The sequence below is a fragment of the Apodemus sylvaticus genome, chromosome 3 (assembly GCF_947179515.1).
Source record: "Apodemus sylvaticus chromosome 3, mApoSyl1.1, whole genome shotgun sequence".
Taxonomy (NCBI): domain Eukaryota; kingdom Metazoa; phylum Chordata; class Mammalia; order Rodentia; family Muridae; genus Apodemus; species Apodemus sylvaticus.
Genome location: NC_067474.1, coordinates 148,835,568 through 148,959,240, shown reverse-complemented (window position 1 = coordinate 148,959,240; position 123,673 = coordinate 148,835,568). Strand labels below are relative to the sequence as shown.

At 48.0% G+C, this 123,673-nt stretch overlaps 3 protein-coding genes across 16 annotated transcripts; all 3 read left to right on the top strand.

Moving 5' to 3' along the window:
• The first annotated feature begins 12,114 nt into the window (after nucleotides 1-12,114).
• Nucleotides 12,115-33,111, top strand: Rcan3 (RCAN family member 3). 2 transcript variants are annotated; one of them, XM_052177741.1, is made up of 5 exons: nucleotides 12,115-12,349; nucleotides 20,702-20,937; nucleotides 25,038-25,211; nucleotides 27,226-27,397; nucleotides 32,618-33,111. In XM_052177741.1, exons 2-5 carry the CDS (start codon nucleotides 20,743-20,745, stop codon nucleotides 32,665-32,667), a joined length of 591 nt encoding a protein of 196 aa, XP_052033701.1. In that variant the 5' UTR covers nucleotides 12,115-12,349; nucleotides 20,702-20,742; the 3' UTR covers nucleotides 32,668-33,111. The 2 variants fall into 2 exon arrangements, with proteins under 2 accessions (XP_052033701.1, XP_052033700.1); XM_052177740.1 differs by lacking the exon at nucleotides 32,618-33,111 and adding an exon at nucleotides 28,774-29,421.
• Nucleotides 33,112-43,958: 10,847 nt separating this feature from the next.
• Nucleotides 43,959-68,940, top strand: Ncmap (non-compact myelin associated protein). Of its 3 annotated transcripts, none has more exons than XM_052177738.1 (6): nucleotides 43,959-44,284; nucleotides 61,163-61,290; nucleotides 61,950-62,120; nucleotides 65,174-65,256; nucleotides 66,840-66,924; nucleotides 68,110-68,940. In XM_052177738.1, exons 4-6 carry the CDS (start codon nucleotides 65,181-65,183, stop codon nucleotides 68,249-68,251), a joined length of 303 nt encoding a protein of 100 aa, XP_052033698.1. In that variant the 5' UTR covers nucleotides 43,959-44,284; nucleotides 61,163-61,290; nucleotides 61,950-62,120; nucleotides 65,174-65,180; the 3' UTR covers nucleotides 68,252-68,940. The 3 variants fall into 3 exon arrangements, with proteins under 3 accessions (XP_052033698.1, XP_052033697.1, XP_052033699.1); XM_052177737.1 differs by having other exon boundaries at nucleotides 65,171-65,256; XM_052177739.1 differs by lacking the exon at nucleotides 61,163-61,290 and having other exon boundaries at nucleotides 65,171-65,256.
• A 20,488-nt stretch (nucleotides 68,941-89,428) lies between these two features.
• Nucleotides 89,429-122,196, top strand: Srrm1 (serine and arginine repetitive matrix 1). 11 transcript variants are annotated; one of them, XM_052177732.1, is made up of 18 exons: nucleotides 89,429-89,543; nucleotides 94,531-94,620; nucleotides 94,862-94,984; nucleotides 97,043-97,213; nucleotides 97,728-97,843; nucleotides 99,169-99,372; nucleotides 100,801-100,989; nucleotides 101,233-101,337; nucleotides 103,896-104,170; nucleotides 109,551-109,631; nucleotides 110,330-110,416; nucleotides 112,648-112,768; nucleotides 113,110-113,151; nucleotides 115,043-115,171; nucleotides 117,351-117,812; nucleotides 118,545-118,740; nucleotides 120,362-120,571; nucleotides 121,752-122,196. In XM_052177732.1, the coding sequence occupies exons 1-18, from the start codon at nucleotides 89,523-89,525 to the stop codon at nucleotides 121,857-121,859; spliced, it is 2,730 nt and encodes a 909-aa protein (XP_052033692.1). In that variant the 5' UTR covers nucleotides 89,429-89,522; the 3' UTR covers nucleotides 121,860-122,196. The 11 variants fall into 11 exon arrangements, with proteins under 11 accessions (XP_052033692.1, XP_052033689.1, XP_052033688.1 ...); XM_052177729.1 differs by having other exon boundaries at nucleotides 112,624-112,768; XM_052177728.1 differs by having other exon boundaries at nucleotides 101,218-101,337; nucleotides 110,333-110,416; nucleotides 112,624-112,768; nucleotides 115,046-115,171.
• Nucleotides 122,197-123,673: the final 1,477 nt, after the last annotated feature.

Here is a 123,673-nt window from a genome sequence, read left to right as displayed (position 1 = left end):
GCTCATGCCTTCAATCCCAGCACTCAGGAAGCAGAAGCAGGTGGATCTCTATAGAGCAAGTTCTAAGACAGCCAGAACTACACAGAGAAACGCTCAAAACAATCCATGCTTAGTCTTCTATCATGTGTATGAGTGTTTTGCCTACATGTATGTATGTACACCACATACATGTAAATCCCCTGGAACTGGAGGTGTAGATGGTTGTGAGCTGCCACATGGGCACTAGGAATTGAACCTGGATCCTCTGGGAAAGCAGGCAGTGTTCTTAACCCATGAGCCATCTCTTCAGCCCCAAAAGCGGGATCTTAGACAGATGTTTGTACCTGCAATAACAGCTGTGCGTTGGGAATGTAGGAGAGTGGCAGAGCACTTTGCTAACTTGTGCTGAGATGGAGTCCAAGTCCCAGCGCTATGAAACAACCCACCGTGCCCCTCAATGACGAGGGGGTGGACAAAGTGTCCTGCGGCACACGGTGGACTAGCCTTCAGGCTGAGAAAGGACATTCCATGTGTGCTCCGACACAGTCATGAGCCTGGAAGATACTCTGCCACGTGACTAAATGGGACACAGCAGAGCACATATGTGGTCCCGTGTATATGAGGGTCCCTGGAGTGCTGATATCCATGAAGGCAGAAAGCAGACGACCACTGGGCTGGGGATAAAGCTTGTTTCATGCATTTCCTCCAACCAGGAAGCTGGAAAGCTGTGGTGTGGAGGATGCTGCTTGCTGGCCCACTCACAGCCTCATGCTTCACCTAGTTTCTTGTATTGCCCAGGCCCACTGATGTAGAAAGAGCACCACCCATAGTGGGCTGGGCCCTCCTACACCAACTAATCAAAGCAGGTCCCACAGACACGCCCACGGGCCAATTGGTTTCTTTTTTTTTCTTTTAGATTTGTTTATTCATTCATTCATTCATTCATTCATGCATGCATTCATTCATTCATTTAATGCATATGACTACATCACCATTGCTCTCTTCAGACACACCAGGAGAGGGCATCAGACCCCATTACAGATGGTTGTGAGCCACCATGTGGTTGCTGGGAATTGACCTCAGGACCTCTGGAAGAGCAGTCAGTGCTCTTAACCGCTGAGCCATCTCTCCAGCCCGCCCAATCTGTTTCTTGACTGAAGCTTCTTCTCAGAAGAAACAAGGTCCTTGTGCTCACAGGAAAGCTCTAGGGACTCTGGAATGCTAGCACACACGGGTGCTCCTTCACGGGAAGGAGTGCATAACCTTTCATCCTCCTGGAAGGCTGGGAGCTCATAGGCTTTCTAGCCTGGTGACCTTTGTGTTCCTGTGTGGTGCGAGACCACACCAGACCCTCCTGAGACCGTATCATAGCTTGTTGTTCCCCATCAATCTATAGAACTTAATGGAGGGTGGCACAGTGCTTTACAAAGGGTTTCTATGTAGTCACATGCAATTTTTATTTACCTTACTTTGTTCCTCAGAGAGATTTATGCATGCGTTATTGTGCACATGGGATTGAGTTAATTACCACTAGAAAAGCTACCACCAAATTGTGCTGGGCTTAAATATGCCTAAAATAAACCACTTGGGACCAACTTCAGAAGTTTGAAACAATGTGGGCTATTTAGTCTTGGTGAACTGAAATAACTTCTTGCCTCTTAGAGATCACCACTCTGCTGGCCATGGAGGTTGCAAACACACACACACACACACACACACCTTTAATATGTGTCAAATTGATACTTAAAGCCAACGTGACACAACTTAATTGACAGAGCAATTGCCTAGCATGCACAGAGCCCTGAGTTCTGTCCCCAGCAATGCATAAACTGAGTGACTTAATCAAAACACTTAAAGGTCTTTAGGGTTGGGGTGCATGCACAATGCCCTGGGTTCCATCCCCAGCACCAAAAATAAACAAAAACAGGTAAATACTTATCCCAGCTGGTATAATTGCCTATTTGCTCAATGTGAGCAAATCTCATATTTTTCCATGTATTTATTTTACGCATGTGTATGGTGTGTATGTGTGTGTTCATGCATGTATGTGCATATATATATGTATGTATGTATGTATATATGTGTGGGTGCGTGCGCACATGTGTATGGTGTATGTATGTGTGTGCATCTGTGTGTATATATGTATGTATGTGTGCATATATATATGTATATATGTGTTGTGCATGTGTATATGTGCATATATGTATGTGTGTGCATGTGTATGGTGAATATGTGTATGTGTATATATGTGTGTATGTGCTTGTGTATATGTGTATATGATGTGTGTATGTGTATATGTATGTGTGTGCATCTGTGTGTATATGTGTGTATGTATGTATGTGTGTGTATATATGTATCTGTATATATGTGTGTGTGTGAATGTGTATGTGTGCACGTGTATGTGTGTGTATGTGTAAGTGTGTGCATGTGTATATGTGTGTATGTGTATATGTGTGCATGTGTATGTGTGTGCATGTGTGTACGTATGTGTGTGCATGTGTATGTGTGTGTATGTGTGTATATATGTATATGTGTGTATGTATGTATATGTGTCCATGTGTGTGCATGGGGGGTCCTTCCTGCCACAGCACATGTTTGGAGCCAGAGGACAACCTGCAGGAGTTAGTTCTCTTCTTCTACCACGTGGGTTCCAGAGCCTGAACTCGGCCCCGTCCTCTGCTTCCTGTCTCCTTGGCCCTGAACCTTGTACTTTTAAAGCCTAATTATTTTTCATCTTAACTGAGACAAAAAAGTGCCTTCTGCATCAGATGGTGTTGAGAATCCAGTAACTGTTTCTGGAAGTTTCTAGAGGAATATAAAGCTTAATTAAAAGCTAATTGATTAGTAACTATTAAATTTTTATTTTAAAGGAAAAAAAAAACCAGAGTCCTGGGTAATTTTGAGGCTTGGACATGGAAATGCATCTTTAGCAGGGTGTCGGGATAACAGAGGCCAGGTAAAATTTCATCTTGCTGTGTGGAGCGAGGTGACAAAGGGTTGGTTTCTGTTGGGACATTTTTTTTTCTTTTATACTGTTTTATTATTATATCTACCACCCTAATACCTTACAAACCCCAAATACTAGGTAGGAGAGAAAGAAGGTTAAAATGAAGGGGACGTAGGCCTCTGTAGGCTACTTCCTGTTGAATATTGAGTTCCTAGGGTCAAGTCCAACCTTCATGGTAGTCAGAATATTCAACAATCAAGCAATCAACAGCAATGAACCAACAGCACGGGGAGGGGGGAGGGAAGGAGCAGTAGCAGTAGTAGGGGAGTGGGGGCAGCGGAGGCAACCTGGGGGAGCAGAAACTAGCACAAGCCCTCTCAGAGTTGCCGCACTTACACCCTCTCCAGAGTCCCCAGAATTAACCTATCTGCAGCTGGCAAAAATCATGCCACCTTAGAGCACAAAGCAGTCCTAGGAAACAGTCATGAAGACTGAAGCAGCCCCGTATCCCATACCCGGGATTAAAACAAAAACATATTCCTACAGCATAACTGGGTTTTTAAAGAAACTGAAACTCTCACTAACAGGTCCACCTGCTTGAGACTCAGGGAAAGCTTGATTGATTGCAACAGTTCACACGTCCTCTACTTACTTTGGTTTTGCACAGTGTCTCAGGTGTCCCTGGCTGGTCACGAACTCAGGATGGAGCCAAGGATGGCCCTGAACTTCGGATCCTCCTGCCTCCACTCCCAATCACTGAGACGCCAGGATGGCACTGTGTTCTCGGCTGCTGAAACTTTCCTAAAAGTGTCTGGAATTCTGAATACCCTGGTATTCCGTTCTAGAGAGTAAAACTACACGTATCAGAACAGTTTCTGTTAACAAAGAAATAAACATAAGCTGCAACCTGGCCAGGCATGTGGGAGAGCCGGGTGAACCTCTGTAAGTTCGAAACCAGACTGAACTATGTAAAGAGTTCCAGGCCAGCCAGGACTACGAAGTGAGACCCTGTCTTTTAAAAAAGGAAAGAAAGAAAGGAAGTTCCAAGAAAGGAAAGGAAAGAAAGAAAGAAAGAAAGAAAGAAAGAAAGAAAGAAAGAAAGAAAGAAAGAAAGAAAGAAAGAAAGAAAGAAAGAAAGAAAAGAAAGAAAGAATTGGAAATATATGTAATATGATATATATACACATATATACTCACATATATTTGTATTTATATGAAATACTGGGGAAAATGGACTCTTACAATTGTGTGTGCCTGGTGCCTGCCATGGCACACTGCACCTGTAGACCCCAGGAGTCTGCTTTTTTTTTTTTAAAGATGTATTTTATTTATTATATGTAAGTACACTGCAGCTGTTTTCAGACACACCAGAAGAGGGCGTCCAATTTCACTACGGATGGTTGTGAGCCACCATGTGGTTGCTGGGATTTGAACTCAGGACCTTCGGAAGAGCAGTCAGTGCTCTTAACCACCAAGGCATCTCTCCAGCCCAGGAGTCCTCTCCTGACTTCCATCTTGCTGTGACTGGGGTCTTCTTATTTTTTGCCTCAGCCCTACTCCAAGCTAGCTCAACCACAAGCCTCAAGGGGATCGTCTGTCTCTGCCACCCTCTATGCTGAGGGAGTTCTGGGGTAAGAGCTGGGCACTACTGCACCCAGCTTTTTACACAGGTTCTGGGGACCCAACTCCTCAGGCTTGTGCAGCAGGGACCTTGGCTGGCCAGGTTGTCTCTCCTGCGTGATTCTCCAAAGCCACGGGGAAAAAAAAATAATGAGAAAAAAGATGTGTGCTAATTTACACTTGTGATTCCAGCACTCTGGAGCCAGAGGCAGGAGGATAGCCTTGAGTTTGAGGGGAGTCTAAATGACACAGTGCGTTCCAACAAAACATAAAACAAAAGTTTGAGTGTTGCAGGCCGACAGGCGGCTCAGAGGGTTCAGGGTCCTTGTCACTAAGCCTGATGACCTGAGTTCAATTCCCGGGACCCACATGGTAGAAAGAGAAAACCTGCTCTTTCAAGTTGTACGTACATACGTACGTACATACGTACGTACATACATACATACATACACACACAGAGAGAGAAAGAGAGAGAGAGAGAGAGAGAGAGAGAGAGAGAGAGAATACACACACAAATGAATAGGTGTAATAAAATATAAAGTAAAATTGAAAGGCACTAAAGCACAAAAAAATACAAATCATCAAAAAAGAAAAGGAAGCTGGGGCGTGGTGGCTCACGCTTGTAATCCCAGCACTTGGGAGGCAGAGGCAGACGGATTTCTGAGTTCGAGGCCAGCCTGGTCTACAGAGTGAGTTCCAGGACAGCCAGGGCTACACAGAGAAACCCTGTCTCAAAAAAACCAAAAGAAAAAAGAAAAGAAAAGAAAGGAAAAGAAAAGAAAAGGAAGCTGGGCTTCTTGACGCACACTTGTAATCTCAGCATTGAGGAGCTGGGGCAGGAAGGCTGCAAGTTCAAGGCCAGCCAGGGCCACTTCCTTAACCAAAAGAAAACATTGGGGGGGGTTGTTTTTGTTTGTTTTGTTTTGTTTTGTTTATCAAGACAGGGTTTCTCTGTATAGCCCTGGCTGTCCTGGAACTCACTCTGTAGACCAGGCTGGCCTGGAATCCGCCTGCCTCTGCCTCCCGAGTGCTGGGATTAAAGGCACACACCCCCACTGCCCCGATGGGAGGTGGGTTGTTTTTTGTTTTGTTTTTTTTTTTGAAAAAAAAAATAGAAGTTGGCTGGAGAGATGGCCCCACAGTTACGAGCACTGGCTGCTCTTGCAGGGGACCCAGAAGGGATTCTAGCACCCACATGGCAGCAACTGTCTGTAACTCCAGTTCCAGAGTATCTGGTGCCCTCTTCTGGCCTCCACAGGCACCTGCATGCACAGTGTGTGCATATTCAGTCATATACACATATGTACTGTGGGGGGGGGGGGGGGTTGAATAAGAATGGCCCCAGAGGCTCATAGATTTGAATGCTTGTTCACAGGGGAGTCATACTATTAGGAGATGTGACATTGTTGGAGGAAGTATGTCACCCGGAATGAGGTTTCAGAAGTTCAAACCAGCCCAGTGTCTCTCTCTTCCTGCTGCCTGCCAAACTCTCAGCGACCTCTCTAGCACCATGTCTGCCTGCATGCCGATATGATTTCTGCCATGATCATAATGGGCTTAACCTCTGGAACTGTAAGCCAGTCTCAAGTTAATGTCTTCCTTTGTAAGAGTTGCTATGGTCATGGTGCTTCTTCCTGGTAACAGAACACTAAGACAAACCCTCATATCTTTTTTTTAAAAAATGAACATCACTATGGTCACTAATGATTAGACTTAGTAAGTGAAAAAAAAAAAAAAACTCAAAGTAGATTTAGCAAACTACCCCAAAATACGAAATATGTACTTTAAAAGATTTCAACATCTGGACAGTGGTGAACCACACCTTTAATCCCCGCACACAGGAAGCAGATGCAGACGGACCTCTGAGGCCAGCCTGGCCTACAGAACAGAAACCCAGTCTTGAAAAACAAAACAAAAGATTTCAATGGGGAAACCACAGAGGGAAACTTTCCAACAAATGCAGTTTGTTATAGTCAATCACGCCGTGGTAATCGTTCAGTAAATGTAGGCGGTTTCCCTGAGGAGCAGCTAGAGACGACTCACCCATCCTCCCCACGATCCAGACACCATGTTACTGCTGTTGTTTGCTTTCTGTCTGTAGTACAGGAACTGGAAAGCCTCTTCAACACCTCACTTAGTGTTTATGAGGGACTTGGTGAGGTAAACATAGAGGATGTGGGAGGGGCGGGCCCTAAAGGCACCAACAATGGGTCTGTCATTTCCTAAGAAGTTTGTTCCTGTTCATGCTCTCTGGACAGCTGCCCTCTGTCGGAACTCTGAAACAAATGTGGATGCAATCATGTAAAAGGCCATCACCGAGTGGTTAATTAAATGAAATTAATTAATATGTATTAAGTGGTTAATTACAATATATATGTATGGTTATATATATAACCTCTGGATCACATTGTGGCTCCTCATGGGAAAATACCTGATTCCCCAGAAGTAGATGCAGGGTATGTTACCAGGGAGACAGGTTCAGGAACTTCATCTATGTATGGTGTGTGGTGGATCGTGAATTGAAGCAGGAAGCACAGGCAGGGAGTTTAGGGATGAAGGGTGGAAGTGTGGGTGGAGCAGATTTGATATGTAGAGTTCAAGCAGGCCAGTGCCCTCTCTCTCTCTCTCTCTCTCTCTCTCTCTCTCTCTCTCTCTCTCTCTCTCTCTCTCACACACACACACACACACACACACACACACACACAAACACCAGCAGCAGCAGCAGCAGCGGTGGTGTCAACTGCTTTCCCCCTCCTCTCTTTTCTTCCTCTGTGGTTGAGCCCTTATTCCCTGCCAGCTCCAGATACTGTAACAGGAGCCCGGCGAACGGGACCAGTCTGTTCTACACCCTTTCTCTTTGGAAGCCAACTTCCCACATGCCGCTGCCATCTTTTCAGAGTCACTACCTGGTCCATAATGGCTGCTGCAGCTCCGGCCGTCACGTTCACGTTGCAGGCTAGAGCAAAAGAGAAATGGCAAAAGCCAAAGAGCATGCCTTACCATTAAGACAAGTTCCTTTTGCTCGTACCTTACCGGATTTAAAAAAAAAAAATGTTTTTTTTTTCCCCTTGGGGGCTGGAAATGTAGCTCAGCTGTGTTTGCTTAGCGTACAGGAAGCCTTGAGTCTAAAAGGGGCCGAGACAGGTGTCGAATCTGCCAAGACAGGTGTCGAATCTGCCAAGACAGGTGTCGAATCTGCCAAGACAGGTGTCGAATCTGCCAAGACAGGTGTCGAATCTGCCAAGACAGGTGTCGAATCTGCCAAGACAGGTGTCGAATCTGCCTCAGCTGATGGGTATAGAGATCTTTCCAACCTGGAGATAATATGAATGAGTAAACATGCGGGGGGGGGGGGGGGGAAGGTGGCGAGGAATAGAGTGTGTGGTGTTTGCATGCATATTCATGGATGTGCATGCAAATTCCTGTATAGGTCTGGGAAGGCTCAGGGACAGCAACATCTTCCTCAACTGCTTCCGGTTTATTCGCTAAGGCAGGGGCTCCCAATTGAACGCAGAGTTCACAGCTGATTTGATTGTCTAGCTTGCTCCAGAGATCTTCTGTCTCCGTCTTCAGAGTCAGTGCCCCCCACACCGTCCCCCCGCCCCCCAAATTCACGCAGGCGTTAGGGATCTGAACACCAATGCTCACACCGAGGCAATAAATACTTTACTCACAGCCGGGCGTGGTGGCGCACGCCTGTAATCCCAGCACTCTGGGAGGCAGAGGCAGGAGGATTTCTGGGTTCGAGGCCAGCCTGGTCTACAGAGTGAGTTCCAGGACAGCCAGGGCTATACTGAGAAACCCTGTCTTGAAAAAAAAAACCAAATCCAAAAAAAAAAAAAAAAAAACAACAACAACAACAACAAATACATTACTCACTAACCTCTATTTTAAATTTTTGTTTGGGGGAGGGGAGCCGGACATTTCTCTTCAGTATATACCCAGGGGTGGAATTTCTGGGTCATGGGTTAGTCATCCACTTGGTTGACGAAATGTCAAAGCATCTCTGGAGACAGCCACAAGGCTTCCTATTCTCCCAGCAGACCCATCAAGGATACTTTCCGTGTGTTGGCTCCTTAAGTCGTGCACATCGGATGAGACATTCGGAAATGAGATCGCAATCCGGAAATGAGATCGCACATCCGGAAACTTTCCTTCGGGAGCTGTGTCACTAAGGGGCCAAGGCATCAACTAACAGGCTCTCCACGAGTTTTGTGGGACAGGGATGGCTTATCAACCTTAACCCCAGTTTCAATGGATCAAGAGATCATTTTCTCTCCGCCTGTAACTCAAACCACTGAGATGAGGCAAGGAAAGGTGTCCTCGGAAATGGGAGCCTGTACCAAGCTCATTCATAACAAGTATTCCTTACCCACAATACCCATCACCTCGCCAGACACAACAGGAAGAGGAAGGATGTGGAAGATTCCGTTCCTGTTCTCTCAATCTCTTGATCTCAGTCTCATTCACCATACTCTACCTTTGATGTGAAGACAGACTTACAGGTCTGACGTCTGCCTTTTGACCTTTGACATTTGACCTTTGTGTTCCATTCTGCCTACTCCCTCTGGGCCACTTCACCTGAGCCAGAGTACACAGGACTCATGGAAGCAGTGTAGGTCAGTCAGCCCCCTGAGAGCAAATCAGAAGCTACAGTGTTGGAGGAACCAGCAGAAACTACCTGGTACAAGAACCCGCCTCTCCCGTTGAACTCATGACCCAGGACTAGCCTATTGGAATATCCCATGGCCCCTCTCAAGAGAGTGATTTAAAGATGCGACATAACCAAACTTTTTGCAGATAGCATAGAGGAAGAAAACAGTTGGAGATGGAGAGAAAAGGGTAATAGTCAATGGTGGAGTTTGACCTCCTGAGTTCAGCCATTCCTGAGGTCTTGGACTTTCCTGTTATGTCATCCAATGTGCTTCATGCATTGAATTACATAGAGAGAGGGGAGGGGAGAGGATTGAGGGGAGGAAGGAGAGAGGAGAGAGAAGGGCCAATAAGACTTGTTAAACTCTTGCCAGGTGGTGGTGGCACACGCCTGTAATGCCAGCACTCTGGGAGATTTCTGAGTTCGAGGCCAGCCTGGTCTACAGAGTGAGTTCCAGGACAGCCAAGGCTATACAGAGAAATCCTGTCTCAGAAAAAAAAAAAAAAATCTAAGACTTGTTAAACTCTTACTGGAAGGAGAGGGTTCTGTCTGTCTACTTACCCATGTGCCCCTGTGGTCACTGTGCAATGCCCCTCCCATCTGTCCTACCTACAGAAACCCTCCCCAGGCACTTGTACCTTTCCCCTCTACTCGCCAGCACATCACTGGTACATGTCATATTTCATAGGCACTGTCTCCTCTATGGCGGGCTCCTTGAACTGCCCCTTAGAAGCTCAACCCCCAGCACAGGGCTTCAGTAACCAAGGGAAGTTAGCATGCGCTCGCTTGAGCCAGGGCTTGTCACTTAGAATGGCTCAGAGCCGTTCCTAAGAGCAGGGGTCTCATGCATCCCCGAGCAGGGGGAGAGAATGCAGCAGTTCCCAGACACATTGACTTAAAACTCCATCCGGCCGGGCAGTGGTGGCGCACGCCTGTAATCCCAGCACTTGGACGGCAGAGGCAGGCGGAATTCTGAGTTCGAAGCCAGCCTGGTCTACAGAGTGAGTTCCAGGACAGCCAGGGCTACACAGAGAAAAACCCTGTCTCGGAAAAAATGGGGTGTGTTGGGGGGGAGGGGAGAAACCAACTCCATTGGGCCAGGCAGTGGTGGTTCACACCTTTAATCCCAGCACTTGGGAGGTGGATTTCTGAGTTCCAGGACAGCCAGGGTTACACTGAGAAACCCTGTCTCAAAAAACCAAAGAGAGAAAGAAAGAAAAGAAAGAAAGAAAAGAAAGAAAGAAAGAAAGAAAAGAAAGAAAGAAAGAAAGAAAGAAAGAAAGAAAGAAAGAAAGAAAGAAAGAAAAGAAGGAAGAAAGGAAGAAAACCTCCATTGGAGTTGGAGCTGGAGAGATGGTTCATTGGTTAAAAACACCAATTGTTCTTCCAATGATCCTGATTTCAATTCCCAGCAGCCACATGGTGACTTACAACCATCTGTAATAGGATCTAATGCCCTCTTCTGGTGTGTTTGAAGACAGTGACAGTGTACTCATATACATACAATGAATAAATAAATCTTTAAAAAAAAACCCATGTGTATGTGTGACATGTGTGTGTGTGTGTGTGTGTGTGTGTGTGTTCATGTGACTGTGGAGGTCAGAAACTGATCTTGGGTATCTTCCTCAACTGGTCCCCATTTGCCTTTTATCACTTATTTGAGACACAGTCTCTCACCAAACCCAATATTTAACCAATTGAGTCATCTCAGAAACTGTGTTCAGAGACCCCCAGAGGGAACATTTCTATGCTTCCTAATGTGCATATAAAAGTCACTCTCCATAATTCTTTAATGAAAACAAGTGAAGAACTTAACCTGTTAAGTCAAGTTTGACCAGGAGCCTCAGGGTGGAAAGCTGTAGGACCTACCTAAAGCAAAAGGGATACAACTCTGTGACCCTGCTGGGGACACCACGGGAGCCACTCTGATGAGGATGCTACGCCCTGCATTTTGTGTCCAAGACTCTCAATGGGTGACAACACTGTGTGTCCTTATTTTGATCCCCTTGTTTCATTTGTCCTACGAAGGGTCTTGAGTAAGTGATAAAAGCCCGGTTTTCTATTTATTGTTTGTTTACTATTTGGAAGGGCAGCCCTGTGGAAGTCACAGAACTCTTTCGGGAGTTTCACTTCCATCACATGGGTCCAGGGTTGGGAGCAAGGACCCTTAGCACTGAGCCACACCGCCCTGCCAGCAGAGCAGATTTCTTCCAGCGCGAGCTGAGAGAAGTTCTCCAGCTCTGTACCGTTCACCCAGTTTGTGAGCCGGAGGAGGAAGGCACAGCTCCCCGACCGGCTGGTCTCAGCAACAGTAATTAAAATTAAAATGCCAGCCAGCCTCGGCGCTACTATTCGTGTAAACCTCGACCTAGACATAATTAATGTTCCATTATCTCCAAGGGAGACAAGAAAGCCTGTGTGGAAAGGCAAGCGCAAATATCATTAATATTATACATCTGTGCTGGGTGCAATGGAGGGAGGGGAGGGGCCGGTGCAGTCACACACCTGGTGGCACCCACAGCTCGGCCACGTCGCCATAGCCTCTGCTGGACGACAGGGGATATGGGGTGCGGTCGGGCACATCCGGGTGCCGGGTTCCCAGGAGGCTACCCCGGGTGAAGCTCACAGGAACCCGCCCTGAGAAGGTTCCAAGTATCCCCGCTAGCTGTTCCTGTCACTGTCACGTGAGGTCAGGAAGAAGAGCGAGCAAAGGTTTCTGGGTGGCGGCGGATACCAAGGGATCATCAAAGGTCCCGTTTTGGAGGTCACATAAAGTCTCTGCCTTAGGGTTCCTCCCCAAGCCCCTAAGACCCAGTGCCAAAGTGCCAAGAGGAGCAGGCGAATGCGCGCGCGCAGAACTCACCCCGCCCCCGGAGCCCCGCCCACCCAGCTGTGAGCCCCGCCCTCCTGTCTGTGCGCCGGCGCGGGGCGCCCGCTGGGCGCGAGGAACTAAGGGAGGGCGCGAGGCGCGCGGGCCCGGGAGCGCGCGCGACGCCGGCAACCTCGCTCGGCCCCAGGTCACCGCCCGTGTCGCCGGCTGAGGCGGCCGCTGGGGCCGGCGTCGAGGGCGTGGTGGCTCCGGGCGGTGGGGGTCTGTCCACCCCAGGCCGCGCTCGTTGCCCCTCGGGCCTCTCCCCTCGAGCGCACAGGTGAGTCTCCCCTTCGCAGGGCGGGGCCGGTTCGCGGCCCCTCGGAACAGGTTTGCAGCAGCTCCTGGGTGATGGATCCCCAGGACCCCTGAAAGTTAAAGCAGCCTCAGCTACAGGAGCAGCTGCCCAGATCCTCCAGGACCCCCCTAGACGCTGCTAAGGACCAGCCGCCTGATCCCCAGGATGTCTCCCAGCAGCTTCGGGGTGACGTCCTGCAAAACACCCCTCGCTCCCAGGTCCTTTCTCCTCCACCAGCAATTTCTCCACCAGCTGACTTTTTGAAAGATGACAGGCCCAACCTGTCCCCGAGGGCAGGAAAGGTGTGGCTAGTAAAACGGAGGTGGCAGCAGGTGGAAGCCCGACTCCCCTCCCTTTTCCCCTCCCCCAGGATGCAGGAATCGTCGCGCTTCTCTGCTTCCCTGGCATCTGGAAACTTGTCCGCTTCCTCCTGAACCATCGCGCCTTCAATAGCTGTCTGTTTCCAGGTTGCCGGGTTCCAGTTTCTGTGCGAAATCTCATCATCTCCTCTGGGGATTAAGATTCTAGCGGCTCACGTCCATATTTCAGATTCAAACTAGGATTATGAAGAGTGATGTTTTATTGTAGGGTTTAAAACAAACAAATACTCGCGTCCCAGTATTGAAAGCTATCTAGTACAATACATTTACTTGAACTTTTTGTACAAGTCTCTCATCTACTATATGGCCAGAGAAGTAATTGACCATCTGTAGCTGTGATTAGTGATTACTTTAAAATGTTATTTTAAGAACTGGGTGTGGCACGCGTTTATAATATCAGCAAATGGGAGGCTAGTCTGGACTACATAATAAGGCCCTGTCCAACAAAACAAAATAAAACCTCCTATCTTAACGCCGTTACCTCTGGTCCAATATATCAATAGTTAGTCCTGGGAGATGGCTCAGCAGGTGCAGACAGACACTTGTTACAAAGCCTGACAGTTGGTGTTCCCGGATCCCAGGGACCCATGTGGTAGAAAGAGAGAACCAACTTCTGCAAGTTGTCCTCTAACCTACACCTGAGTGTTGCCGAGGCCACAGTCAAACACAAACATTCAATAAATACATTTTTTCAAAATAGTGTGACTGGAGGGATGCCGGCTGTTAAGAGCACCTACTGCTCTTGAACAGAACTGGGATCTCATTTCCCAGCCCCAGGGTGGAACTTCCGGTCCAGCTGATCCCACGCCTCGTCTGACCTCCGAGGGCTCGTGCACACACCTAATGCGTGTACACACACATGTAGTCACATACTCAGAAGTAAGTAAAAAGCCAGAACTTAAGAACATCGTAAGTCTCAGAGTCTGGGTGTTTACACAGCATGCACAGTCGTTCATTTCGATGGGGATTTCACATTAGCTAGCGTTGTTATACATAGGATGTGGGAGGATTATGAAAAAGTTGGAGTCAGTATATCCTGTTACTCCTTGCTCCAGCTGTACAGTTTGCTTTATTGGCAATCAGTTTCCAAGAGAGGAGGTTTTAGTGCTTTGGGGGAACACAGGTTTATTTTATTTTTTATTTTATTTTTACTCTTCAATCATGACATATTTTAAGGCTTTAAAACCTTGGCGTGTTCAGTAACCCATGAGAAGCAATGCTGCATGATGTTACAGGAAACGTGTGGGTCCAAAGGGGGGAAGGTATGAAGCTAGTATGACTAAGAACTCCAGACCTGCCGCCCAGGCGGTGTTAGCAATCTTCCACATTTATTAGCGCCTGATCTAGCTCCAAAAACCTACAGAAAGCTCAGCTTGGCCCGGAGTGATGTAGCGCTTGACCAGCATGCTCGAGATCTCAGGTTTAATCCTCAGTATGAAAACAGGAAAAAAATCCTCCAGCCATTGAGCTGGGGGTTGCATTGCCCTGGAGAGAACCATCAGCTCTGCTCAGGGGTCTGAGTTACATGCAGCAAACCAAATAGAGTCAACTACTCTCCCACAGGCCTGCTCTGGTGGGTGGTGCCTCCATGTTGTCTTTCTCATACCAAGACACAGAGCAGGAATGTCACCAGTGGTCGGAACAATTATAGATTATCAGCAAAAATACTGTGACTTTAGATCCAGAAGACACTCAAAATACAGAAACGTAATTTTTAAGTTTTTAAAGTTTTATGTGTGTAGCCAGGCAGTGGTGACGCACACCTGTAATCCCAGCACTCTGGGAGGCAGAGGCAGGCAGATTTCTGAGTTCGAGGCCAGCCTGGTCTATAGAGTGACTTCCAGGACAGCCAGGGCTACACAGAGAAACCCTGTCTGGGGGAAAAAAAAATCCAAAAAACAACAACAACAAAAAAAAGGTTTATGTGTGTTGACTGTTTTTGTCTCCTTGTTATATGTGTCACAGACATGCCTGCTGCCCTCAGAAGTCTGAGGAAGGCAGTAGGCTATCCTGGGGTTATTGATGGTTGTGAGCCCCTGTGTGGGTACGGGGAACTGAACCCAGATCTTCTGCAAGAGCAAAAGACAGCTCTCTAGCTCCAGAAAGATAACTTTTAAAAATTCGTTTTTCAGGTGTGTGTGTGTGTGTGTGTGTGTGTGTGTGTGTTTATGCATAGGAGCACGTATCTGCGGGGTCAAAAAAAGGACATTGGGTTCCGAGGAACTGTAGTTACAGGTGGTTATGAACTACCGGAGGTGAGATCTAGGAACCTAACTCGGGACCTCTGCAAGTGCAGTGCGTGTGCTCTTAGCTGCTAAGCCATCTCTCTATCGCTCCAAATCTAAACCTTATAACCGATTTTACATTAATGTTCACCAACTTTATTATGTTGATTCTTGTCATTACTACTACTAAAAAAAAAAAAAAAGAAAAAGTAGTAAAGTTCCACCTGTGAGTGCTTGCTGAGAAACGGAAGGTGGACCACGGCAGATCGGAACGCCAGAGTTGGCAGTTCAGTTTCAAGCAAATCTGCCTGAGAGATTAGAATGTTCCCCGAGTTAGGAAACATAATATTTTTGACAAATTCTAGAGGAGAAAGAATTCACCTTTTTCTCCTCAGCTGAAAGTGCTTGGCACTCAGCCCTCGTGGCTTAGCTTTGGTCCCGGGCTGGTGCTGCAGAGCAGATGGTCTCGGTCCTTGGAGGCTTCCCACTCACATCACGTGTCCATGAGGAAAACACTGCTGGAAGCCAGCCAGGCCCAGGCAACCCTGGCCATGATGCTAGGCCCTGATCCCAGCACCAGTTGCAGGAATCACGGATAGAGCCTTTGTGCTGAGGACAGAACCCGGGGCCTCCTGAGGCCAGGCGCGGACTGCAGCTCTAAGCCATGGCTTCAGCTCTGTAGTGTTTGTTTACCGTCCTCACGAAACCAAGGTTAGCTTATCTCTGTCCATACTTCTCTTTTAAATTTGAACTGCATCAGGAAATTCTGAAGTGGTTGACTTGTGTGGGCTTGTAAGAAAACAACAACAACTCTTAACGTATTTTCATCAAGATAGCCGGCATCTACCTAGTAATGGCAGATAATGGATGACATAAAACTTTGAGACTCTAGAGTCCTGTAAGGTTCATGCAAAGGCCTGTGGGCCTTTTCCAGCTGCGTTTTAAATCTGTTTTTGCACTAGAAGCAGGTGACTTGCTCAGTGGCTATCTGGGAGCTCAGTTTCCTGATAGGTTCTCTCTGCTTTTCTCGAGGTCATACAAAATGCTAGGGGTCTGCCCCCCTTTAAATTGTGATTTACTCAGATGGTTTTTTTCCTCTCTCCATGTTGTAGTCTAATAGCAGTTCGAACAGTAGTTCTGGCACTATTTGGGTCCTTTCAACCAACACGGCAACTTGATTGACACATGAGGCTTGTGTTAACTAGTTGCTCAGCGAGGTCCACGTGCAAAGCATTACTTGAGTACAAGCATTTATTTCTCCTCATGTCTTTATTGGGTGTAAGATTATTGTTATTTACATTTTGTACTTGAGGAACCGAGTACAAAACCAAGGCAGGTTGTTTGGTGAGATGGCTCAAAGTGTAGAGGCATTTCCTGCCAAGCCTAGCAGCCTGTGTTCCACATGGTAAGAGAAGCAACTCCCAAAAGCTGTCCACTGAGTCTCCCACACACCATGCCACACGCCAGCAAACACACACACACATACACATGCACGCACTCACACACCACTACTACCACCACCACCACCAGAAACAGATGGGTAATAAGACAGATGGAGTCATGTGTCTGAACAGGGTCCTGTGGGGCCTCAGAGTTCCTGCGAGGCCAGAGTTCCAGTGTTGAAGGTGTGACGTCTTCTGGGGATACTTGAGGATTGATCAGATGTGTTCATAGTTCTGCACAGTCTCTCCTTTTTATGAATATAAATGTGTAAGTCCTAGAACAAGATTACTTAATGATCATCTAATTTGATCTGGGCTGGGTGGGATAGGCCTGTAATCCCAGCTAGTGGGGAAGCTGAGTCAAGAGGATCAAAAGTTCAAGCCCTTTGGGCTGGAGAGATGGCTCAGCGGTTAAGAACACTGACTGCTCACCCAGAGGTCCTGAGTTCAATTCCTAACACCCACATGGTGGCTCACAGCCATCTGGAATGAGATCTGGTACCCTCTTCTGGAGTGTCTGAAGACAGCTACAGTGTACTTACATATACATAAAAATAAATAATTTTTTAAAAGTTTCAAGGCCTAACTAGACCAAAGTGGGTATCCAGAGCCAGGCTGAAGAACTTAACACGACCCTGTCTCTCTGTATCAAAATATGGGTATAAAGAGGGCTGGAGCAGTGGCTCAGCAGGTAAGAGCACCAACTGCTCTCCCAGAGGTCCTAAGTTCAAATCCCAGCAACAGCATGGTGGTTCACAACCATCCATAAAGAGATCTGACACTGTCTTCTGGTGTTTGAAGACACCTACAGTGTGCTTACATATAATAATAAATAAATCTTTAAAAAAAAAAAAGGTCTGGGAAGCAGCACAATGGTAGAGCATTTGCCCAGTAGGTAAGAGGCCCTGAGTCCATCTTAGTGCCATAATAAATGAGTAATTTTGAAGGAAAAATCATTATTGTGGCCATTATTAGGACAATTAACAATATTTGAATTTTTTTTTCTTCGAGACAGGGTTCCTCTGTGTAGCCCTGGCTGTCCTGGAACTCACTCTGTAGACCAGGCTGGCCTCAAACTCAGAAATCCACCTGCCTCTGCCTCCCAGAGTGCTGGGATTACAGACGTGCGCCACCACCGCCCAGCTAACAATATTTGAATATAGACTAAAATAGAAAATACTATTATACTGTTGTTAAATTGATGGGTTTTGCTGTGTAAGAAAGGGATCTTGCTTTCATGCTGCCTTGGGAGTATTTGTATTACAGTATGCTTTGTAATAGTTTTTCAATAGTTTTAAAAGGCTGTTGGGTAACTCAAGATAGGATGTGTTGTTTTGTTGGAGACAGTATCTCTCCATAACCCTGGGAAGGCCTGGAACTCACTGTGTACCCCAGGCTGACCTGGAACTCATGGCAATCCTCCTGACTCAAGCTCTTGAGGACTGAGATTACAGATGTGAGCCACCATGCCTAAGACCATTGTTATCCTTTCTTTTTTGAAGTATCAAAAGAAAGCTAAGCTGGGTGGTAGTGGCACACGCCTGTAATCCCATACTCTGGGAGGCAGAGGCAGGCAGATTTCTGAGTTCGAGGCCAGCCTGGTCTACAGAGTGAGTTCCAGGACAGCCAGGGCTACACAGAGAAACCCTGTCTCGAAAAAAAACAAATCCAACCCCACCCCCAAAAGAAAGCTAACCCACGTTGAGGATAGAAAAACAGGAAATGGAGATATAACATTCTAAATCAAGCAAAGGATTGTCCCCTATGCTCTGTTTTTATTTCATTCTCTAGTCATATTGGAGGAAGGACCTCGAAAAAAGAAATAATTGTCAAAAGTAGAGTGGGGCGGAGGCTGTAGCCCGGAAGCAGAGTATGGTCTAGCATGAGCTAGGCCAAGGATTTGATCCTTTGTGCTGCACATGTGCAGGCTGAGCATGGGCTGGCTCTCCTCCCTGCCCCTGGCCCCTGGCCCCAGGGAGCCCCACCTGCCTGGCAGTGGTCAAGAACTCCTGGAGAACTATCAGCCTCTGCCTCCGGAGCGCTGGGATTAAAGGATGGACCACCAGGCCCAGCCTTCTCACATCTTTTAAGAAGGGGAATAAATAATAAAACAGAAACAGCTGATGCCTCTGATAGACAAGTTGCAAACAGCCCACTCTGCGCTGAGGGATAAACTGGATTGCTTACATCGTTTCCTAAGCCACACAGCCTTGGACAAGTTCCTCACTTGTTCTTTGCCTGATGATGTCCTCCACAACCTCTGTGGGAGCCCATCTCTAATTCCTTACAGACTTGAATTGTCTTCTGTCAGTGCTGACAGGCCGGTGACATGAAGCACAGTGCTGTCTGTGTTTGCTCAGCTGCTTGTCTGCCCTTCCTAAGCATCGATGAGTCAGAAACTGTGACGGGCCTGGGAACTGAAGGCATGGGAATTCTGGTGGCCAGGGGCATTTTAAACAGTCATGTAAGCTCAGAGCAGAAAAGGGAGCACAGTTTTGAGAGAGTCTAACCTCTCATAAAAGCCACAGTAAGACATGTTCCTGGGGGACTCTCTTCAGACCCGAAGGTTTGGGCACAGCAATGTAATTTAAAATAATCAGCTAAAAACTGTCAGACCCTGGGATACCCAGGTAAACATATGTTTAGCACAAAGCTAAATATCTAAGTGTAGATCTAGGGGAAAGGTCCCGATCCCCAAATATGGTCATCTATGGATCCGTAGCTGTCAGCTGTAGAGGGTAGAGCCACCAAGGGGCGGGGCGGCCCAGAATTTCTTAGAGACATGGTATGTTTCCATACCTCCCATGCTGTGCCAGGCAGACCCAGTTCTCATTTCCCCAGGACTTTGGTGTTTCATGGCTTAGGAGCCATTGTGTGAAATACAATATAGTCCTGGCACATGGAAACACAGAATCAGGACACCAAGCTGAGAACTAAGATGCTAATAGCTCCAGAGGGGACTGGGCTGAAACCCCAGAAAGACCCAATGAGCCTGCATGGAGAGGCTGGGAGAAGGAAGGGGCATCGGGACGTGCACTGCCAAAGGTGGGCTCTGGGGCCTAGGGGGTCTTCACGTCAGCAGTGGGGGGAGTTGAGGCCAAGAGAGGCGGGCAGCCAGCTCCTGAGACTAAAGCGGGCGAGCGGATTGTGTGCACATCCCCCAGGAAGTGGGCAGAAGGGGGAGGTTAGGCAGAGCAGCTGGTGGGGACCCCAACACCAACAGGAAGAGGAGCATTGGGGAATCTGACAGTGTAGCAGGAAGGATGAGAGGCCTTTGGGGAATGTAACTGGCTGGCCTATAGGAGAACTGTTTGCCTTGCTGTCCCCAGCGCCTGGCAGTAGGTGCCCAGATATTGACAGAAACAAGTAGAGATACTATTTTTTTTCCTTAAAATTGTCTTGAGGTGCTATAGAATGAGAAACTCTGCTATTTCTATGCCATACTTAATAACCAGTAGGCAATGCGGTCTATGTGCACAATGCATCTACAGCCTTGTGTCTTTACAAATGAAGGGGGAACTCAGAAACGGTCATACTAACCATGACCACTCAACGTCCCTTTCAGCCCTGAGCTTTCTTCAGTCCCATGCCACCATCTTGAAATGTCATGTCCTAAGGGCCGCTGCAGGATGAATGTGGTGTGGTTCTCTGAAGAGGCAGATTCTGCCCCAGGATTTTACAGAGGGACAATATCAGCCTCTGGCAAGAGGCACAGTGGGTAAAAGTTCAGAAGTGCATCCCCTAAGTTGTGTGCTGTACATGCTTGCATTGCGTGTTCATGAACACCTTCTAAAGGGAGCTGGGGACTTAATTACGTAGGAGTCTGCTCAGAAAAAGCAGGCTGGATAAGAAAGGCAGAGCCTCACAGACAGCATCTCGGGGCAGATGGCGAGCAGATCGTGTGGGTGGGATTCTGCTGGGCCTCTTCCAGTGTTTGCCATCTAAAACCCAAAACAAATATGTGAAGGCCGCGCTGGCTCCCACCTTCCCTGTCTCTGCTTGTAAACTCAAGGACATGTTGACGCGATCACTCCCATCACCCTTCCCATCCCACTTGCACCGGAAAGCACTTGCTTTTTTTTCCCCCTTCGTATTTCATTGTCCCATACAATCTAAGCAAATCAGATTTGTAGACAGGAAACTCACTCATGAGACCTGGAGCTTACTTAAATACTGATTGATCTTTCCTGGATTACATCGTTTTGCTTGATGAATTGCTGTCTTGAGAAATAGATTGAGTGCCACATTACAAAGCCTTCACATTTTTTCCTCTCACTTTTTTTTAAGCGGTACCTGGCAGGCATCCTAGAACTCTACCCACAGAGAAGATGCTCCGAGACAGCCTCAAGTCTTGGAATGACAGCCAGTCGGACCTCTGCAGCAGCGACCAGGAGGAGGAAGAGGAGATGGTCTTCGGGGAAAATGAGGACGATTCGGAGGAGATGATGGACCTAAGCGACCTGCCCACCTCGCTCTTTGCCTGCAGTGTTCACGAAGCGGTGTTTGAGGTCCCAGAGCAGAAGGTAGGCGCGCACCCTGGCCCTGCGCTCGCTCGCTCGCTCGCTCGCTCGCTCGCTGGCTCACTCCGTGGGAGGCGAAGAGCGCTTTGGTCTCGTGATGTGACACACGGAGCATATGCCACACCGGCCCCCTTCCTCTAAGGAGAGTCTCGGTGTGCCACCGACAGGCATAGTTCAGGGCCAGCCCTCCCAGCGCACTTGAGGAGCATTGGCTTTCAGTGAACTGTGAATCAAAGAATGTGCTTTCTAGTCATTCATTTATTCGTTGAGTTTCAGACACTAGTTGAAGAAAAATGTTTTAAATATTTTACTTAAAGATATTAAAAGTACACACTGTGTTTCATTAACACATTTTGTGTACATGACGTGTTTCTGCCATATACACCTGTTATCCTCTTGGGTGCCTTTCCTACCTCTACTAGTCCCCGCCTTACCCAGAATGCTGCTGCTGTAGAACTTTGTAGACTAGGAGGAACTGCCTGTGCTCAAGATGGCTGTATGGCTCAGGCTGGCCCAGGATTGGCTGTGTGGCTCAGGCTGGCCTGGAATTGGCTGTGTGGCTCAGACTGGCCTGGGATTGGCTGTGTGGCTCAGACTGGCCTGGGATTGGCTGTGTGGCTCAATGGCCTGGGATTGGCTGTGTGGCTCAGACTGGCCTGGGATTGGCTGTGTGGCTCAGACTGGCCTGGGATTGGCTGTGTGGCTCAGGCTGGGCCTGGGATTGGCTGTGTGGCTCAGGATGGCCTGGGATTGGCTATATGGCTCAGGATGGCCCAGGATTGGCTGGTTCAGACTGGCCTGGGATTGGCTGTGTGGCTCGGGCTGGCCTGGGATTGGCTGTGTGGCTCAATGGCCTGGGATTGTGTGGCTCAGACTGGCCTGGGATTGGCTGTGTGGCTCAGGATAGCCTGGGAATTCCGGTGAGCCTCCTACCTCTAACTCCTGAATGCTAGGATATATCATAGGGTGTGTCCCCACGCCCAGCCTCCAAGTGATTTTTTTAAAACCTGGCTTCTTTCTCCTTGTCTTCTTCCTGCGCTCATTAAAGACGCAGTTTGGCTTTTTCCTGGGGCTTACTGGGACTCTGGGGCTATGAGGAATAGCTGTTAGCTCATTATTAACATTGCGTGTCTTGCTCTTTATGGTTTGAAAGGAAAAATGGATTACCTTTTAAGTTACTTATTAACCTGCAGGAGAGGGAGAGGGAGGGAGAGGGAGAGAGAGAGTGAGACGGTGTGTCCATATCTGCCCAGCACATCATAAAAGCCTACCTTTCTTTCTTTTTTTTCTTTAAGACATAGTCTTACTGTGTGGCCCAGACTAACATCTGGGCAGTCCTCCTCAGCCTCCTGAGCACTGGGATTACAGGTAGATGCCACCATTAAGATGGTAAATGTTCTAGTCTGTATGCAAAGAATTTCCCTTTGAGTGAGAGTGGTTCTCACTCTGTAGCCCAGCTGGCCTTCCCTCCAGTGTCTTCAGGAGTAGAGCAGGATATGTGCTCAAACGCCTGCAGAGGAAGACTCCGTGCCGACCAGGTTGGGGGATAGAGTGTGAATTCAGCAGTTTCTGAGTCCCAGGATGGACAGTCCTGTAGTCCATCATCAAGGTGCTGAAGACACCGGTTCACAGCCAGGTTCAGTAAGGCTCTCATAGGGGCATGTAGCCTTGAAGAAGACCTGTGAGAATTAGAACATCAGCAAATAAAGGAATCTTCAGCCAGAGGAAACCAGATCCCCTCGGACTAGTCAGACAGTGTGAGGAGGGAATTGCAACAGGCATTCTGTATGGCCAGCTCTCAGGCTCTCGGTGCCCAGGTTAAGAGCCCTGGGCTGGGAGGTGGCTGTCCGGCCTCCTGCAGAGCACCGGGGTACTGAGGGGAAGCTGCCTCTGATGGGGGTGGCATCCTCGGGCGTCCCAGCAAAGGGCACCAGTAGACAATGTACTAGGCTTAGGAGAGTGGTGGAGAGGCTCAGGGCCTGAGAGGAGAGCCTGTGTGGTAGGTGTGGCTCGGGGAGGCAGGGTGCTTTATTTACAAATGCTCTTTCTTTGCTCAGTTCAGGCACAGTTTAGGAATCTGAAGCATCCATCTTGTTTTCTCATCCCTTAAGAGCTCTGACTTTGATGATAGAGATGATTTTCTGTGTAAGAAAGCACATTGAACCCAGCCCTTAGATAAATCAATGAATGTAGCATCCCCGAGTTCAAACAGTCGCTGATGGAAAATATTCTGCTAAAATTTTTATCTAGGCCGGGTGGTGGTGGCACATGTTTTAATCCCAGCACTTGGGAGGCAGAGGCAGGAGGATCTCTGGAGTCAAGGCCAGCCTGGTCTACAGAGTAAGTTCTAGGACTAGCCAGAGCTACACAGAGAAACACCGTCTCAGAAAACAAAGCAAAACAAAAATCATATCTAGCACTGAGCATGTCCAGGTTTAATCCCAACACAGGGAAGACAGAGGCAGGGGGATCTCTGTGAGTTGGAGGCCATCCTGGTCTACAGAGGAATTTCCATGACAGTGAGTTCCAGGCTAAGTGAGAGATCCTGTCTCAAAGAAAAAGAGAAAGAGGGAGAGAAAGAAAAAAAAGAACAAAAGGGGAAGTTGTTTTATGCTGAATATTTACAGATCTTCCTCATTCGTAAGCAAGATGGTATAAAAACTATCCGCCTCGTGTTCAGGGTTGTGGTCATCTAGCGGTGCTTTAGCACATCAGGGAAGAACACCGGTTCCTTGTCAGTACTACCCTCTTTATATCCAGCACTTACGACAGAGCATTTTGGATCTGAGAGGATCTTTGGACCATTTTTTCTTAAAGTTATAGTCACAAAATTTCTTTGGGGAGAGTGAAATGGCTCCCTGGGAATTGATGCTTGCCTCTCAGTGATGTCAGCCTGACAACCTCCTCAGAGACCCACAGGAAGGTGGAGAGAGTGTGCATGCGACCTCCACATGAGCCCCACACCCTCCAGGGCCAGCTGTCCACGCTCCCACTCGTGCACACCAACAACCGTAAATACACATTTTAGGTTTACGAGCCAATAGTGGAGCGGAGCTTCACACCAGTGAATCTGTTTCAGGATTTTTCTCATGGTAAAGTTTTGACTCGACAGAAGATTGAGTTCTTGTTGATTTTCTTTGGTTTCTTTGTTTGCTTCTGTTTTATTTATGTGTATGTGTGAGTGGATCCCCAGAGAAACAGATGAGCGTGATGGATCCTTGGAACTGGAGTTGCAGACGGCTGTGAGCCGTGCTGTGGATGCTGGGAACTGAGTCTGAGGCCTCTGTAGGAGCAGCAAATGTTCTTAGCCCCTGAGCCATCTCTTCAGCCCTGGTTTTCATTTTTAGAACCTTTCCAGGGTTATCTGTATCTCAGATGGTGGAGTGCGTGCTGTGTGAGTTCCAGGGTCTTAGGGTTATCATTGCTGTGATAGAACCCTGCGACTGTAGCAGCTTGGGGAGTTCCCATCACCATCACCGTTCGTCCTTGAAGTCGGGCAGGAACTCAAGCAGGGCAGGAACCTGGACGCAGGAGCTGACACAGGAGCTGAGGCAGGGGCCGTGGAGGGGCGCAGCTTACTGGCTGGCCCAGCCTGCTTTTTATTTATAGAACCCAGGAGCACCTGGACTGTGAGAGACCTAGTCTTTAAATATCAAAAGGTAGGAGGTGATTTCTCTGCGCTATATTGTGTGCACACGCTAAGTGGGAAGTTGTTCGGGCTCTGTGTGGGGAAGAAGTCATAGGAGAGCCCACCAGTGTGTGAGAATGCAAACAATGCCGAGAACAATGAGGAAAGCGGGAAGGGTCTGCGAGCAGCCGTGTGTGTGTGTGTGTGTGTGTGTGTGTGTGTGTGTGTGTGTTGTCTTAGACATACCTGCGGTACCTAACAAAGCTAGCCATTTTATGTAGGTGCAGATGATTGCAGACGTGAGTGAGGCACGGGGTATCGGGATATCGGGGTACCCACTCTGAATATCTGTGAGAAAGGAGGAACCACAGGGCGCGGGACATGAGTTTGCCCGGCCCTCCTTAGCAGGCCTCCCGTTAATAGGAACATTTTGTCTTCCCTCCCGCTTCCCTCGGCCCTGCTGTTCCCCGTGCAGGAGAGGTTCGAGGCCCTGTTCACCCTCTATGATGACCAGGTCACGTTCCAGTTGTTCAAGAGCTTTCGCAGAGTGAAGATCAACTTCAGCAAGCCCGAGGCTGCGGCGAGAGCGCGGATCGAGCTGCATGAGAGCGAGTTCCACGGCCGGAAGCTGAAGCTGTACTTCGCACAGGTAACGGGGTAACTAACGGGGGGTTAATTCTGTGGCAGCGCCCCGCCCCGCGGCTGCGCCCTCGCTCACAGCCTGCTACAGTTCTCCCTCCAGCGCACAGGTAATGGGGAGTTAGTTCTGTGGCTGCACCTCGCGGCTACGCGCCCCCCCTCCAGCCCACTATAGTTCCTCCAGCACAGGGGTCAGAGGTTGGTGAAACCAGCAGTCACTGAGCCAGGGACGCAGCACTTTTCTTCTTTTACACATGCACAGTTTTATGTATTTTAGGAGCACACTAAGCCTTCTTTCTCTGAGACTAACAGCTAAGGGATTCGTTTTTCTGGCAGTTTTGCTTGGCTAGGGCTCTGTGGATGGGAAACACCTGACACTTCAAGGTTGGCGGATTAAACATTCTGTGTGGCTAACATGGCGCTGAGGATGCGACATCCGTGGGAAAACAGAGCAAAACCTTCAAGGGCCATCAGGATGGCCACCAAGCCCGACAGCCTGAGTTTGATCACTGGAATTCATCTATGGGTGGAAAGAGGGAACCCATATGTGTCCTTTGACGACCACATATGCAATTTTCTCTCTTCTGAGATAGGCGCTCAGTAGTGTGTTAGCCATTCCCACTGAATTAGTTAGGGTTTCCGTTACTGGGATGAAACCCTGTGACCACAAGCACCCCGGAGGAAAAAGTTCATGTAGTTTACGTATCCTGAATCACCATTCATTGAGGGAAGTCAGGACAGGAACTCAACGTGGGCAGGAACCTGGAGGCAGGAGTCTTATAGAACCCCGGACCGGACCACATCCACAGTGGGCAGGGCCCTCCCACATCGGTGACTAAGGAAATGGTCTACAGGCCTGCCTGCAGTCAGATCTGGAGGCATTTCCTCAGCTGAGGTTCCCTTCTCTTGACTAAAGCTTGCGCCAGACTGACATACACTCACCAGCACACCCACGGTAGCAAACAACTGCGAGCCAACTGTAAAGGAAGAAGTCTTGACTCCCGGTTTGGAGTTTTCGGTCTGCATGTGATCAGCCCTTTTCCTCTGAGCCCGTGTGGAGCAGCACATGGGGCAGAGCAAAGCTCTTCACCTTGTTCACGGGAAACAGGAAGAGGAAGGGCTGGGGTCCCCATGACGAAAGGCCTCTTGCCTCCTAAAGGCTCCCAGTTTGACCTCTCGGGGAAGCAAGCCTCTGTCTACCATGTAGAGCCCGAGTGTCACTTAGAGCCCAGACCATGGCCGTAGTCACTGCTCTGTGTTCATCTGTCCGCCTGTCTATGCATTTGTTCTTTCAGTCACCTCACATTTATCAAGGGTCCAGGGCCTGTGGCCACTCCACCACCACTCCAGTCCACCTGGAAGGTCTCAGACAGTCTGAGAGACAGTTTTAATCACCCCCGCCAAGAAAGTAGCAATTACCATAAAGTTGGAAATGAAAGCCCTGTGATGGTGGCTCATACCTTTAAACCAAGATTCTGGAGGCAGAGACAGGCAGATCTGTGAGTCTGGTCTACAGAGCGAGTTCCAGGTCAGCCAGGGCTACACAGAGAAACCCTGTCTAAGAAAAGAAAAGGGGCTGGTGAGGTGGCTCAGCGGTTAAGAGCACTGACTCCTCTTCCAGAGGCACTGAGTTCAATTCCCAGCAACCACGTGGTGGCTCACAACTATCTGTAATGGGATCTGATGCCCTCTTCCAGTGTGTCTGAAGACAGTGACAGTGTACTCACATATACATGAAATAAATAATAAATATTTAAAAAAAAAAAAACAAGAGGGGGCTGGAGCGATGGCTCAGTGGTTAAGAGCACTGACTGCTCTTCCAGAGGTTCTGAGTTCGAATCCCAGCAACCACATGGTGGCTCACAACCATCTATCATGAGATCTGATGCCCTTGATGCCCTCTTCTGGTGTGTCTGAAGACAGCTACAGTGTCCTTACATATAATTAATAAATAAATAAATAAATAAATAAATCTTTAAAAACAAGAAAAGAAGGAAGCTGCTCACCAGCATGTCCCCCTGCAGGTGCAGGTGTCCGGGGAGGCCCGGGACAAGGCCTACTTACTGCCACCACAGCCCACCAAGCAGTTCCTCATCTCCCCTCCCGCCTCGCCCCCTGTGGGCTGGAAGCAGAGTGAAGACGCCGTGCCCGTGATCAACTATGACCTGCTCTGTGCCGTGTCCAAGCTGGGGCCAGGTACTGCGTCCATCTGTCCGTCCATTCCGCTGTAGCTCTCGGCATTCTCGGACATAGCCATCCGTGTGGTGGAGGCCTAGTTCAGCACGGGGTGTAGAGCATCCAGTGGGCGGTGCGTGGCCACACCCGGCTGGGTTCACACTCCAGCTGTGCAGACCTCAGCTGGTCGGTCGCCCAGCCTGGGTTATCTGAGTGTGTCAAGGGTTAAACACATATGCAGCAAGGTGGTTTTAGCCATTCAGCTAGGAGTTAACACGCGGGCGGTTAGCACACACACTCGCTGCGTTCTCTCTGCAAGCCAATCAGCTGTGTACATGCAGCTGCCTCAGGTGACAGTGACAATGACTTACCACCCTTCCACGTCCTCTTCCTTTCTTCTTTTCTTTTCTTCCTTTCCCTCTCTTCTTGCTCTGACTCACTCATCTATAATAATGCGAAAAGCTAATCCCCTGATGTTAAGGTCAGGGTGTCTCTTTTAGGGCCCTTCAGAGGATTTTGAGAAGGAGCTCTGCGCCCCTGGACAGTTGAGCTCTTAGACATCAGAGGCCCTACGCTAGACACTGCTGCGCAGAGCCTGGCCCTTGCCTGCACGGTGACCTGACTCCACTGTGAATGTAACTAGCCCAACTTAGTTATTTGTAGAACAGCGGGTAGCATTTATATTAGCATTTTAAGTAGGATTTACGTGATCTAATCAATGGGTTCTCGTCTTCTTCCTAAACACAAAGCCAGAGTAAGCACGGAACATAGAGATGAGAAAGGTTTATTACCTACAGGAAGAGACAGGAGCTATTTCCAAAGCAAGCCCTCCCTGAGGAAGGACGCTTGTGTGTATTCTCAGAGCCACAGGCTCACTCCTGAGCATGCTCAGTTGAACGTCACGGAGATGGACATGGTGGACAGGGTGTTCCCGTGCTCAGCCTGCACCATGACGTCTCACCTGAAAATCAGAGGGCAGTTTTAAGGTATATGCTAACAGGAGCCTGCCCTGAAGGTGCCCGGAGTGCTTGGACTTTAACTCCCAGGGCCCGGGACAGGAGGGACAGGGTCTTTACAAATAGAATTTCTGCAGGGCATGGTGGTGGTCAACACACTCAGGAGGCAGAGGCTGGCAGCCCTGGGAATTCCAGGCCAGTCTGGACTACATAGTGAGACTCCAGGGAGTTAAAAAAAAAATGCTAGGACTTAGAGATGGATGCAGAAGAATTAGAGTTCAAGGTCAGCCTCCGCCTCAGCCACAGCAGCAAGTTTCTAACTGGCCCAGATTTCGTGGGACTCAGTCTGAAAAATTCAGCCACCACAGGACGTAGTAGAAGAGGAAGTTGGGAAGAACTTAATTCCTTCACTGGGAGTAAGGCTCCTTTCTGTGCTTGCAGGGGAGAAATACGAACTGCACGCAGGAACCGAGTCCACCCCCAGTGTGGTGGTGCACGTCTGTGAGAGCGAAACTGAAGAGGAAGAAGACACAAAAAATCCGAAACAGAAAATCACGCAGACGCGACGCCCGGAAGCTCCCACGGCAGCACTGAGTGAGCGGCTGGACTGTGCGCTGTGAGCTGCTGCCACCTGCGCCTCCCACTACTGCAGCTGCGCCTGCCTAGGAGCGCAGCCCAGGGATGCTGTGGCATCCAGCCGGCTGTTGGGCCAGCCTCCCCAGGCCGGAACGTGGGGTGAAGTAGCAGATTCGGCCAGCTGTTTGAAATTTCCAACAGTATTCTAAATGGCACTTTAAGTGACAGGGTTAGCCCTGAGCTTGTGACACCTGTCTCCTCCACCAGAAATATTAGTTCCCTTGAACCTGTAGAGCATTGGGTACCACAGGCCAGAACTAGAGTCACCTGGGCGCTACCATTTAAAGATTTAAAAATTAGTCTTATGATTTCAGTACTTTGGTGTGGGTATTTTTTTACAGGTATGGCAGTGTCTGACAAATGTATTGAGCAAAGGCTGAATGTTATTATTCAGTAGACGTGACTTTTTTTTTTTTTTTTTTTTGCACGAGAAGAAACCGAGATACAAAATCATTGGTAGAAGTCATTTCTCTCAAGAACTTTTTCACTAGCTTTAGGAGTGAAAGGCCGAATGACTGAGATTGTCAGATCCAGATGTCGTGGGCAGATGTGCTCCTGGCTCTCCTGGCTGGGCGTCTTACTTGGCAGTCAGTGACAGTGGTGCACAGAACTCTGCTCCAGCTCAGCCTGCCCCAGCTCTGCTCTGCTGGGGGAGCCCGGCCTCTGCCGGTGGGTTGTGTCAGCAGGAGGCTTGGCTGGTGGCTATGGAGTTGTAGCCTGTGTGACAATTCTTCAGTTACTCTCTTTCCTTTCCTGACACTGGCCTGCTACTGCCTGAGGTTTCCTGTGCTGCGCGTGTGATGACGGATGCTAGTCAGAACTAACTCTAGAAGATAAGACTTTGTGAAGACCGCTTTAAATTGGGGGAGCTGGTTCATTTTTGTTTTCTTTGAAGACAAGGTTTCACTTTGTAGCTCCCGAGCCTCGGGTCCTCTGTGATCCTCCTGCCTCAGCTTCCCAAGTGCCAGAATTACAAGGATGAGCACCATGCACTTCAAAGTTTTCCATTCAAGTATTTCAGCTGTTTGGAAAGAAAAATCGCTTGTACTTCCCCCCACCCCCCCCCACCCCCTGTGGATTAGGGAGAGGAATAGTTCTTTTGCGGTGGTTGAGTTTTTGTTTGTTTGTTTATTTGGTTGTTTTGTTTTGAGACAAGGTTGCACACGGTAGCTCGGGCTAGCCTGCAACTCATTATGTAGCCCAAGCCAGCCTTGAGCCCCAGACCACTCTCTTTCCGCAGGTGTGGACACATAGTTCATGCTTCCCTTTATGATGAACATGTCCACCTTTGCTTGCAGCGCATACTCGGATAGAGCTGCTACTTACACTTGAAGATGTGTGGTTTGGCCCTCCATAGCTCACTCAGCATCACTGGTCCCTTGCAGGCTCTCCTGCCTCAGAGTTTCATGCTGCAGGCACATCAGCCGCTCCTCTCTCTCTCTCTCTCTCTCTCTCTCTCCCTCTTTCCCCCCCCCTCTCTCTCTCTCTCTCTCTCTCTCTCTCTCTCTCTCTCTCTCTCTCTCTCTCTCTCGCACAGCAAGTGTTGAGAGCTGCAGGCGGCTGTGAAGGGGCTGGTGCGGAACAGAAAGGAACATAGCTGCGACTGCAAAGAACGGAACATGGAGAAAGGAGGCCGTGGGAGCCGTGGACTCTGGGTGCCGTGTAGGGCTGAGTCCTTTTAGTGGTAGGGCTGATGTCATGAGTGTGATTTCATGAACGTGTCACACACACGTTTTCTGTCTTACTAAGACGGGGTCTCATGCAGTCCAGGTTGACCTCAAACTTGATGTGTCCCAAGAATTCCCTTGACTCCTGCTGCCCTGCCTGTGCCTCCCAAGTGCTAGGACTGCAGGTGTGTGCCGCCACTCCTAACAAGAACAGAAGAGGTGTCCCTTGCCTTCAGATGCTGTCGGCTGCTGAGCCCTGCACTTGCCCTTGGGAAGCCCCATTGTAGATTCAGTTGAAGATTACCATTCCACCCGTGCTGGTTTTTGGATCCACGTCATCTGCCAGATAAAGTAATTACGCGTGTGTCTTGTTTTGAGATGATGTCTCAGTGTCGCCCAGGTTGGTCTCAAACTCCAGGCCTCACTGGGTCTTCCCAATTGAGTGGATCCAGGCCCAGGCTGCTGTAATCCTGGAACTTTGGAGGCAAATGCAGTGGATCAGGAATTCAGGGTCATCCTTGGCTACACAGAGCTTTGTGTTGCTGAACTCAGCAGTTTGCAGCTTTTGATTGTAGGTTAGACCCTAGCTGCCAGCAAGGATGTTCTCAACAGTTGTGAGGTTTTTGTGTTCCCCGCTATACAGTACATGTTCTAATTTTCTAAGTGATCATAACCCAGTTTTTAAATTTGTCTTGGCCTTCATTTTCTACGCACCAACTAAAGAACATCTATTGATTTTTTTTTTTTTTTAAATCAAGACGTTCAAATCTTTTGTGCACAATATTACCCTGGTCGCCAGTAGTCGGGCTGGGACATTTTGTGGGTTTCCCTGGCTGTTCACATGCATGCAGTTAGGATGTAAACAGTTGTAAGTTAGAGAGGACCCAGGCTCAAGGAATGCATAGAATTAAAGGTTCGCTAAGGGGTGGCCCTCTCCCTCCGCTTAGAAAATCAACGTCTATTCAGCACTAAGGACGGGCCTAGACTTTATGTTCTTATGGAAACTCTTTTTAGACCCGAGGACTTAGTTTTAAGAGGAAAGCTTTGAGCGTAGTTAACCTGGATGCGTGCCAGACTCCCCGACGCCTCGGCACATGCCTACTCGCTTGCCTTCTTTCCCACGGAGCCTCAGGCCTCCCTCATCAGATGAGCCGGGTCACCTTCCCACTCCCTCGTGCTCCCTAACACATCTGTCTTAAAGGAAACATCGTCTGGGGGTGGCAGCACTTGCCTATAACCTCAGGCTGCAGGAGGCTGAGGCAGGAGGATTGGGAGAACAAGGCAGCCTGGGATACATGAGTAAACCTTCTCTAGGAATAAGGTGTTTTCCTGTTCTTGGTGTGACAGTACAGAGGAACACAAGTCCTGGGGAAACACTTCTAGCCGAGAAGTCTGTGTTCTAGACTCAATCTACACAAAATTACGTACACGGAATGAGTAAGATGTAGGAACCTTGAGTGGCCACGTGACAAGTGACTATTGGTGTTCAAACGCCCCTGGTTATGTTCACCAGAGCCATCGTCCTCCTCAGAGTGCCACAGTTTCCTTCCGTCTCAAGTAGAGCACAGTTCAGTCAGGATTTCCAAATGTATTCAGCATGGCGGCATATCCTGTCATCTCAGTGCTTGGGAGGCAGAGGTACGGGGACTTTGCAAGTTTAAGGCCAGCCTGGGCCATGTAGCAAGACCCTGTGTCATCAACAGGGGGTTCCTGGGTGTACAGGTATCCCACTGACAGATAACAGCAACTGTGTGTCTCTGGCTACAGCTGGGAACATGCCGTATTCCCTGTGGTTCCTAGTCAAGGCTAGAAGTGATCTCAGATAAGGTCAACAACATGCAGATACCTATGAACTTGGGTTCATGCTTTCTCTTGGAAACCGGCAGTGCTTGAAGTGGGTCCAGAGACCCTCGCAGGTCCCACGTGGCCTGGACCGGATGTGCACCCTTGACCTAAGGAGGATTTCTTTTCTATCTATGCAGATAATTCGTGGTTGTCTGTACTGTTCCCTGTTGGTCCCCACTCTTCCTGAGTCGGATTGAGGACTAAGGAGGAGCAATGGGTGTCCTGTGCCGTGCCGCGCCCTCTGCCGTCAGCCTCTGAGTATTTATTCACGTCACTTGTGTCTTTGAGGTGTGAGAAAGCATTCACAGCACATTGATCTTCATGACTGAACCTGCAGCTGGATTTACTCTCGAATCCATCATGTCTGTGGTCCCCCTGGGCCTGCGCACTGTAGTCAGGCCTCGCTGCACTCGTGGGAACTGGTCAGTGAGCTCTGTCCCTGTGTCCCCTGATTTCAGTGTGCTTGACGTGACGAGCCGTAGTTCACTATCAGCTTCAACTGTCCTGTGTCCTAACATTCCTTTGTCCTGTAAGGAGGGGACAAAGGCACACTGTAACTTGGAGGACATTTGTGATTACCTGTAACAAATTTTGATGTTGAAACGAATAAAGAGTTGTTCTTTTTTTTTAAGTCAGTTCGTTGAGAGGTCTCTTCGGTGAGAGGACAGGAAGCTCTGCAGACAGGGGCCCTCTGTGTGCCATCAGTGCTGCCAGGGTCGCACATCGGTGTGCTCGTCCACAGCAGAGAGCCCTGCAGGTCTGCGCCACCAGACGAAGCTCCGCCCACCTTACTCCTCAGCTAAGATGATTCACTGCTGGGGAAGAACAGCAAATTCGGAACTCCACATTCCAGTATTTAAAGCAGAAATGGCTGTTGAGTTATAATCTGTTGTTTTCTTTTTGCTTATGACATAAGGACTCAGCCCAGGCTACCCTCACAGTTTTTATGTAGCCCAGACTGGCCTGGAATTCCTAATCCTCCTGCCTCCTCCTGTAGCAGTAGCCAAGGCTGGCCTCAAACTTGCTGTGTAGCCCAAGAGGACTTTGAACCCCAGACTCCACTCCCCAGGTGCTGGGATTAAAGATAGATACTACAATGCCCAGCTTCTTTTTTTTTTTTTTTTTGCTTTGTTCATATAAAATCTTCTATAACATAGAATGTATTTTAGTGATTAAGGACTAGAAACAGTCCAGTGGTGAAGAGCACTAGCTGCTTTTCCAGAGAACCAGGTTCCATTTCTAATTACCCACATGCCTACTTACCACCGTCTGGAACTCCGGTTCCACAGGATACAGGGCACAGCACACACATGTACACATCCTCACACAGGCAGAACAGCCATGCACATAAAATCAATCCCCAAAACAATAAATCTTTAAAAATAGGAGCCAGGCATAATGGCCCATGCCTTTAATCCCAGCACTTGGGAGGCAGAGGCAAGTAGATCTCTGAGTTCAAGGCCAACCTGGTCTACAGAGTGAATTCCCTGACAACCAGGGCTACATAGTGAGACCTTGTCTCAATTAAAAGTAAACAGCTGCGCTTTTGGGGATGGAAAGTCGTAGAACCCCCAAGGGGAGAGGGTAGCACCCCAAGTCCCCATCCCCCACCCTCACCCCACTCACGGCTGCCAGAGGCAGCGGCCTGAGCCTCAGCTGGTCAAAATCAACGTGTTACTGGACTGCAGAGTTACATCTTTTCTCTAAGTGCTCTGAACTCTGTCCAGAGGAACTCCATAATCCTTCTGGAAGTATGTCAGGACTCAAAGGTTCTTTATACAGTTTTAACTAAAATGCAAAGCAAGCAGGTGGTTCCGCTTCCTTGGCTACCTCTCCAAGCTGTTCTGCAGATCTGCCACCAGGTGGCGCTGTTCTTCCAGATTGGGGCCTTGAGCGCTGCTTAAGGCTTTGGCTACTATAACCTTGGGTTCCAAAGGACCTTCGCAGGTAGGCTTAGTGCTTAGTTAGCGCTCACTGGGCCCCCCAGCATCCTGACAACACCCACGCAAATCCCTACCATCAGGATCAAATTTCATTCAGTTGATAACAGTAAACTTAAAAAGCATTACAAACAACAACAACAAAGCCATTTTTGAAAACACAGGCTAGAGGCCTGAGGTGTGACTTAACTGGCAGAGTGCTATCACAAGACCCTGTGTTGGATCCCTAGCCCCATATCCAGGCACCATGGATGGCACAGGCTGATGATCCTAACACTTCTGAGGAAGGAAGATCAGGAGTTCCAGGTCATCCTCAGCTACACAGCAAGTTTGACATCAGCCCGGGCTGCATGAAGCCACACCTCTGAAAAACAAAACAGCACAGGATATGGCTGGACGCGGCCGCGTAAAATATTAGAACAAAGGTCTAACTTTGAAGTTACCCTCCTGAAAATAAGCTGACTTCAGAGCTCATCAGCGTGTATCAGACGAGTTCTGTCAGCACCAGACACAACCGTTAACATCAGTGCTGAGAGGAACCCGAGTGTGCACGCAGCCCTGACCCTCGATGGCCGCCACGGGGAAAATTTGAAATCTTGCCAAGTTTCCTCTGCTCTTCCAAGGCAAAGAACCTGGAAGCAGAGCTGCTCTGAGGTGAGGTCACTGTTCATTGCTGCGAAGAGACACCACCACTAAGCTCTGGTAAAGGAAAGCATTTCCCTGGTGGGGGCTCACTCACGGTTTCCGAGGTTTTCTCCGTGATCGTCACGGTAGGAAGCATGGTGGCATGAAGGCAGACCTGCTGGAGAAGTGGCTGAGAACCAGATCCTGATTTGCAGGCAGGAGAGAGACATAGACAAAGACAGACTCACAGAGAGAAACAGGGGCAGGTACTGGGCCTAGTGTGGATTTCTGAAACCTCAAAACCTACACCCATGGCACGACACGCCCACTCTGCCCACCCCCATGGCACGACACACCCACTCTGCCCACCCCCATGGCATGACACACCCACTCCGCCCCTCTGAATCCTTCTAATCCTTCTCAAACAGTGCCACACAAACACACACACACACACACACACACACACACACGTGACTAAGCAGGCAAATGTATGAGTCTATGGGGAACTGTCATCCAAACCACCACAGGGGTTGACTCTATATTATCTAGGGGAGTTTATGGCCTGAGATGTTCAGAAAAATTAGTTTCCCTATTATAATGCTTCTAGAGCCTTCTAAATCCATACAGTCTTATTTATTGGGAATACAGTGGTCTGTCCATGAGGACAAGTTCTCAGAGAATGCGTCAGTCGGTAATGGCTAAGACAACTACAGCAGCACCGCTAGGAAGTAGGCTCAGGGCTGTCACCATCTTCTAAACTCCATCACTGGCTCACATACGGAGGGATGCAGCACGCCACCGCTCTGGGTCTCTCAAGTGGCATAAGCCTCAGAGTCTGTGTTACTTTCTTTTCCTTAAGAAAGAAAAGTTTTATTTCTAGCTCATAGTTCCATACTATGGTCCATCATGGCTTCAAGACAACGGGACCTTGAAGCAGCCAGTTGCACTATGTCCTGTCAGAAGAGAGCAATGAATGAGTGCTCCATCTGAGTGCTCCATACATGGGAGTGCTCCATACATGAGTGCTCCACGCATGCTAATATGCCAGTCAACTTCTCCACTGTTTAAACAGTCCACGATTCCTTGCCTAGAGAATGGTCTTGCCCACAGATGAGATGGCTCTTCTCAAGTCAGTTAGCATAATCAAGATAGTCCCCTTGTTCTGGTTGGGTATTCGACCGCTGACAGGAACTAGAGTTACCTGGGAAGAGGAACCTCAGCTCAGAAGCCGCCTCCATCAGATTACCTAGCCGCCATCCCCTTGGCAAGTGTCTGAGGTATCTAAAGAAGGCAGGCTGAGCAAGCTAGGAGGAGCAGCCAGGCACAAGCTGATCTCGAAACTAGCTGAGGGGCCAGGATGGTGACCTGTGGGCCTGGGAACCTGTGGAGGAGAACCAGCCGGCGGTGCGAGTACTTGGTCCGCTCTGGTGGATGGAAACACTGAGAGGCCTGCTCCATTGCTGCTGCAGGGTGGGTTTAAATGAAAGGAGTCAGCCTGTGCTCTTAAAGCTTTATTGTAGAGAAATAGAGTGAAAGAGGGGAGGCAGAGAGTTTTACCATGGTAAACGTGTGTGTGTGTGTGTGTGTGTGTGTGTGTGTGTGTGTGTGAATTTTGTGCCTTTTATTTGAGGATAAATATTTCAGAAAAGTGCCCCCAGTGGTACTCAGTCTGTGCCTAGATGAGTATACAGGTTTTTTTTTGTTTTTTTTTCCCAACTAAGGCTATCCAGAGTCATTGTTAAATTTACTCCAAATGGATGGAAAATGAACAGTATCACGCCATGCTCTCTGTGAGTGGGTAGACTTGAGTCACCATTTCCCTACAATTCAGAGAAGGAATCAGGTTACGTCTGGTCTTGGCCCAGCGCCATCTGCCTTCAGCTTCTTTTGAACGACTGAGACCTTTATTGGCGAGTTCTCTGATCTTCCAGGCTGCGGGATTCTGTAGAGCCTCCGCCTCCCCTCCCCCCAAGAGGAAATGCAGTGAGGGAGCAGCTGCTTTCTCAGTCGGTCTCCCCCGGGCTGAGCTTTCTGATCGTGTTTAGCTGATTTCCTGGGCCACTGTAGTCATTTCTGAGGTGATTTCTAGCCCATTAGAAATTTCTAAGGTTGGAGAGATGGCTCAGCGGTTAAGAGCACTGACTGCTCTTCCAGAGGCCCTGAGTTCAATTCTCAGCAACCACATGGTGGCTCACAACCATCCATAATGAGATCTGACGCCTTCTTCTGGTGTGTCTGAAGACAGCTACAGTGTAATCATACACATAAAATAATAAATAAATATTTTTTAAAAAACTAATTAAAAAAAAGAAATTTCTAGGAACTGCTGGTGAAGCTGGAATAGAGAGGGTCCCTCTGCTGAGAAGCAGCCTCTGAGTGTGAAGGGGCACACACACCACACAAACACACACACACACCATCATCATCATCATCATCATCATCATCATCATCTTATAGTTAATGGGGAGGGAAATGGTGCTCCCAGACTTTTTATTTATGCCAGTGAGAGGGACCACAGAAGGACTGACTCTAAGGGCCACCATGTGCTACTACAGAAGATGGGGAAAAAAAGGAAACTAGAAGCCAGCTCAAGGGAGAGCTGTGACAGCAGGTTGGGGAGCCAGAGAGGAAAGTCTAAAGAGAAGAGTGGGGTTGGCAGGGTGGCTCAGTGGTCAGGGGCACTTGCTGCTCTTGCAAAGGACTCGGATTTGGTTCTCAGCACCTATAAGGGAGTTCACAACCACTGGATCCAGGGAATACAGTGCCCTCTTCTGACCTCCATGGACAGAGACATGTGGTGCACAGATATGCGTGCAGGAAAATCATGCATACACATAAAATAAGTCTTCACAAAAGTCCTTTAACATGTTTTCTTTTGACTGCCAGTCTTATGTGGGGACCTGCCACCTACCCTTGCAGCTGTCACATACTAGGAAGCCAGTCATTCTGTAGACCACTTTGATGTGTCTGGTTATTTCTCCTTGGGATCAGTCCTCTGTGCTTTGGTCGTAGGCTTTGACACTGGGCATCTGGACAAGAGACCTAGAAGGCAGGGATGGCACTGCCTACACTACACTAGTAACTGTGGTTCTCCCGGCATTTAAACCTAGATCCCCTTGTGGGACAGAAAGTCCTGCAGTGCCCAGGGGATGGGGGTGGGGGCATTGCTGTGACTCAGGGTAACTGTAGCTCCAGGGCAGGAAATGGAACTGGCGGAGTATGGATAGGTCACAGACAGGTGACAGGTCATAGACAGGTGACAGGTCACAGGCTGGCCCAGGTGCTAGTGTTTAAGAAACAGGAAGGAGTGGCTACAGGGCATGTGTGTGAGGAGGGTGGAGCCCAGGGGAAGCTGCGAAGGGAGGCTCCGAGAGGGGAAGTCGGCAGTGACTCCACCCCAGCTGGCAGTGAGCAAAAGGTGGGGCCATGACGTCATGTCTCCCTCAGGACTATGTCCCCAGAGCTGCCAGATCTCAAATCTCCTTCCCCAAGGCTGGTCCTGGTTCTGCCCCAACCACAATGCTAAGCAGTTTGGAGGGAGGGGGCGTTGTTTTTGTTTTTTGATTTTTTTTTTTTTGCCAAGTCCAAAGCTCTGAGGCCAAGCTCTTGGGGCGACTTTGGACAAGTTTAAGGCCTGCCTAAGCCTGGGTGTCTTCAGGTATAAATTACACTAACAGCACCTTCCCTATTGAATTGCCCAGACTGGTGAGTTGTGTTTACAAAATCTCCCTCTCCATAACCTACACAGTTATTAACTAATTAATTAATTTACCAAGTTCTGGGATTAAAACAGTATGCCACCATGCCCATATTTTTTTTAAAAAAAAATGTTTTATTGCATTTATTTATTGTGTGTGGGCACATCAGTATGTGCATGAGGAGATCAAATCACAATTTGTAGAACCACGTAGGCTCCCAGGGATCAAACTCAAGTTGTCAGCCTTAGCAGCAATCACCTTTTCCTGCTGAGCTATCTTGCCAGCCCAAGGACCCAGAGGAGTATGAGGTTCTAAAAGACAAGCAGGACGGAGAGCCTTGGGGTCAAGGATGGTCAAGGTTACCTCACCTTCAATTCTTGTCCCCTGGATCACCCCATCTGCCCTGGGCCTTTAGAGCCACTGTAGATGTTTTCCACGGGACAGAAGGCCCATTTACAAACTACTGCTTCCTTTTGCAATGCCCACACTCCGGACTCCTGCACTCCCCATGAAGCTTTTGGGTGGGCGGCAGACAGATGTCATTTCCAACTCCTCCTCACCCTCCTCCCGAGCACTTGCCTTCCACGTTGATATCATTGGCCTGTTTGTTTTTGTTGGTTCTTAGAGCAGAGAGTCAGCTTCACAAGCACTGACAACTCTTGGCTTCATCACAAGCATTCAATGAATGTTGATTGAATGAATTATGGAAGAAGACCCTGAAGCTCAGAGGGGCTAGGAGCGTTGACAGGTGTCACACAGCTAGAGAAGAGGCTGACTTGCATCTACTCTGTGTCTTCTCTCCTCTGACTTGGGGTCCCAAGTGGTATCCAGATTCAGCCGCCTGGATGACTTTGGGTGGACTTAACTGCATCCAGGAAGAGCTCCTAGAACGCTCTGGATGTAGCCACGGGTCCTCAAGGTGAGGAATCACCTCAGCAGATAGCTGGAGGCTAATCTTGACTTCTAGCTTCTCATTATCATTGTGGAGATAGAAAAGCTTCCCTTTAATAAACCTGCAGATGGCTTGTACAAAGTCCTAAAATGTAGCATTAAAAAAAAATGGAGTTGGAGAGATGGCTGCTGCTCTTCCAAAGGTCCTGAGTTCAAATCCCAGCAACCACATGGTGGCTCGCAGCCATCCTTAATGAGATCTGATGCCCTCTTCTGGAGTGTCTAAAGACAGCTACAGTGTACTTACATGTAACAATAAATAAATCTTTTTTAAAAATGGGGAAGTTGTCAGGGGGGTTGCCTGATCTGGTTGAAATGTTCGTGAAAATCAAGCTTACCATCAGGAGAGTCTAAGACACTGCAGAGTCCACCTGCTAGCCACATACAAGATGGTGGAGGCCCAGAGAGGTCGAGTGGTTTGTTGGGGCTCCACCCTTTAGCTCCTCCCCCCTCCCCTGGGCCCGAGAGATGGCTCCACAGGCCTGAGGACCTGAATCCAATGCCTAGAGCCCTCATAAAGGCAAAAGGAGACAACCAACTCCACCAGGTCCCCTTCTGACCTCCACAGTGAGTTGTGCTATGCACAGCCACACATGTGCACTCAAACTCATACACGCACACACTCACAAATGCACACACACACATATGAGCACTAATAACACACACATATACTCACAGAGACACACACTCACAAACTCACATATACATACTGCTACTACTAATAATAATAGTAAATAATCTTTAAAACATTGTTTATTAAAGTCATTCATTCACTTTACCGTTTGGGAGAGCGCTCTGCCCGCTTGTTCAGAGATGTGCACAGTGTCCATGCTTGACGCTCAGGTCAGAAGAGAGCATCGGATCCCCGGAACTGGAGTTATGGGTGGCTATGAACCACTATGTGGGTGCTGGGAATAAAACCCAGGTCCTCTGCAAGAGCAGCAAATGTCCTGAACCTCTAAGTCATCCCTCCAGCCTAAAATAATTTCAAACAAAAAACAAAAACAAAACCCACAGCTTGAGTTTTTGTGCCTCTGCTGCTGCCCCTGCCCCCTCCTCGGCTGGAAGGTAAAGAAGTCACTTCAACCTGGAGAGCTCGGCTCCCTCGCTTTCTACTAATAACGTAATCAATGTACACATAGGTGTCTCTGGACCTGTGCTGTCTCCCCACTGAGACTACACTGTAATCCTGTACAACATGTGGCTGGTTTCCCCAGCAACCACCTTCAAAGCCATAAACCACTGGGGCTGAGGCTGGGCTGGAGAGTGTTCTCTTAGTGTTCACCAAGTCAGGGACTCCATCCCTAACACCTAACAAACAGTGATACTCTGTCTCAAAACAGAGCACCCCAGTGCTCATGGGTGGTGTTTCCCTGAGCTATCCTGTGCTAACAAGACTTGGAAGGAGCCTGATGCATTTGGGGGCTTTCCACTGAAAAGGGACATTTCTCCCCTCCCCCACTTCCTTTTCTCCTAGTCCTCTTCCTCCTCCTTTTTGTTTGTTTGGTGTCTGGGTCTCACTATGTAGCCCAGGCTTGCCTAAAATTCACTATGCAGACCAAGGCAGTCTGGGTCTCTCCTTCTGTCTCAGGCTCTGTAGTTCTGGGAATGCAGTCATCAACCACCACGCCAATACTGGACTCTTCACCATGCTGTGCTTCTTGGCTGGAACTCACAATGTAGACCAGGCTGGCCCCAAACTCAAAGATCCACCTGTTCTGTCACCTACAAGTATTTCTATTCAACAGGCACATGAGTCACTGGTTTATTTTCCACGTCTCTAATGCAGACTCTGCAGACTCTAGTGCATTCATTCCCTTGGCCAGAAGAAGGGTCAAGATTCTGATGGTGTGGCTCAGTGGTGAGCACCTGCCTAGTTACCTAGTGTTCACAAGGCCTTGGGGTTCTAGTCCCAGAATCCTCGAAAGCTGGGGACACAAATTGTTGGGGCTTTTTTTGTTTTTTGTTTTGTTTTGCTTGTTTGTTTTGAGACAGGGTTTCTCTGTGTAGCCCTGACTTTCCTGGAACTCACTCTGTAGACCAGGCTGGCCTCGAACTCAGAAATCTGCCTGCCTCTGCCTCCCCAGTGCTAGGATTAAAGGCGTGCGCCACCACTGCCTAGCTGGGACACAAATTGTTGCATCAGTGACCAGGCTACCACAGCCTGTCTTAGAACAGCATCAACCAGCTGCCTGCCTTCCTCAGATAAGTCCTGACCTCCCCCCTCTCCCCTCCCCACCGGCACGCATGCATACACACCACTTTTCATCTCTCTCTCTCTCTCTCTCTCTCTCTCTCTCTCCCTCCCTCCCTCCCTCCCTCCCTCCCTCCCTCCCTCCGTTCCACCAGCTCCAGTGATCTACTGGAGCAAGGACTGGACCAGAGTGTGACCTTCCTTCTCACCCTCCCAGCTTTAAGGGGGAATCCCCAGCCTCAAAATGAAACCTGAGCTCCTCCCTCTGTCAGGATAAGGCCTCACCCGAACCTCTGACCTCAGCAATCCCCTCAGGGTCCCCTCTTGGGTGACTCTCTGCTTATGGGCTTTGCACACACGGGACACAGCCATGTTGTCCTTCCTGTCCCAGCCTGCTCCTCTGTGCTCCTCAGAGGGAGTTTGCCTGCCCCTGTCTTGTGGAGAGGTCACTGCCTTCCCACCTGGAATGTTCTGAGACAGAAGGTATTGTTTCCTCCACAGAACTTCTCCGGTTGTCTCCCTTTTGTAGCATCATCTTGTACCCCGCCCCAAAACCACACCTCACAGTCGGTGAGGTCCATAAACAGGGCGGGGCTTCCGTGGTGACGTCCATTGCTCAAAGAGCCTGACCCACAAGGAGCACTCCAGGGCTCATTGCAGGACCAGAGGGGCGGATAAAGAACATCTTCCGTCTACACTTGGGCTGCCCGGAGGCTTGGCTCCAGGGAATGGTCCTGGGTAAGGATAAAACTTGGGAGCGTTTAAAAGAGGAGAGACGGTTCAGTAGTTAAAGGCACTAAGGCACTCACTGCTCTCCCAGAGGGCCTGAATTCAAATCCCAGCACCTCCTGGAATGTCCCTAAGATACCCCGCACTGGTTCCTTGGGTCTGGAGCTCAGAGCCAGGCGTGTCCCCTACACTGCCCTCCTCCATCCCTGTAGCGTAGGTCCCTCCAGGTAGCATGGACTGACTTGTGTCTTTGGTGAAGCAGTCAATCATGGTACTGTCTATCGCGATCGATCAGCACGTGTCAATAAACGCCACCATGGAGTTTCCTACCAAAGTACAAGAGACCCTTCGCACTGGGCACCGCCATGGAGGAAGGACATTAGCTGGGGTATGAGCAGCCCGTGGGCACTGGGTCCAGACCCAGTCACTTCCCGGATGTAGCTCACTCCTGGTCTGTCACTTTACCCCCAGGGGGACCTGAGACCTGCCTGGTCTTCCTGAGTCTCAGTTTCCCTGTTTATATGAGGATCTCTTAAATCTGGTTGTGAGCCTACTGTGCGCCATAGAGTTCAGGGCTCCCGGGATGCTGAGAAGAACCACACAGTCTGATTGAAAGTGGGGGTGCTGATTTTTTTATTTTTGTTGAGGAAGCAATAATTCTTATTGAAATCTTGTGTGTGCACGTGTGTTCATGTGGGAAGGGCTGGAGTTACAAGCAACTGTGAGCGGCCTGATGTGGGTGCTGGGAACGGAAGCTCTGTTAGGCACGGCTTTCTAGCCCCACCCCCACCTTCCATGCTCGCTGGCTTTTAGGTAGGATATAGGGAATTTCCTCACGCTTGCCAGGCAAACACTGACCCACGCTAGCTGAAACTTACTATGTGTTCGGAGCCAGCTTTGAACTCGCAGCAATCCCCTTGCCTCTGCTGCCTGGGTGCTACTCAAAGACTAGTTTCTAATCCCACGCAGGAGGAATTTCTTTCACCGCCAACTGCCAGTCCTCTGGTCCTCGGATCACACAGCCGGTCTGCACCCTCCTCCATCAGCTCGCTTTATCCGACCAGCTCTCCGTCTATCCGAGGTCCCTTCCTCCTCTTGCCTTCTCCCAACTCTGACCTGGAAGAAGTAGGTGCGGGGGTGCCAGACCTAAAGTCCCCACGAGCCACGAGCCGCAGAAGGAGAGAGCGACGTGGGGACACCGCGGGGCGGTGCCGGAGCAATGGGCAGGTGAAGGGTGGGGGTGGTCACTAGTTGGGCGGGATGGGGCGGGACAGGGCCGGGAGGTGACAGCGATGGCCACCCAGCTCGAGGAGCGCAGCCAGCAAGAGGCGGAGCTGAGGTGTGGAGCAGGTAGGGCCGGGGCACGCAACGCGGAGGCGGGGAAGGACAGCAGGCAGGGGCTCAGGCTCGAGGAACATAGCTCTCGGGACCCCCGGGAGTCCCCAGCCTGTCGCGCGCCTTGGGGGAAGCCAAAAGGTCAGCAACATCTCCCAGTTGTCTGCAGACGCCGGTGCACAGAGGTGTTCAGGGTGCAAGCCGAAACACCCCGAAGCTGGCTACATTTGGGGCGACATCTCTGGCCTGCGGAAAGCTGGTGGTTTCCTTGCCCGCTCCCACGAAGTCACCGGGAGCGACCTGGACTCCCCCCGGAAGAGAAGTCTGCGAGAGGTAGGAGCCTTGAACTCCCCTCCACCCCCACCCCACCCCCGCCCCCACCCCCAGGTCCTGAGTTCGCCTGGATTATAAAATGGGCAATCAGGAGAGCGCGCTCCTTCGGAGGCCCCAGGAGCTCTGCAGTCCAATGAAACCAGCACCCGGAGAGGGGCCCGGGCTCCTACCGAGGTCAATAAGCGAGATGTTGAATTAGCCACTCCTTGATAGTGGGACATTGAAGTCCCAGGTGCCTGGAGATGGAAGGAAATGTGATTCCTGCCTCCAAAGGGGCTGGATCGGGAGCTGAGGAAGCCCTGGGGTGTGAGAGGAAGATTCTACTTGGAAGAGGCATTGGGTGGATTGAGGAGCTGCGAAAGAAGCAAAGAAGCCAGAGTGGTACCCAGTCAGTCAGAGTCCCCGCCTTGGGGGGCTGTAACCTGGAGGCCACTCCTTCTTTTCTAACCAATTGGGTTTTTTGTTTGTTTGTTTGTTTGTTTTTGTTTTGTTTCGTTTTGATTTGATTTGGTTTTTTGGAGACAGGGTTTCTCTGTGTAGCCCTGGCTGTCCTGGAACTCACTCTGTAGACCAGGCTGGCCTCGAACTCAGAAATCCGCCTGCCTCTGCCTCCCAGAGTGCTGGGATTACAGGTGTGCGCCACCACCACTCGGCACCAATTGGGTTTCTTGTACCTAAAACTTTTGTATCTAAACGAAATCGTGTCTTTGACAGGTTAAGTCATGGTTGTATGGAAGCTATTTATTTCTTCCAGACTGGCTCCTTGGGGATCGGGACTGTCTGGTTCACCATGGCCTCACCAGCTCCTGTAAAGCACTGGGCTGGTAGTTAACAAGGACCTAAGCTTGGCTGCATTGCGTGGGTGGAGCTGGGCACCTCCTGGTGTGTGCCTCTGTGGTTGGGATTGCGTTGTTACCACTGCCTAATTCCTTTGTCTCCGACTGGACTCACATCACCACCTGATGTAGCTCAGGCTGGACACAGGCTCGTGTGTAACAGCTGTAAGCACTATCCTAGGCCTGTCAGGTTCTGGCGACCTCTAGTCTGAGTTGACTAACGTGATGTGAGTGGCAAAGATCTGACATGAAGGACTGAGGCTGGAGAGTGCGGGTGTCCACAGGGACAGGGACACATTCCCCGCAGAAAGGCAACTTCAAGGCCTCTTGTGGCACTTACTAGCTGCTTAGGATTTTTACTTGGGTCTTGCCGGATGTGATAGCCTATGCCTGTAATTTTAGTGAGGGAGGAGGCTTGCCTCAAGTTCAAGGCCAGCCCAGGCTAGATAGTAAAAAAAATGATCCTTAAAATAATAGGGCTCAGCAGTGGTGGTGCACGCCTATGTTCCCAGCACTTGGGAGGCAGAGGCAAGCAGATTTCTGAGTTCAAGGCCAGCCTGGTCTACAGAGTGAGTTCCAGAACAACCAGAGCTACACAGAGAAACCCTGTCTCAAAAAACAAAACAACAACAACAAAATAAGTAAATATGGCTGGAGAGATGGCTCAAGTGTTAAAAGCTCTGACTGATCTTCCAGAGGTCCTGAGTTCAAATCCCACAACCACATGGTGGCTCACAACCATTTATGATGAGATCTGGCGTCCTCTTCTGATGTGCAGGTATATATGCAGGGAGAATGCATACATACACACACGTACATACACGTACATGCATATATGCATACATACAGAAAGTGAACCCACCTGTCTCTCACTGTGAACTCTAAGTGCACAGGGAGGTGCAGGGATGCTGGGTGCCCCCTCACTGTGCCCACCCCAGCACTGCAGGGGACATGCGGACGCTCCAGGAACTTTCTGTGTGGATTGTAGACCTGCACTCTTGGCAGAACTGTGATTATCTTCACTCTTGAATCCGATCTCCCTCCAGCTTAGGGGTGCCCCCCCCCCCGTCATTCATCTGTCACCCCTAGCTTCTCCCCCATGCTGGTGGCTCTTCTCAGATAACAGCCCTCTGCTGGACACGGGCATATCCAAGAGAGGCTAGGGCAGGAGGCAGCCATGATGGCCCCGCCCCACTGCCTTTAATCCCTGCACTCAGGAGGTAGAAGCAGGCAGATCTCTTAGTTTGAGACCAACCTGGTTTATAAATTGAATTCCAGGACAGCTAGGACTACACATAGAAACCCTGTCTCAAAAAGCAAACAGACAAATAAACAGTTTAGGGTCATCATTGGCTATGTAGCAAGCTCAAGGTCAGCCTTGGATACATAGTGTCTTGTCTCAAACAAACGAACAAACAAACAGGGTAATGCAGGAAACACCTGTTATGCTGCACACTTGGGACCTCTCCGTCTAGCCCGGAGCAGTGTCACGTGGGTTCTCCCAGCTGGCTTCCATGGCCCTGGTTCCCCACCCTACCCCCACCTCAAGCAGGTTCCATCTCCATCCTTCAGGATACGGCCCATCTGGATCCCATCTTTGGTGGCATCTGGTGGCGTAGGTTCTTTGTGCCCTGTCCTCAGAGGAATTCCTGATCCACAGGGAGGCTAGGTAGGTAGGAGGCAGAAAGTCAGGGAGGGGACAGAGCTGAGTCACTTGACTGCAGTGGGGCTCCATGCTCCCCTACTCCATGCGGCACCGGTGAAGGTGGACTGCAGGGTGGTAGGACCCGGAAGTTCTGTGGTCTGAAGCTCTGCCTCCAGCAACTTAACCACTTGGTCTGAGGGTGGAAAAGAGGGTGTGTCTGTCTGTGTCTGAGACAAGGCTTGCTCTATAGCTAGACCAGGGCCTCCTCTCAGGAGTTCCTGTCCATGCCAGGCATGTCTGCCTGAGCTGGTGGGGCCCCAAGCCAGGGTCCCAGTGGCAGCAGAGTGGGCATCTTGGGGAATCATGAGGGTCTAGAAATCCAGCTGGCCCTGTGCTAGAACTGAGGAGGGAAAGACCAGCAGGGACTTTGCCCCCACACTGTGCCCTTGAGTCTGCATTTGGCTTAAACCTCATGTCTCTGAGCTGCCTCTCCCTGATTTATCGATTAAGCAGCAATGACTTAATGATGCCAGCGTCCCTTTTGGAGAAACCATTTGACTAGAACCTGCTGAGGCAACTTTTAGGGCACGCTGCCTTGGAAGTTTAAAATTCTTCCTGCCACTCAGCCTGGTGGAACCTTTCACCCAGAACCTCTCCAGAAGGCCAGCTCCGTCAGTCAGACGTTCTGGGAGCCACGCCTGAGCTCTCCTTCCAGCTGCGACCCTAGGGATGGCCAGAGGACAAAGGCAGACTCCTTTCTGTTCCTCCCTAATCCAGCCGCAGTGAGTGTCTGGTCTTAGAGAGACCTCGTCAGTGATTGTGTGAGCAGCCAGGGGTCTGACTTCCGCCTACACCCTCAGCTCAATTCCTCTGAAAGCCTCAGGGGCTCCACGGACGGGCAGGAGTTCATCCCTTCCCCTGTACCCCATTGCACAAAAAAGATTTCAGAAGTATGAACATCCAGGCGGTGTTCCCAGGAATGGGTCTGAGTCTGTCAGCCTACCTATCCCAGGCTGGTCTCGAACTTGCTACGTAGCCAAAGATGACCATGGGAGTTCAAGGACCACTGTGGATACTAACACCTGTGACCCTGTGACAGTCATAGCCTGTATGTAAAATAGCAAAGTATAAGCACAATTCCCTCCAAATTTTGGTTTGTTTGTTGTGGTTTTTGTTTTGTTTTGGGTTTTTTCTTTTCTTTTCTTTCTTTTCTTTTCTTTCTTTTCTTTTCTTTCTTTTTTTTTCTCCCGAGACAGGGTTTCTCTGTATAGCCCTGACTGTCCTGGAACTCACTCTGTAGACCAGGCTAGCCTCAAACTCAGAGATCTGCCTGCCTCTGTCTCCCAAGTGCTGGGATTAAAGGCACCACCACTGCCTGGCGACCATCCAACTTTTAAAAACTTTTTTCTTCATACTTTTTTTAAAATTTATTTATTACATGTAAGTACACTGTAGCTGTCTTCAGACACACCAGAAGAGGGCATCAGATTTCATTACGGATGGTTGTGAGAATTTGAACTCCTCACACACACCTCTCTCTCACACACACACACACACACACACACACACACACACACATGCCTTAGTGAAGCTGAGATTGGAAATGTGACGGACAGGCTGGAGGAATGGCTCAGTGGTTCAGAGCACTGACAGCTCTTCCAGAGGACTCAGGTTCAAATCCCAGCCCCTGAGTGGTGGCTCACAACCATCTATAAATCCAGATCCAGGGAATCTGATGTCCTCCTCTGGTCTGCGTGCATCTACAGAACACTGATTTTTATTTTTTAAAAAAATGAAAGGCTGGGACAATAGCAGAGAGCCAACAGATCACTTGACTGATAAAGGTAGTGGAGGTGACGGTGTCCTAGGAACAGAAAGAAAAGAACCTTTCTAACTGAAGCCCTAACGCCAGCCAGACTATCCCCTAAACATGAACTCACCATAAAAGCATTCCTAGGCAAATAACCAGAGCCTCAGAAGGTGGAGCATAAAGACCCACAGAGACTCAGAAGGAAATAGTGAACTCTGAAAAGAAACAATCAGTAACGCTGTTGGTAATGACCCTGCAGTGAACCTCCTGCCTCTGCCTCCAGGGTGCTGGGGTTACAGACATGCGTGTGCCACCACACCTGACTTAATAGTGCCAGGCAGGCACTCTGCCAACTGAGCTACTTGCACAGATCTTTGTTTTCTTTGGTGTGAGACAGGGTCTCACAACCTAGCCCAGGCCAACCTTGAACTTGAGATTTTCGTGCGATCAATCGGGGCTTCGTCTTAAAGTTGGTATGTCAGGGTGTTCCTTGACCATTGAGAATGGGCTAACCTGGGAGCGTGGCAGCCTAAGCCATCCATCAGGAGTGACAGGCCGTAGGAACTGTTTAGCCAAGGGCATGCTATGGCTGGTTCCATCCACGGAGACTAAAGCCCTTCCGTGCCAGTGCCAACCCTGGCTCTCCGGAATCACCAAAGCACCTGCTTCTGTTTTGTTTAGTGTTTGTCTTTGTTGTTGTTGTTTTTATTTCTTTTCATTTGTTTGGTTTGGTTTGTTTGAGACAAGGTCTCATGTAGCCAAGGCTGGCCTTGTGGCAATGGATGGTCTTGAACTTGTGACCCTCCTAAGCTCTGTCCCCTGGGTGATAGGATTACAGGCACACACCACCATGCATCCTTCATGGCCCTGGAACTGGTCCATTAGACTAGGCCTGCCAGCCAAGTGAGGTCCAGAGATTCTCTCTCCATCTTCCCAGCACTGGGAGTAAGGCCAGCTCCATGCATGGCTTTAACCTGAGTTCTAGGGTGTGAACTCAGGCAAGCACCTCACTGCCTGGGTCACCTTCCCAGTACAGATTTCCGGTTTCCTTTGTTTGGTTGCGTTAGTTCCTTGACAGTTTCACACTTATTTATGGTACATTCCAGCTGCCCCTCCCCCACCTCTTTCCCATCCCACCATGGGTCTCCATCCATCCCTCCCTCCCTCCCTCTCCCACCGCTGCCCTCCTCCCTGCCTGTCCCTTTCCCAGTTTCATGACTTTTGGCTTTGCTATGTGACCCATCTCGCCATCTGTGTGACTGTTGAATTGTGACCACCCGCTGAGCCCTTTTGGATGCAGTCTAATGTTTTATTACAGTTATTTATTTGGGAGGCGTCCATACGCATGGCACACATGTGGGGAGCTGCTGCTCTCCTTCCAGCTTCTGGGTTCTGGAGGTTGGACTCAGGTTGTAGAGCTAGCAGGCACGTGTCCTTACGCAGGAGGCCATCTTGCTAGCCCCTGGAGCCTGATTTTTTTTTTTTTTTTTTGGATTTGGTTTTTTCCGAGACAGGGTTTCTCTGTGTAGCCCTGGCTGTCCTGGAGCTCACGCTGTAGACCAGGCTGGCCTCGAACTCAGAAATCCACTTGCCTCTGCCTCCCAGAGTGCTGGGATTACAGGCTTGCGCCACCATCGCCCAGCTGCCTGATTTTTTTTTAAAGATTATTAGATATGTAAGTACAGTGTAGCTGTCTTCAGATACTTTTTCTTCTCTCTCTTGAGTGAGCCCCACTCACTCTGGCATAAAGACTTATTTATTATTTTATCTAAGTACACTGTAGCTGTCTTCAGACACACCAGAAGAGGGCGGCAGACCTCATTAAGGATAGTCATGAGCCACCTTGTCGTTGTTGGAATTTGAACTCGGGAAGAGCAGTCAGTGCTCTTAACTGCTGAGCCATCTCTTGAGCTCTGGAGCCTGGTTTTTTGTTTGTTTGTTTGTTTTGTTTTTCAAGAGGGTTTCTCTGTGTAGCCCTGGCTGTCCTGGAACTCACTCTGTAGACCAGGCTGGCCTCGAACTCAGAAATCCACCTGCCTCTGCTTCCCAAGTACTGGGATTAAAGGTGTGCGCCACCACTGCCCAGCTGATTATTTTTTTTTTAAGACAAGGCCTCAGACTCACAATACAGTGGAGACTGGCTTTGAACTTCTGATCCTCCTGTCTCCAAATCATGCGTGCTGGGATTAAGATCATGCACTGCCACACCCAGCTCCAGTGTCCTGTTTTTGTTGGTGTTTGTTTGGTTTTTGGTTTGGTTTGGTTTTTCAAACTCTCTCTGTACTCAGGGCTGGCCTCTCAAGTGCTGGGATTAAAGGTATGTGCCACCACTGCCTGGCCTCCAGTGTCCCTTTATGTTTCTTTGATTTTGATTTTGATTTTGATTTTGAGACAGGGTCTCACTATATACCGCTGGCTGTACTGGAACTCATAGAGATCCACCTGCCTCTTTTCCCTGGGTGCTGGAATTAAAGACACGTGCTACCTGGGCTTTGATTGAAAAAATAAACCTGATCTGAGTCCAGGCAAACTAGAAGCTCAGGGTCTGTGAGGTTCTACAGTCCTCAACATGGCTGTCACCAGAACTCAGGGAATCACCCTTGTCAGACAAGTCCCTCCATGAGCATCACAGGACTTCGTGCTCTATACAGGCCGCACGCCTGCAGGCTTCCGCTTTTTACGCCTTCCAGAGCCTTCCTAAAGGCAGCTCCAGGTTAGATACTGCAAGATGGTGATGACTGAGGCAGATTTGTTCTCCAGGGGCATCTTGAAGAACAGGCGAGACAGGGTGTGACATGCCCATGTGTCAGCTACTGCCAGAGGGGACTTGGGAGAGGTGAAGACAGGTCCCTGGGGAGAGACCCCCCCTGAGGTCAGAATCTGGGGTTTCTTCAGTCCCTGGGGCTGAGCTGCTAGTGGTCAGTGCACCCAGCTACGTGATTTAGGAGGCAAGACTCCTCCTGGGCCCAATGCTAGGCTAAGGCGTTGCCACTTATTTTTAAGAGTTATCCCTGCCGGGCGGTGGTGGCACACACCTGTAATCCCAGCACTTGGGAGGCAGAGGCAGGTGGATCTCTGAGTTCAAGGCCAGCCTGGTCTACAGAGTGAGTTCCAGGACAGCCAGGGCTACAAAGAGAAACCTTGTCTCGAAAAAAAACTAAAAAAACTGAAGAAAAAAAAAAAGTTATCCCTGATGTGACAAGGCCTTGTCACACCTGATGGTGACAGAGGGGACACAGCTAGACCAGAATTCAAACCCAGGACCATTTAAGGCTGTCCTTCCCATGACACACCAGGATATGGAGGACAGAAGGCAGGACCATTCCACCCAAGAGATGGGTGACGGACACCCTACTGGGAAAACTGAGCATTCGGAAGGAGTTCAGTTGTGGTGTGTGTGGTATGTGTGGAGCATGTGGGTGATGGGTGGGTGGAGGAGCAGGGAAGGTTCCAGGCCTCCCCGGGTACTTGGGGCTGTGACTCTCAGCCTGGCTGCCGTCTCCTCATGCTCAGGAACCCAAGATCAATAGGGCCATGTCTGTGTCCTTCCGGGTAGCTTGGGCGACCCAAGCCCGGCCCTTGCCTGATGCTTCCATGTCTGCTCTCCCTCTGGGCTGCTGCATTTGCTCAGAATCTGGGCCTGGGAGCAGAGAAAGCAGCATGCCTGCAGAAGTGCAATTGTGTAAGTGTTGAGCCTAGAGGAGCAAATAACTGAAATTAATCTCTTTTTTTCCTTAGTCTTGTACCTGCTTGGAACCTGGATAGCTCGGCATTCCTCCACTTCCCTTGTCCCTTAGAGCCCGAGCTCCTTATATTTGCTTTACTTGTGTGTGCATGTGCGCGCAGAGGGTTGGGGGGCTCACGGTGCCCCATGCATGCGCAGAGGGTTGGGGGGCTCACAGCGCATGCATGCATGCTTGCTTACAGAGGTCAGAGGGCAGCCGTGGGTGCTGATCCTCACTCAGGCACCTTCCAACTTCCAGTTGAGACAAGGTCTCTGGTTGGCCTGAAACTTCACCACATAGGCAAGCTCTCAATCCTACTGGCCTGGCTACTACCAGGGATCCACCTCCCTCCACTCCCCAATCCCCATCCCTGAAATTACAGACAGACGGGGCGGGTGGGCAAACGGATGGACAGACAGACACACAGACAGACATGCCCCTCCCCGCTCAGCCTTTTTCCTTGGGTCCTCACGCTTTTGAGGTGAGTGTTTGACTGACTAACCATGTGCTCCCCCCCCCTACTGGCTTTTCTCCCCCTCCCCAGCACTGATTTTGTCTTGATTGGAATGCAAACCCAGACTGCGTGGAGAGCTTCCAGCAGGTTCGGGAAGGAAGGAAATCTGTCCAGTGCGGCTTTCTGCCAGCTGAGGGCTTTTTACACACATTTCATTTTACCCTAATGACAAACGCATGCCGTCTCAGCTACTGTCCTGCTGCTATGATAAAGCACCTGATGAAAAGCAACTGGGGGTGGGGCAGACTGAAGAGACAACTCACTGACTGCTCTTCCAGAGGTCCTGAGTTCAATTCCCAGCAACCACATGGTGGCTCACAACCATCTGTAACAGGATCTGATACCCTCTTCTGGCATGTCTGAAGATATCTACAGTGTACTCACATAAAAATGTTTTTTTGTTTTTTTGTTTGTTTTCGAGACAGGGTGTACCGGCTGGTTTTGTGTGTCAACTTGACATAGGCTGGAGTTATCATAGGAAAAGGAGCTTCAGTTGGGGAAGTGCCTTCATGAGATTCAGCTGTGGGTCATTTTCTCAATTAATGTTCAAGGGGGGTGGGCCCCTTGTGGGTGGTACCATCTCTGGTACCTTGGGTCATATAAGAGAGCAGGCTGAGCAAGCCAGTTAAGCAACATCCCTCCATGGCCTCTGCATCAGCTCCTGCTTCCTGACCTGCTTTACTTCCAGTCCTGACTTCCTTTGGCGTGGAAGTGTAAGCTCAATAAACCCTTTCCTCCCCAACTTGCTTCTTGGTCATGATGTTTGTACAGGAATAGTAAACCCTGACTAAGACAAATTGGTACCAGTATAGTGGGGTATTCCTGTGATAACCTGACCATGTTTTGGGGAGGACTGTGGAAGGACTTTTTGGAAGTTTTTGGGACTTTTAGCTAGAAGAGCCATTAGGATATTAAGAGCTCTGTGGAAAGTTCTGTAGGAGCTTGGAAGATGATGTTAAGAACAGTGCAGAAGATGGAGGCCTGGCTTGTGAAATTTCAGAGGGAAGATTAAAGACTCTTATCAGGGCCATGTTTTGATTGTGAAGATTCTATGGTTTTGGTTATCTGAGGCTGAAGAATCAGCTGTGATTAACAAGATACCAGGACCATTAAAGCAATCCTTTGTGTTATTGGAACTATTGATGCTGGTTAGCTGGAGCTAAGAAATTAACGGTGATTAAGAAGAGACTAGTAAGTATCACTGAGGTGAAATCTTCTGGGAAGTGTTTTCTGAGGGCACAGAAGCTGAGTTCCAGAGATAGCCATGATTGTATTTTGTGCTGTGGCTGGACTTGGTATTGTGTAAGAGTCACCCAGGTGGTACTGGTTTTCAAGGCATGAAGAGGTCACGAAGAGCAGCTGAGGCTCGGCACTGTGAGAGGCTGCAAAAGACCATTGGTGAAGGTGCAACCTCAGCTGCAATTGATGGCCCAGGGCTAAAGGGGTCATGCATAGGAGTTGAGGCTTGGCACCATGAAGAGAGCCTATGAGAGGTTATTGGTGAAGCCTAATTACAGTGGAAGACAGCAGTGTTTTGGAGTTGCCAGTGCCATGTGATGACCACCAAGAACAGCAGCAGCAGTGGAGTACAGGCAGCTGGAGCCTAGAAGACAAGCTGTGTGCTACAAAGGGCAGAGCTGGAGAAGTGACCCAAGCCCTTGGAGGAGCTTGGAAGATCGTGAGTTAGATCCCAGATATTGAATCATTGGAGTTTGAGTTTTGCTTTTGATTGTGTCTGTGCCCTGATATTTTTTCCTCTTGAAGGAAGAACATATTTTAGTGGGGCTCACAGTTAAGAGACTTTGAATTTTTAAAAGACTGAATTTTAAAATATATTGGACATTTTAAAGGGATTGGACTTTTAATATGTAAAGACTGTGGGACTTTTAACGTTATTTAGATCTTGAGGATGAATAAGAAAGTAAGGGCTGAGGCTTAATAGTGATATATTTGTGTGTCAAGTTGATAAGGAGTCAGTTGTACCGGCTGGTTTTGTGTGTCAACTTGACATAGGCTGGAGTTATCATAGGAAAAGGAGCTTCAGTTGGGGAAGTGCCTTCATGAGATCCAGCTGTGGGGCATTTTCTCAATTAGTGATCAAGTGGGGAGGGCCCCTTGTGGGTGGTGCCATCCCTGGGCTGGTAGTCCTGGGTTCTATAAGAGAGCAGGCTGAGCAAGGCAGGAGAAGCAAGCCAGTAAGGAACATCCCTCCATGGCCTCTGCATCAGCTCCTGCTTCCTGACCTGCTTGAGTTCCAGTCCTGACTTCCTTTAGTGATGAATAGCAATGTGGAAGTATAAGCTCAATAAACCCTTTCCTCCCCAACTTGCTTCTTGGTCAGGATGTTTGTGCAGGAATAGAAACCCTAACTAAGACACAGGGTTTCTCTGTATAGCTCTGGCTGTCCTGGAACTCACTCTGTAGACCAGGCTGGCCTTGAACTCAGAAATCCACCTGCCTCTGCCTCCCCAGTGCTGGGATTAAAGGCGTGTGCCACCACTGCCTGGCTCAAATCTATGTTTTAATCCCAGCACTGGGATGAGTTAGCTTCTTGGTCTCTAAGGATCCTTGGGTGTGAAGGAGAGGAGATGTGATGTCGTTTCAGACAGATGAGAGCGGGAGACCTCAGGCATGGAGCTGTTATGAATGCCTATTCCAGTTCTTTTTTTTTGGGGGGCGGGGGGGAGTCAAGACAGGGTTTCTCTGTGTATCTCCAGCTGTCCTGGAACTCACTCTATAGACCAGGCTGGCCTTGAACTCAGAGATCTACAAGCCTGAGTGCTGGACTAAGGCGTGTGTGTGTGTGTGTGTGTGTGTGTGTGTGTGTGTGTGTGTGAGTTCTAGGACAGCCAGGGCTACACACACACACACACACACACACACACCCTGTCTCCAAAACCAAACAAACTAATCAAATCAAATCACGGGTGGGGAATGGACAGTTGGTGGGGGCTCCCCCTTGGAATCTCACAATTTAAGAGGCTGGGGTGGGAGGATCATGAATTTCAGGCTCACCTGGCCTATGATGTAAGACTTGGTCTCAAAAAGGAAAAAAGAAATTGGGGGACACTTTTGGTTTTTTGAGACAAGGTTTCTCTCTGTAGCTTTGGCTGTCCTGGAACTCACTTTGTAGACCAAGCTGGCCTCCAACTCAGAAATCTGCCTACCTCTGCCTCCCGAGTGCTGGAATTATAGGCGTGTGCCACCACCACCCGGGGACTCTTTTTAAGGTGGAAGAAAATGTGCCTCCCCCATATTAGAAAATAAAAAGTCCTTAGAGGTGTGGTAAGAAATATTGGCTGTCAACTCGACAAGCTGTAGAATCCCACAAGAAGCAGGCTTCTTGGCCTATCTGTGAGGATGGTTCTAAACTAGGATAAGTAAAGTGAGTAGACCCATCCGAAATTCTACCAGCACTATCGGGCACCCTGGGAGAGCAAAGGAAAATGTCACCTGAGTGCCAGCAGGTACCACCGTGCAACCGACTCCAGACACAATGTCACCAGCCACCTCTTCAGCTCCGGCCCTTCCCCACCATAACTGTTGTACCCTCAAACTGTGAGCCAAATAATTCCCTCCTAAGGTTGACTTTGTCAAGAATTTTGTCACAGCAGCAAGCAAGGACCTAATACTCTCTTTTGTTGAGGATGGGAACTCCTGCCCCTTCAACTTCACCCCCTGGGTGCTGGGATTACAGGTGTGCATCATCGTGCCCAGTTTATGTTGTGCTGGGGGTCCAATCTACAACCTTGTAGGTAAACACTACCAATTGAATTGCATCCCCCCACAGGTAGCATTTAGATCTAAGCCCACCTGGGTCTGAACTTTGTCATGGTTACTATACCTCACTGGGTATTCGCTAATGACTTTATTTGACAGAGTCCTCAGCCTGAGGTTGAAACAATCACCCCATTTTATAGTGGAGGAAACCAAGGCCAGTAGAGAAGGGAGTTCTGTGCCCACAGTCTCTTGTCTAGTCAGTGAGGGAGTCCAGAACCAGTCCCTGGCCCTCTTGACCATCCCGGGCCATGTCCAGAGCATTTCCTGTCTTCCACTGTGCCTTCCTCTCTGTGACCCTCAGTGTGACCCTGCACAAATGACGGTCTGCCTTTCTTCCCACCCCCTTTCTTCCTGAAGCTTCCAGCCTCACAGAGCGGTCTGCACAGCACACCCATCCCACCTCACAGACAAGCAGGAGCTGCTACTGCAGCCCCAGAGGCTGTGGAGAAAAGGAGGTGGCCTGCCAAACCAAGAGCACAGGTTTACGTGAGGCTTCGGGGCCCCGGACAAATGCACCTCTGTATCTTGAGGCCTATTGTGACTGGCGGCTGTCCAGCGCTCACCGCGGGCAGTTTCAGAAGCTGGGATTGGTCTCTCTGCTGTCCTCCCTGCAACCCAGCCCTGCCAGGTCCTGGCTTGGGCAGGAAACAGGGGGTGTGCTCTTTCTGGAATGGAGGCTATGGGAGGCAAGCCAGCTTGGGGAGGGTGAGGGGCCACGTCCTGAACCACTCAGGAAGCCCAGCGTCTTAAGGTAGTAAGCAGCTGCGAGGAGGGTCACTGGGTCCTGGCTGGCCATTCCACAGGACAGAAGACTGCACTCTAGACAGACCAAGTGACTTTGGAACGGTCCCCCAGCAAGTGAGCAACAAAGGTAAGATTTAAATGCAGGACCCCTCCCTCTCAGTGGGTCTCAACCTTGCTCCGCTGCGACCCTTTAATAAAGTCCCTCATGTGCTGACCCCCAACCTTAAAATTATTTCATTGCTACAGTTCATTCATAACTGTCATTTTGCTATGGTTATGAATCATGGTGTAAATATCTGATATGCAGGATATCTGACATGAGACCGCCCCCAAAGGGGTCTGGACCCACAGGTTGAGAATCACTACTCCGGCGAGCTTTTCCCAATGTAAGCCATCTGTGGCAAGCACTTGGAGCCTGCCACGTCCTCAGGAATGGCAGAAGGAGAGGCAGGAACCCCAAATCCAGACAATGTCATGCACAGTGCACAGGTCTGTGACCCCAGCACTTGGGAAACTGAGGTAGGGGGCAGAGTTTAGAGCCAGCCTAGGTTATTCAGTAAGACCAGGCTGAACTCAAACTTGTAGCAATTCAGCCTGTGGAGTAACCCGGGTTATTACAGTGCTCTCCCATTTCCAGCAGGCTTTATTTCTTAAGACAAACAAAAGCAGGCTGGAGAGATGGCTCAGTGGTTAAGAGCTCTGGTTACTCTTTCAGAGGATTATGGGTTCCACATGATGGCTCCTAACCTTCCGTAACTCCAATTCCAGGGGATCCGACACCCTCTTCTGACCTCTGTGGGCACGAGGTAGCATGTGGTGCATAAACATGCAGCCAAAACTCACACATATGATAAAATCAATAAATCTAAAACCAATGGGGGAGCCAGGCAGTGGTGGCTCGTGCCTTTAATCCCAGCACTTGGAAGACAGAGGCAGGTGGATTTCTGAGTTCCAGCCCAACCTGGTCTACAGAGTGAGTTCCAGGACAGCCAGAGCTACACAGAGAAACCCTGTCTTGAAAAAACCAAAAAATAAAAAAATAAATAAATAAAATAATAAAATAAAACCAATGGGGGGCTGGAGAGATGGCTCAGCCAATGAAGCGCTTACCTCACAAGCGTGAGGACCTGAGTCTGACCCCCCCCCCAGCACCCACATAAAAAGCTGGGGAGCAGGCAGTGCCTTTTATTCCAGGGCTGGGGAGACAGACAGAAGGATCCCTGGGACTCGCTGCCTAGCCAGTACCTGATGAACCAACAAGTAAACCAGTGTCATAAAACACGTGGGTGGTACTTGGAGAATGACACTCAAGTTAACCTCTGTCCTTCACATGCACACACATGTGACTGTGTGTGTGGGGAACATTATTATGTGTATACATGATGTGTGTGTGCACATGCGTGCGTGCGTGTGTGTGTGTGTGTGTGTGTGTGTGTGTGTGTGTACATATGAGAGAGAAGGGGGAAGGGAGAAGGAATGACTTTTGGGAATCCGTTCTCTCCACCCTGGGTCCCGGGGATGGAACTTAGGTCGTCAAGTTTGTACTGCACGCACTGTCACCTGCTGAGCTATCTCCTGCATCTTGCTTTCAGTGAGTGACTAGAAGTAACTCCGAGTTCCCTTGCTTTATGGGAGCAGTACCGTCACAGCAGCAGGGCACCGAAAAAGGACCTGGGTGGGGGTTCTGCACAGGCCTGGTGGTTTCTGGTGGACCGTTGCTCTACTCTGCTCTGCACTTCTCTGTGTGCGTCCCGAGGCTCTCTTGGTCCTCAGTTTCCCTGATTGTAAAGGAGAAGGCAGTGGACTCCACAGTGTTCAGACTAGCAGCTGCCTCCCAGGGTTCTCAAAGAGGATGCTCACGGAGGGGGATGCTCATGGGGGTCGCTCACAGAGGGGGGGGTGCTCACAGGTGGGGGTACTCACAGAGGGTACTCACAGGGGGTGCTCACAGGGGGTGCTCACAGGTGGGGGTGCTCACAGGGGGTGCTCACGGAGGGGGATGCTCATGGGGGTCGCTCACAGAGGGGGGATGCTCACAGGTGGGAGTGCTCACAGGTGGGGGTACTCACAGGGGGTACTCACAGGTGGGTACGCATGGAGACTGCTCACAGAGGATGAGGAAGCACTGGGGGAGGCAGGTGTTGAAGCAGAAGTGAAGCTCGCTCCCCTGGCCTTGGTGGGAGCTTGGTTTCCGGTGTAGCACATCTACCAAACCCCAGCGGAAGACCAGTCACCTGTCAGTGCAGAGAGTAGGAGTGTACTGGTTTCACTGTGCCCTTGGCTAGCAGAATCTTCTCTCCCTACCCCCTCAGGCAGACATCTCACCCCAGGTACCTGACTGTTTTTCTTGATTCTCCTGCCTTTAGCTCTGGGTGGTGGAGAGTGCAAGGTGACATGTGTGTCACCACACCCAGCGCAGGCCAGGGAAGCACTGGACCAGTGAGCCACACCCCTGCCACTACGTTTGTTTGGGGTGTTTATTGTTGTTGTCGTTGTTGTTAGCCTTCTACACTCTAGGCTGGCTTCCAACTCGTGACCCTTCAAGTTGGGGGGGGGGGTGTCCTGGGTGTGTGCTACCGCACCCGGCTACAGTTCCCATCTAAGCTAATCCCCACCAGACCAGTGGAAAAGCAGTGCTGGAACAGGTCCAAACAGGAATCGTGAAAAACATTGGGTGACAAGACCAGGGTGTAAGGACAGAATTCAGGCGGGGGTGGGGGAGGGCAGAAAACGTCGTTCTGAGCCTAGCATGAGCTTGAGGGCCCAGGTCTTTAATCCCAGCCCTTGGATAGAAATTGAAGCCAGTCTGTTCTATGTAAAAAGTTCAAAGATAGCCACATATTCACAAAAAGAAAATAAAAGCTATTATAAATGTTGCAAGCTCCTTATAGCCCACTTTAAGGATTGCTGAAATAGAAGATATTTAATCCAGAGAAGAAAACTTTCAAAGACCACAAAATTGCTCATTTCCAGGGCCTTGGGGAAAAAAATCCTTAGACTCCTGGGTTCAGCAGGCTAGTTACAGACCTTCAGCTAACTGCTATCGCCACCTACTGGATAGAGGTAGAATCGCCGAATCGCCACGCTGCTCTCCGCTGACACAAAACAGAGCTACTGAACCTGACAGGGTTGGTTTGTAGGAAAGACAGCAGGAGAGAACAGGGCCCAGGGTGGGGTGTGTATGTGTGTGTGGGGGGGTGGTACAAAGTGCTGGCGTGACAGCCATTGTCTGTAGCTCCAATGAGCTTCAGTATTTCGGAAAGTTGGGACTTTCTTTAATCTCATTTAAGTTTTTTAATTATTTATTCTGTGTGTATGCCTGATGATACATGTGTAGAGTTAAAGGACAACTTGTACAAGTCCCCCTTCTTCATAAATCATGTGAGTCCTGGGGATTGAACTCAGATCATCAGGTTTGGCAGCAAACGCCTTGATTTCATTTTTTTATTTTTTTAATTTTTGAGACAAGGGTCTCATGTAGCCCAGGCTGAACTCATACTCAATGTGTAGCCGGTGATGACCTTCAATTCCTGACCCTTCCATGTTTCAGGAGTGCACACTGTTTATACAGTGTTGAGGACTGAGCCTGAGGCTGCGTCACATGTGTCACCCGTGGAAGCCGGATGGCTTCCGGGGCTCACTGTAACCCTTGGTCGCAGGATGGCTTCCGGGGCTCACTGTAACCCTGGGTCGCGGGATGGCTTCCGGGGCTCACTGTAATCCTGGGTCGCGGGATGGCTTTCGGGGCTCACTGTAACTCTGGGTCGCTGTTGGTTATTTGTGAGTTTCTCTGCTAGGGATTTGTTTTTCTTGGTTTTTTCCAGAGAGGAGCTTGGTAGCACCGCAGAGAGCAAGGGCAGAGATGTTGTACTGAGGAGTTGGGGGACAGCACTTGTCTTCCTGATATCACTTCTTACACTTGACCCCAGGGGTGGTCAGAGGGGAGGCGTCAGTAAGTAAAGGGTCATGACCTTCACCACTTCTCAGCCCAGCCCCCACAGGACCAGTTAACAAGCAGAGGGAACAACCGGCCCTTGTGGGGACCGTAGGAGCTGGGGTCAAAGGCCGTCTGGCTCCGTGAGCGGAATCTTTCTTAGCTCTCTTGGGTTTCTGCCGACCTCCACACTCATGAAGGCCATCTCTTCTGTGTGTTCTCCGGGAAGCAGTCTAAGAGGCGGGGAAGGGGTTCGTGGAGACCGGCTGGGCAGTCCCAGAGCCCAGCCCACTGTAGTATAGCTTTTGCTAGTAGCTACCTTAGGTGGGGCTCCTGTCCACTCTGCGCCTCTGACACCTCCTCTGTGCAGTGGGCACAGTGACTGCACACTGCTCTCCAGAAAGCGGATGAGGGTGGAAAGGGCTCATGCCCGCCCAGGAGCCATGCTCACTACTGTAGTTGTGAAATTAGCTTTGGTCTGCAGAAGCCAGCCTTGCCCTCCCTACAGTATCCCTGACGTCCTCCCCGACCCCTGGCCATGGGCTCCCACAGCAACTCAGCCCCCGGTCTTGGGTCTGGCTTGGTTAACTACAGTTGCTGGGGCCCCCCACACATGAAAACATCCACATCCTTGGCCATCGATGTTCACCGCCCTCCTCCCACCTTCTCTGATGTAGCAGGAACAGAGATGTCATTGACAGCAGTCACTGCCGGCATGAGGCAAGATCGGCTCTGGGATCGCTCACTGTTCTTGAAGGAGGAGTGACTGGAACCCAGCACCCAGGAGGTGAACCCAGGCGGACCTGAGGAGAAGCCTGTATCCTGTGTCCTTGGGAAACTGCTCACTGGTCAGTGTGTGTGTGTGTGTGTGTGTGTGTGTGTATCTATGTGTATACATGTATGTATGCTTGAATGAATTTGTAATGATATGAGGGAATATGAGGGTATGTGTATGTGTATATGTGTTTATATGTGCATATGTATATGTGTATTTGTGTGAAAAGATGTAGATGTGTATATGTTTGTATATGTGTCTATATGTGCATATGTACATGTGTATGTGTTTGTGTGAATAGGGGAGCGGGTACGTGTATGCGTGTGTGTGTGTGTGTGTGTGTGTGTGCGCATCTGTGTATTATTGCAGTGACGGGTCGCTGCTTCCACCAGGTGCATCTCAGGGCAGGTGGGCAGAATATGGTGTTGAAGTTGGCAGAGTCCACTTCACACCGCTGGTCTACGGCTTCTAGGCTGACTGAGCACAAGAGTGAACTTCGCAGCTCTGAGCCTCAGGCCCTGATGGGAAGCCATGGGACAGAAAACCCTGCTTTGTGGCATCTTGTGTTGGAAGCAGGAGAGCTAGACAGAAGGTTTGGGCAAATGCTTCTGAGCACCTCTGCCTGGCCGTGGTGGCAAAGGCAGGGGTCCTTCCTCAAGGGCAGAGCAGGGAGCCCTCCATCCTGATTTCTCATCCTTAGCCTATTTATTTATTTATTTATTTAGAGATAATATCTCAGTTATCCTGGGCTAGCTTCCACTCTGTAGCTGAGGATAACCTTGAACTCCTGACCCTCCTGCCTGCATCTCTGTGGCGCTGGCATTACAGCCGTTGTCACTATGCCCAGGTCATTGAACTCCGAATAATAACACTCTCCAGACTTGAGATGTCGCTTGCCTCGCAAGTGTGAAGCCCTGGGTTCAATGCACACACCTATGCTCCCAGCACTGGGGTCGGGAAGCCTGAGGGTCAGGTCAGGCTCATCTTTAGCTATGTAGTGGGTTCGAAGCCAACCTGGAATACATGAAGTGCCGTCCCCCCAAAATGGAAAAGTAGCGTTCACAGTTTGCTCCTAACCCTCAGATCTTTAGGGCCAGGCCCTTCATTTAGTGACAGCCAGAAGCTGGGAGGGATCGTGTCCCTACTACAGTCCTCCCACTGGCAAAGGGGAGATGATGCCGTACCTGGTAGAGAGCTGAAAACAACCAGACATGCCTGTATCATCAGGACGACGGAGTATGCAAAGAGAAGACTAGCTGGGCTTTCTGACTCGCTGGGGGAAAGGAGAGACCAACCTTCTCACTCTGTCTGGGTGGGAGTCTTCACTGAGGGGTGGCTGGCTCGAGGCTGTGTTCTTCCTGCTGGGAGCATGTGGCCCACCGCTGCCGGTCTAAGGAGATCAGGTGACCAGAGCCCAGGACAGAGGCAGATGTGCAAGGGGAGGTCTGGAGAGCCCTGGAGGGGAGGCTGAGCCATAGGAGGCCCTGGAAAAATCACAAGAACCAGGGTGGGAGGCAGGACCCTGGACTTGCAGTGGGGCAGAGAAAGGGAAGGTCAAGCCTGCCCTGTAGATGGACAGGGCCAGGCCGCCAAGACCTGGTTTCTCTGTGTAGCCCTGGCTGTCCTGGAACTCACTCTGTAAACCAGGCTGGCCTCAAAATTAGAAATCTGCCTGCCTCTGCCTCCCAAGTGCTGGGATTAAAGGTGTGTGTCACCCCGCCCGACAACCGAGAGCCTTCCTATGGTAGCAGCTGATAGAGCCTCCAGCTGAGTGAAGATAATGTCCCCGTTTCCAGTATAGCAGGAGAATGTTGGCCGGAGGTCTTGGGAGGCACTGGAGAGCAGTGGTTCTCAACCTGTGGGTCTCAACCCCTTTCACAGCCCTCACCTGGCCAATATCCTGCATCTCAGATAGTTAAATCACAATTCATACCAGTAACCAAATTACACTTCTGAAGTAGCAATGAAAATAACTTTATGGTTGGGGGAAGGGTTCACCACAATGTGAGGAACCATATCAAAGGGTCACAGCCTTAGGAAGGTTGAGAGTCACTGGTTGAGAGAGTTGGGGGCTGAGGCCTGAGGCAGTCAGAAAAGAAATGAGAGAAGAGGAAAGGTTCCTTGTCCCAGCAATCCAGCTGTGTCTGTGTCTGTGTCTCTGTCTCTAATCTATACCTATATATCTGTCTATCTATATCTATCTATCTATATATGTATATATACATATAGGGGTAGAACCCAGGGCTTCACATACTAAAATCATGCTCTAGTACTGCGCTAGATCCTCAGGCTCTAGAAACGTGAAGTGAAATCTTAACTTCTTTCCCTCTTTTCCTGACCCCTGTAGCTCAACCACTTAAAACACCAGGCTGCTTCTGAGGCATCCTGCTGATCCCGTATTCCCTCCCGGTGCTGAGATATCTAACCACCCAAGCTACCCTGACCTTACTGGGTTGAGTTTGTCTTCCTAGTGGTGACCTAGGAGGAGTGTAATGAATTCAAACTACTCTGAAAAAAACAAGTTCTAGGACTGGAGAGGTAGCTGTGTGGTTAAGGACACTGGCTACTCTTCCAGAAGACCCGGGTTCAATTCCCATAATCCATAGGGCAGCTTACAAGGTAAATTCAGTCCCGAAAGGTCTTATGCCTGCTTCTGACTGCCACCTGCACCAGACATACACATTATATACATGCATGTAAAGGGACTCATATCCAAAACATAAAGTAAGTCTACGTAAATAAACAATATTTTAAAAAGAAAAGCCAAGTTCCAAGTTCTTTGGTAAACACGGTGGTGCATATCTGTGATCTGAGCACTAGGGGGGTGGAGTCCAAGGGCATCCTCAGCTGTAGATGGAGTTAGGAGCCTGCCTAGGCTATATGAGACCCTGCCAGAAGAGAGGGAAGGAAGGGAAGGAAGATTGGAGGGAGGGAAATTCCTTAGAATTCTGGTGTACTGTTTTCACACACATAGTTTTTAGGAATGGGCCTCATTTTGACTTGCTGCCAAAAGAAAGGGTATGTTTGAGAATTCTAGAATCATCCAGGCACTAAGGAAGAGGCACTGGACAGACATGGTAACACTAAACCAAGTTTTAAGCAAAAGTTCTCCTTTGTTCTCAGCAGGGTCAAGATGACCACAGCCACCACTTTGGGGGACGCCGTCTTCTCGCTGAACATGACCAGGGGAGAGGACGCCCTGTATAAGAGTAAGGTGGACTTGGGGGAAGATGGCCAGGGCCAGTTTGGGGGTTAGCTTCCTGGTCCCATCACTTGCCAACCCTGTACACGGCTGCTTTGTCTTGGGCCAGGAACCGGGTGATACCAATGACTCCAAGATCCTGTTCCCTAAAGGAGCCCCCTCAGTATACTGACTCTATTGTTTTGAGGTTTTTATGATTGGAAGGAGAGCCTTATGTGTTCTTTTGTATTTGGCTTCTTTTTATACGCATAAATGTTTGCCGGCATGTAAGTGCACAGTGTGTGTAGTGCCTGTGGAGGCCAGAGGGGGGCGTCAGATGCCCAGGAACTAGAGTTACAGCCGGTATGGATGCTGGCCGTGGAACCAGGGTCCTCTGCAAGAGCAGCCTGTGCTTTTAAACCACTGAGCCATCTCCCCGGCCCTATATCTGGTTTCTTTAGCTGAACCTTGTGTCTCTATTCATGTATGCTAGTATTTTGTAATGCTGTATTCTATTCTCCATGCATGAGATGGTCTTAACTGTTCCTGAGTTATAGCCGGGCAGTGGTGGCACATGCCTTTGATCCCAGCACTTAGGAGACAGAGGTAGGCGGATTTCTGAGTTCAAGGCCAGCCTGGTCTACAAAGTGAGTTCCAGGACAGCCAGAGCTACACAGAGAAACCGTGTCTTGAAAAAAAAAAACTCCAAAAAACAAAAAACTGTTCCTGAGTTATTCATAGTTTTCAAAAACCATCAGTGAAAGCATTCCAAAGTGTGTTATGGGCTAGACTAACTTATTAAACCACTTAGCATGTCAAAAACTTTGTTAACAGACATTTCAAACAGCCATTCAACCTTGAGGAGTAGTTACTCCCTACATGTGAAATTCCCTCTGACAGATTAGCTTAAAGCAGGAATGGATTTGTGGTTCTTGAGATTTTCAAGGCTCTGACAATGATGCTGTTCTCAGGCCTGAGATGGGAGCCCACCGTTGAACGTGTGTTGAGATTAGCCTCTGACACCGTGAGCTGCAGGACTTGCATCCTAGCCTTGTGTGCAAGAGCAAAAGATTGAAAACATAGACAGTCTCAGTAGGAACTTGAACAAATCATGGTACAGCCAAAACAGGGTAATGGGCAGTCATTGAAACCATGGAGAACATGAAAGCGCATGGAGAGATAAAGGTGATAATACCATAACATACACACTTGTCCTGGCTGGTGTGTGTGTGTGTGTGTGTGTGTGTGTGTGTGTGTGTGTGTATGTGTATGCATTTGCTCATGTGTGTCCATGCTGTCATAAGTCATAAGTGTACCCTGACCCACACTCAGGTCAGAGGTCAGAGGTCAGAGGTCAGAGGACACCCTGAGTATCAGTCCTGCCTTTCTACCTTGCCTGTAATAGAGTCTCTTTGTTATTTGCCGCACCATATCCCAGCATGCATCAGGCTAGGGGCCTGCAAACTCCAAGGGGTCCTCCTGTCTCTGCCTGCCAGCCCATAGGAGCCCCAGGATCACCATGCAGACTGCAGTTTCTGAGTACTTGTGTGTGTCTGCCAAGGACTTCTCCCCACTTCCGGTCTCCCACTTCCGGTTTCCTCTTCTCTGCAGGTTCTGGAGCCATCGTGGCCGCCATTGTGGTAGTTGTCATCATCATTGTCACCTTGGTGCTGATCCTGCTGAAGATGTACAACAGGTGGGGGCTGCCCCCGCTGTCTGGCTCTCCTCCCCACACACAGACATCTTACCCTTGCCGCGTGGAGAGTGCCAGCTCACCTGCCATGCGTGACGCTGCCCTCCTGGCCTCTTTGTCAGAGCTGAGGTTCAAACCCAAACCATGCAGTTTCAAAGAAAATATTCCCACCATAGCATGTAACAATCACAGGGGCTGGGGATGTGGTTTGGAACGTGGAGCGCTTGCCTAGCATACTTGAAGGCCTGGCTTTGATTCCCAGTACTGTATAAATCAAGTATGGTGGCATTCAGGAGATAAAGACAGGAGGACCAGAAGTGTACAGGATGAATTGGAGGCCAGCCTGGGCTACATAAAACCCTGTCTCAAAGCCAACAACAATAGGAGCATTAAGTGTTATTTTTAAAGCCTTTGGGGGTGTTGCCTTGTGAACCTATTGGAAACAAGGAAGCAGCATTGAATTCCAGTGTTCCCTAAGGAATTAGGATCTATCAGTGGATGAAATATCACATCAGGCTGGGCAGTGGTGGCGCTCGCCTTTAATCCCAGCACTTGGGAGGCAGAGGCAGGCAGATTTCTGAGTTCAAGGCCAGCCTGGTCTACAGAGTGAGTTCCAGGACAACCAGAGGTATACAGAGAAACCCTGTCTCAAAAAATAAAAATAAATAAATAAATAAATATTTAAAAAAAACAAGAAAAGAAAAGGAAAAAAGAAATATCACATCCGAACTTATTATTGTTAACTACTGAATTTTTTGGTATATAGAGTGAAGATAGAATATATAGTTTGCTAGTTTGAGACAGCATCTTCCTATGTAACCTAGGCTAGCCTCAAAACCTTGATGTCCCTGCCTCAGCCTTGAAAGTCCTGGGATTGTAGACATTTTAAGTCAGTTCTCTTCTCAATTACATAAGATGTTCTGAATATTCCTAGCAAAACACTTAGCATGCAAAACCATGCTACAAACCTTGAAGGGCTTCCCGGAGCCTCGGATGTGGCCAGGCTGGGATCCCATTTATTGTCGGAGACAGATTGAAGTGTAGCAGTTGAATTTAAACAGATCGTCCCACAGTGAGGCAGGCCGATGTTGAAGGTCCTTCCTAATCGGAACAGTGGCGACTGAGCAGGGCGACCTTAGGATGAGCCACTGACACGGAGCCCATTCTTCACCATCTCGTTTGTTACAGGAGAATGAGGACCAGGCGGGAGCTGGAGCCCAAGAGCCCAAAGCCACCTGTCCCTCCTTCCCTGGACCCAAACAGCAGTGGCAGCCAGCAGCCTGCTACTGTGACCTTCGACCCTGCCGATGTTCATGTGGAGACTCGGTGACCCTGCCTTGGCGCTGTCCCTGCCTCTGCAAAGAGCTTTTATGACCCGAAAGTCCACTCTGCTGGCAGTTCACCGAGTTCTTTCTGGTTGGGTAAACTGAGGCACCTTTCATACAGCCCCCGCAGCTTGAAGCCATCCTCACCTGTTTGTTCTCTGGCCACCCCAGCTATGTCCGTGTCCCTGCTGCCACCCAACCAAGGCTCTGAGGACATTCTTTTGGTACCTGATGAGACGCTCTGTGTTGGGGAGACTGGTGTGAGTCTGGTTCTCCCCTCACACGTGCTACAGCTAGACAGCTCGACAGACAGACAGACAGACAGACAGACCTCTGAGTCTTCCGCTCAGGGTCAGGAAGTGTTAATAAGAGTGTCAATTAGGAAGCCTCCAGGAACATCTCAGCCTAAGGGCATGTCCACAACTTCCTCTATCCTATAACCAGATGCAGGGACATTAGCTTGGACTAACAAAACCACCTTGGTAACATCTAACTGATCCAGTACTAGACAGGCGCTAGCCAGCTCATGATGGCCGGCCAGCGGTCTCCCCCTTTAACGAAGGGTACAAGAGGCTGGACGTGGTGGCACGTGCCTGCCATCACAGCACTCGGTAAAAGCAGGAACACTGTGATTGCAAGAGCAGTTTGACCACATGCAGAGATGCTTCTCTTAAAAAAAAAAAAAAAAAAAAAAAAACAACAAAACCCAGAATAAACAGCATTCTTCAAAACTTCTACTTTATTAGTAATCAGAAGGAAGAGGTACCCTGAGAAGCAGAGGCTAGCTCAAGGATGAGGAGCAGAGGCTAGCTCAAGGATGAGGAGCAGAGGCTAGCTCAAGGATGAGGAGCAGAGGCTAGCTCAAGGATGAGGAGCAGAGGCTAGCTCAAGGATAAGGAGCAGAGGCTAGCTCAAGGATGAGGAGCAGAGGCTAGCTCTGGGATAAGAATTGCTGTATTGCCCATGGGCCTAGGCTATGGCAGCTGCTCTGGACTCTGCTGCCCCAGGGGCTACCCTGACCCTCATTTTCTTTTATTCGGATGCTAAGCTTCCCTGAAAGTCCTCTTGCCTCTGGGGACAAGTATTTTGAACCCATTAAATCTTGTATTTCCTGCATGCTTCCTTGTCACCTTGTAGAGTTAAAGCACAACTCAGTCAACTGATTCTCTGTGACAGCTGACCCCTGACCCCTGAGCCAGGAGACAATCCACAAACAAGGACAAACATTTTAGGACTAAGATTGACATCCAAGCTCTACTTCCCGACTGACCTTTGAAAAGTGACTCGGGACTGACCAGGTGACTTAGTAGGAACGTGCAGCCAGGCCTGACAACCTAGGTTCGATCCTTAGCACCCACATGGTAGAAGGACAGAACAGGCTCTGGGGAGTTATTCTCTCATCTCTACATACATACAAACAAACAAATTAAATGTAATTTAAAAAAAATATATAAGGCTGCTTGGGGCTCCAGGGAGATGGCTCAGTGGTGAAGGGTGTTTGCTGCGCCCCATGAGGACTGAGTTCAAAGCCCCGAGACCCAAGTAAAGAGCTTCATGGAGTGAGATGCCCCTGAAGCCCCGGCACAGTGAGGAGGGAGGTAGACGCAGAATCGTGTCCTGCGGCTTGCTTGACTGACAGCTAGCTTCAGCATCTGTAAGAAAGTCGTCTCTAAAATGTCAGAGCACAAGAGAGCAGGCCACGTGACAACCTTGACTGGCCTCCGGGTATGTTCATAAGGGAGCATATACCACACACGTGCAACACACACACACTGTTTTTGTGGGTCTTAGGGAAACAACAGGGTTTTATTCTGTAGCCCTGACTGTCCTGAAACTCTGTGGACCATGCTGGCTTTGAATCACCAGAGATCCTCCTGTCTCTATCTCCTGAGTGCTGGAATTAAAGGTGTGCAACACACACACACACACACGAGAGAGAGAGAGAGAGAGAGAGAGAGAGAACTAAAAATACTTAAAATACTTAAGTGATTCTTTAAAATACTTAAGGCATGGTAGCTCCTGCTTATAATCCAGACTCTTAGAGGTAGACAAAGCTATGTATAGGAGGATCAAGAGTTTAAGGTCATCCTTGGCTACACAGAAAACTCAGCAGCACCCTGGGCTACATGGAATCCTTCCTCAACAAACAAAAGAAGCCTCCTTTGAGTGGCTGCGGGAACATCCTAGGAAATTCTCCTTGTCATCTTTCCCTTCTGTGTTAAATATCCATCATCCTCCAGGCACTAGGAGGGCGTCTACTAAGTTATCTCAGAAGTTCATTCTCTCCAGGAGTCTGGGAGGTCATCTTTCTTCCCACTCTCAGATGAGAAGTTCTAGTTCACAAAGAGTTGGAACCTGCCAGGAGTCACGGGAGTCACGTGCCTGGTGAGGTAGACAGGGCTCAAAGTAGGGTGGGGCCCAGCCTGGTGGGCACTTCCTTTCATCTTATCTTCTTTCCACCCTTCCTAAGAGATGTCCTCTCCTCTGGGAACGGATGGAGAGCAAAGCAGTTTTGTCCCTGTCCTGTGTGCAGAAGAGATCTGGCTTCCTAGCTGCAAGTGGGAGAAAGGCCATTTTGGTGGATTCCTGTTGACTCTCAAGACCGTAGCCAAGATGGCGTTGTCTAACTCACCTGTGCTCCATGTGTCCTGCTTCACTTGCTTCCTGCTTAGGCCCTGGGCAAGCCCTGAATATAGTGCTTCCCTGAACAGTTTCTGCTTTAAAAAGCAAAACAAAAACAATTAAGCAAAGCCCTTGTGCCACTGGAGACACGGCTCCTCAAAGCCCTTGTGCCACTGGAGACACGGCTCCTCAAGGCCCTTCCCTCCGTTCCAAGTTCTGGAAAAAAAAAAAAATCAGCCCAAACATTCCAGCCTTAAAACTAACCTCTCCTGCCCACAGAAGGTCTTCTCTTGCTAATTAATTCTTGGGAATGAAGGAGGGGGAGGTGACAGGACAGTTAGGAGCAAGCGAGCAGACTCTATTGTTCTGCTTCTCAGTGATGAGGATAACCCAGGAAGGCTCCCACTGTGCACAGGTTGAGGGGGCTCCTCAGTACAGGAAGACAGGGCCCCCAGTTTCCCCAGGGATGGTACAGCCCCATTTATTTCCCTTTCGCACCTGGGCAGGTTCTCCTTCAAGTGACCATGGAATTAATGAAAGATATTAAATGCATACGTTTTAAAACAAAAAAGCTTAAATCCAGTATGTGTTGCTTATTCATTTCAATTACATGTAGTGTTAACACCTTTTCCTCACCCGGCACTGACAGTGGAAGACTTTAATCCCAGTAGAGGCCTGCAGCTCTCTGAGTGCCAGGCCAGGGCTACACAGAGAAATCCTGTCTCCAACAAACAAAGAGGCTGGAGAGATGGTTGGGTGCTTAAGAGCCCAGGCTGCTCTTCCAGAGGACTTCAGTTCAATTCCCAACACCCACACGGCAGCTCACGACCATCTGCAACTCCATTTCCAGAGGATTCAACACCCTTTCAGACATGCAGGCAGAACCCCAAGGCACATCAATCTTAATAAATCTTTAAAAAAGCAAGCAAACAAAAAACACAGGCCTTAAAAAAAAATTCTTGTTGAGCTGGGTGTGGTGTCCCATGCTTATAGTCCCAGAATTAAAGGTCTGATGCAGAAAGATTGCAAGTCTGAGGCTAGCCTGAGCTACATACTGAGCCACCAATATAGACTTTCTATGAGTTAGGAAACTTGCTGAGTTATTCAAATCTGACAGTATGAATTTTTGTAGCCTGAGGCTAAACGCCAAAGGCTCGGGGATGTCAAGAACCTGGAACCCCTGGGGTTGTAGGAGGTAACAGTGTAAACCTCAAGTCATTAGCAGTGACTTTTACCATAAACTATGTTCCCACTGTGTGCCATCACTGGCTACCTGTACCCAACAGCTCCTCTGAGCCTCTTCCAGTTCCCATCTGAACTAGACATGTACCGCATACCTGCAATCCCAGCACTCAGGATGCCAAGGCAGGAGGATTACAGTGCTTGCCTAACAGGCATGAAGCCCAGGGTTCCATCCCCAGCACTGCATGGGGTGGCGGTGCAACCTGTAATCCCAGCATTGTGAAGTGGTGGCAGGTGGATCAGAAATTCAAGGCCATCTTCAACTAGCAATTTTGTGGCCAGCCTAAAATACACAAGTCTCTGAGGCCACAGAGATGGCCCAGTAGTTAAGAGTACTAGCTGCTCTTCCAGAGAACCCGGGTTCAATTCCCCACAGCCACATGGCAACTCACAACTGTCTGTGACTCCAATTTCAAGGGATCCAACACCCTAACACAGACATGCATGCAGGCAGAACACCGATGTACATAAAGTAAAAATAAATTTATAAAGACACACAAGACTATGTCAATGATAACAAAATAAATAGTTGCAGTTTCTCTGCACAGTCCACAGCACAGGCTGTTTTGAGACTCTCCAGTTTTAGTCATCTGATGTGTGTGCACCGAGCTCTCTCTCACCGTGGCTTTGACTTGAATTCCCCGATAACTAATGGGGCCTCCCCCATTGGTTTGGTGGCCACTTGAGTATCATTTTTGTAGAATTACCTTTCAGTCTTTCAATCCACTCTTATTTAGTTCTTCCTCTTTCAGTATTGACTTGAAAGATTTTTACACCCAGCACTCTGGGAGGCAGAGGCAGGAGGATTTCTGAGTTCGAGGCCAGCCTGGTCTACAGAGTGAGTTCCAGGACAGCCAGGGCTACACTGAGAAACCCTGTCTCGAAAAAACCAAAACCAAAAAAAAAAAAAAAAAAGATTTTTACAGACAAAACCATAAGTCATTCACTATCCCGTGTCTTGCTTTTTTTGTTTGTTTTTTTGTTTGTTTGTTTGTTTTGGCTTTTTTCAAGTCAGGGTTTCTCTGTGTAGCCCTGGCTGTCCTGGAACTCACTTTGTAGACCAGGTTGGCCTCAAACTCAGAAATCCACCTGCCTCTGCCTCTGCCTCCCAAGTGCTGGGGTTAAGGCGTGTGCCACTACCGCCTGGCCTTAAAAGATTTACTTATAGAACCACTGTAGGTGTTTTCAGACCCACCAAAGAGCACATCAGATCTCATTACAGATGTTTGTGAGCCACCGTGCGGCTGCTGGGAATCGAACTCAGGACCTCTAGAAGAGCAGTCTGTGTTCTTAACCACTGAGCCATCTCTCCAGCCCTGTGTCTTGCTTTTAAAACCCAAAAGATACTCTATATGCAATCAAGTTGACTTAGAAGATGTAGGAACTCTGTGGCCAGCCTGAGGTCAGAGGGAAGCCTGCTGGGTGCCTTCTTAGGCTAAACTGACCTTGCATTGGGTAAATGAGCTGGGCATGGCGGGAAGGAAGCACCTGCCATCCCAGAGCTCCTCCGGAGTCAGAGGGAGAAGGGTAGAAGGGTGACCTCAAGCTGAGATCGCCCTGGGGTACAGGGAAGACACTGCTCCAGATAAAATCACCGTCCCACTTAGCTCCCGACATCAAATCTCTTATATGTGTTGATTCTGGAAACAAAAGGTCTGATGTGGACAGTTTGTTTGTTTGTTTGTTTGTTTTTTGTTTTTGTTTTTTTGTTTGCTTTTTGGATTTGGTCTTTTTGAGACAGGGTTTCTCTGTGTAGCCCTGGCTGTCCTGGAACTCACTCTGTAGACCAGGCTGGCCTCGAACTCAGAAATCCACCTGCCTCTGCCTCCCAGAGTGCTGGGATTACAGGCGTGCGCCACCACCGCCCGGTGATATGTATTATTATAAAAAAGACTGACCCCAGTGCGGCCGTGATTTTTGTCTCTTTTCTTTCCTCCACCTGTGTGCAAGTATGTGCAGCCACCGAGCTATCACTGAGGCCAACCGTCCTGACACGGGACACTTGATGCTCTGTGTCCTCTTTGAGGCAGGGTTTCTCCCAGTCTAGAGCCCATCTTTCTTTCAGCTGGGCTGCTGGCCCATAGGCTCCAGAGAGTCTCCGGTCTCCATCCTCCTCCAGCGCTGGGGTTCCAAGCGAGAGCCACCATGCCCAGCTTATTACATGGGCGCTGTGCCTGTGTCACAAACTCGCTTTGCCCACTGAGCCGCCTTCTCCCCAGAGCTCCTCCCCTTTCCTTTTTTCTGTTTTTTCTTTTCTTTTTTTTATTTTTTTTTAAGTTTAAGACAATGAGGTTGAGGATGACTGAATTTCAGATCCTCCTGCCTTGACCTCTGAGTGTTAAGATTACAGGCCTGAACACCTGTACCACCACTATTGCTTTCCATGCAGTGAACCCAGGGCCCCTCCCTACTGGCTGAGCCACATGCCTAGCCTTCCTTATGTTTTCTCCCAAAGGTCCTATTATTGATTGTGCGTGTGTGTGTGTGTGTATATGTGTGTGTGTTTGCGTGTGCGTTTGTGTGCGTGTGCGTTTGTGTGTGTGTGTGTGCTCGTGTTTGTGTGTGGGTGTGTGTGTTTGTGTGCATGTTGGTGTGTGTTTGTGTGTGTGTATATGTGTGTTTGTGTGCCTGTGTGTGTTTGTGTGCATGTGTGTTTATGCGTATGTGTGTGTGTGTGTTTGCGTGTGCGTTTGTGTGTGTGTGCATTTGTGTGCGTGTATGCATGCATGTTTGTGTGTGTGTGCTTGTGTTTGTGTGTGTGTGTTTGTGTGCGTGTTGGTGTGTGTTTATGTGTGTGTGTGTTTGTGTGCCTGTGTGTGTTTGTGTGCATGTGTGTTTATGTGTGTGTGTGCATGTGTTTGTGTGCAGGTGTGTGCATATGAGTGTGTGTGTGCATGTGTGTTTGTGTGAGTGTGTGTTCCTGTTCTCCATACAGGAAATCTCTTGTCGGTCCAGCACCACCTGCTCTCCCTGCTCTACTGCGGTGTCACCGCGGAGGACTGGAGCGAGTGCATTTGTAGCTTGTACTGCCCACAGCAAGGACAGCAGAAAGAAAAGCAGAGCAAACCCCAGGGGCTGGAGGGCACCTGCTCGCCCGCTGCCTCGCACCTTCTTGCTCAGGTTCCTGGGTGCAAATCAACACCAGAGTAAGACAGCCATGGCCTGGAACCTTCTAGAGCTCTCTCTCGTGTGGAGACACACAGAGCAAACCTGTGTGTTGTGGAAGGAAGGTCCTTTGAGGCGCTGTCTGAAGATCTCGCCGGAGCATCCAGCACAGCCTGGAGGCCCAGGGGCAGGAGGTCTCAGGAAAGGCTCCCGGGGAGAAATTACAAGGAAAGGAAGAATGAAAACTGCCCTCAAAGAGTGAGTCCCAGGGAGGATGGGAGGAGAGGTAGAGAGAGAGAAGAGAGCGATGCAGGATAGAGATATTTCCACTGGGCAGAAGCTCCAAGAGAAGAGGAGGAGGGAGACTCCAGTAGGGAGGACCATCTGTGCTGCACTATTTAAAAGGTAACAGAGAACTGTTGAAAATTCTTGCGCACCGGACTGGTGGGGTTGCCTAGTGGGTAGACACTTGCTATCAAACCCAAAGGCCGGGGTTCAATCCCCAGGACCCAGATGTGGAAGGAAAGAGCTGCCCCCTGTATTGTCCTCTAGCAGGGATATGCGGGCCATGGCATGCAAGCAGTCATACAACAATGGAATCAAACAAATTGAAGGAAAGGAAGTGCTGGCTGCAGAGCGGCCTCAGTGGCTCAGAGCCCATGGTGCTCGTCCAGGGACCTGAGTGTGACTTCCAGCCCCGTGCCAGGTGCGCATACTGCCTGTAACCTCAGCTTCAGGGGATCTGATGTCTCTGGCCTCCGAAGGCATGGCGACACACACACACACACACACACACACACACACACGGGGGAGATTAATTAACAATAAAATAAAATCTTAAATAAACAAACGTACTTGGCTAGGGACAACAGATGCCACTGTCTGGATCAGAGCTGTAAGTCCAGCCGCAATGTGCAGAATGGGCCAGTGTGGGAGAGGCTGGAGGCGAAGGAACAAGGCAGAGTCTATTGCAAGGCACAGCGGGCACTCCTGGGCATCTTCTAGTTTTTAAATGCCTGTTCTAAATAGTCCTCAAATTGTCCTTTTCCCCCCTATCTTTCTTTTTTAAGTAGCTATTTGTGGGTGTATAGCAACCCAACAAAAAATGTCTCCTCGAGTTGTCTGAAGCCCACTGGATGGGAGCACACACAGGAGCATTGTCTCAGCTCTGTAGTCCTTTGTCCCGGGACACCCGTTCCCTCCACAGCAATGTCCTGGCAAAGAAGCAAATGAGAGCAGCTTAGCAGCTGCCGCTCCTCCAGACGCCGGGGGTCCAGGACACCTGAGAGACACAGGTGGAAACAGGCTGCCCTTCAGGCATCTGTGGGGAGCCCTTTTTGTATCAGCCCAGGTATCAAGTCCAATCTTTTAAATGAATAAAACACGAACCTCTCGATGCTCCGTTTTACTTGGGATAGTGTCCCTCTGCATCACTCAGGTGGCCTCCTGCCACTGTGTCCCCCAGATTGCCCTCTGAGTCTCTGTCTCCTTGCCTCCTTGACAGGGTAACAGGCCCATGTTCTAGGCTCGGATTCACCCCAACACTCTTCCGCAGTGCTGCCTCACCTTAAGTGACCTCAGAGAAGCACACCAGCATCGAAAAAAAGATTGTTAAAAAGATTTATTTTCTGTATGTGTTCTCAAGCTGTCCAGTTCTTCTCCTGGAAGCACCGATGTAGGAGTGTCTACAGCCTAGAATGGAAGGTTTAAGTGTGACGTGTCCTCCATGAGCTTGTGTGTTGGTCCCCAGCGGCCAGGGCTGTTCCAGAAGGCTGTGGAACCTTCCCAAGGTAAAACCTTGCTGGAGGAAGTGTGTCACCGGTCATGGCCCTTATGGGTATATAGCCTGGTCCCACTTGGTAATCTCTGCTTCCTGCTTCTGCCACCAAGTTCTCCACACCAGAACATATTGTGTCTGCCCAGTCTCCCAGCACTGGAAATCAAAGTAAGTCCTTTCTCCTTCAGGCTGTTCTGTCTAGGTACTTATTTCAGTATGGAAAGGTAATTAAGGCAGTTTGTTCTCAGTACCGAATGTCAGGAAGGTCGCGCCTGCTCCACATGTGTTCCATGTGCTGTGCCATGTGTGTTCCATGTGCTGTGCCACGTATGTTCCATGTGCTGTGCCACATGTGTTCCATGTATCGTACCATGTATGTTCCATGTGTCATACCACGTGTGTTCCATGTGTCGACCACGTGTGTTCCATGTGCTGTACCATGTGTTCCATGTGCTGTACCACGTGTGTTCCATGTGCTGTACCACGTATGTTCCATGTGCTGTACCACGTGTGTTCCATGTGTCATATCACGTGTGTTCCATGTGCCATACCATGTATTTCATGTGCCGTACCATGTGTTCCATGTGCCATACCATATGTTCCATGTGCCGTACCCTTATGCTGGCCCTAGCCCACAGGGCACCGCTGTGCTTTTGGACTCCCCGTGCACAGTGCGCTGTCCTCCTGGACACAGAAAGCACCGCTCTGGCCTCTCACTTCCTCCCATTCCGTCCTGAACCATCAGTCCTGCCTTCCTCCCTGCTGTAGATCGCTCCTCTAATGCACTTAACGTGGCTCACGGCAAACACGCCTGCAGCCCCGGTTGGCGGTGCGCACGCGTAAGCAGCACTCACTGTGAACGCTGGGGCGCAGGGGGAAGAAGACCTTACGGACAGCCTAGACTGCAGATTGAGCTTGAAGCCAATCTGGGCCACACGAGACCTGGTCTTAAAAACCAACTCTGGCATTTTGTTTTGTTTTGTTTTGTTTTGGGGAGACAGGGTTTCTCTGTATAACAGCCCTGAGTGTTCTAGAACTCATTCAATAGACCAGGCTGGCCTCAAACTCACAGAGATCTGCCTGCCTCTGCCTCCTGCGTGCTGGGATTAAAGGCGGCGTGTGCCACTACCACCTGGCTCCAACTCTCTCTTTTTTTTTTTTTTTGAGACAGGGTTTCTCTGTGTAGCCCTGGCTGTCTCACTCTATAGACCAGGCTGGCCTCGAACTCAGAAATCCGCCTGTTTCTGCCTCCCAGAGTGCTGGGATTACAGGCGTGCGCCACCACTGCCTGGCTCCAACTCTTTTTTAAGACAGCGAGCAAACAAGCTAAGCATCAGTATGCAGCCAGAGTAACCCATAGTCACCAACAGCCACCTCTCTCACCTGCCCCACCCCACCCTGCACACACACACACACACACACACACACACACACACATGCATGCATCTCCTGGTCATAGCCCACCACAGCCTCCTCCTGGAACACACTGCTCGGCCTCTGAGAAAGTGCCCTGACTTGCTCTTCTGTTTTCCGGCTCTGAGGCAGACGCCATTCTTTTTTTTTTTTTTTGGGGGGGGGGGGGGTTTCGAGACAGGGTTACTCTGTGTAGCCGTGGCCGTCCTGGAACTCACTCTATAGACCAGGCTGGCCTCGAACTCAGAAATCCGCCTGCCTCTGCCTCCCAGAGTGCTGGGATTACAGGCGTGCGCCACCACGGCCCGGCTGGCAGACGCCATTCTTACGATTGGTTTCCTGTGGCTGTGCGCCTATTTTTTATGGCCATTTTTCCCATTTTATCTTCCTTTTAAAAAACTATTTTATGTGTGTATGTTTGCTTGCATGTATGTCTGTGCGATCCATGCATGCCCGATACTGACAGAAGCCCCAGGAGGCCGTCAGATGCCCTGGAAGTGGAGTCACGCCTGGTGTGAGCAGCCGCGTGGCTGTTGCGAACTGAGCTCGGGTTCTCTGTAAAAGTCACAAATGCTCTTAGCTGCCGAGCCGTCTCTCCAGCCCCTCGTGCTTTCTCTTTCTCTTTGGTTTCCCACAGTTTGTAGAAGATACGCTCAGGATGATCTTCTCTGTATTTACCTTCCATAGAGTTTGTTTCACGGTATAGATTTTTTAAAAAATATTTATGTATATGTGTTTTGCCTTATATGAAAGTGCTCCAGGGATGGAGAGATGGCTCAGTGATTGAGAGTGCTGGCTGCCCTTACTGACGTGGGTTCAAATCCCAGCACCCATACAGTGGCTCACAGCTGCATATAACTTTTGTTCCAGGGGATCTGATGACGTCTTCTGATCTTCACAGGGACCAGACACACCTGTGACAAACATACATGCAGGCAAAACATTCATATGACAGAAATAAATATACAAAATTTAAAATAAATAAAATAAAAACCTTAGAGAAAAGGAAGGAGGAAGGAAGGAAAGAAAGAGGGAGGGAGGGAGGAAGGAAGGAAGGAGGGAAGGAAGGAAGGAGGGAAGGAAGGACAGAAGGAGGGAAGGAAGGAAGGAGGGAAGGAAGGACAGAAGGAGGGAAGGAAGGAAGGAGGGAAGGAAAGAAGGAAGGAAGGAAGGAAGGAAGGAAGGAAGGACAGAAGGAGGGAAGGAAGGACGGATACCACATGTGTGCAGTGTCTAAGGATGCCAGGAAAGGGCTACCTAGCCCCTGGAACTAGAGTTGCAGATGGTTGTAAGCCAGTGTGGTGCTGGAAACTGAACCAGGTTCTCAGCACCAGCAACAGGGAAGAGCTTCCTGCTGCTGGGCCAGCTCTCCAGCCCCTTTCATAGATTCCTGAGAATATTTTAAAATAAAATCTAGAGATGTTTTGGGTAGTGCTTCTTTAAGAAGCACTACTTTTTATTCCTCTTCATTTTACAACTCCACACATGGAAGTGAGCACCAAGACCAAGGCTTGGAGAGGCTGAGATGATCTAACAGTGACTGAGCTGTCTTCTACAATAAAACCCAAAACTTTCATAGGAAAACAGTGTGCTCAAGCCTTTGCTACACGTTCTTCCTACCACGTCCAGTGTGGAAGGCGGGCGGAAGGTGTTCAGGGAAACAGTAGACTTCAGGAGCAGAGCGCTGGCTCAGTGGCTAAAGGTCCCTGTTGCTCTGCCAGGGGACCTGACCTCAGTTCCCAGCACCCACATCAGATGGCCCCCAACTCCTGCAACTCCAGCTCCAAAAGACCCACTACCCTCTGCTTCATTCCACAAGCATGAGACCCATGTGCACAAACCCACACATACACACGTGCATTTATGTATAATTGACAATAAAAAATAACAACAGCAGTTAACTGTAACCTGCCTGGAAGAGAAAGACAAGCCAAAGGGCGGGATCCACAACCACTGAAGGCGCTGGAGTCAGCGGGCAAAGAACGTAAGAGAGCGGCAGGGATGATGTCATAGGTCTATAGAGAGGCTGGGTTTACAGCAGCACGCCTTGGAGTTAGAGGAGACCAGAGGGTAGGAAACAGGAGGCCAGCCTGAGTGACAGAGTAAGGGCCTCTCTGGGGGCCAGACCCAGGAGAGATGGTCTAGTGGTTAAGACTGCTTTCTTGCCGGGCGGTGGTGGCGCACGTCTGTAATCCCAGCACTCTGTGAGCCAGAGGCAGGCGAATTTCCGAGTTTGAGGCCAGCCTGGTCTACAAGAGTGAGTTCCAGGACAGCCAGGGCTACACAGAGAAACCCTGTCTCAAAAAAAACCAAATCCAAAAAACAAAAAAACAAAACAAAACAAACAAACAAACAAAAAGACTGCTTTCTTGCTTTTCAGAAGAATGGAGTTTAGTTTCCAGAATCTGTCAGGCAGCTCACAACCACCTATGACACCTGCTCCAGGAGATCTGATGCCCTCTCCTGGCCTCTGCAGGCCAGCTATGTGTTTACAGACTTATGTAAAATTGACTATATTGTTTTTAAGAAGGGAAGAGATGGTTGTTCAGCAGTTAAGAACACTGGTGACTCTTGCAGAGGACCCAGGTTTGGTTCCCAATATCTACATGGTAACTCACAGCCATCTGTAACTCCACTTCCAGGGGATCTGAGTCTCTTGCCAGGTGTGGCGTGGTTCCATTTAATCCCAGCATTTGGGAGACAGAGACAGGCGGATCTCTGAGCTCATGCTAGCCTGGTCTACAGAGTGAGTTCCCGGACAGCTAGAGCTACACAGAGAAACCCTGTCTCAAAAAACAAAAATATGTATACACACACACACACACACACACACACACACACACATCTCTCTCTCTCTCTCTCTCTCTCTCTCTCTCTCTGTGTGTGTGTGTGTGTTGTGTGTGTGTGTGTGTGTCTGTCTGTCTGTCTGTCTGTATCTGGTTACCTGTAGAGGCCAGAAGAGGGCCCTAGAATTGGAGTTACAGACAACTGTGACCTGTTCTATGGGTGGAAATCAGACCTGGGTCCTTTGGAAAAGCAGCCAGCTGCTCTTAAGCTGCTCTAAAGCTCCCTTTTGTGATTCCTTGGTGTGTGTGTGTAGGGTGTTCTTTGTTTTGTTTTGTTTTGTTTTGTTTTGTTTTGAAGACAAGAGTTTCTCTGTGTAGCCCTAGCTGGCCTCGAACTCAACAGATCCTCCTGCCTCTACCTCTGAGTGCTGGATTATTTTTTTAGATTTATTTATTATTATATGTAAGTACACTGTAGCTGTCTTCAGATACTCCAGAAGAGGGCGTCAGATCTCATTATGGATGGTTGTGAGCCACCATGTGGTTGCTAGGATTTGAACTTAGGACCTTCAGAAGAGCAATCAGTGCTCTTAACCACTGAGCCATCTCTCCAGCCCCTGGAATTAAAGGTACCATCTGGCCTGTTTTGTGATTTGTAACCAACCCTGCATTTATAAAGACATCAAGAGTCAGTTCTCACTGTCCACCTTGAAGGTTCTGGGATTTGAACTCGGGTTATCAGCTTGGTAGCAAGCTCCTTCGCCGTTAAGCATTTCACTGACCCCGTAAAACAGGATCTTAGCACGCTAAAGATGTGGATATGAAAGAGAAAAAGAGAAAGACCAGAGCGGCAAGCACCGTGGTCCACTCTTAAATGAACTCAGAGATGATGCGAGTCACTGCTGGTTTACAGCTGCCGCTGCTGACAAGATCTGGGACTTGTCAACAGGGAAGGGACAAAGACACAGCTCCACACTGTCACTCCTAGTAGCTTGAGGCGTTCCCTTATCTTTTAGGGTCTACTGAGGCCAAACCAGCATTGGTGGCTTGGAGGCATAAAAGAATTTTAGGCCTAGCTAGGTTGAAGTGTAGGAAGGAGGCTTTATGTATGAAGGGGAGGGGCAGGAATCCGGCCGATTACCACCTGTTATTATTGTGTCCAAATTCGTTCTTTATTCCTTTACTTATTTTGAAGTTTTCAAATTCCTTTTAATTACGGGCATGTCCATGTGTGGGTATGTGCACATGAGTGTCTGCCGAGGCCAAGGGCACTGGATACCCCTGGGATATATAGTTCCAGGCAGTTGTGAGCTGCTCAAAATGGGTTCTGAGAACCGAGCTTGCTCAGATCCTCTGAGAGAGCAGTTCAAGAGCAGCTCTCGGCTGCCGAGCCTTTTCTCTAGGTTCTCCACTTATTTTTGACCCAGAGTCTCACATAATTTAGGCTGACTTCAGACTTGGCATGTATCAAGTATAACCTTGAACTCCTGTTCCTATTGCCTTGACCTTCCAAACGTGGTGTGTGTGTGTGTGTGTGTGTGTGTGTGTGTTAACATGCCTGGCTCTGGCTAGGGTATTGAAAAGATTAACCTAAAGCTATATATATCTCCTGCTAGCTAAACTGTGATTGCTGTTTTGAGATACTATAGAAAAGATACATCCGGCTGGGTGTGACGGCACCCAGGACGCGGAGGCAGGTGGATCTCAGTGAGCTCCTGCCTTAAGAAAGAGAGTAAGGCGAAAGGGTTGAGGGGCAAGAGGAGTGGAAGGAGGGAGGGGAAGGGAGGGTAGGTGGGAGGAGAGAAGAGAGAATGCACAGGAGGAGGAGAGAATTCTTGACACATCTCCCAATTCCCCCACCCACTGGCATTCTTCTTAATTTCCAGCTCTTATTTATGATTGAAAAAGAGTTTCAGTATACAGATATCCCTAGCTGGCCTGGAACTTGCTATGTAGACCAGAGCTGGCTTCACACTCATAGAGATCTGCCTGCTTCTGCCACTCCAGTGCTGGGATTAAAGGTGTCTGCCACTATGCCCAGCTCAGCCCTTATAATAGAAATGTATGCCGGGCGGTAGTGGTGCATGCCTGTAATCCCAGCACTTGCGAGGCAGAGGCAGGCAGACTTCTGAGTTCCAGGCCAGCCTGGCCTAGAGAGTGAGTTCCAGGACAGCCAGGGCTACACAGAGAAACCCTGTCTTGAACAAAACAAACAAAGAAACATATGGCACAGCTGGGTACATGCCTGTAATCTTAGCATATGTGAGGTAGAGAACAGAAGAATCAGGGGTCATCCTAAGCTACGCAAAGAATTAAGAGGCTAGCCTGGACTATATGTAATCTTGTCTCAAAACAAAACAAAACAAAACAAAACAGACCAACAAACAGAAGACATATGCAAACAGTGTCTGTAACATCCGTGGAGATCTTTAAGGGAAGGAAAGCCAAGAAACATGGCTACATTTTCCTTGGCACCTATTGCTCCGTCCTCCCAGCTGCCCTGTAAACTCCTGGGCCTTACACTTCCTTTGCGTGCCTTTAAGAACACATAGCAAGGGCCCAGCAAGTATCCAGCCTTGTGCTATTTCTAATAACAAACCCCACCTTCACCTTCGCAGAGGCCCAATATCTCCGGAGGGAAGAGCGCCATCTAGTGACTCTTGGTATTTACTTGCTGGTTGTCTTCACATTTATTTTCAATTTTTTATTTATATTATACGTACTTATTATTTGTATGTTGTGTGCATATGCGGTGGGTGTGTCCAAAGACAACTTGCTTTCCACCGTATGGGTTCTGGTTCTATGATTGCACTGGTCCTTTATCAGGCTTGCCAGCGAGCACCCAGCCTCCCAGAGCCAGTTTGGCAGCTGTGGTAGGTTGTGGGTCTTTTTGATTTTTGACAACTCTGGCTGTCCTGTAACTAACTCACTCTGTAGACCAGGCTGGCCTCGAACTCAGAGATCCACCTGCTTCTGCTTCCAAAGTGCTGGGATTAAAGGTGTGCTCCACCACACTTGGCTAAAACATTGATTCTTACTTACGTGCACATCTGTGTGCCTGAGTGAGTTTATTCCCACAGTGTGCATACAGGTGCCACAGAGGCCAGGTGGCTGTGTGCCCCCAGATGTGGGTGCAAGAAAAGAAGCCTGGGTCCTCAGGAATCATGTCCACATCTGGCCCTGCTGAGCCTCCAGCCTGAAGCCATACCCCAGCTCTGTAGACCAGGCTGGCCTGGAACTCAGAGTTCTGTCCGCCTCTGCCTTGTGTTGGCAGTAAATGAATCTGCCACCACCACCCAAGGGAGACCAGTGAATTCAAACTAAGGGGACAGAGTGTGTCCTGGGGGGATGGTCCACCACAGAGCAGAAGAAACTATTCTCAAGGTCACGGAACCACATCCCTACCTTTTTTTTTTTTTTTTTTTTTACTTTATTTCATGACAGTCTTCAGATTGTCCAGGCCAGCCTGTACCTCATAATCCTCCTACCTGGGTCTTTCAAGAGGCTGTGATCAAAGGCCTGGCTCTCTTCCGCTCAGGTCCATGCCCTGCGTAATCACTGTAGCTAACAGGGAAACTATTGTAAAACCTGTCTGCTGCGTCTTTTGAGGTTCGTTCATGCTTGTGCTCTCCTTTGGAGGAAGGCCCCAGGGCAACGTCAGGAGACTAACCCGGGAACAGCACCTGGTGGCACAAGCTGAGGCCGCCTGCCAACAGCCACGTGGATCATATCCACTCTCCGGAGAGGCCTAAGCCAGAGCCATCCACCTGAGCAACTCCAGACTCCTGACCCTCAGAAACTTCCAGATGATACTGTATCGCTTTAAGTTTGGGGATAATCAGTCGTGTGTGATCACTCACAGAGCCTTTCTACTTTCACTTGCAGTGCTGTGAATGGAATCTAGGGAAAGCACTCTACCACTGTGCTACATCCCAAAACCCACACAGGAAGGAAGGACTGCAGGCAGTCGGGCGGGCCAGTCCAGATGTGGGGCGGGCCAGTGCAGATGTGGGGCGGGCCAGTGCAGATGTGGGGCGGGCCGGTGCAGATGTGGGGCGGGCCAGTGCAGATGTGGGGCGGGCCAGTGCAGATGTGGGACGGGCCAGTCCAGATGTGGGATGGGCCAGTCCAGATGTGGGGTGGGCCAGTCCAGATGTGGGGAGGGCCAGTCCAGATGTGGGGAGGGTCAGTGCAGATGTGGGGCGGGCCAGTGCAGATGTGGGGCGGCCCGGTGCAGATGTGGGGTGAGCCGGTGCAGATGTGGAGCGGGCCAGTGCAGATTTTGGGTGCCAGCCTAGAACCACATTTACTCAAGAAGCCAAGCTGCTGCTCCATATGTTCTCTGGGCTTAAAAAAAAAAAAAAGCAAGTTTGGTCAGTCAGGGCAACTCTCTGACACCTCAGCTCATAAGCAAGCTTAGTTAATTTTAGACAGGGTCTCTCTACATAGTCTGGCTATACTTGAATGCTCAGATATTCACCCGCCTCTACCTCCAAGTGCTGGGAATAAAGGTGTGCACAGCTACCCCTGGCTCAAGAGCAAACAATTAGCTGGGCCGTGGTGGCGCAAGCCTCTAACTCCAGCATTCAGGAGGCAGAGGCAGGCGGATTTCTGAGTTCAAGGCCAGACTGGTCTACAGAGTGAGTTCCAGGACAGCCAGGGCTACACAGAGAAACCCTGTCTTCAACATTTAAAAAGGGAGGATTGAAGATGAAAACCTATCTCAGTTTAGATGCTAGAGTGCTTGCCTGACTACAAATATTGAAGCACAAGGACAATTAAAAGAAATACGGGAAGAAGACCATAACTGTATAAATGTAAATAAAATAACAGTGTCCAGTAAGCAGTGTGGAGCAGGCATCCACCACTTGAGGAAGGCTGGCAGGAAAAGGCTTTACAGAAATGACGACTGAGTGGCGTTTTCGTTGTTTGAAACAGGGACTCACTGAGCAGCACTGGATAGCTTGGAGTTCGGAGTTTGTGACTCCTCGGTCACCACTGGCTGACAGATTTACAGGCTGAAAAACTGCCATTTCAAGTCTAACCTGTTCACAATCAGTCAAATGTCTGCAGTCTAGAACAGCTTCAGGTTAAATGTCAGGGGCTGGGTGGGGGCGGGGGTGGGGGCGTGGCAAGTGTCTGGGGATGCAGCTCGAGCGCTGCAGCCTGAAGCTCTGAGCGATGTGAAGGGGAAGACCTTGCGCGTGGAGTGAGGATGGAGAAGATCGCACGCGGAATCCTAAAGGGCTTCGCCACAGGAACAGTCTGGGCTTCATCTGGAGAACCAGAGAAAGCCACGGCAGGGTTTTTAATTGAATGTGACAGGCTCCAGATAATAATCTTAGAAAATCACTTTGACCCTGGGTGGGAAGAGACGTCAACCCCGAGGGCAAGGAAACAGACCCAGGAGGAATTTAAAAGACAAATATTAAAGACTGCATGGGCATGGACGGTAGTGGTTCACCACTGTAATTCCAGAATTCTGGAGGCAGAGGCAGGCGGAGCTCAACTGTTTAGGCCAACCAGATCTACATAGTGAGTTCCAGAACAGCCAGGGCTAGACAGTGAGACCCTGTGTCAGGGAGAGAATGTGCGAGTTGGGGGTGGGGAGGGAGGGGAGGAGGGAAGAAAGGAAGGAAGGTAGGATTGCTCAGTGGTTAAGTGCACTGAACATTTGTTACTTTTTGTTCAGGACCCAGCACCCACATGGTGACTAAGCCAGATAGTGGTGGTACACACCTTTTATCCCAGCACACAGGAGGCATTAACAGGTGGTTGGGCAGTTTTTTTAGCCTGTAATTTGTGACTTCAAGACCATCTTGGTCTACAGAGAGGTGGTTTGTTTTTGTTTTTTGTTTTTTTTTAATGTATGTATGTGAGTACACTGTAGCTGTAGAGATGGTTCTGAGCCCCCATGTGGGTGCTGGGATTTGAACTCGGGATCTCTGGAAGAGCAGTCAGTGCTTGTAACCGCTAAGCCATCTGTTTTTCTTTATACCCAAGACGGCCTAAGACTCAGAATCCTCCTCAGAAATCCTCTGCCTCCCGGGTGCTAGGATTTCAGACTTGCCCCAGCACATCCTCTATTAAATAGTAAGAGAAGCAGAAGTCAAGATCTGAGAGCTGTGGGGTGTAAAGAGATGACCACAGGGCACCATTCTTTATGAGAAACAAAGGTTGAGGATAAATGAAAAACAACAACAACATCAACAAAAACCCCAAAGTTCAGGTGATAAAAGCTGGGGTAGTGGGCCTCCTTCCTGGGGGGCGGGTGAGTAAAATTTGAGGATTACCAAGTTGCCTTGTTGTTGCCTATGTCAAAGGTTTCACAAAGCTCAGAGACCCATACAAGTCTTGGACAGCAGGGAGTGAGTGGGGTTGAGGCACGAAGGATAAAGAAAAGGGCAACTTTGACTTTGTTTTGTTTTGTCCCCCCCCCCCCCAACAGGGTTTCTCTGTGTAGCCCTGGCTGTCCTGGAATTTACTCTGTAGACCAGGCTGGCCTTGAACTCAGAAATCCTCCTGCCTCTGCCTCCCAAGTGCGGGGATTAAAGGCATGAGCCACTGCCTGGCTAATTTTGACTTTTGGAGGGAAAAATTATGAGGATGCACTGGAGACTTTTCAGCAGACTGCCTATGGTTTTCTTTCTTTCCTTCCTTCCTTTCTATGCACTTTGACAGGGTTTCTCTATGTAGCCTTGGCTGTCCTGGAACTTGCTCTGTAGACCAGGCTGGCCTTGAACTCAGAGCTACAGTATTGTTCTGTATTTGGGCAGAAGTAGTGCAGGAGTCCAAATCCGAGAAGGGACCTTGGGCCTCTCTCATAGTGGCATGCATGTTTCCTGACGGCCTGGGAGTCAGGTGTGCAGAAAAGAGAACTCTAAACAGCAAGACCGTTCTAAATAAAAGGAAAGCTATTACCATCTACAGAGACAGAGAAGGCTCAAAGACAGCCTTTTTGACTTCCTTTGGATGATTTGATGATTATGATGGTGGGAATGAACCTAGTCACATCTGATCTCTGAGCGTACAAGTGGGAAAGGCAACCCCCCCCCTTTTTTGTTTTTGTTTTTTTTGTTTTTTTTTTTGTTTTTTTTGAGACGGGGTTTCTCTGTGTAGCCCTGGCTGTCCTGGAACTTACTCTGTAGACCAGGCTGGCCTCGAACTCAGAAATCTGCCTGCCTCTCAAGTGCTGGGATTAAAGATGTGCACCACCACTGCCTGGCAAGTCAACCCCTTTTAAGCCAGAAAAAAGAATGCCTGGAGAAGTTCGGGTGTTTACACTGGTACTCCTAGGGCAGACATGCCTATTTCCCGACTTTTCTTTTTCATGAAAAAGCAGACGAGGTGCGCATGTCTGAAAGATGGGATGATACAAGGTGGCCCCAGAAAAGCTCTCTTTTTTTTTTTTTTTTTTGGTTTTTCGAGACAGGGTTTCTCTGTGTAGCCCTGGCTGTCCTGGAACTCATTCTTTAGACCAGGCTGGTCTCGAACTCAGAAATCCGCCTGCTTCTGCCTCCCAAATGCTGGGATTATAGGCGTGCGCCACCACTGCCCGGCTTTTTTTATTTTTATTTTTATTTTTTTTGTAGAAAAGCTTTTCTGAGAAAGAGAGAAAGCGCTTGGTGAACATACTGGACTGGAGGGCTGGCCCTGGCCCTCTTCCACTTCCTGCCCTTCACCGTGGTTTCGCAGCAGAAGTACAGAAAGGTATCCAGTGGACACCTCCAGCACCAGCCAAGGCGACGCACATCCGGCTAACACGCGCGCTTCATTCGAGCTGACACTCAGGGTCAACCCCGCCGGTAACCTAAAGTCAGACAGCAACTAACTGGCGTACCGGGCCGCCTCATCAGCGCCACCCCTAAGCAACCATTCTCTTTTATGACTACTCCATACACCCCAGGACTGAGACCTCCCCGCTCCCCTGAACTCCCCAACCCCTACATCTTCCCACTACGGATCAAAGGAAGGATCAACTCAAGTCGCGCGAACACCGCAGATCCTGCGCCACAAAAAAAAAAAAAAAAAAAAAAAAAAAAAAGATCTGTAGGGTGGGGCGACCCAGGGATTCGCCCCCCTATTTCCATTGGTTACAGTCACCGGACTCACCGCCCCTCATTGCGGAAAGGTGGCCGCCCTAGTGCGCCTGCGCATGCGTGTCGTTCTCGTGGCGTACTGAGCAGGCGCAGCTGCATGCCCGTCGGAGGAGGCGGGTGCAGAGGCGCGCGCAGCTGCCGGGCGCTGGGCTCCCTTCTGCCGGTCCCGCCCTCCGTCGCGGCGGCGCGGTGCACCCTGGGATAGGGAGCGATCTCCGAGCGAGGCAGCAAGATGGACGCGGGATTCTTCCGCGTAAGTAGGAGCGCGGGGATCTGGGGAGAGGCGAGAGGCTTGTTTGTGAGGCCCGAGGGGGCGCTCAAAATTCGGGACAGGACGGCCCTTGGAGGGAGGTCTTAGAGACCCCAAGGGGACTGGTGGCCGGCGTACTCTGTCCTCGGCGTTGCGGCCGAGACCGGTGCGCCCCTGCGCAGTCTCCTCCTCCGGGATCGTCCCCCCCTACGCGGCGGCGGCGGTGGCCGGAAAATGGCGGCGGGAATTGGCTAGAGCCGAACCTCACCGGCCGCCTGGCGAGGCCTGCAGGCCGGGCGCCGCGCCGGCCGCCGGCACTTGGGGCCTAGCGGAGCCCCAAGGAGGAAGTCATTAGGGGGAGGCCGGTGGGAAGCCTGAGGCGGCTGCGGGGTGCCGGTTGTACGGTTTGGGGATAGGTCCGGAGAGAGGTGTTTTGAGGAGAGGGGTCTTTTTTAGCGGCAGCTTTGCAGAAAGCGAGTACCCCCCCCCCGGGCCCCTTCGCACAGCGTCCACCTTCTGGGCCTTAAGCTTTCGCGGCGGCGCAGGGTCAGAGTTCGTGAGCGCTCCCGCCCAATTTGATAGCTCTTCGGGGAGGGGAACTTAGATAATTTGTAGTTGGAACATTTGAATTGGAGGCTTTTAGAGCGAACTGTGTGTGCGAGGGTGGAGGCAGATTACGGTGTGAATCCGTAGCGCTTCCCGCTCTTCGCTAGCACCCTTTCCCAGCGGCCCATGTTAGTGGAGGCCGGGACTTCTACCCTAAGTCCAGGCAGGGGACGTTACCTTGGAGCTGGTACACGGATCCCACGCTAAAGTAGTTTATTATGTCCCCTCTTAAAGGAATTAGCTACAGTTCGTGATCTAGAAGTATGGGAACGGACACTTGTGGGATTAAAAGCAGCAACAATCCCTTTACGGATCGCTGATTCTTGTAATGCAGAGTAGAACTTTATAGGACTGCTTGGTAAAAGTCCAAGTCCTAGATCTCTGTCATTCGACTTAGGTTTTTGCATTCCCTGGATCAAGCATATAGTTTACAGTTTGTGTGCATTTAAAAAAAATTGGAAGGAGAGTGCCTCTTGTGATTGGGTATGTAGTTTATGAGAGCATGCCTAGTATGAACAAGACACTGGGTTCTATCCCCAGCACTCCAAATATTTGCACTACAAACTAGGCACTTAGCCTTTGTAGTCAATACTCCGTTGTTTGTGACACAGACGTTACACTTACAGACAGTTATAGGTTTCTTTCACTTGTCGATTATTTTCTTTTTCAAATCCCTTCAGTTTTCATTTTGATTTTTCAGGAAGTGGTTTCTCTGTGTAGCCTTGGCCATCCTGGAAACTCTAGGCCAGGCTAGCTTTGAACTCAGATCTCTGCCTCTGCCTCCCTAATGCTGGGGTTGAAGGCTTGCACTCCAGCTGGTCTTGTCAGTTATTTCTAGTGGAAAGAAGACTGAAGAAAGAAAACAAAGCAATATGTCAATTTTCAGGTGAAGTTGTCCTTTGAAAAAGACAAGAGTCTGAAAAAGAACCCAGTTTTTAAAATATTCTTTTTATCCTTACCTAGGTGAAGTTTTGTTGTCCCCGGGGGTAGGTCTTAGAAGGGAGGGCAATTGAACTGTTTTGAAACTGGGTTCTCTAACCCAAACTGGCCTTGGACCTAGAGTCCTGCCTTCACCTCCCAGTACTAGAATTTCAGACCTACCCTACGCACGCACTGGAAAATGGTGTGTGTGTGGGGGGGGGGGGGGGGGTCAAAGCATTTACGCTCTGAGTTAGGAAAAAATTAGATTGCCAGGCAATGGCCAACGCCTTTAATCCCAACACTCTGGGTGGGGAGGCAGAGGCAGGCAGATTTCTGAATTTGAGGCCAGCCTGTTCTACAAAGTTACAGGACAGCTAGGCCTACACAGAAACCCTGTCTCAAAAGAAATAAAAAACAAAAAAGGGGAGAATGAGGGCAATTTTAGATCGGTCCTTAGTACAGCCTGATTCTGTCAAAGCCTGGCCAAGTAAAGGGCCTTTTTTTGGACGAGGTGGTTGATAAGATCTTGATATGCAGATGAAGACCAGGCTGGCTTTGAACTCTTTAGAGATGGCCTATCTCTAAAGGTGTAGGCCACCGCTCTCAGCCCAAAACTTTTTTTTCTTTAAAACCTTTTTTACCTTTTTGGTTTTGCAGTACTAGGGCCCATGCACCGGGCATTTGTATATGTTAGCTTTGCCACTCAGTTACAGCTTTTCTGGATCATGTTCCAGGTGACTTAAACAGGTTTGATCTTTTCACTGACATCTAATAGATAGTTACACATAATAATGCCATGTAATGATCAAATGAGGGTAATTGGCATACCTTATCACCCCAGATATTCATCTTTATTTTTTGCTTCTTTGCCCCTAATTTAGCATGTGAGGAAAACATCCTCGGAGATTAGGTTGTGTGTTCTCAGGACATATGGTAGAGTAGTTCGCAGAGCTAACATACTACTACAGGCTTGTGTGTTTGCCTTCTCAAAACTTAGGTTTTGAGACAAGATCTCACTCTGAAGTCTTAGCTGTTGGCTAGGCTGGCCTGCAACTCGTGGAGACTCTCCTGCCTCTGCCTCCTGAGTTAGGGGTTTTGGACACCATACCCAACCCAAAACGTTTTACTGTTGATGCTGGGAATCTTCCCCAGGGGTTGTATGTGCTAGCTGAGTGCCCTTGCCGCTCTGCTGTACTCAGACCTAACACAATGTCTTCTTGATCCCTTTTCAAGGGATTGTAGCCAGTCTGCAAACTAATGTATAGATTTCAAGTCAGAGCCAGTTACTTCAGTGTTTGATTGAGCCAGGAGGAAGGATGAAATCAACAAAGACTATGATTCTGTCCGGCCTTTCCTGATGAGTGTCTAGGTGAAGTTTTGTTTTCATGTACTCAAAAACTGTTGTTTGTCCCCCCTGGTAGGGTTTCATTGTGGTCCATGCTGCCCTAGGACTTGCAAGTCTGTCTTGAACCCTAATCCTTTCTTCTTATCTTAAATTTTAGAATTATTAGAGTATGCCTTCTCACCTGGCTTTAAATACATTAATTCATATTTTCTCTCTCCTTTCTTTCTCTGTTCCTCTCCTCCCCTCTCCCTTTCTTCCCTCCCCATCTCCCCCTTTTTCTTCATCCCTTCATTCTCCCCCATCCATTTTCCTCTCTGAGACAGAATTGGAGGCCTGAATTCAGTATGCAGTTAAAGATAGCTTGTCTTCTGTAAATTCCCAAATTGGATTATACGTGTGTGCTGTCCACCACATTTTTTGTTCTTGGCATGTACCCTCCTCCAACACACGGGGTTTCCTGTGTCTCTCAAACTGTGGAGCCAAAAATGACCTTCAGCTTCTTTCTCTTTTCCTTTCTTTTTTAAATCTTAAAAAAAATTATTAGCTGTTTCATTGTTTTTAAATTTATTTTATCTTTATTAGATATTTTCTTTATTTACATTTCAAATGTAAATAACCCTTTCCTGGTTTCCCCTCTGAAAATCCCCTATCCCCCCTACCCACCCCCCAGCTCACCAACCTACCCACTCCCGCTTCCTGGTCCTGGCATTCCCCTATACTGGGGCAGTGAGCCTTCACAGGGTCAAGGCCCTCTCCTCCCAGTGAAGGCCATCCTCTGCCACATGTGGCTGGAGCCATGGGTCCCCCACATGTGTGCTCTTTGGTTGGTGGTTTAGTTCCTGGAAGCTCTAGGCGTACTGGTTGGTTCAGCCTTGAACTTCTAACTTTTCAGATCCCTAGGACTCAGATTACAAATCCGAGATACCTGCTTTATGTAGTGCTAGGATTAAACCCAGGGCTTCCTGCCTGCTGGGCAAACACTGCCACTGAGGTGTGTCCCCAGCCCCCAGTTTTGGTCTTTTGATAGTGTTTGACTATGTTGACTGGACTGGGTGTGTCCACCAAGCTACACTGGGGCTTGCTGCAGTCTCGATACTTCTGTCTCTTCATATTCTTAAAGCTGTGGCAAGCTAGACAGAATCATCTCATGGTGCTCCAGTGCCTTGGTAGTCTGTAGTCAGTGCTACTTTTAGGAGAGGGTGAAAACTAGAAATGTTTCAGTTTTCTCATTTAAACACCTGCAAAGGATATGTGTCAAAGTTAACATTGATTGTGGAGAGGGTATCTTATTCTATTACTGTATTGTATTTGACTTAAGAATGTATGTTTTTTAATATTAAAATATTGATGCTTTGTGTCAACTACATTTAGAAAAGAATGTACTTTTATATCTGAATATATTAGTTATGGTGTTTCTACTCACTTACCTTTTGTCTGTAAAAGTTGCAACCTTTATTTGCCATATAAGAATTTTACTTTGGCTTCTGGATAGGTTGCTCAGACATAATGTAGGCAAGACATAAACAGACATTTTTTTAAATCTCAAAAAACTAGGAAAGCTTTGTAATGCGGTAAAATGAACAAAGAAAGAAAGAAGTGAGGACGCAGACCCAGACCCTGAAGGCGAAGGGACTGGGCTGTGTCAGTGGCATGCACTTTCCGATCCCAGCAACTGCCAACCTGGTAGATCTGTGAGCTGGAGGTCATCCTGGTCTAGTCCCAGGTTAGCCAGTGCTGCACAGTGACATCATTGTATGTAAGAGCTGGGGCAAATATATAACTAAATAAAATAATCAACAGTATGGTGATTCAAGCCGCCACTTGGGAAACTGAGACAGGAAGATTGCTGTTGTTTTGAGAGCGGGCCTGGGCTAATGGACGACACTAAGTTTTCCGTTGTAATTTTATTTTTCTTAGAAAAGACTGGCAAAATGGCTCAGTGCGAAAAGGCACCTGCTGCCAAACCTGATGAACTGAATTCCATCCCTGGGGCCCACATGTTGGAAGGAGAGAACTCTCCACAGTTGTCATCTTACTCCCTCATGTGTGCACTGTGTTTTAACTGCAGCAGGAAAGGTTTGATCTTGTATTCTTAGGCCATGTATCTGCTTCCTTCAGGGGACAAGTGCGGAGCAGGATAATCGGTTCAGCAACAAACAGAAGAAACTCCTCAAGCAGCTGAAATTTGCAGAATGCCTAGAAAAAAAGGTATTCTGGGTGGGGCTGTTGCAGTTGTTGCATTTTAAGGGTTGGAAGATGAACTGTTTACATTTGTGGGGGGAAAAAGTTGACAATTTGTCACCCTTTAGCCACCACATACACAGTGCAACCATAGAATGAGCATGTTAGGTATATTTCTAAAATGTGCATAAGCTAAAGGAAACATTTAGACAAAGTAACTCCAGCTCCTGTCCAGGGAACTGTACTCATGGCTTGCTTGTCTCATCAGGTGGACATGAGCAGAGTAAACTTGGAGGTTATAAAGCCTTGGATAACAAAAAGAGTGACTGAGATCCTCGGATTCGAAGATGATGTTGTGATTGAGTTTATATTCAACCAGCTGGAAGTGAAGGTATGATATACAGATGCCTCTTACTTCTGAAAATATGACATGATTTGTGAATCTGTGGAAACTCAGGTTTTCTGTGGAATACAAATATAGAAGAGTTATTTTACAATGTTTGTTGTGGAAAGAATTCACTTTGTAAAACAACTGTTAAGGCTGGAGGTTTAGTGAAGGTGCATAGTTTTGAAAGCTACACAGGTGAAAAATCAAACTTACTGTTTGTAATTTTGCTGTTACATGTTAAGTTACTTTGACAGCAATTTTCTAATGATAATGTGATTTATGATTTAAAAGGCCTGAACCAAAATGGAAGTTATTCCTTGCGTCTGAAGTATAGCACCATCACCTTATTAGGTCACAGCAGAGTGAGTGTCCCAATGTCGCTCTGACCCAACTCCCTTGATGACGCAGTGTGTGTTGGAGGTGAGTTGTGTAAAGTGACCGAACATCAACAACAACAACAAAAACACAAGCGAGAGCAATTGGTAAAGCCGGCTGCTCTACAGTGGCAGTCGGAGGCGGACGTTTATTTGAAGCATGAGGGGCAATTCTGATTTGATTGGATGTTGGTTTTATAAGAGCTAAAGACTTTAGTTGTAGTTACAAGTCATCTGGTTACCAGTTAGAATTAAGGCACAGGATTTTATTTACATTATAGTTAAAATTTCAGGCAGATGACAGTCCTATAAAAGCCAGTTAACATAATTACTTGTTTCTATCTTCCAATATGAAATAATACAAGATAATATAACTGATTGTTTAAAATTATTTCTGTTATAACATAGTTTGCTATTTTGTCATGGCATCCCAAAGGACAGTAAAGATGTACCATAAACCTTTTGGTAAATATTCTGATGTGAATTTACTTTTCCATTACTCCTCTTCCTAAGAGTTCATGCTTGAATTTTGACAGAACAGTTATCATTCCAAACGATAAGGTATTTCATTTTTAAAACAATGTGGTAATTATTTTGCTTTGAATGCTTTTTAAAACTTAATTTTAAGAAAGGACCTTATATTTAAGTATATTTATTTCATTTAGAAACCAGAAACATGGGAGGATGTTTTTTAAATGCTTAATAGTAAATTTTATTGGAGAAATGCTTTACTGACTTGAATTTTAGTGCACTTTAAAACCTAAATACCTGGTAGTATTCCCCTTGTAGTGAGCATGAGATTAAAGTTTAGAACTTTTTAAACAATCTTTTCTTTTTTTGTGGTTGTGTACTCATTATTGCTTGTTCGTCTTTTGCAATTTAGATAAATGATATAACATTAAACTCAAGGTGGTTGAGTTGCAGTAGGGAGTCGGAAGCAAGCCAAGGGAACATCTTTCTCTACAGGGGACTTGGCGATTCCAAACCCCCAAGGTTCCAAGAAGAAGCTGAAGACACCTGGAATCTGTACTTGCTTTGTGCTGTTGAGCTGTGCTTGTTATACGGACCTTGTTGCTTGACCAACAGAATCTAGTGTTTAAAAACCCAAATTCCTTTTAGAAATCTTGACTCTTAGTCTTGTGGACAGTTGAGCATCTGTGGCACTGTTAGTAATAGGTGTTCATGTGCAGTAGTCAGACATCCAGCTTAGTCTTCAGATGTTACAGAGTGCATGCATAACTTGTTAGTCCTTGTAACTGAGCACTAGATAGTAGATAGGTCATAGAAAGTTACTTGTAGTATAAAGAGAGGTGTTTATGTACGTTTTCAATTTCTTGTTGGGGCAAGTTTTCCAGCCAAGCAAATATTGTTAGTAAATGCAAGAATTTATAGATGTTCCATGATTGTTTTTAAAGTTGATTAAAAACATAAGGCCCACTAACAGCCAGTCTTAATACTTAGGAAATCCACAAAGACTGCTCTAATGCTTTTGGTTCAGTGAGGGAGAATTTGATTATCTAGAAATTATATTACCAAGAAGCAACTAGGGAAAACTTTTTACAATAGTAGAGCATATATATGTGCCTAAGCCCCTTATGGTAGACTTGAATACTAATTTAAATGAGTTTCAGAAAGGTTGGTTAGTTTTGAAGTAACCTGTTTTTCTTCCTGTCATGTCTTTTTGCAGAACCCAGATTCCAAAATGATGCAAATCAACCTGACTGGATTTTTGAATGGGAAGAATGCTAGAGAATTCATGGGAGAACTGTGGCCCCTGCTGTTAAGTGCACAGGAAAACATCGCCGGAATCCCTTCTGCTTTCCTAGAGTTGAAGAAGGAAGAGATAAAGCAGAGACAAGTAATCCTTTTTGTACTGACTTGAGAAGTAGTGCGTGGTCTGACGGCTCACCTTAAGGACTTTTGTTTCTTTTCCCTCTGTGACCTGGCGAGGCTCCAGTTTGCTAGATGTGTTTGCACATTGAGTTGTGGTTTTACCACCCCTCATTTGAAAATTAGAGTGGCATTTTCCCAGAGGCCAGTGATGATTGAGCAGAACACTTTGGTATTGTTTTCAGTTCTTAAAATACAAGTGCAGTTACCTTAAAAGAGAGTCTAAATAAAGTGTCTAAAAAGTGTACATAACTTCCCACACAGGCAGTAATTATAAAGTCACAAGAGAGTGACCATATAAATGATAAGTGACATAAATGTATAAGTTTACATTACTGATAAAGGATAAATGAAAGAGTATTGCAAGAGTAAAGTTGAGAATGTGGACCACCCTGTAGCCACCACGGCTATGAAGTGACCGTTGCCACGCCAGTGTCCAGTGCCTTGATAGATGCTCTCAGTGCTCACCTGTGTGCTTGCAGATCGAACAAGAAAAATTGGCATCTCTGAAAAAACAAGATGAAGATAAAGATAAGAGGGATAAGGAAGAAAAAGAAAGCAGCAGAGAGAAGAGGGAGCGGTCTCGCAGCCCAAGAAGGTACATCAAGAGAGATGCAAGTGCAGTGTTGTATAGGTGCTTTGGAGGAAGGGTCCTGAGGGAGGGATGCTCTGCAGCTAGAAGACCTGGGCAGCGTTACTGCAGAGCTGCTGTTTGCTTCTGGGCTAAAGAGAGCTTTTATGTTGCTAGCATTTTGGCACATGTTTTTATATAGCTACCCAGGAGGTTGAGGCAGTGGAAGGTATGGGGTGGCTTCTAGGCCGGGCCAGGCCAGGCAATGCTATAATACTCTGCCTCATCCCCCACCCCCCCAAAAGAGCTAGATCATCTCTGTAATTTAGGTGAGTTACTCATTCTTAAGTAGAAATTTGGATTTCATATTGCTTTGCTTAAATAAAGCATTGGGATTTTTGTTGTTACTGTATTCTGATTATTTCCATTTCCCTTTTATTAAAAAGCTGCTCGTTAGCATTCACATACTTAACCTAATTCCGTGTTCTGCTTTTCTTAGATGGTTGTACTGAACCCAAACTTCAAATCATTTATTTGTTTTCTTCTTTCTTCCAATGAGACTATTGTTAGGTTCACATTTTTAAATCCACGGTTCAGCTTCTGCTATATTTGTGGTGAAAGGTGAGAATTTCATTAGGCTTTTCATTTTTAGGACTTTTTATTTAAAAAAATAAATCTGTGGGGATTTGTAAAGAAAAGAGGAGGTAATATTTTTGTTCTGTAGTTTGTGCTGAGCTGGAAACCTGACAGAAGCAGTGCCTCTAAGTCTCAGTGTGCTCTGCCACGCTGTTTAGCTTTACTACAATTTTTAAAAAATATAAACACTTTTGGATTAGGCACACTACAGCTTAAAATGGAAGAAGGGGCTCCTGCCAATAAAAATTTGGCACTTCTCTTTTCTTGTGAAGAACATACTATTTGCATTGCACCATCCATTTTTCTGCATCTTCAGGCTCTGCCTGGTCATCTCTGATAGGAGCTACCTGTACCTAATCCCTGTGTATTGGTAGGGTTAATTTATTGTTAAGGAAATGGTTGCTTTAAGCACTTTTCTTCTGAGGCATCGATTGGTCTTTGAGTGCTCACTGGGAATAGTTGAGAGCCACTGCCTCCAGCCCAACTCTGGGCCTCCCCGTCTAACTGGTACTTGAGGCTGTTACCTCTGTTTGCTTGTCCTTCTAGTTCTCTCTGGCCTTTTCCTTCTCAAGTAGATGAAATGGATATCTTGTTTCCATGTGAAACTTCTCAGATACAGACAACAGTGGGTAACTTAAAAGATTAATCCTTGATTTTCCCTTTGTCTGCTCTAAACCACATTATTAAAAAATCTGAAAAAATTGCTTTCATCCTAGACGCAAATCCAGATCTCCTTCCCCTAGAAGACGATCTTCCCCTGTCAGGAGAGAGAGAAAGCGCAGTCACTCTCGATCTCCCCGTCACAGAACCAAGAGCCGGAGCCCTTCACCTGCCCCGGAAAAGAAGGAGAAATCTCCAGAGCTCCCAGAGCCGTCAGTGAGAATGAAAGACTCTTCAGTACAGGAGGCCACATCTACGAGGCACGTGCCTAACTCTCTTACCTGTTCCTGCCTTGCTGTTTGCGCTGCCTGCGACTGCTCATTGCTAACCTCAAAGCAAAATAGTTGTTTTCCTTTGGGATTTTTTTTAAGTTTTTTATTATTATAAAGTTAGTGTTAGAAATGAAGCTGAAATTGTGTGTGTGTGTGTGTGTGTGTGTGTGTGTGTGTGTGTGTGTGTGTGTGTGTGTGTTAAAATAAGGAAAATGCTCCACAGGACTACCTGACTACTGTATTGTTCAAAAAATTTCATAGATCATAATTATTGATTTTCCTGCCTGCTTGCCACAATATGTAGTGGACACATTTCTGTTTTGTTTTTTGTTTTCTTTTTGTAATAGGGAGATATAACCCAGACCTTTGCATATTCTTTGTCGCTGACTTATATTCTATATAACATCTTTACCTGCAAATGTAAAGAGATTTATTTCTTTCTGTTAACTGAGATACAAATATACCAAATAAAAGCTAATCTCTCCCTTTTCAGGGGAACTTTTTTTTTTTTAAGATTTTATTTATATGAGTACACTGTCTCTGTCTTCAGGCACACCAGAAGAGGGAGTCAGATCCCATTGCAGATGGTTGTGAGCTACCATGTGGTTGCTGGGAATTGAACTCAAGACCTCTGGAAGAACAGCCAGTGCTCTTATCCGCTGAGCCACCTCTAGCCCTCGGGGAACCTTTTGTGTCCCGTGGCAGGGTTAATGCTGAGCATGATCCCACTTCTCATAGCTCACAAGGCCATAGAGCATGCAGGCCACACACAACCCTGCAGCCTCTGCGGTTGTGTACACTGCTCATAAAGCGCCCATTCATAGTGACTGCAAACTGCTGTGTACCGATTGCCTAGCTGGTAGTTGGTAGATGGGGAGATCCCATCTCGGCTGCCTTTGCCTGTAGACCAGTTGATCTAGTTAGCTCATGGATCAGGCTTTCTGGGCTTATGCAGTTGACAGTGACACAGTTTCTCTGTGTAGCCTTGGCTGTCCTAGAACTCACTCTGTAGACCAGGCTGGCCTCAACTCAGAAATCCGCCTGCCTCTGCTTCCCAGAGTGCTGGGATTACAGGCATGCGCCACCACTGCCTGGCCAGTGACACAGTTCTTGTTGCTCAGTGAGTTCTGATGTGCACCTTATCTTTTGAAACCAAGACGTATTTGTAGGTTTTACAAACCTTATTTTTAAAATACAGTGATCTACATCTGTTATTACTTTTTGTTAGTAGTGAGGGACAGGTCACATTGTTAAGAGTTCAGCTTTATGAGCCAGTTCTTTAATTTTCAGTGTGGGGTTTCAAGGAATTATGGTGGTCTAGCTTGCACCATAAATACTAAAGACAACCAATATTGTTGAATTGACTTAGAATTCTGAGGAGAGTTGGAGGAAAAAAACAAAATGCTATTTTCACAGTGACATCCTGAAAGCTCCCAAGCCTGAGCCTGTACCAGAGCCCAAAGAACCGACTCCAGAAAAAAACTCCAAAAAGGAAAAGGAAAAGACTCGACCAAGATCTCGGTCACGATCCAAATCACGGTCTCGCACCCGTTCTCGATCACCTTCTCATACTAGACCACGACGGCGACATAGATCCCGATCGAGGTGCGTTGTTGCCCTGGGACTAGTATACATTTTAAGTTGTGTGTTCACAACTAAAGGTAGCATTGTAAACTGTCAAAGTTAAAACATTTAGAATGAAGGTTACTCTGTTTATGTGAAGTGCACTTTGCTATGTACTGTAAAAATCTACATGTATAGAACTGGTGGAAATTAGTGTCAAGCAATGTTTTGTTTAGTTTATTTGGGGTCTGATTCTATTTCTTATGGCAGATCATACTCTCCTAGAAGGCGGCCAAGCCCAAGAAGACGACCATCTCCCCGAAGAAGAACTCCACCAAGACGGATGCCTCCTCCGCCAAGGCACAGGAGGAGTAGGTCTCCAGGGAGACGGTGAGACGCTCTTAGTGTCAGGCCTGGGACTTAGGGGGATCCTTGGTATAATTTCAGGGGAAACTTTTTGTCTGTTGGGTGACAGAAATCATACTAGGGAATGTCCTGGAAGCAGCCTGATGCACTTCAAGTGCGGTAATTTAGCTACGAGGATTGCCCAGTGATGGAAAGAGTCACTCATCTTCTAGATCCTGTGTGTTAGCCTTCTAAGAGCTCACTACATTCTTCTGTGGATGAGGACTAGCAGTGTGCTTCAGTTGGTAATGCTTGCTATGAATGCCCAAAGCCTGGCCCTAGATCTATTCCCTAGTACTTACAGACTTCAGATGGTCTTTCATACCTGTAATTTCAGCACACGGGAAGTAGAGGGAAAGGGCCCTAAAGTTCAAAGTCATCCTCTTCATAGACTCTGCTTTTACACACACACACACACACACACACACCCCAAAACCACAAAAAGAACTGACTGCTTTTCTGGGCATTGTTATGTATACAAGGGGTTTTTTGTCTGCATTTATGCATCGTGTGGAGTTCCCCCAGAAGACCGAAGCACATGCTAGATCCCGGGAACTGGAGTTAAGAGATGGTTGTGAGCTACCACATGGGTGCCAAGAACTGAACCCAGGTCCTCTGCAAAAGAAGAAGCTGCTCTTCACCCCTGAGCCATCCTTCTCTGAGCTATCCCCCTCCTGTCCAACTTATAACTTACTACTGCTTTTGAAAGGCAGCTGGCTACAGAGTTGATGAGGTTATTTTACCAGTTTTTTAAACAAACAAACAAACAAACAAACAAAAACGAGCGGTGGTGGCACACACCTTTAATCCCAGCACTTGGAAGGCAGAGGCAGGTGGATTTCTGAGTTCAAGGACAGCCTGGTCTACAGAGTGAGTTCCAGAACAGCCAGGACTATACAGAGAAGCCCTGTCTCAAAAAAACAAAACAAAAAAAAAGTCTCCAGTAGTTCCCAAGTTTTAAGAACTTTACTGTGCAAACACTTGCACCTTGAGGTCGGTGGGCCATTACAGTGTCTGTGCTCCTCTTCCTCTGGTGCTTCTGGGCAATTGAGCTTGAGTCCAGGCTTACAGAGCAGGTTTCTTTACAGTGTCTTTTTTCTAAAAAGATGCATTTTGAATTAATGTGTAGGTGTGTGTGTGTGCATGTGAATATATATGTTCATGTGATTATATATGTTCATGTGACTGCGGGTGCCTGCAGAGGCCTTCAGATCCTTTGGACCTGGAGTAATGCACAGTTGTAAGCTGCTTGATGGTGCTGGGAACCAATGGCCTCTAGAAAGCCACTAATGCTTTAACTGCTAAGCCATCTCTGCCATGCTTTGTAATGAAGCTTTTTGTAACAGCTCAGAGGAAACATGAAAGGATGCAGTTCCCATAATTCCATTCCTAGATAAAGCCATTACTAGTGTCACAAGAAGATGTACCTAACTTTCCCCAAAGTAGAGGCCTGGTGCACAGGAACAGAGGTCTTTTATTGTTATGTTGTCTGGGCTTGCTTTTCAACTCTGCTTTGGACAGAACTTTGATGTCTACTTTTCCCTGTTGCTGCTAGTTTAACCAGGGCCACCTCACTCGGCCTGAGCGTGTGCTCCACCTTGGAAGTGCACTCTTAGCCCTGGGGAAAGCTGTTGAGTTAATGTTCATTACAGACAACCCTAGAAAATGGGAAAACATCCAGTAAGCTCCTTTGAGTTATGTCTTTGCAGCAAATACCAGTCTTCTTTGAGATTGTTGTTGAGGGATCGATATTTAAGCACATAAAGTTGCTGTTGCAGCTGGTGGACAGGACAGACAATGTAGTGGGATTCCAGGCATCAACACTTTTCAGATTGATCTTCTGCTTCAGGAAGAAGTAATGCCAGTGCTCCCTTAGGGCGAGAGAGACCGGTTTCTTCAATTGGAGTTTGGAAAACAGCATGTCTCAGTAGTGTGCACTAGACAATGTAGCAGTCTCGGTATTTTGCAGATTGTGTAAGATTCCCTTTCAGCCAGTTTTTAATCTCACACTTAAGGTAGGGTTTCTTTTTTTCAGGTTCTCAGGAATTCTTCTGCCAAAGGTGAATTCTGCAGGTACACGTAATTGCAACAGAACTTAACCACAGATTTTGCCGCAGAATTCGAGAGGCCCCCTACTTCTAAGTTTATGTAGCTAAATAAATCTCAGATCTTGCACTTATTTTTTAGTGAAACTTAAAAGCTGCTTGACATCACTCTGAATAAGCATTACTCTCTCACCCCCAAAGTTGTGCAAACTCCATAACCCCAGTATTAATCTTCAGGAAGAGGCTGCGTGCTTGCTGGATTATAGCTTTCACAGCTCAAACATAATCAGGAGTTACGTGTATTTACTCTCAGAAATAGCTGCTTTCCTGTCCTAGGTTATGGTGCCATTTCCAATCTTTTTTAAGTAATTTATGTACTTAGCTACATAAACTCAAAAGTTGGATTAAAAGAAATAGCTGTGTTTCTGTGCATATTGTACATCCTGTGAAGTCACTCTCAACGGGTGCAGGTAGTGAAGGGACTGCTTTATTCCACAGGAGGAGGCGTTCTTCTGCATCACTCTCTGGAAGTAGCTCGTCCTCCTCTTCATCTCGTTCCCGGTCACCGCCAAAGAAGCCTCCCAAGAGGACATCCAGCCCTCCTCGGAAAACGCGTAGGTTGTCACCTTCGGCAAGTCCTCCACGGCGAAGGCACCGGCCATCGTCTCCGGCAACTCCACCGCCCAAAACTCGCCATTCCCCAACTCCCCAGCAGTCAAACCGTACAAGAAAAAGTCGTGTTTCTGTGTCTCCAGGAAGAACCTCTGGTAAAGGTACAAACACAGAGCACTTTGTTCTCTTTAGCGTCTGGGTGAACCCAGTTGTCCCTACCCTCCTTCAGAAGCAGATCTTTCTGTGGGATACTGAGTTGGCTTGGCTGAAACGGATGATGTCTGGTTTGGTTTTTTTGTGTGTGTGTGTCCTTCGTGCACAGGTGGCACAGATGAGTAACTTGAGGAGTTGGAGTTGTGTGTTTTTACTGTAAAGGTTCCTTTTATTGAGACTGGTTAACTATTTTCCACCTTCCCTCCCCATACCGCTTCTTAAGGCTTTTTGTTTGATAACTTATTTGCAGACTTTTGTGTTCTATTGTTATTTTCGGTCACAATTATGCTCCCAAAGGAAGGACATGGTGTCCCCTTAAAGGTTGATTTGTTTTATTGATTGATTCCTGGATTTAGGCTCTAGGATGATGTTAATCTGCTCAGGAGATTGGTTTCTGAGGAAATGGAGGCCTGTGAGCGTGCCAGCCAAGTAGAGTGTTAGTCTGTGTGAAGAAAAGGGTAGGATCCATCTGGAGGGTGGCGCCTTGGTGCTAGGGCTGGAGGACTGGGGGCGCTGAGAGGTGAGGGCTGGGATTTTAGAGGTGGTGCTCTGAGCCCATTGACTGGCCGGCCACATGCTGGATAACAAGGAGCAAGCACCAGGAGGCTTAGCCAAGCCATGCCTTCTAGCCTGTTACTGAGGGCTGTCTGGGGGGAGAGCCTGCTAAAATGGAAGCCACAAAAAGTAAAGTACAAGTCATGTAATTTTAACATCAGGTTCATGCAGTAACCAAGTGTGTGATAGATTAAGACAGTTATGTTTTTAACATGTGTTGCATAAATATTATATAAAAAATCAGAGCCGGGTAGTGGTGGCGCACGCCTGTAATCCCAGCACTCTGGGAGGCAGAGGCAGGCGGATTTCTGAGTTCGAGGCTAGCCTGGTCTACCGAGTGAGTTCCAAGACAGCCAGGGCTATACAGAGAAACCCTGTCTCAAAAAAAAACAAAAACAAACAAAAAAAAAAATCAGCCCATTTCAGCCTCTCTTTTGAGTCCATCACCATGTCTTTTGTGGGGAGGTTGGTTTGGGGTTTTTTTGTTTTTTGTTTTTTTCCAAGACAGGGTTTCTCTGTGTAGCCCTGGCTGTCCTGGAACTCACTCTGTAGACCAGGCTGGCCTTGAACTCCTTAGAGTTCTCACAATTATTTTGGAAAAAGAAAATGCATTTTAATTTAAATTATATAGAAGTTATTTTTAAACTATCTAGATAAAAGGAGTTAACTGTAAGAATAGGGCCATTGTTGGAATTTAATAGTTACCTATTTATGAGTCTGCACTGGTGCCAGGCTCCTGCTCTGACATAATCATGCCTGAACATATGTCATAGATAACTGCATTTGAGAGACATCTATTGTGGGGAACAGAGACCTGTTGTGTATCCTTGTGAGCTCAAGAAACAGTTTCTTTACCCAGACAGTTGTAGTTTAGTCTATTTTATGTCCAATGAAGCTCAGAATTGGTTTGAACTATGTGGAAGTGACCTTAGTGTTGACATTTGAGAGCTAGAAAAGAAAAGACCTTATTAATTGTCAGGTTCTTTGGTTGAGTGACAGCCAAGCTTAGTAAAAATCTAAGCGTTCATTCCCAGTTATGCAGTGAGAATTAACAGTTGCTACCTCCGATGACTAGGGAGGAAGACAAAGGGTGGAGTGAAGAAATTGTTTCGGTCTCTACTAGGTACTGCGATCAGATATGCCCACGTTGGTGTCTCTGGATACTTAGGACTGTGGTACTACTGTAATGTAATAGAGTTCCTGATTGTGTTTCCTAGACCAGATGTTAATTAGCCATCTTAGGATCTGTTGTTGATAGTGGGCTAATGAACTAAGAGTAAGGAAAGAAAAATGGCGAGGTGGGGGTAGGTGAGTGGGTGTTGGAAATCAGCCATTGAGTGTAGTTTACAGTCCCATCTGAGGGTGTCTTGGAGGAACTTGAATCAGTCATGATCTGGGTACTGCATAAACTTGTTCTGGTTGAGTGTCCTGTCACAGCTTGTCCCTTTAAATCAGCTGAGTTGTGCTTTGTGGATGCTTCATGTATTCTCTTATTTCTGGTTATATAGTAACTTAGCTTCACAAGTTATCTTTTGGGCAATCTGATATTAATAATTAATAGGACTGTTGAAATGCTTTAAAATTCTGTTTTAGAGTTGGTCTCTTGGATTTCTGACTTCATGCTAGGATGATTTGTTCTTTGAATTATTAAAGCACTATAACAGTCAGTAAAAGGGAAAAAATCTCATTTAGAAAAATACAGAAACAGCCGGGAGGTAGTGGTGCACACCTGTAGTCCCAGCTCTCTGGGAGGCAGAGACAGGAGGATTTCTAAGTTTGAGGCCAGCCTGGTCTACAGAGTGAGTTCCAGGACAGCCAGGGCTATGCGGAGAAACCTTCTCTTGAAAAAACTAAGTCCAAAAAAAAAGAAAGAAAAAAAAATACAGACGCAGATGTTATTTGTAATAATGCTTTATCTCAAGTGAAAGGATAAAGTGTATGCTATAAACTGTTAAAGTCTTAATGAAAGAGACATTAAGTCACGATGAACCCTCCCATGTGTTTATTCACACTGCTTAACAAAATATGTAATGTTGGCTCCATGGGATGTGTATCGCCCTGGCTGTCTGTACTGGGTCTGTTGTGGACTAGGCTGGCTTTAGAGATGCACCTACCTTTGCCTCCGCCTCCCAAGTACTAGGATTACGAGTGTGTGCTCAACCATCAGGTGAAGGTGTAGCTCTTTGTTTTTGGAATTTTTTTTTTCCCCTGAGACAGGGTTTCTCAGTGTTGCCCTGGCTGTCCTGGAACTCACTCTGTAGACCAGGCTGGCCTCGAACTCAGAAATCCGCCTGCCTCCCAGAGTGCTAGGATTACAGGCATGTGCCACCACCGCCCGGCTACAGGGTGTAACTCTTTAATTCTGGTATTACATAGCCAGTTTGAAGCCAGATCTTGTCTCAAGGTAAATAAAATTGATGTTGCAGTGTAGTTATTTTATTTATTCAGTAGACGTACACCAATTATCTTGTAGTGATAACCACTACATTTTCTTCACAGAACCAAGCAAACCACTTTGGTCCCCTGAGATAGTAACTTTGACGTGTGTGTGTGTGTGCGTGCCTTTTGTTTGGTTTTGGTTTTATGAAGTGTTTGTACGTAATCTAGACTGGCAGTCCTGTTTCAGCCTCCTGTATGTTGGTATTTTTAAAAAATTCCGTATGCTTTCCCACACTATGCTGGTGTCTTCAGGCCATTAATCCTCTGCACACCATTAATCCTCTGAGAGCAGCAGCTCTCCAGCCCATTACTCTATGAACTTCAGAACTTCGGAGGTTAAACATTGTCTGTCCAATTCAATGGTGTGTCCAAATAATTTTAGTAGATGGAATTGTTATTTCCTCTTGGATTACTTTAGCAAAGATGAGGTTGAAGTGTTAGATCCAGTTCTCATGGATATATCCTGGTAGTCTATAACAGAATTTATAGTATTAAATAAGGTATAACTGTATTCTAATCAAACAATTTATCAAAATTAATCAGTCATATAAAACAAAAGTCTCAAGGATTTGTTTCTTAGATGGGCCTTTTCAAATGTCTTTTAAATATGCTCATGAGAGTTTGTCTGCATATCTGTGAGAGCACCGCATGTGTGCCTGATGTCCACAGTTCAGAAGACCTCAAATCCCCTGGGAGCAGAGTTAAAGATAATTGTAAGCTGGGTGGGTGCTGGGAACCGAGCCCAGGTCCTCTGCAAATGTAGCAAATGCTCTCTTGACCCTGACTGAACCATCTGAACAGCCCTGAGGATGCTCTTAAGAAGTAGTAGTTGTAAGATTAGTACCCTAAACACAAAATCTTGAGCTCCTATTCTCAGTTTGTTCAGTTGTCTCTGTGTTTCTCAATGTGGTGATGTAATTTTATTTCCAAAGAGCTCTTGTAAACCAGGTATAAGAGTGACTAGACTCTTGTTCAGCAGCATGTTTAATAGTGTACACATCTGGGTTTGGTGGTCTGTGCATGTAGTTCTGGTTCTCTGGGGTTTGAAACAGAAGGATCACTGTGAACCTGAGGCCAGCCAGGATGAGGTAGTGGGACCGGACTCAAAACAAAACCCCAGGTATATATGTCACAGGAAGTACCATAATTTTCCAGTTAATATGAGGTTGATGAGTGGTTCATTCTCCCTCCCCAGAGTTATTCTAGTTTAGAAAACCGTTTTCCTTTCCCTCCCATAGGAGCTGAAATCCAGAGTCTGGGTGTCTTATTCTATACAGGCACTTTGAGGTGCAACCCCGACCGCTTTCTTTCTCTCAGGCTTTAGATTGAACCTTTCATTTGCTCTTAGTCTTTACAATTGTTTAAATCTCTCGGGTATGGTGAAGATTTTATGTGGCATAAGGAGCCTTTGACTTATTGATTAGATAACCAAATATTCTTTCCCTGACCAAGTACCTTTTCCTGTGTGAACTTTATTTTTAAAAGCAGAGCCAGGCATAGGTTCATTAAGGAAAATTAAGAAGACTCTCGACAGTGGGGGGTGGGGGGGTGTAAGGGAGGAATGCCCTTATGTGTTTGTTTTCTTTTTCTCCTGGGGCCTGGGGTCTTGCCAAACAAGTGCTCTGGCACTAGCAGCATCCCAGTTCCCACTTGTTCTGCTCACTGATGCTTCCTGGGTTCTCCTGCAGGCTTTCCTGGGAAAAGCTCAACATCTGAAACTGGTTCCCAGGGTTTTTTAAAGTATTACTATTTTATGCAAATGAGTTATACATGTATATGTCAGGGCAATAAAACCTTTTTTTAATGTACAAGTGGGGGTGAGGCATGTACTGTTGCTTGCAAGGGCCATAGGAGGCCAGAGGCAGGAGATCCCCCGGAATGGAAGTCACCTGTGTTTGTGAGCCACCAATGTGTGTGCTGGGAGCCAAGCTCATCTCCTACAAAGCACTGAGCCAGGGCAATAGAATTGGTTTTTGTTTTTTAAAACAATTTTTGAGAATTGATTCTTCTACTTTGTTGAGGCAGGGTCTCCTCTTCTCTGCTATTGTGGCATCTATTCCAAGGTGGGTGGCCACAGCCTTGCAGGGCAGTCCACAGCCTGCGCTCCTGCCAAGCGGTTGGATACTGGGCGCAGAAGCACTCCACTGCCTCCGCTGCTGCTGACCTGGGCTGGGAGCAATCATGCAGGGCTCTTGCTAGCCCTGGAGAACTAGTTTTTGAAGCTTTCCATGTTTAAATTTTAGGTTAAATTTTTCATGTGAAGAGTCTGATCCATTCTTGTGCTATTAAAACATTGCTCTTTTTATTGTGTGAGGTTTTCTTCTTCTTTTTTAGTGACAAAACATAAAGGTACTGAGAAAAGAGAGTCGCCTTCTCCAGCTCCTAAGCCTAGAAAAGTGGAGTTGTCTGAGTCTGGTAAGTTGTAATGATTTTCTAGAGATTGGTTTTTTTTTTTTTTTTTTTTTTTCTTGAGACAGGGTTTCTCTGTGTAGCCCTGGCTGTCCTGGAACTCACTCTGTAGACAGGCTGGCCTCGAACTCAGAAATCCGCCTGCCTCTGCCTCCCAAGTGCTGGGATTAAAGGCTTGCGCTATCACTGCCCAGCATAGAGATTGGTTTTTTATTTTTTCTTCCATATGTGATTATTCCCTAGAGTTGGAGATTGAATGTGCAGTTGGGAAGAGCTGAAAGTGGCGGACACAGACTTTGTGAGGGTCCCAGCTGTAGCATTTAAGTGTGCTCTGTTTGGTTATTTTGTTCATTGGAACCTCATTTGTTTTCTCCTGTATTTGGACATAATTTGGGATTTGACAGCTAGCTGGGGTATTTGCCGAAGTCTTTGGATTTTTGGTTTTGTCGAGACAGGGTTTCTCTGTGTAGCCCTGGCTGTCCTGGAACTCACTCTGTAGACCAGACTGGCCTCGAACTCAGAAATCCGCCTGTCTCTGCCTCCCAGAGTGCTGGGATTACAGGTGTGTGCCACCACTGCCCGGTGATTTGCAGAAGTCTTATCTCCCAGGACTGGCAGCTGAACTGAGTGCCTGCTGTGTTCTGTTGTGTCACATTACTTATGTGTAACTAAAGAAACACTTTGTAAATGCATCTATCTTTCAGAAGAAGACAAAGGCAGCAAAATGGCTGCAGCTGATTCTGTGCAGCAGAGGCGACAATACAGACGACAGAACCAGCAGTCTTCATCTGGTATGGACAACAAACAAATGCTTTCCACTCTCACCTGTGGGACCCCAGCACTGGGAGGCTAAGGCAGGACAGACAGTTCCTGTAGAGCATGGGTCCAGTAAGGGTTACATAGTGAGTGAGTCCCCAGAACAGCAGACCAGAAGCCTCTGATACCACTGTTCAGAAGGTGGAGGCAGGAGGGTGAAAGTCCAGTTATTCTTGGCTACATGGTAAATTTGAGACAAGCCTGGACTACATGAGACCCTGGTTCCCCCACCACAGACAAACACACATCCCTTTTAAAATTTTATGCATGTTCATGTTTTACTTGCATGCATGTCTGTACCATGTTTATGTCTGCTCCCCAAGATCAGAAAACAGGGCATCAGATCGAGTGAGGATCTGGAATAGACATTATAAGCCACCATGTGGGTACAGGGAATTGAACCATTTGCCTTCATGGGTTGTATTTGGGCCATAGGTCTCAGTTGGGCACTGGGTATCTCTTTCTTGTTTTAAACCCTTAAATTTTACTTTTAAATTGCTATATTGTTAGGAAGGTAATAAATCTGGCTAGGAGTGTAGCTGTAATATAGTACAGTTTACTGTGAACAAAGCTCTGAGCTTTATTTCCAATATTATTAAATATAAGGTAACCCAAGCGGTGGTGGTTCTATTACTTGGGAGTTTGAGCCCAGCCAGGGCTACACAGGAAAACCGTGTCTCAAACAAACAAAACAAAAGGTAATTGACCTAGAGTACAATAGTAAGACAGAAAATGAAATTGGAAGGCCAGTTTATTCCCTAATATTTGAGTCTAGTCCTAAGTCTTTCGGCAATTTTAATCTACATAAGAGGAAGTCTATGGTTTAGAAGATCATACTAGCTTTTATGAATCTATTTCATTTGTTACTAGTAGCTATTTGGTCTCACTATGTAGTTATGGCTAGCCTGGAATTCACTATAGTTCTAATTGTTAGATTAAAAAGAAAGAACACAGAAGCCTACTGTTTAAGCCAGAGGCTCTATTCTTACATTACTTGTGTTACTTATTTGGGCTTTGTGTGGATTTGGTTTGATTTGGGGTTTTAAGAAAAGGTTCCATGTAGCTCAGGCTTGCCTTGAACTTGCTGTGTAGCCAAAAATGACTTTATACTTGTAGTTTTGACTGCATATAAGTGCTGAGAATGCAGCTTTGCCCCACTGCACCCAGTTTATGCCATACTGGAGATGGAGTCCCAGGGTCTCGTGCATGCTAAGGCAATCTCTCTACTACCAGTCACACCCCTCGTGCTCAGGTTATAGTTGGAATTATAGTAGTAAGTTTTATTTTTTATTTCAAGTAGCTTGGTGATCCTTTTTTGTTGTTCTTTTGCTGCTGGTGTGCAGCACAGGGCCTGCCTTCTCATGAATTACACATCAGCCCATAGAATCTTTTGAAGCTTTACTTTGTTAATTGGGGGAAAAAAATCACTAGAGTTTTATTTAGTTTTGTTGCTGATGGTGAATTTCACATTGTGCTTCCCTACCTCCCTGTCATCAGATGTGCGTGTGCACCAGCAGGCCTGATTTTACATCCCTGCGTTTTCCTCCTAAGAGATCCATACAGGCATCAGCACTTCTGAGATATACTAGTCTTATGTTTGCTACTTTTCTGCTAGGTGTGGATTGTTGACTGTCACTAAAATTGTACTGATTAGATTATCCTGGTGGGAGCTGGAGAGATGGCTCAGAGGTTAAGGGCACTGACTGCTCTTCCAGAGGTCCTGAGTTCAATTCCCAGCAACCACATGGTGGCTTACAACCATCTGTAATGGGATCAGATGCCCTCCTCTGATGGGTCTGAAGACAATGACAGTGTACTTACATATGATAATAAATAAAGAAATTTAGATTGTCCTGGTGGTACTGAGAATTGAACCCATGACTTCATGCTGAATGAATTGAATCATGGCTTCATGGTAAATGCTGAGTCATTGGGTTTTAACCTCTAAGTAACATTTTTCCCAGTGCTGGGTGTAGAACCCAGGACCTTGAGCATGCAGTGTAGGGGACCAAGAGGTTCGATGGGGGGGAGTGTAGGTGGGGGGGAGTGTGTGTGTGTGTGAGAGAGAGAGTGTGTGTGTGTGTGTGTGTGTGTGTGTGTGAGTGTGTGTGAGAGAGAGAGAGAGTGTGTGTGTGTGTGTGTGTGTGATATTTTGTTGTTGTTCTTTGCTCTGTGATTACAGACTCTGGCTCCTCTTCCACCTCAGAAGATGAGCGGCCCAAGAGATCCCATGTGAAGAATGGTGAGGTAGGCAGGCGGCGGAGACATTCCCCTTCTCGGAGTGCCTCTCCATCACCTCGCAAGCGCCAAAAAGAGACTTCCCCTCGGTAACAGTCTTCATTAATGGTTTTGACTGATCAGTGGTTGGGTTGAAACTAATTTATAGCTTAGGCCTCCAAATTATTTTAGAACTGGGCAGATTCTTCATGTCAAAACTGGTTGTTGGGTTTGGGCTTTTGGTTAGGTGTTTGTTTTGTTTTTTGTTTTCTGTTGATAGTTAATATTAAAACTAGACAAGTTTTGAGTGACTGCCTTATTTAGGCATGAATATAGCAATTAAATCATAGCGTTAATTGCAGACATTTTGAAGCTTTAAGAAATGCTTCCCACGAAGGGTTAACTTGCAGGAGTGGAGCTCTTGACATGTGTTTCTCTCCACTGCTCCCAGGATGCAGATGGGAAAGCGATGGCAGTCACCAGGGACCAAAAGGTTGGTTAGACGTTGTTCTTGCAAATGAGGGTTACGGAGCAGGATTACTTATTTTTCTGTTCAGGTGACTGTCCCCATTTTACATGTCACTGGAGAAAGTCTTAGGATGCTCTGGTGTGTGTTTTTGTTTGTACTTTGTCAGATGACTGCTAGAAAGGGCTGTGAGGAGTTGACTTCAGAGCCTTTTCTGATCTAGTAGTTCTAGGTCCTTGACTGTGTAGGGAGTGACGTGTTTAAGATCTTCCTTGTATTTTTGTTTGTCCTGGATATGTGTGACTACAATGGAGGTCAGAGGACGCTTGTAGGGACTGGTTCCCTGTGTTTACCATGTGGGTCCTGGGAAGCGAACTCATTCAGTTCTTCAGGCTCAGCCGTGCTGCCTTTACCTGCTGAGCTCACCTCATCAACCCTGGCTCTCTCACTCTTCCCATTTGTTGAATTTTGTGGTTTTGAGACAGGGTCTTCATGTATAGCCCTGGCTGTCCTGGAAATTGCTGTGTAGGTCAGGCTGGCCTTGAACTCAGAGATCCACCTACCTCTGGGCTGGGATTAAAGGTGTGCACCATGAATTAAGTATGATTTTGAGTATGTAAAGTGGTAATATGAAATAATAATCACATATCACCAGCAAACCTAAATCAAATCTGGTTGGAAATCAAATGTGGTAGTAAATTCTGAATAGTCGGGACCTGGTAAACTTTAGAAACTGAGCCAGGTTCACGAGTCAGCCCCGACTGGGCATGGAGCTAAGGACTCTTACGTTGACTTCTTTCTCATTGTGTGTCAAGGGTGACAAACTGGCTTAACTTTCATTTAAGTCTTTTGTAAGGTTGTTACTAGTTTGCTAATGTATGGTATTTGGTATGTGGCTTGTGTTACAGGTTTATTACAGAACTCACAATTGGAGAGTTTGGGTCTTGAATATACGTTTAACCACATTACCCCCAAGGCAAGCTCTAGTACTTAAGACAGCCTTGTGGCTTGGTGGTGGTGGTGCACGCCTGTAATCCTAGCACTCTGGGAGGCAGAGGCAGGCGGATTTCTGAGTTAGAGGACAGCCAGGGCTACAGAGTGAGTTCCAGGACAGCCAAGGCTACACAGAGAGACCCTGTCTCCAAAAAAAAGAGAGAGAGAGAGCTTTGTGGCTTGTCTTTAGGGTATTGGTGGATATGACACACCCAGTCCCTTTTCAGTGCTGGGGATATATTTCTTAGAGATAAGACTGTAAAGGTTGGAGATACAGCTCAGAGATAGAGCATCACTTAGGGTATGCAGTCCCTCTGTTTGCCAGGGCTTCCAGATTGGGGCCGCAAGTCATTTGGTGTATGTCAACATCGAAATGTTTCTCATAAAGAATCAAAGTCGACTGAAAAGCCTTTTCAAGCACAGCTCGGCTGAGCTTAGCCCTGACGCGGTTCACATAAGTCTCAGATAAGTTCCCAACCGATTATATATATCCCAACTAAAAAGTGTTCTAGTGGCCAGGCAGTGGTGGTGCATGCCTGTAATCCCAGCACTCTGGGAGGCAGAGGCAGGCGGATCTCTGAGTTCGAGGCCAGCCTGGTCTACAGAGTGAGTTCCAGGACAGCCAGGGCTACACAGAGAAACCCTGTCTCGGAAAAAAAAAAAAAAAAAAAAAAAAAACAAAATAAAAAAAAAGTGTTCTAGTGACAGGTTTGGAATTTTTTCTCTTTGTCAGTTGGGTGGTTTATGTCATAAACAAATGCGTGTTTTTGTCTGAAGCTAACATCACAAAGCTGTCTTTAACTCATACCAAAAGTAACATAAATAATGTTTCTGCTCTGGGTTAGTTAAGCACTGTAAATATACTTCATGGGATGACTTAATTATAAATGTTACTGATTGAGACTAACTCTGATTTCTTATTTAGTAGTAGAAGGAGGAGAAGTCCCTCCCCACCTCCTGCCAGAAGGCGCCGATCTCCTTCTCCAGCCCCTCCTCCTCCTCCCCCGCCTCCTCCTCGGCGGCGCAGATCTCCTACACCCCCACCACGACGAAGGTACTATGTCCAATCGATTCATGGTAGCTCTGGGTCTTTATTGTGGAAGTTGCTTTGTATGAAACATTGCATCTCTATGGTCATAAAAGGTCACATAAATGTGAACTCCTTTATGGGACACAGAACTCTGTAGAAACAGAAAATAGGACCGCGTAGTGGTGATGCTAACATTTCATCCCAACTCTCGGGAGGTGGAGGCAGGCAGATCTTTGAATCCAAGTCTACCCTGGTCTACAGAGGAAGTTTCAGAACAGACAGGCTACACAAAAATAGTAAAAACAAAAAAGAAAACCACCACCAAAATCCAGCCAAACAAAAAATGAAAGAAAGAGAAGAAAATAGGAGCCAAGGGTATTATGCTCAGAATCTAAACTCTTAAAAAGGCTGGGACAGGGAAGTTTTGAGTTGGAGGTCAGCCTGAGTTACAGAGAAACTAAACCCTGCCCAACAAACAAACAAACACAAATGGGAGAAGTAACTCCATGGGTATGTAGGGTGAGAGGCGTGAGGGCTGTCGGCGGCTGCACAACCACAGGAGTGTTCTCAACCATTACTTTGTGCACATTAACCATTGCACTGACCTGTACATATTGGGAAGCCTTGGTGATGCTCCTGCCAATCATGTAGGACCCTAGACTGACAAGTGCTAGCAGTCCCAATCAAAAGGTTATTCCATGAAGGGAGAGGTTAGAACTCTTCAGAAAATGTCTGTCATGTGCTGTGTTTGTCAGCACACAGCCATAATCCCAGTTCTTAGGAGGCAGAGGCAAAACGATCAACACTGGTTTGGAACCAACCTAAATTGTATCTCGAGTTCCGGGGGAGCTGACACATCTGATGTGGAGTGAGCCCATGCAAGCACTCACTGCAGAGTGGTCCCTGTTTCCATAGCACTCACTGCAGAGTGGCCCCTGTTTCCGTTGTCCTTGTTTAATAAGATCTTAGGATGCAGAGCAGACCGCCCTCAGATTTCAGGCTGTCTCAAATACTTCCCAAGCACTGGGATTACAGATTGGATCCACTGTAATTATGGATAATTAATTCATAATTATCTAGGTCTATTTTACCACTTTGAATATTGGCTTGTTGTAAACCCAGCTCTGAGCAGGAATTTTTATTGAAAATCCAAACACAAGTTGTACAGTTTCCCTAAATGTTGTAATACATGTAATTCCTGTAGGACATAACAGAAAAGCTGCATAGAGCTTTTAGAAATATCTTTGCTTACAGTGAAAGTAGACTAATACGTGGTCCTTTGAGATGGAAGAGGACTAGGCAGTTTGTTGAAGGCTTCCTCAGTAACCTAGGATACCAGTTAATTCAAAGGAGACAACAACATCACAGAAAACCTTTGTTTTGTGTGTGGAGTGTTTTGTCTATATATGTGGGTGTGCACTGTGTGTAACCTGGTGACCATAAAAGTCAGAAAATAGAATTGGGTCCCCTTAAATGTGAATTGCAAACTTCAGTGAGCTACCACATGGGTGCTTGGCACCACAGCCAGGCTATGGCAGCACATGTTTAATCCCAGGCATGTACACCTCTGAGTTTGAGGCCAGTCTTGTCTACAGAGCAAGTTCCAGGACAGAGAAACTGTTATCTAAAAAACACCAGGGGGATGGGGGAACGAGCCCTCTCTCCAGCTCCTGTCGCAGAACTCAGTAAAGCTGACTTTTTCAGTTGTTAACTGGTTGCCTGGCGACAACTGATGCTCACAGTTACTACAACACAGTGGGAGCAATGCTTTGTTTTATATAATTATATAAATTCTCTTGGTTTGCTGAATTTAAATTGTTTCTGAGAATTTAAACTTTCTCCATAAACACAACACAGTATCCTCTTGTCAGTCGTGGTGATCTGTATGTTACTTTGAAATATATCTCCTGACATAGTGCTAGCTACCGGACAGTTATGATTAGTTACTTCTTATTTAATTAATTTTCCTGATTCTGGATTGGCTTAGCAAGATGGCTCAGTGGATGAAAGTGCTTGCCATAAAACTATAGTGACCTAAGTTTGATCCCAGAATCATATAAAAGGTGGGCAGAGACACAAAGATGTCCAAGCAGAACTTACTTGCATGATATGTGGGTGTGCACAGATAACAACAGTAGTAATCAGTGGTTTGGACTGGTTTTGGAACTGTCCATTTCATCTTACTGGTGTGTGTTTTTTCTAGGACCCCTTCTCCTCCCCCACGCCGCCGCTCTCCGTCTCCAAGAAGATACTCCCCCCCCATCCAGAGGAGATATTCTCCTTCCCCACCTCCTAAGAGGAGAACTGCCTCACCTCCACCCCCGCCCAAGCGAAGGGCGTCACCATCTCCTCCACCAAAGCGCCGGGTTTCCCACTCTCCACCTCCTAAACAAAGAAGCCCCCCAGTCACCAAGAGACGCTCACCCTCCTTATCTTCAAAGCATAGGAAAGGGGCGTCCCCAGGCCGCTCCACCCGGGAGGCCCGGTCACCACAACCAAACAAACGCCATTCGCCCTCACCACGGCCTCGGGCTCCTCAGACCTCAAGCCCTCCCCCTGTACGAAGAGGAGCTTCAGCGTCACCCCAAGGAAGGCAGTCCCCATCTCCAAGTACTAGGCCTATTAGGAGAGTCTCCAGGACTCCGGAGCCCAAAAAGATAAAAAAGTAAAAACGCCTAATGGGTATTTTTTGTTTGTTTGTTAAGAATACGTAGTTGTATAATGTGTAGAATCCTGTCTCTTATTGAGCAGTTACAAAAATAATAAGCAGGCTGGTGGTGGCACACTTTGAATCCTCGAACTAGGGAGGTAGAGAGAACAGCAGATCTCTTGAGTTCAAGGACAGCCCTGGCTACACAGAGAAACCCTGCCTCAAACAGTCAATAGTAGTAATAGTAGCAATAGTAACTCTTCCTGCTTTGCACCAAGCTCCTTGTAGCATAAATTCCAGAGGGCTTTACTTGGTACTTGTAAGATCTAAGCATCAGGTACTTGAGAGATGTTTCTGAGTCTCAAGTAAAATGAGCTTCCTTTCCTCTCTTTATTATCTTGTGTAAAGGGCATTTTGCCTGTATGTATATCTGTACACCCACTTCATGTGGGCCGTGTCACAGCCCCAAAGCACATGTCAGTTCCTGTGGAACAATAGTTGTACTTAACTGTGAGCCATGCTGGTGCTGGAAAATGAACACCAGTCCAGCCCCTGGCAGGCTCGTGATACTGATCCTGAGCAGGCTTAGGGAAAGTAACGAGCCAGTGTCACCAGTGTGCTGCAGGAAGACCATCAGGAAAGTGGCATGAGTGACATCGGAGAAGACTTGGGTGACAGTGTGAAGTGTGTGTCTTCCATGCAGTGTCTGTTCTCACTCAGCGGTGCCTATTTTCCCTCTTTGTCTAGGGCCGCCTCACCAAGCCCTCAGTCCGTAAGAAGGGTTTCATCCTCCAGATCTGTCTCTGGATCTCCTGAACCAGCAGCTAAAAAGCCTCCAGCACCTCCCTCTCCTGTGCAGTCTCAATCACCCTCCACAAACTGGTCACCTGCAGTACCAGCCAAGAAGGCTAAAAGCCCAACACCAAGCCCGTCCCCTGCCAGGGTACGTACCTGCTTGGTTTTGGACATCTTTTATAAATTAGTGAGCTGGGGATGATGGAGGGGACTTAATCCCAGGTCTCAGTGGGCAGAAGCAGGGTCAGGCGTTCAAGACAAGCCTCAGCCTTGGTCTTATGATTTTATACCTCTTAAAGACCAGTTAGTAGGTGAAATTTTTTAAAAAATAGAAATTGTCAAACCCACTGTTGTGGTATATACCTTTAATCCTAAGCATTCTGGAGGCAGAGGCGGAAGCAGGTTAGTGTCTTAGTTCAAGGCCACCCTGGGCTACACAATCTCAAAAACAATGAAGTTGCAAGTTAGAGTCAGTTAAAATAATGTATATAGCTGGGTGGTGGTGGTGCACGCCTGTAATCTCAGCACTCTGGGAGGCAGAGGCAGGTGGATTTCTGAGTTTGAGTCCAGCCTGGTCTACAGAGTGAGTTCCAGGACAGCCAGGGCTATACAGAGAAACCCTGTCTTGAAAACCAAATCAATCAATCAATAATGTATATAAATTTCGTATAAAGACAGTATTTAAAATATGGGTTTTTTTTATTTTTGTTTTTGTTTTTTAGAGACAGGGTTTCTCTGTGTAGCCCTGGCTGTCCTGGAACTCACTCTGTAGCCCAGGCTGGCCTCAAACTCAGAAATCTGCCTGCCTGTGCCTCCCAAGTGCTGGGATTAAAGGCGTGTTCAACCAGTGCCTGGCAAGATAGTATCTAGAATATGGTGGTTCAGTTAAATCTCTTTTCTTTTCCCCAAGACAGGTTTGTCTGTGCAGCTCTGGCTGTCTTGGAACTCTGTAAATCAGACTGCCTCTGCCTGAGGTGCTGGGATTAAAGGCATGCCCTGCCACTGCCCCTCCAGTTAAAGAATCTTCGGATAGTTAGTAAAGTTCGAGAGAAAATATATTTTGAATTGGAATTTGATTTTCTTTTCTAGAATGATCTAGATTCTAGGGAATCTCTCTGATTCTCTTGCTAGGCTATTGAACAGTTAACTGCTACTGATATTCAGTGAATGGCATGAACCAGTCGGCTTTGCATTAGATGACTTGGCCTAGCTGTCAGTCGGTTTGTGTCGGGAGTGTGCTGGTGGCAGTTTGAGTAATGCAAAGATAGGTTTGGGTATCTTACTTAGATGAGGGCGTAGCTTACGGGGCTTATGGAGATGCTGCCCTGTTGTAATGGAATATCTTGAGCTAGAAGATGGCTCAGTTAATTCAGGCACCTGCCTGCAGGCCCGAAAACCTGAGTCCATCCCTGGAATGCACATGGTGGATGGGAAAGACTGACTCCCCTCAGGAGTGAGACAGTCCAGGCTATTCATAAGTGTCGGGGAGCTAAGTGTGAGAGGTTTATGATTGCTCCTCAATGAACCTCATGGTCAGGGGCCGGAAGGCAACTTGTGTCAGCTCAGGCCCCCAGCCGTTGACACCCATTCACATCCTGTCCAAGTCAGTCAGCATTGAGACCCCACCTGGCATTAGTGTGCGTCTCTTCTCTAAGAGCACTCTCATTAGTGGCAGTTGTCTTTGCACTGCTGTGAAACAAGCATTTATTTAAGAGGCAAAAAACAGGATTTTAATCACCTCAATGGCTTCACTGCTTCTGTGATTTTAGAATTCTGATCAAGAAGGAGGTGGAAAGAAAAAGAAGAAGAAGAAGGACAAGAAACACAAGAAGGATAAGAAACACAAGAAGCACAAAAAACACAAGAAGGAGAAGGCTGTGGCCGTAGCCACCCCAGCTCCTGCCGCCCCTGCAGCTGTTTCTGCCGCTGCCACCACATCAGCACAGGAAGAGCCTGCAGCAGCACCAGAGCCCAGGAAGGTATTCACACTGCCTCTGCCTACTGCCCGAGACGTGTTTGTGCTTCTCCCAGCGACATCCTGTTTCCTATAGTATTTTGATGTTTCCTGGTAACCTGCCAGAATCAAGAAGAGTACAAGTGCTTCCAGAGAGCTTAATGCTGGACTGTTTCAGGTTTTTAAAGCTACTGTCAAGGAACAGAGCACAGGACCTTTTGCTGTGGATTGGGCATGTATGCCACCCCTGAGCCACACCCCTAGATACGCACAATAAGTGCAATTAAAAAAAGCGGGGGCACCTCCAAGTAACTGACCACGGCAGGGTCTGTATGTGTGCTCACCCACAATGTGCATATAGAGGCACACACGTGTGTGTGTCTGTGTCTGTGTCTGTCTGTCTCATATTTTTAATGCACTTTACAAAGTCAGGGCAATTTGCAGAGTGAATTCCTAGCCAGGCCGTGGTGGCTCACGCCTGTAATCCCAGCACTCTGGTAGGCAGAGGCAGGCAGATTTCTGAGTTCGAGGACAGCCTGGTCTACAGAGTGAGTTCCAGGACAGCCAGAGCTATACAGGGAAACCCTGTCTTGAAAAAACCAAATCCAAAAAACAAAAACAAAAAAAAAACAAAACAAAACAAATACAGAGTGATTTCCTTAGGATAGGACACAGGTCATCAGGGCTGGGGGCACGCTCCCTCCGCTGTCTTGCCTAGAGCTCATTGCTTCAGATAGGCCACTGGAGCACAGCTATCCCAGCTCCTCAGCACTGGCGCTGCAGGTGTGCCACCTGGGGGTCCAAGCTCAGCCCCGCATGCGAGCGAGCGTGTGTGTGTGTGTGTGTGTGTGTGTGTGTGTGTGTGTGTGTGTGTGTGTGTGTGCGCGCGCGCGTGCGCACGTGCGCGTACCAGCAACACAGGAATACAGCTCGGTTGGCTGAGGGCTCAGCTCTGGATACTTGGGTATGGTGGTAAGCCCAGCTCTTAGGAGGTTGCCACGAAAAGCTCAGAAGCTCAGGGTTGATGATGGCACCATAACAAATTCTAAACAAGCTGAGGCTACAGAGCGGCCCTGTCTCAGAGCATTGGGTGGTTTTGTGTGTGCAGAACTGTGTAGTTGTTGCTGTTTGGTTCTGGTCTGTGCTCGGGGTCTCCCGCAGTGTCTCAAGACTTACTGTGTACCTGGTTTGGGTTTGTTTCTCAGGAGACTGAGAGTGAAGCTGAGGATGACAACCTTGACGACTTAGAGAGGCACCTACGGGAGAAGGCCCTGCGGTCCATGCGGAAGGCTCAAGTGTCCCCACAGTCCTAAGCGGACATGTTTGTTATGTTGTAAATTTTATTTGGTTTGTACTCAATTCAATTTCAAAATTGCTAAAATGTGTTTGAGCTTTAGACTATAACATTTGTTGTAATAATTGCTAGGTTGAAGTTCACCATGTTTAAAAAAGGGGGGGGGCATGGATTTACATTACAAAGGTGTCCACAGTGCATTAGTGACATTCTTCCATTGACATTTAGAGTGACATATTTTAAGCCAAAAAAAAAAAAATCTCTTTTTTAAAAAAGGGGGTTTGAATATTGTTGGCATTCTTGTGGTTTCTTTAAAAGCCCTTGCCTCTCCCGAGAGGTTGTTTTTTTTTTTTTTTCTCCCTTTTCTCTTGAATCTTAGCACCCACATAAATTCTGCTTCCAACCTTGTATAGGTTTGCAAGCTTTCCCAGAAGTGAGACCACTGTTGAAGAACCACAGAGGTTTGAGTGGGCGAGTGTTCGCTCTGTTGCCTGTGGAGTCTGCTGTGCGGCAGGGTCCCAGCTCTAGAGCTACAGGGCTGCCCTGTGGGACGGTTCCTAAGCTGAGTTGGAACTTGAAGTTGTGTTGTTTTGTTTCCTTCTCCCCTTTTCTTCCTCTTTTGTAAAGGCGATTTACTAGACCCAGGACGGACCTTCAGTTATATACATTTGTTTTATGGAATTTGGTGGCTCCGTTCATGTCTTTCCTTACTCTTCCAATTGGTACCCACCACTGAAGAGCTCATGTATTTGGCGGGCTGGAAGGGCCTGGACAGTGTCTTGGTTTCACTTGTTTCATTTTATTTTATTTTTTAACTAAAGCTATATAAAGCTTGTGGATTAAACAGAATAAATTTCTAAATTTAAGAATATTGCCCTTTCTTTATTCACCTTGGGAGGACAGGCGTGCAGGGGCTCCCCCCACCCCCCCACCCCCCTTACTTCAATAACTAACTGCAGAGAAGAGCAAGGGAGAGCATGCTGTGTTCTTGGAACCTGGAAAGCTGGTGAGGCCTCGTCACCGCCACAGCCACCGCCACCGCCACCACCACCACAGAGGCTGGGTAAGGTGGGGCTTGGTGTCAGTGTGCTCGCTCGCTTGCTCGGGTGTGGAGAGCCCGGCACACTCCCAGACAGGACTTTGAGGTGGACCTGAAGAGTGAGGGGAACATAGCCCATGCTTGTGAAGGAAGGAAGGTAACCCTGCACACCAGACAAGCTGAGCATTTGGAGGCGTGGATAAATTTGATTGTGATTTCTGACAAATGAAACAAATTAGAATACAAAATGCCTACATCTGGATTTCAGGAACGCAGAGGGGTGCTTTGTTGTTTATGGCTTTTAGCCAAAAGACAGACACTTCAGTAGGGCCAGGCTCGAATCTGGAAAGCCCTTCAGAAACCCCTGAATTAAGAACCTGGGCCCTTGGGCTGGAGAGATGGTTCGGTGGTTAAGAGCACCGACTGTTCTTCCAAAGGTCCTGAGTTCAAATCCCAGAAACCACATGGTGGCTCACAACCATCCATAACAAGATCTGACTCCCTGTTCTTGAGTGTCTGAAGTTAGCTACAGTGTACATAGATATAATAAATCTTTAAAAAATAAAAAAAGAGCCTGGGCCCATGGGGCTGGTGAGATGGCTCATCGAGCGGTTAAGAGCACTGGCAGCTCTTAGAGGTCCTGAGTAAGTAAGTAAACAAGATTCTGGGGGCTTGTTCCAGCTCGGAAGGGAAGGGAAGGGAAGGATTGTGGGAGGGTGAACAGGAGAGGGGCAGTGAAAAAATAATTCCCAACATTTACCCCAAAGTTACACACATAAACACAGCTTTCTCAT

Coding starts and splice junctions, on each gene's coding strand:
- Rcan3 (XM_052177740.1), top strand. CDS start 20,743: ATGCTCCGAGACAGCCTCAAGTCTTGGAATGACAGCCAGTCGGACCTC. Junction 20,938..25,037: donor TTGAGGTCCCAGAGCAGAAG/GTAGGCGCGCAC, acceptor TTCCCCGTGCAG/GAGAGGTTCGAGGCCCTGTT. Junction 25,212..27,225: donor TGAAGCTGTACTTCGCACAG/GTAACGGGGTAA, acceptor GTCCCCCTGCAG/GTGCAGGTGTCCGGGGAGGC.
- Ncmap (XM_052177739.1), top strand. CDS start 65,181: ATGACCACAGCCACCACTTTGGGGGACGCCGTCTTCTCGCTGAACATG. Junction 65,257..66,839: donor AGAGGACGCCCTGTATAAGA/GTAAGGTGGACT, acceptor TCTTCTCTGCAG/GTTCTGGAGCCATCGTGGCC. Junction 66,925..68,109: donor CTGCTGAAGATGTACAACAG/GTGGGGGCTGCC, acceptor CGTTTGTTACAG/GAGAATGAGGACCAGGCGGG.
- Srrm1 (XM_052177725.1), top strand. CDS start 89,523: ATGGACGCGGGATTCTTCCGC. Junction 94,985..97,042: donor TCAACCAGCTGGAAGTGAAG/GTATGATATACA, acceptor GTCTTTTTGCAG/AACCCAGATTCCAAAATGAT. Junction 115,172..117,350: donor ACACCCCCACCACGACGAAG/GTACTATGTCCA, acceptor TGTTTTTTCTAG/GACCCCTTCTCCTCCCCCAC.